This window comes from Siphateles boraxobius, unplaced genomic scaffold (assembly GCF_051911475.1).
Source record: "Siphateles boraxobius isolate OS27281-9 unplaced genomic scaffold, OSU_SipBor_1 19, whole genome shotgun sequence".
In the NCBI taxonomy this organism is placed as follows: domain Eukaryota; kingdom Metazoa; phylum Chordata; class Actinopteri; order Cypriniformes; family Leuciscidae; genus Siphateles; species Siphateles boraxobius.
Genome location: NW_027508799.1, coordinates 29,931,155 through 30,062,745, shown reverse-complemented (window position 1 = coordinate 30,062,745; position 131,591 = coordinate 29,931,155). Strand labels below are relative to the sequence as shown.

At 38.0% G+C, this 131,591-nt stretch overlaps 4 protein-coding genes and 1 long non-coding RNA gene across 9 annotated transcripts; 3 read left to right on the top strand and 2 right to left on the bottom strand.

Annotated features, from left to right (window-relative positions):
* The first annotated feature begins 26,498 nt into the window (after positions 1 to 26,498).
* On the top strand, positions 26,499 to 60,920 carry srgap1b (SLIT-ROBO Rho GTPase activating protein 1b). 2 transcript variants are annotated; one of them, XM_077234929.1, is made up of 22 exons: positions 26,499 to 26,746; positions 38,188 to 38,383; positions 41,002 to 41,164; positions 41,703 to 41,765; positions 44,095 to 44,274; positions 45,926 to 46,054; positions 47,731 to 47,952; positions 48,387 to 48,488; positions 49,884 to 50,081; positions 50,572 to 50,656; positions 51,926 to 51,953; positions 52,117 to 52,147; positions 52,234 to 52,294; positions 52,398 to 52,475; positions 52,556 to 52,690; positions 52,949 to 53,054; positions 54,413 to 54,637; positions 54,725 to 54,795; positions 54,884 to 55,061; positions 55,932 to 56,066; positions 56,158 to 56,518; positions 58,546 to 60,920. In XM_077234929.1, exons 1-22 carry the CDS (start codon positions 26,680 to 26,682, stop codon positions 58,960 to 58,962), a joined length of 3,231 nt encoding a protein of 1,076 aa, XP_077091044.1. In that variant the 5' UTR covers positions 26,499 to 26,679; the 3' UTR covers positions 58,963 to 60,920. The 2 variants fall into 2 exon arrangements, with proteins under 2 accessions (XP_077091044.1, XP_077091043.1); XM_077234928.1 differs by having other exon boundaries at positions 54,725 to 54,804.
* Positions 60,921 to 62,712: 1,792 nt separating this feature from the next.
* On the bottom strand, positions 62,713 to 71,389 carry kics2 (KICSTOR subunit 2). Its single transcript, XM_077234927.1, has 3 exons — positions 70,898 to 71,389; positions 67,409 to 67,700; positions 62,713 to 64,021 (listed from the first exon to the last, which is right to left on the bottom strand). The coding sequence occupies exons 1-3, from the start codon at positions 71,136 to 71,138 to the stop codon at positions 63,202 to 63,204; spliced, it is 1,353 nt and encodes a 450-aa protein (XP_077091042.1). The 5' UTR covers positions 71,139 to 71,389; the 3' UTR covers positions 62,713 to 63,201.
* A 533-nt stretch (positions 71,390 to 71,922) lies between these two features.
* ipo8 (importin 8) lies at positions 71,923 to 89,595 on the top strand. Of its 4 annotated transcripts, none has more exons than XM_077234909.1 (25): positions 71,923 to 72,138; positions 73,868 to 73,949; positions 74,142 to 74,298; positions 74,381 to 74,539; positions 74,968 to 75,124; positions 75,212 to 75,301; positions 75,381 to 75,475; positions 76,114 to 76,198; positions 76,352 to 76,486; positions 76,558 to 76,657; positions 77,420 to 77,496; positions 78,274 to 78,390; positions 78,482 to 78,571; positions 79,069 to 79,234; positions 80,703 to 80,863; positions 80,942 to 81,067; positions 81,893 to 81,959; positions 82,462 to 82,587; positions 82,823 to 82,920; positions 83,023 to 83,118; positions 83,818 to 84,038; positions 84,882 to 85,087; positions 86,770 to 86,991; positions 87,886 to 88,015; positions 89,000 to 89,595. In XM_077234909.1, coding segments are annotated over exons 1-25 (3,048 nt in total). In that variant the 5' UTR covers positions 71,923 to 72,054; the 3' UTR covers positions 89,001 to 89,595. The 4 variants fall into 4 exon arrangements, with proteins under 4 accessions (XP_077091024.1, XP_077091023.1, XP_077091026.1 ...); XM_077234908.1 differs by having other exon boundaries at positions 71,936 to 72,138; positions 81,893 to 81,968; XM_077234911.1 differs by having other exon boundaries at positions 71,950 to 72,138; positions 74,356 to 74,539.
* LOC143742188 (uncharacterized) lies at positions 78,871 to 82,614 on the bottom strand. The gene is made up of 2 exons (XR_013205376.1): positions 82,502 to 82,614; positions 78,871 to 79,158 (listed from the first exon to the last, which is right to left on the bottom strand). It is a non-coding gene; the product is annotated as an uncharacterized LOC143742188 (long non-coding RNA).
* A 1,377-nt stretch (positions 89,596 to 90,972) lies between the features above and the next one.
* On the top strand, positions 90,973 to 131,087 carry tmtc1 (transmembrane O-mannosyltransferase targeting cadherins 1). Its single transcript, XM_077234907.1, has 20 exons — positions 90,973 to 91,479; positions 97,461 to 97,638; positions 102,747 to 102,820; positions 103,648 to 103,824; positions 108,500 to 108,581; positions 109,505 to 109,608; positions 110,138 to 110,216; positions 110,297 to 110,407; positions 115,577 to 115,698; positions 120,036 to 120,203; positions 121,430 to 121,543; positions 123,500 to 123,643; positions 123,749 to 123,857; positions 124,002 to 124,104; positions 124,311 to 124,446; positions 124,693 to 124,837; positions 125,134 to 125,271; positions 127,132 to 127,254; positions 128,996 to 129,073; positions 129,970 to 131,087. Exons 1-20 carry the CDS (start codon positions 91,166 to 91,168, stop codon positions 130,090 to 130,092), a joined length of 2,622 nt encoding a protein of 873 aa, XP_077091022.1. The 5' UTR covers positions 90,973 to 91,165; the 3' UTR covers positions 130,093 to 131,087.
* The last annotated feature ends 504 nt before the right edge of the window (positions 131,088 to 131,591 follow it).

The window sequence follows — 131,591 nt, the reverse complement described above, 5'->3', positions numbered from 1 at the left end:
TATGCTTCTTTTAATTATTTAATGTTCACTGATTTTGTGTAAATTTTCTGCCAGTGTTTTAATATTCTCATATTTTGGTAACGGGGTTGCAAAAATGAAACATAAAAAAAAATGAAGAAACTAAACTGGCTATAATATTTAGTTTGACCTCCTGGTTGACTCCACAAAGCAGCTCTTTGTTCCCTTCTCATGTAAAGTGTCTTTAATAAAGAAGTGGTGCACTTCATCTCATCACAAGTGCACTATATAATAGAGTTCAGCACATGCTGTGTGATCATATTTCATGCACACTTATCTCTGGTAGTTTTCCCAGATGGTGTTTGAGGACAGTTTTTAGGGCTCTGATAAGGATCGAGGTTCTGGGTTTGCACAGTTAATTTCTTTGTGTGTGGAAACTGGAATATAGTAGTTAATAAATGATCTAATGCTTAAAGATCTTCATAATGAACCTGCCGTTTCAAATTCAAATCTTACAATAGCTGTGTCCTCCACAAGCACACTTTTACATCAGGAGTCACTTGGTGGATTATTGATTGGTTCAGTCAATTAGAAAGAACTGAAACTATTCGATCTTAATCTTATTTGTTGGGAAATGGAATATAGGTGCAATAGTTTTACTCACTCACACAGTCAATCTCACCGTATTTTTAAAGGTTTGAAAATGTGTGTTGTGTGTGACATGGTTTTAAATGGACTGTCCTCCTCATTGTGAGTGACTCTTATTAAGAGCATTTTCAGAAACCAAATTACATTGTCCTCAGGGGAGTTAAGCTTGATTTCGATTTTTTTTTTCTCACACACCTTCCAATAGCTGGTCGATGACATAACATTTGCAGAACTGCTTTTTAGACTAAATGAACTAATTTGATAATGAATGATCTTTACAACAAAATTGAATCAACACTGAACTGTCTTCAGCTGAACTGAGCTGGGCTCTGTTCCTCAAAACCCTTGAGCAAAGTTGATCATAGACCATTGGTGGCAATTGTTTTAAGATCTACTTAAGCTTACAATGCTTTTGGGAAACGAGGCCTGGACAATAACATCACTGTTTTCTCCAGAGCAACTACTGTATGAACTAAATTAATAACTTTTTTTACAACAAAAAATAACCATCACTGAACTTACTGGACTGGACGCTGGACTATGACGCTATTTTATTAGATCGGCTGTACAGCAGAAACAAACTTGCATTATTTTCCTGTTATCACTGTAAAGCTGCTTTGAAACAATCTGTATTTTATACAGCGCTATATAAATAAAGGTGACGACTTGACTATACAGATAAATGCAGGAAAGCTATTTTACTATTCTAGAATAAAAAACATAATATAACTAGTCCGTTCAAAAGGCTATACTTTCGCGTTGACCGTTTGCCTGACAAATACATCTTTCCAAAACATTTTCAGTGGACAAAAAACACTGCATGCTTGCTAACACTTGTGTTGTATGTTGCTCTAAATAAGACTGTCTACTAAATCCTCAAATGCTCGGGTGTAAAAAAATTATATGATCAGTAAGTTATGACAACATATGTTTTCACATTGCTTTAACTCATCAAAATAAGTTGCGCTATTTTCAACTTTTTCTAAGTTATACAAGATTCAACTAGTTTTTTAAGTCAGTTTAATGTAATTTAAGTTGAAATTTTTTAAAGTTGATTGTACTTAAAAATCAAAACACATTTTACAGTGTACATTGCTGTATTTTGTAGGACAGGTCCATCTAGATGATCATTTTCTTTCACCACTGAGCTTCAGCTTATTTTGCCTTGAGAATTGTGGTTAAAGATCTACAGAGGAATATTGATTGCATTTGCAGTATTGCAAGTTTGTTTTGCCTCATTTACAATGTCTGTAATTTTAAACATAACATCTTTAAGAGGCTGGTTCTCTCTTTGAGAGGTACTTGATAGACCTCGATCTCTTTTGTGCATTTATATTGCTGTTCAAAGACATGAAATGTATGTTTTGTTCTTTCTCGGGCTAAGCTTTAATGGCTGGTCAACTCACCATAACCCTCTCAATCCAACATGATCTCCATAAGTCGATTGATATAGGCACATGACATTCACATGTCAGAGAAATGTCTTTGCATGTCTGCTAGTTACAAGAACTAACATAGAAAATCAGTATTTCTAGCTTTCAGCATTGACCTGTTTGTTTAAACCCTGTAGATCCCAGTGGAGCTGCTGGTTTGCCCTGCCAAATAAATAATATGGTTTCATGATGAATTTATTCATCCGCTATTGATGCTAATCCAACTGAGTGTTGGATAATGAATGTATTCTATATCTTTGTGTTTGCATAGTGATAAAAATAGGAGGAAAACTTTCCCTGCTTTAAGGCCTTTTCACATCAAGGATGATAACGATACAGATACAGTTATAAAATCGTTCCAAACATAAAAGAATAACAGAGTTCACACCACAACTATAATAATAACGGCACAGAGATACAATATTGTTGCAATCACTTTCAGAGCGATTTTTCCCAGCCGATGAACGATAAAAATATGGTAGGTAAAGAATACTATGGAAGTCAATGGCTACATTCTTTAAAATATCTTCTTTTGTGTTCGACAGAAGAAAGAAACTCATACAGGTTTGGAACAACTTCAGGTTGAGTAAATTATGACAAAATTTTCATTTTTGGGTGAACTATCCCTGTAATAAACAGAAAGATATTGTCCGCTATGGACGCTGTTATCATTCTTGGTGTGAACAGGCCATAATATAGAAGCAGAGATGTTACAATGATCTTTGGCTTGCGCTCCCTATACATTCACAGCCAGTGGTTACTCTAATTAGACACCTGCAGACATCTCACACTCTTGTTGTTGTGTATAAGAGACACCGGACAAAGAAATCTCAAATACTGACCTTTTGAATCCGGTTATTAATATTTAATTGGTTCTCTCTTGTTTTTGCATGTTTTCATTATTTCTTTGTATGACAGCCTGGCCAAAAATGATATTCACACAATTTGGCATGTGTTATTGCGTCACCATAAATAAAACAATTGACTGCAAGCACAACTACACACAATTTGTAACCAGTCTGTAGTAATATTATTTCAATAAAGGGACATCACTTTTGGCCACTACTGTATAATCATGGTGCTTTTTTGTGCATTTTATTGTCCATTTTGCTTCTTGATTGGGTCTGGTTAATGTGAAGTGTCATTTTGTAGGAACAGCTACAAAACACTACAGAACAAAAAGAACAGCATTGGTTTGAAGTGAAATGAGGCTGAGTGAATGATGAGGAAATGAGGACTTTTTTGCTGAATTACTCTTTTAATCAAAGTTCTGGACTCTTGCACCCCGTGGGATGGGCTACGGAAACTCTTAGAAGACTTTCTTTCTCTTAAGATCATATATAAAAAGCAAAGAGCTTGTTACCAACTTTGCTTAACTTCAGATGAGGGTTTTGATGGATTATACAAAAAAATGCACAACTAAACATTCAGGCCCCAAGAAACAGTAATACATAGATTAATTAATTCAGTTTGTTCTCCATAGAGAGAGTTAGTCATCATTTATTCTCCCTGAAGGACTTTTGCTCTTACATGAAAAAACAAAAGATGATGTTCAGTAGATGCTTCTTGACTCTTTGAGTTTTAATGTATGCATGTTTCAGTGAGGCTTCAGATTTGAAATGACTGACTTCTTTAGTGTTTTAGGGCAAAAAAAGGACCTGTTCTTTGAGTTGCAACTTGCAATTTTTGAACTGGAAAATATACTAGAACCGGGTATTTCTTTGAGCTTTTTAGGGGGGAAAGGGTCATGCAAATGTTGAAATGAGTTTAACATGTGCTTCCTCATTACTGTGATCATATTGTGGCAGATCTGCATTCCTCTAAAAGCCTGATAGCCTGGATTATATCTGAGATGCTCAGTCTATCTCTCTCAATGCATCACAACACTGTTGAAAAATTTTCACTTCTTCAAAAGCATCACTTTTTTTTAACAAAATGCCGGATCCAAAGTGTTGATATATTTGATAGTATGGTAGTCACATTTCATTAATGAGCAGTTAACTTGCAGTTACTGCAATTATTATGCTTTTCTCAAATTAGCTTTTTTCAAATAAGCCAATTTCTTTCACTTTTGCTATCGAAAAAGCCCTGATCTAAACTCATGGTTTTTTTTAATGGCCACAGTGATCTATATCTGAATAAGAATGCAAACTACAGAGGTTTTGGGTCGTGCCCCGGATAATGAAGGCTGGAAAACTGGCTTAGTGATTTTTGTTTGTCTTCTAAATTGTGTTCATTCACACCTTTTGTGAATCATTTTGGGTTCCTGAAAAAAAACAAAAACCTTTTGTTCGCAGCCTTTGACTGAGATTAATTACAGTCCATAGGCCATTGATTTAACCTTCCTTTTATAAAAGCTGAAACTCAACACATTTACTGTGTTTTATATGTTTTCTTTCATTCCACTAATTTGCTCTGATACTGGCTTCTGTTCAAAACCGCTTTGTCAATTCTGTTAAAATCCAAAGCCTGAAACATGATAAGAACAACATCAGAAATGACTTTTAACAAAGGAGAATCTGGGCTAAAGCTCTTCAATATGACTCTGAACCGGCAACCTACTATTTTTCGTGGTAAAAATACATATAATTCAGGGTTAGCATGAAAGGTTCAAACAGAGACAAATCAGTGAAGTGATTTGTTTATTTGGACAATCTGGCGATGGTGTTGCCATGGCAACAGCAAAATCTATGTATCGACTTGGGAGAACAGACTGACGCCAAATTCTGATTCTTTTTATTCTTTTTTTTTTCTATTGATCAACCATGACCTTCAGTAATCTTTTAATCAGCATTAATAATGCCTGCCGTGAATGAATCATGTTAAAGCATGTTTCGAATTTCAACCACCTAGCTATGCGTTCGGGTCTGGGATGAGTCATGTGATTAGGGAGTTGGAAGCTCTTTATGTCCTTCCTTTCCTCCATCGCCATGTTTAGCTGTTTATTAATGGCCAGTGAGTCACAAGGTGAGAAGATCACACGCATATACTTTAAATAAAACCCAATCCAACTGTTGCATCTTTGAGACAGCATAACATGCAATCTATCATTCATATAATATTTTCGCCTGAGTGCTTGAGGTTTCTTTACGCAATTATTTTACATATACCAAAGCATTTGTACAGAGAATTTGACATTTGATGTTCATTATTTGGATAAAAACAGCTAAAACATTCTTTCAAATAATTTATTTTGTGTTCCATAGAAGAAAGAAAGTCATAAAGGTTTGAAGGGTAAGTAAATTATATCGAAATTTCATTTGTTTTCTGAATGGTCCCTTTAACATTTAACTTTCACTATCCAGTGAGTTTATAATTTTCAATACATTGGCAGTTTGAGATGACATGAGTTATGGAGAATTCAGAATAATTCAGTCATATGCAAATGTGCAGCTACGTAATTGGTCCAAATCGCTCCATGTAGATGAATAAGAAAAGATGTGTTCTGAGTGGCTGTGATTGTGTTGTCTTGCATTGTTTTTGCTTTCAGTGAAGAAATGACTTCTCATTCTTAGAAGATTGATATTCAAATGCATATCACATCTAAATCAAATTGTAGGCTACTTGAAACCCCCATGCTTCCACTAAAGTGCTGTCTTTTAAATCATAGTCAGACACATTTAATTGTTGTCCAAAGAATCAGCAATGCATCTTAATTCTTAAGTGTTTATCTAACCTTAAGGTTGGGAGTGTATGTATTCGCATCAGTATATTAGGAACTCCCTGTTATTTTTGGCCAGGAAACTCCTGTAAAAGAGATTCTTAATTATTTTGTCCTGGTTAAATAAATAATAAGGATACACAAACAGCTTTATGAAGTTAATGCACCAGACAAGTAGGAAATAATAATTGTAAATAAAAGCAGTCTGCTCTAACATGCCTCAGAGCACAACTGTGTTTACACCAAAACATGGATGCTGTACCCAATTTTTAAAGTCAATTTGAGGGCTTTGATCCTTACCTTTTTCCATTAACAACCCCTAAAATTATAGGGCTAAGAATGTTGATCAAGCCACAACTTGACTGTAAAATCTGATTTGTTAAAGTGCCCCTATTATGCTTTTTCAGATATTACCTTTCATGTAGTGTGTAATATAGCTGTTTGTGAAAGCAAAAGGTCTGCAAAGTTTCAAAGATCAAAGTGCACAATAAATGTTATTGTCTCCTGAAAGAATCGATTCTAAACTGCCTGAGACGAGTTGTCAGTAATTCCAGTCTTAAGCCCAAAGTATACTTTGTTTGTATTCTTTTAAACTAAAGTTGCGGCTATAACTTGCAATTAGTTGGGCCTTACTTGCTGCTCGATCCTACGTAGATTTGCAACAAAATTGCATAATGCCATTGGCTGCCGGCGAACGTCTGCTTTGACCCGCCCTCAAACACTGCAGTTGTAGCTGAGACTGGAAGAGTTTAGTTCTTGTTTTCGACATGTCAAGAAGATGCTGTTTTCTGCTGCGAAAACAAATCTACTATGCTGCACTTCCAAAAGACGAGGACTTGAATTGATACGGTAAAACCGACGCCATCTTTACTGTTCACATCCCTGTTTATCAAGCGCTGAGGAAGCCTGAAATTCAGATATGGTAATGGGAATTTCGTTTTCGACAGACTGGGCCGTCTGACCAATCAGAGCAGAGTAGACCAATCACAACAGACTGGGCCGTCTGACCAATCAGAGCAGAGTAGACCAATCACAACAGACTGGGCCGTCTGACCAATCAGAGCAGGCTCTCGGATAGGAGCGGTTTAGAGAGACCGAATCCTTGATCGAACGGTTTCAGACACTAAGGCAATTGAGGTGATGCTGCCATGTATATTATGAGAAAATTAAAGTGTTTTTTGACCTTTGATGCATTTAAACTTGTGCTGTCAGTTAAACGCGTAATTAACGGGCAAAGCAAACCTATTTTAACGGCGTCAATTTTTTTATTGCAAGATTAACGTTCTTTTTGGCCTAGCAAACTTTGTCGTTTTTTTCACATGCTGTTGCAACAACTAGTAACGTTAGAAAAACTACAACACCACACCGGATCTAGCTAGACCGGAAACAAAACAACAGGCACGCCGCACACACTTGTTTGGGCTTGCGAGCCGGCCAAAGAGTAGTAGGCTAACGTTAGGTTTTGAGTGGATGGCGAACGCGAGAAGCTGAAATGGATGCCAATAAGATTCTGAATGGAATGTTTACTTTAAAAAAGTTGCCAAATGGTTCCATTGACAAGACCAAAGTGATCTGTGTGTTTTGTAGTTGTGAACTGAGCTGATGTGAATTCTCCGCCCCCTCGTCAAAGCCAGGAAACAATGAATGACTTCAGACAGAAGCACATATAAGCTGAGTCCAAGTTTACCTTACATGTGCACTTTGTAATTTTATTTTGTATCGCCATGTTTTGATCCCTTAGAAAGGGCTGTTTGTGTGACAAAGTATTTTTTTCATGTTTTTATTAATGGACAGTGTTACATTGTGTGAGAGATTATTTGCTCCAAGTGTTAATGTTAGTGTGAAATTGAACACTACAGTATATACACTCACCTAAAGGATTATTAGGAACACCATACTAATACTGTGTTTAACCCCCTTTCGCCTTCAGAACTGCCTTAATTCTACGTGGCATTGATTCAACAAGGTGCTGAAAGCATTCTTTAGAAATGTTGGCCCATATTGATTTGATAGCATCTTGCAGTTGATGGAGATTCGTGGGATGCACATCCAGGGCATGAAGCTCCCATTCCACCACATCCCAAAGATGCGCTGGTAATCTGTTGACTGTGGGGGCCATTTTAATACAGTAAACTCATTGTCATGTTCAATTTGAAATGATTCGAGCTTTGTGACATGGTGCATTATCCTGCTGGAAGTAGCCATCAGAGGATGGGTACATGGTGGCCATAAAGGGATGGACATGGTCAGAAACAATGCTCAGGTAGGCCGTGTCATTTAAACGATGCCCAACTGGCACTAAGGGACCTAAAGTGTGCCAAGAAAACATCCCCCACACCATTACACCACTACCACCAGCCTGCAAAAATGGTGGTAACCAGTGGTAACAAGGCATGATGGATCCATGTTCTCATTCTGTTTACGCCAAATTCTGACTCTATCATCTGAATGTCTCAACAGAAATCGAGACTCATCAGACCAGGCAACATTTTTCCAGTCTTCAACTGTCCAATTTTGGTGAGCTCTTGCAAATTGTAGTCTCTTTTTCCTATTTGTAGTGGACATGAGTGGTACCCGGTGGGGTCTTCTGCTGTTGTGGCCCATCCGCCTCAAGGTTGTGCGTGTTGTGGCTTCACAAATGCTTTGCTGCATACCTCGGTTGTAACGAGTGGTTATTTCAGTCAAAGTTGCTCTTCTATCAGCTTGAATCAGTCGGCCCATTCTCCTCTGACCTCTAGCATCAACAAGGCATTTTCGCCCACAGGACTGCCGCATACTGGATGTTTTTCCCTTTTCACACCATTCTTTGTAAACCCTAGAAATGGTTGTGCGTGAAAATCCCAGTAACTGAGCAGATTGTGAAATACTACATTAATGCGATTAATCGCGATTAAATATTTTAATCGTTTGACAGCACTAATTTAAACCTCCGAATCAAAATTAGGAACCTTTAAAATAGCGTAATTGTCCATGGCCATAATATTGTTCTAGGGCTATGTCCAATCACAATCACAGTGAATGCCTGGCCATCAGGGCCAATCCTCATGTGCAAAGATAGGGGTCAGTGATCCTGCTGTACTCTCCCACATTCTGGCATTCCCAGCTCGGGGGTTAATGTATCACCAAGCTGTTGATGTGGGAAACGCTGTGAAGGAAGTTGACGTACAAATGTGGGACAAAAGCAAAAGGAGAGAGATGAAATAAAAACGAGAGATGGACAGATGGGAGAATGAGAAATGTTTCGATGTGTGTATACCATGTGGGTTTGATTTAGGCTTTGAAGAATGAAGAGTCAGATGCCTGGGGAGCGCAATGTCTCACATTCATCATCTACTCAGTAGGGAGTTACAATAGAGGCTTAACGTCCTGATCTCTTTGCTGCTGCTATCAAAGCATGTGGTTGGTGTTCACATTCACAATAGAATAAAATAGCGATGCAAATCAGTATGAAATTTGCAGCTCATACTGTACTTGGCTACAGCTTATCTGTCCATTGATATTTAAGTGCCTCTGAAAGACTCAAAAATCTATGGACCTACGGGTGTTCATAACTGCAAATGAGTGGAACGTGTTGGAATTAGATTTTTGTGTTATGACCGAAATTGAAGGCTTGTTATTCATTATTTGTTGTTTAATTGTGTCAGTCCTGATAAGATCTTTTACATAATTGTTTCTGGAATTGGATGGAGTATATTTTACTGAGAATTCTTTTAATTAAAAAAACTAAAGGAGCGACTTGCACCTATCACTTTTTTGAAACGTGACTCTAATGCAATAAATCAATGAATGCACATGCACATATACCTAAGTGTATGCATGTAAGTTTGTAATTTGAGTAGTGGAATGTGTGTGTGTAGCATATAAAGCAATCATGAAGCGAAAAAGTCAATGAGATTTATGATTGGGAATGATTTCAAGGATGCATGAATTTTTCTCTACTTACTGGGAAGAAAAACCACATGCATGCTTATGAATGTTATAGACGTGGCTTGAATATGGGCTTTATGTCATAATTTGTGATAACACAAGTATAGAGTACTTCAAACAGATTCATACCAAAGCTGCATATACGGACATCCTGCAATACTTAACATGAAAAGGTTTAACCTGGCTTAATATTTGTATGAAAAACAATGACCAAGAATATCCAAATTGCTCTTGAACAGTATTTATACTAATTATACGTCTGGGGTCACTATGATTTAAAAAAAAAAAAAATTAATACTTTTATTCAGCAAGGAAGCATTAAATTGATCAAAAGTTACAGTAAAGACAATCATAATGTTACAAAAAATTTAATTTTCAAATAAATGATGTTCTTTTAAACTCCTCAAAGAATCCTTAAAAAAAAACTAAGGATTAAGGTTTCCATAAAATATGAAACATCACAACTGTTTTCAACATTGATAACAATATTAGAACGATTTCTGAAGGATCATGTGACACGAGTAATGAAGCTGAAAATTCAGGTTTGATCACAGGAATAAATTACATTTTGACATATAGTAATATAGAAAAGTTATTTTAATCTGTGCAATAAAAGCGTGTTAATCCATCTCATTTGTCTCTGTATTCAGTTCATAAACGCATTTGTGTTTTTATCATATTGGGGACTTTTTATACTGAGCTAATGATATTTTCTATCCCCTAAACTATTTTAAATTTTCATTAAGACATTATTTAGTGTGTTTATTCCTCTTGGGAACTGTTCCCTTCTATGTAGGTGATTTCAGATTTGACCAGTGTTGGGGGTAACTTATTACAAGTAACTTGAGTTACGTAATCAGATTACTTTTTCAAGTAACTAGTAAAGTAACGCATTACTTTTTCAATTTACATCAAAATATCTGAGTTACTTTTTCAAATAAGTAACGCTAGTTACTTTTTCACATTTATTGACCTGTCCTTATGTTGAGAGGAATAAAGTGAGGTGTTTGCATTGAACATGCATTTACTCATCTCACTTGCACAAAAACATTCAGTATTCCTCAAAATGAATAAAAACAGTCAAATGCAATCTCAGAATTTTGTGCAAAAGTTTTATAATTAACTATGTTAAATTACACAAATATACTTTATGTATTTAATCTCACTTTATTAACCAATGTCTTTGCTGCTGACCTACAATGATCTAATTCAACTATACTAATAAGCAAAAATGACTTTAGATTAGGTTTAGAAATAAGAGTGTTGAACTTCCTTCTCCTGTATCCTATTGTTATTTAATCAAGAACAGCAGCAGCTGAAAGGTTTGTTTGAGCGGCGCCCTCTACTGTACAGTAGTAAATATGCATTTCCTTCAGCCTTAGGCTTATTCATTTAACTTTTGATGTGAAAGGGCCTTAACAATTGGCAAAAATAGATTGTTTCAGCTGTTATTAAAAAACAAACAAACAAGCCCATGCAGGTGAGAAAAAGTAACGCAAAAGTAATGTACCGCATTACGTTCCATAAAAAGTAACTAAGTAACGTACTTAGTTACTTTTTTGGGGAGTAACGCAATATTGTAATGCATTACTTTTAAAAGTAACTTTCCCCAACACTGGATTTGACTGACATTTGGACTGCAGAATGTATACCTGAGCCAAATACACTCAGATGCTTTTGGACACATGCATGGCACATTTTTTATTTTGATAGTAAGGATAGTAAGTAAGAATGTGTAGTGTAAATAAGCAGTGTGAGAGGTCTTAATTTGAGTCTGGTGTTCCAGTCCATGTGATGACAAGCAGGTCAATCGAATAATGAAACGAACACAGACCTTTTTCCTTTTCCTCCTGAATTTTGATGTTCATGACAACATGAAAGCCCATTTCCACAGCATATAAAATAGGTAATTGTGAGATAAAGTGCAAGATAAGAGCTACATAAAGTATAAAGGACAATAATATCATAGTGTTTTTTCGGCTTCGCCTCCTAAAGTCTTCACAGTGATATTCTCATATGATTTAAATCTTCAATTTCTTATTTAATACATTAATATTTAACATGGTAAATGTTCAGCTTTATTTGAAAAAAGCCATTCATTCTTTAATTGACCCAGCCAGAACTATAGAGCCACCATAATATCATGTCGTTTTCCTGAAATTTAAAGTTCAGAAGTAAATGCATCATTTTACTGTAAAGAGCTTTCCTCTTGCTTTCACACACACACACACACACACACACACACACACACACACACACACACACACACACACACACACACACACACACACACACACACACACACACACACACACACACACACACAGTATATAGAGACCATCGTAGATGGCAATAATTGGTGTTCATTAATCTGTGTATTTCCATGAACAATGAGATTCAACAGCACTGCGAAACAGGTGATATGTTGAAGTTTGTTTATATGCTGCCTCTGGTTTATATGAAAAGAATTGATCCCATGAAACAGTTTAGGATTATTTACATTTACAAAAACTCTCCTCTGGGTCTGTTTGTCAGTTTAAGTTCTGTATAAATCCATGATGCTCTAATGCGTCCAATGAGAATATTGGAGCTAGATATTGTATGGAAGAGTCTATAATATTCTGTTAATGGATGTTTATAAGGATTGTGTTTCGTGTGGCCAGATTTCATCAAAGCTTTACCACTGATTCTGCTCTCTAATCTGATCCCCATTTTATTACACAGGCTTTACGTTCAGAGACCTTCTGATATCAGCTCTTAGCCCGGATTACCACCTTCTTTCTTGTTTTCTCTTTACTGCTTTCTCTCTGAGCCCCTCTACCACCTTGAAATGCATTGTGGGTATGAGTTAGTGATATTGACCTTATTTTTCAAAGCTTGTGACTATTTTTAAGATTATTTTTAAGATTATTTTTAAGATTTAAGATTGAAGATTGGTGACAGGTGACGGCGATCTCTGTAATTGGGAAGTGTATGTATATGTATGTATATATATATATATATATATACACACACCCTCTATATAAATATTATTATTATATATCCCATATTTCTGAGTAAAAAATAAGCCCAAAATCTGTTTAATGCCAATAGTTTACACATAAAAACAACCCCAAACAGAAACAGAAATATTGGGGTCACTTATGTCGGCTTATTGTAGTGGCTGGTTTGTTTTGTTAGACTCGGTTGCTTGTTTTTCTTGTGAGATCTGGCTCTGCTGGTGAAGCTCCCTCAGTGTCCTTTAGCCTGGAGCTGCTCACTCAGTATTGCTTCCTATCTGACACGACAGAAACAGCAGTGCTGTGACCAGACTCTCAAGCACATCTCCACATCACAACATGGAGCTGATCACACATATTGATCTTAGTTCCACAAAACACAACTGTTGAAAAATGTGCTGCAAAAGCTTTTCTGTCATTTGTTTTGTTTTATGTTACGTTATGTTGTGTTAAGCTATGTTATATGTTATGCTATGTTATGCTGTGTTATGTGTTGTGTTGCTGCAAAAAATGCTTTTCTTAGTTATGTTTCCAGTGCAAATATCAAACATTTCTTCAATCAAGATGCATTTACTAAAGTAGTAAAATGACATATAACAATAATATATATTATAGTATAATAATATTAAGATATTGTTAATAGATAGACATAGATAAGTCTTGTTTTCTAGGGAAATTAATCAAAATTAAGTAAGTTTTTGCTTAAAACAAGCCAAATTATCTGCCAATGGGGTAAGAAAATAATCTTGTTTCTGTTTGAATTAAGATTTTTTTTCTACCCCATTGGCAGATAATTTAGCTTTTTTTTAAGCATCAACTCACTTAATTTTGATTAATTCCCCCGGAAAACATTATGTCATTTTACTCATCTAGTAAATGTTTCTTGATTTAAAAATGTTTTGATATTTGGACTGGAAACAAAACAAAAATACTAATCAAGAAAAGCACTTTTTGCAGTGCTGGCTAGGTTATGTTAGGCATGGAGCATTACATTACTATATTGTGCAATTTTGAAGGTATATCGATTAATTAGATGTATTTTCTTTTATTAATAATTCTCCTGTTGCATCAAGGCACAAAGTCTGCTTCTAACTGATCGCAATTTTTAGGAGTGTGGTCCTTGATGTAATCAGATGTTCCTCACCCTACACAGAAACCCTAAAGATAAAGTTGTTTTTCTAGTTTCTGCTTTATGGTATGACTGCAGCTCACGGAAAAGCTCTCAGATCATCACAGGGTGGTCTGTGACTCAAAACAGATCTCACTCACGCCGCCGGTGCCTTTTTAGGAATATGGATGTTGGGAGAAAGATGACAAGCAAGAGATGAGAAGGAAGTTTTATTGTTTTTGCATTCCTAAAATATTATTAGACTACTACCTAGATGGGATGGTTGTTGATTGATGAAGTCTTTATGTCAGGAAGAATCATGTTGTTACTGATGCTGCGTCTCGCCGTAAATGCTATCTCTGTTGTTATCGCAATTAAAGTGACAATGACAGAGGTCCGGGGTCTAGAGTACATCGATCATTATGACAAATGAACCTATGCACTTATAAAATATTTCAGTAGTAGTTAACCAGGATGCTTAACGTTGTTCCTTTGAGAAAACACCCTTTTCTCTTTAATATGAAGGGAAAAAACACTCATCCCGCTGTTTGAAATATGCGTAAAACATTGCTAATAGTGGCCTGCTCCATTATACCTGAATATATACATGTCTGACTCAAAGTGCTTCATGTTAAGAGTTTTATTAAGAACAAATCTGTCAGGTTGGTTTCAGAAGCAGAAATGCTAAACGTGCCAGTAATCATTTCCAGACAGTATATAAATTCTTTTGCAGCCAGTAGTAAATTCCCAGTTTAATCTATTTGAGTCCCTGTGGGCTCATATGTCAATCAATAAGCACATTGTGTTTATTTACATTCCATATTCGTGATAATGAAGAGCACTTGTGAATGTGGGCTGCTGTTTAGGAGCCGTTCAGCAGGGAATGTTTGTAGAACGGCAGAGAGATTTTACATCAATGAGGAAATGTATCTAATGTGTGTGCCATTTAGTTTTATTTTATTTTTTATTCATTTGTATTATTTTTTTATTTTATTCATATGAACTTCTTTTAAATACTTATTTTATATACTTCTTGTCACATCGTTTTCTCATGATTTATTTTTTTTCTTTTGGCTATTTTTTCTCTTCTCTTTCATTATCTTCTCAATTTTTCTCATTTTTTGTCTTATAGTAATTTTTTTTTTCATTTTGTTCAAACAAACTTTTATATACTTTGCTTTCAGTTTCATCGCTTCTTTTCATTATTTATTTTGTATTTCACCTCATCTAATGTATTTTTACTCTCTTCTCTTTGCTTTACATCTCATCTCTTCTCTTCTTGTCATCTCATTTACTCTTTACTTTTATTCTTGCCTTGTCTCATGTATGTTTTTTTGTCTTTTCTCAACTCTCTCTTCTTGACTTTACTTTTTGTCTTTTCATCTCGTCACTTCACTTCACTGCTTCTTATCTCATCTAGCTTTCACCCCTTTACGTTCCCTTCCTGTCTCAACTCATCTTTCCCCTGCACTTTCTGTCGTCCCGATCCTCAGGCATCTCATTTCACAGACAGACAGTTGCTGACAGCACTCTATCTATTCTGTCATGTGGTTTGACATGTGACTGATTCTTTACCTGTGTGTGTGTGATAGAGACTATGTGACTCTTGATTCCTTTTATGCAAACAGCTCCTTATCTCTAACCCTGAAGCCAAGGTCACATATCCACACATGTGTTTTTACCTTTACTGTACGCTAAAGCTTGAATGCAATTTAGTAGTGAACTAGATATAGATTAAGGCAACCAACAAAAGTCTCTGAGTTCTATAATAATATTGACACAAACAGGAAATCGATCAGCCGGATGAACATAAAGCTCTTCATCTTTTAATGAATCTGACATTCCTCACAGATATTCTCCAGGTCTGAAATAGCCTGCTTTCTCGTGTACTTATGTACGTGTTTAAATAGCAAAATCTTTTGATGAAAAATATGTCTATTCTCATGTCCATTCTCAGATAGGTCCAGCACACAGTGTGACGCCCTAAATGAGAGCTTTCAATAGCATCCAAGTAACAGCAGCCCAGAAATTCTTCTGTCAACGTTAAGATGACATGTCATTTGTGCATGTGTGCGAAACAGATAAAAAAGCAGAGAGATACTAATAGCCTACCCGTTGCTTGCTTGACGGCACATAATTAATTTTCTTGAGAATCAAAGCCCATCCACTGTTTTGTTTGTGTGCTGTATAAGTTCATGCACTACCAGAAAGCAAATGATAAAGCAAAGATTTTGTATGCATTTTTAAAACATAGCTTATCACCCTCTCTGAATTAACTACCAAAGACATTTAACGCTTTGTTCCAAACATAGTGACATGCCTCAGTAGGCAGCATGTTAGGCTCATAGGTTTTAGACAAATGTGTCATATCTTTCATATAATTAAATTTGTGTTTCAAATTTGATATTTTGTTGCATAGAAGCAAACGTAAATTTAACTTACACTTGATTTTCAGTTCCATCACATTCAACAATTTCCATCGTTTAAAAAAAAATTATTGTGTTTTTCTTTTGGTCTCCTAGATTTAGAGAGAAAGACTTTTATCTTTAAGTTTGTGATTTACGTTGTGAAGGAATGCTGAGGTGGTGCTAAATATGAATAGTGTTGATCTGAAGGCCCGTAGTTGTTGGTAAGAGTGATAGATTCATCCATTAATATGATGTTGAACAAATGACTCTGTGGTGACTGGGTTCATACACAACCAAGAGGGCCATGACCATGTCAGAAACAGAGGCCAGCATGTGAAGGAACTTTAACCCTTGTGCTTTTTGACCCCAGCAGGTCACAGACAGTCTGAAACACTCCAGACCTTAAAAACACAAATATTGTTCAAGAGAAGACTCTCCAGATGCTGAAATGCAAATGAGTGGACCAAAAAGCTGTCATAAATCAGTGGTGACGAAGGAGACTGGGAGCTGTGCAGAACCAGTGGTGACGAAGGAGACTGGGAGCTGTGCAAAACCAGTGGTGACGAAGGAGACTGGGAGCTGTGCAGAACCAGTGGCGATGAAGGAGACTGGGAGCTGGGCAGAACCAGTGGTGACGAAGGAGACTGGGAGCTGTGCAGAACCAGTGGTGATGAAGGAGACTGGGAGCTGTGCAGAACCAGTGGTGAGGAAGGAGACTGGGAGCTGTGCAGAACCAGTGGTGACGAAGGAGACTGGGAGCTGTGCAGAACCAGTGGCGATGAAGGAGACTGGGAGCTGTGGAGAACCAGTGGTGACGAAGGAGACTGGGAGCTGTGCAGAACCAGTGGGGATGAAGGAGACTGGAAGCTGTGCAGAACCAGTGGCGATGAATGAGACTGGGAGCTGTGGAGAACCAGTGGTGACGAAGGAGACTGGGAGCTGTGCAGAACCAGTGGTGACGAAGGAGACTGGGAGCTGTGCAAAACCAGTGGTGACGAAGGAGACTGGGAGCTGTGCAGAACCAGTGGTGATGAAGGAGACTGGAAGCTGGGCAGAACCAGTGGTGATGAAGGAGACTGGGAGCTGTGCAGAACCAGTGGTGAGGAAGGAGACTGGGAGCTGTGCAGAACCAGTTGTGACGAAGGAGACTGGGAGCTGTGCAGAACCAGTGGCGATGAAGGAGACTGGGAGCTGTGGAGAACCAGTGGTGACGAAGGAGACTGGGAGCTGTGCAGAACCAGTGGTGACGAAGGAGACTGGGAGCTGTGCAGAACCAGTGGGGATGAAGGAGACTGGAAGCTGTTCAGAACCAGTGGCGATGAATGAGACTGGGAGCTGTGGAGAACCAGTGGTGACGAAGGAGACTGGGAGCTGTGCAGAACCAGTGGTGACGAAGGAGACTGGGAGCTGTGCAAAACCAGTGGTGACGAAGGAGACTGGGAGCTGTGCAGAACCAGTGGTGATGAAGGAGACTGGGAGCTGGGCAGAACCAGTGGTGATGAAGGAGACTGGGAGCTGTGCAGAACCAGTGGTGAGGAAGGAGACTGGGAGCTGTGCAGAACCAGTGGTGACGAAGGAGACTGGGAGCTGTGCAGAAGCAGTGGCGATGAAGGAGACTGGGAGCTGTGGAGAACCAGTGGTGACGAAGGAGACTGGGAGCTGTGCAGAACCAGTGGTGACGAAGGAGACTGGGAGCTGTGCAGAACCAGTGGTGACGAAGGAGACTGGGAGCTGTGCAGAACCAGGGGTGACGAAGGAGACTGGGAGCTGTGCAGAACCAGGGGTGACGAAGGAGACTGGGAGCGGTGCAGAACCAGTGGTGACGAAGGAGACTGGGAGCTGTGCAAAACCAGTGGTGACGAAGGAGACTGGGAGCTGTGCAGAACCAGTGGCGATGAAGGAGACTGGGAGCTGGGCAGAACCAGTGGTGACGAAGGAGACTGGGAGCTGTGCAGAACCAGTGGTGATGAAGGAGACTGGGAGCTGTGCAGAACCAGTGGTGAGGAAGGAGACTGGGAGCTGTGCAGAACCAGTGGTGACGAAGGAGACTGGGAGCTGTGCAGAACCAGTGGCGATGAAGGAGACTGGGAGCTGTGGAGAACCAGTGGTGACGAAGGAGACTGGGAGCTGTGCAGAACCAGTGGGGATGAAGGAGACTGGAAGCTGTGCAGAACCAGTGGCGATGAATGAGACTGGGAGCTGTGGAGAACCAGTGGTGACGAAGGAGACTGGGAGCTGTGCAGAACCAGTGGTGACGAAGGAGACTGGGAGCTGTGCAAAACCAGTGGTGACGAAGGAGACTGGGAGCTGTGCAGAACCAGTGGTGATGAAGGAGACTGGAAGCTGGGCAGAACCAGTGGTGATGAAGGAGACTGGGAGCTGTGCAGAACCAGTGGTGAGGAAGGAGACTGGGAGCTGTGCAGAACCAGTTGTGACGAAGGAGACTGGGAGCTGTGCAGAACCAGTGGCGATGAAGGAGACTGGGAGCTGTGGAGAACCAGTGGTGACGAAGGAGACTGGGAGCTGTGCAGAACCAGTGGTGACGAAGGAGACTGGGAGCTGTGCAGAACCAGTGGGGATGAAGGAGACTGGAAGCTGTTCAGAACCAGTGGCGATGAATGAGACTGGGAGCTGTGGAGAACCAGTGGTGACGAAGGAGACTGGGAGCTGTGCAGAACCAGTGGTGACGAAGGAGACTGGGAGCTGTGCAAAACCAGTGGTGACGAAGGAGACTGGGAGCTGTGCAGAACCAGTGGTGATGAAGGAGACTGGGAGCTGGGCAGAACCAGTGGTGATGAAGGAGACTGGGAGCTGTGCAGAACCAGTGGTGAGGAAGGAGACTGGGAGCTGTGCAGAACCAGTGGTGACGAAGGAGACTGGGAGCTGTGCAGAAGCAGTGGCGATGAAGGAGACTGGGAGCTGTGGAGAACCAGTGGTGACGAAGGAGACTGGGAGCTGTGCAGAACCAGTGGTGACGAAGGAGACTGGGAGCTGTGCAGAACCAGTGGTGACGAAGGAGACTGGGAGCTGTGCAGAACCAGGGGTGACGAAGGAGACTGGGAGCTGTGCAGAACCAGGGGTGACGAAGGAGACTGGGAGCGGTGCAGAACCAGCGGTGACAAAAGAGACTGGGAGCTGTGCAGAACCAGCGGTGACAAAAGAGACTGGGAGCTGTGCAGAACCAGTGGTGACGAAGGAGACTGGGAGCTGTGGAGAACCAGTGGTGACGAAGGAGACTGGGAGCTGTGCAGAACCAGTGGTGACGGTGACTTGGGTCTGGGCAGAACCAGTGGTGACGGAGACTTGGGTCTGGGCAGAACAAGTGGTGACGGAGACTTGGGTCTGGGCAGAACCAGTGGTGACTGAGACTTGGGTCTGGGCAGAACCAGTGGTGACGGAGACTTGGGTCTGGGCAGAACCAGTGGTGACGGAGACTTGGGTCTGGGCAGAACCAGTGGTGACGGAGACTTGGGTCTGGGCAGAACCAGTGGTGACGGAGACTTGGGTCTGGGCAGAGCTAGAGGTAACGAAGGAGAATGAATAGGGAGGTAACTGAAATAACATGAATGATATTGTCGTTTGACCAGTTCTATGTAGAATTAAACAGCTTTTTCTGTGCCACTGACATAAGTGATGTTTCAAATGTACTTTTTTATTTCTTTTAATTTGTTCCAGTCAAAAATGTAACTTCAAAAAAGCACTTTTAAAATGAGGCCACATCTCATCACTTATGTAATGTCAAAGTGCACAAATTTTCCGTTGTAAATTGAACTGTCCTGTTGAGGAGAGATTTGAGTCTTTTGTTATTTTAGCACTAGGCTGATCTTAGCCCTGGCCCCCAACTTTATCCCTCTTTTCCTCTTTAATTTCCTACTGAGCTGCTCTTTCAGTGAAAGGTTATGCAAAAATCTTAAATTCAGACGTAATGTTTATTTTCTCACCTTTATAATATTTTCTATAGAATAATCTGAAAGACACAAAACATCATTTTTTCTGGGTGAATGACTTTGTGTGGAGCACTAAAGTGAAAAATGTACATTTACAATCAATATTGATCCTTTTTATGCTATTCTTTATTTCTTTACTCTAGTTGTCTTTTTGTAATAGTAATATTTTATTGCATTGTATCCTTTTTACTTTATCAACAGTTATCATACTTGTGTTGTCAGCAATCAAGCCCTGAGTTGATGCCTTAAATTTCATCTTTATGACGAATAATCACCAGACCCATCTATAGGGGACCTTCATATTTCCACATTCACTTAATGTAACTGTTTAATAGTTTATTTACTTGATTCCGATTCACATGCATGGTGTTTCTTCTTGCTGAAAATGTCCTGGCACCCTCTGCTGGTAAATAAAAAAAAGGCACTTTCAATGAACTGTGAACTTCATTATGTTATCGAGTTTGCGCTTTCTTTTGCATCATGCAACAAGTCTCATGTAATTCATTTGTCACATGACATCAAAATCTGATTTATCCATGCAATCAGTATTTTTTCAATTCATGCCCTCACAATCTTTAATAAAAAATAACTTCCCTTCCCTCTGGCAGAAACATCTCTTCTCTTTTCTGATGACGTGTTTACTGGTGTGAGTGCGGGTCAACTTGTCACTCACATGACATCACAGCAATAGCAAACCACAACCATCCAATCAATTCCCTAATGGACAAACTCAAGTCCCATCCTGTAGTTTTTCTGCTCAAGAAGCTGTTTCACTCAGATATGAGCATCTCCCGCATCACAACAGGGAAGAAAATACTATTGTAACTTCTGTTTCATTCCGACTTCAAGCTGTCTTTAGTGACAGCCGCCAACTTTTGACAACCGCCAATCTCTTAATACAGTGACAAGAACAGCGATAAGAAGTGGCCCTTCCTGCTGAGCTACATGGGATTTCAAGCCCCCATTGTCATGGCAGCTGAAATTGAGGACCACAGGTTTTCTAGTCCCACTAGGAAACGGGATATTGAGGTTACACATCTTGAAATGGTTGTGTGGGTTGTGTGGGTGAAAGAAAGATATGGACGGACTGCCAGTCAGGGCTGATGATATTAATCTGACCTTTATAAAACTGTACCGTGGGGCAGATCAAACAGAATTTATAGAGAAAAGCCAAACACAACTTTCAAGAGTCAAAGAGGTCAAAAGACAACATAGACAGAAGAACGTGAGTGACATCTCAATGCAGGACTTCTGGTTTAGGGCCAGATTTACTAAACAGGGCAAATTAGTGTGAGCCGTGAGAGTACAATTTTAAAAAACACAGATAAGAGTGGAAAGTTCTGCACTACTGACAAAGAGCAAATTAAAGAACACAGACACAGCCGGATCATTTCCATAATGAGCAACGCAATCTACCAGTTAGTGTCTGGTTTAGAGCATGCTTTTTTGGGGGGGGGCGGTAAATAATGGCGCACACACCAGTAAATTGACTAGCGCAAACCTTGGTAAATCACCTTGCATGATTCATTTAATACTCCACCCATAAATTTTGCATCTGAAAGGGAAACTCCTTCAAATGCACATGCAATAAGATCAGCCGCAAAAATAACTGTCCACGCCTTTTCAGCGCTAATTTTTTAGTAATAAAAAAAGTAATTAATTTTTTGTAATTTTTTAGTCTTTAGTAAATCCGAACAGTAGTTTTTTTAATGCCAAAAAAGGGTTTTCGCTGGCACAAGCTGTTAGTAAATCTGGCCCTTAGACTCCTACTGCGGATTTAATAACTACAGGATCAAATACAGAGTTTAATTAACCTGTCTGAGAAGAGGCTACGTCCCTTGTAACTATTGCAGTGTCTGAATTTATGAGTTTAATTCAATATACACTATATAGACAAAATTATTTGAGTGGGACTGTAACGACATCACATTCTAAATACATAGACATTAATATGTTAGTCCACCCTTTGCAGTTATAACAGCTTCCACTCTTATGGGAAGGCTTTCCTCAACATTTTGGAGTGTTTTGTGAGGTCAGGCACTGATGTTGGAAGAAGGCCTGGCTCACAGTCTCGGATTCACATCATCCCAGATGTGTTCGATGGGTTTGAGGTCAGAGCGCTGTGCGGGCCACTCAAGTTCTTCCACATCAATACTTCATTCAGCTGCTCCACCATTGAAACCCATTCCATGAAGCTCCCGCCACACAGTTCTTGTGCCAGTGGAAGTTTGGAACCCTTCAGCTGTGGAATCAGAAAAGTGTATTTTTACGCACCATGCGCCTCAGTACTCGGTGAGTACAGTACCCCGTTCTGTAACTTTATGTGGTCTTCCACTTCGTGGCTGGGTTGCTGCTGCTCCTAAACACTTAATGCATTTAATTGATCCAAAGTGACAGTAAGGACTGTTATATTGTTTGAGAAAACTTCAAATAAATGATTCTTTAATGTCGTTTGGTGTCATTGGCATCAAACCTGGTTTATATAAATAATAACGTAAATTTCATAAGCATATGACTTCAAAAGGCATGGCATAAAGTGCTCATGTTAAATGGACTAAATTTATGGTGTTTGATTGGCCTTTTTTATTTTGATGTCTTTCATTGTATAGAAAAGCAGAATGGATATTCAACAGAATGTCTCCCTTGAAGTTCAGCGGAAGAAAGTTTGTAATGACATGAAGTTGAGTTAATGACAGTGTTTTAAAACGAATCTTTCAAAATGAGGTCAGTTCTTCTAATTTTTTTTTTTTTGTGCAGATTTTGCAGATGCCAGACATTAAACAGCACTCACACAAAGCAGTAATGTATGATTGTCTGGTTTGCCAGTGCGTGGGAGAACCTTGCTTTGGAGACCAAGTAAAAGCGTCAAAAAGAACATCACATAAGCGGCGTCATTCTTTTTAGAGCCCCGGTCTGAGAGGAAGAGAACGTTCAGGAGAGAAAAAAAAGGACAAATTGCGGTAAAGCCAGTAGCCTACTGGAGGAAATGTTTATGCCTGTTTGTTCCCCCACTCCATGTATGAATCTGACTAATGAGAGCAGAGTAATTACTGACTGGATGCTTCAGATGTTTTTCCCATGTCCAAACATAGTTTAAGTTGAGACCAGTTTGCTTTAGCAGGAAACTTCATGATTAACAGATAACTGATCCAATCTGCTCCCTTTGAAGGTCCTCCTACTATACGGACCACAGGTTTGGAGTTTTCTGAAATGGACCTCGAATGGGAACCTCGAGACATACTCAAGCTTCACTTGAAGTGCACAATGAAATCTAAATTCTTAAGAAATATTATAATATAAATGAGTATTGACATCTCTGATGTCGTGTTTACTGGTGTGAGGGCGGGACAACCTGTCACTCACATGACATCACAGCAATAGCAAACTACAACCATGCAATGACTTCCCGGTTTACAAAGTCTCGCCTACAGTTTTTCTTGTTCAAGAAGCTGATTCACTCAGATATAGGGAAGCAAATACTATCTTATGTTTCATGCCGGCTTTAAAATGTACGAATTTAGTTCCATTAGCTCATAAAATATCAAATAAAACTTTCACTTGTGTAGAGTATTTCATCAAATTAATTATTATACACGTGTTCCGCTTTTGACAACGAGAAAATACAGTATTTTGAGGGGGCATTTTTTCATTCTGAACATGTACATCTCCTCAGTCAAGGCAATATGTTCTGTCTTGAGGCTTGTGCTGGACTGAAGGTTCAATAAAAGCAGAAATAAACACACTCACTGATGTCACTTACACTAAACACACCCCAGAACCCCACTAAACATAGACAGAAGCTTTACTAGGCCTTAAATGGAGCTTTACTAGGTGGTATAGACAGCACAATTATTAATTCATCATGGGTTCATAGAGCACCCACAGGACACCTTTTATGTCCTGTTTTTATAGAACCGAGCATTTCATATAAGTTGTTATAAATATGAGTCATCTACGTGATATAAGTCTACAATAAATCATCTAAAACGACCCTCAGAAGTCTAAAAATACATTTAAGTGCCCATAAATGCATCGTTAGAGTGAGGGTGTGCTCAGTGATTGGAACAGATTTCCTGTACTTACAGTACATGTGTGTGTGTGTGTGTGTGTGTGTGTGTGTGTGTGTGTGTGTGTGTGTGTGTGTGTGTGTGTGTGTGCGCGTGCGTGCGTGCGTGCGTGCGTGTGTGTGTGTGTGTGTGTGTCACTGGCCTGTTCCTGACCCTATAGTGATGTCAAATAATTCTCAATAATTCATAATTGAGCAGATATTAATCCTGCTAAGGATGTTAACATTGCATCAGTGTCACATGAGACGCTATATCCTCATTTTCACATACATTACTACACACACACACACACTAAACACTTTATCTTATGCCATGACCTGTTGATATATGTCAAGCGGTAATTAGATTGTTGTTATACAGGAAGGTCTTGTTTTTTTGGGAAAGAGAGCAAGCAAATTATGTTCCCAAGCATTGCAGTAGTTCACTGTAAAAAAAAAAAAGTTGGTTTAACTAGTTCATTGAAATTAATTTTTTTTAGTTAATACAATGAAGGAGGTTGGTTTAATCAACAGAAACTCAAAATATTATGTTATCTAAACCACATCAATTATTTCAGAAAGTTGATTTGACAAAATAAAAGAATGTTGTGATAAATCATTAATTTTTTTATGTGTTTCTAATTCAAATGCTTAAATTTCATTCAATGATTCTACTGAAATTAACACTTTAACATTATTTTGATGAAAAATACTGTAAGCACACTAATACCATACATCAGTATGTTTCAAGTGTAAAATATTTACATCATGGTACTATTTGTGATACTGATTTATGCTGATTGTGTTATTGACAGGATGATTTTTCTGCAGCATTACATGCCATCATGATGATAATAAATTGTGCATTTAAATTAATTCAAATAAATAAAAACTTTATTACTTTATTTATTTTAAAAATGTATGTATTTAACCGGATTGACCAATCAAAGTAGACATGTGAGAAAATAATGATAAAACTATATTTTCTTCAAAATATTCCTAAACACTGTAGCCATTCTCTGTTTGCTCTTTGAACTGACATGAGATCAGTGTCGCAGAATTGGTTCCACCTTCTGGTTTTCTCTTCTCTGTCTCCCCCTGTTGACTCTGCGCAGTGTTGTCGTGTGTGTGTGTGTGTGAAGGTGAATAAGTGACCCACAAAGCGCCTCCTACATCATTCAGCCACTTATGTCTAAGTGAAGAATGGGGGAGTCATTGAGAAGCCTTTTCATTGTGTGAATTATTACTCTGTTTTGTAGTTGCACAGTTGCTCCAGCAGAAGTCAGACTGGTGCTTCCAATCCACCTTAAAGGTTAAATTCAACCTGATGTAAACCTGGCATCATGCATTTGCAGCGCATTATATGTTTGGACAATTACTCGGTGATTTTCAGAGGGGTCGACTGTTTAAAATAATTGCTGTCAGTAAAATAACTGATGTCACTTCGCGAACGTAGGCTACACATTTAGCGCACTCTTCAAATAACCTTTGTCTTTGTCTCTCTATAGGCCTATATATATATATATATATAGAGAGAGAGAGAGAGAGAGAGAGAGAGAGAGAGAGAGAGAGAGAGAGACTTTTTTTTGTTTGTTTTACTTATGCATGCACGTTTCTGAACATTTTACTTGCTTTGGGTGTTCAAGCCTTAATTTGTAGCCTATATTGACGAAACTAGACCAATTGTGTGTGTTTTTTAACAATATAGTTTTATCAGACTTAATTGCTCTACAGAAATTAATTTTTACTGCAATTTCAACAAATGCCATCTATCAACCCTATGGGTAAGTAAATAGTCTCGAAAATCTAGTCCCGTGATTCTCAATCCAGCATTTTGGATTTCTCCGTTATCTGACACACCCAGTTCAGGTCTTGTAGCATCTACTAATAAGCCGATAATACAAATCAGGTGTGTTAAATGAGTGAACCATCCAAAATGTTCAGAACTTGGGCACTCAAGGTCCAGGACTGTAAAAAACTGCATTTGAGGGTTCCTGAAATGTGACTGTTAATTTTATGTGTTGGCAATTGCACGCACGCACACACTCACGCCCCAACCCGCCCACCAATTGACAGTAGCGTGATGAGCGCGCGCATGAGAAACACGCATACCTAACGAATTTTTTGCATACACAATCAGATACTCTCACACCTTAGAGTGAGTTTAGATGAGTTACAGTCCCTGTCACCTCTAGACGCGCGTATCTGTTCTGTTAATCGCGTGCGCACTCAACCTGTGCGTAATATTGATGCGGCCACTTGCATCTCCAATCGTTCTTGCGCGTCTGGATATGCGGCTGTAACGACGCGTCCCCGTGGTTCACGTGCCACTTTTCAGGGGTCTTTTGTCTATGCAGGTCTAATAATCATTGATGTGCATGGTTGAATGTCATCGCTTTGCTTTACGGACTACAGTTTCCTGCTGCCGGATCACGCACTGAACCTGTGGTTAGATATGACGCATCGGGCACAGTAGGGACGCGTCTCGGAGAAGCAGAAAGGTTTCAGACAGAAGGAACCAACGGATCTGGACTACACAGGCGTCATGTCTAACACGATCAAGAGCAAAAAGGAAAAGGAAATCATTACGGAGTATGAGAGCCAAGTGAAAGGTAAGAACACTCGCACCTGATGGGTACCTGGAGACGGTCTTTCATCTGATGCACCTAATACGAACCCTGTGCATGCGTTAACATAATTGCCAAATAAGATTTCATAATGCCTTTCATTTGGATTATGGCTTCCCATTTAATTTTAATTGTTTTTCAAAGCATATTAAACCACTTAATTCTGCTGGAAAATCCATGTTAAGCTGGGGGTTGTGTTTACAAACATGTTAACTGGTTTCTAGCATTATTTTGCTGGTTAGAACTAGTAAACCATCTTTGACCAGCTGGTCATACCTGGTCAAGATGGTGTTGAGAACATACTGGTCAAACAGCTAATGGATAAACCTAACTAGAAACCAGTTGTCCGCTTTTACCAGCTAAAGGGGGTTGATTAGTTTTTGCAACATGGTAACTGATCAACCAAATTATTACCAGCTAGACACCAAAGGTGGTTAAGATGGTTTTTTTGAAACATTGTAGCTGCTGCTTGACCATCTAATAAGAAACCAGCAACCAGCTGTTCATACAAGCTCAATGTGGTCCAGATGTGCTTACTGGTCAACCAGTTAGAAACCATCTCAGGCTGATCAACATGGTTTTTGAACCATGTTAGATGGTTTACTAACTAACTAGCAGCTAAACGCCATCTACCAGCTGGTCATGCCAGCTCAAGATGGTGGTCACTGGTCAACCAGTTAATGACCAGCTTTGATTAGCCAAACTAGAAACGAGTCATCAGCTGCTTTTACCAGCTAAAGGAAGTTGAGTTGGTTGCAGCGTGGTAGGTGGTCAACCAAATTAGACAGTGGTTAAGATTATTTTTGAAACATGGCCAGTTAATAAAAAAAAACAGCAACCAGCTGTTCATACAAGCTTAAGATGGTCCAGATAGTGTATGAAATGTGGTTACTGGTCAACCAGCATTTCAAGGTGATCAACATGGTTTTTGAACCATGTTAGATGGTTGACTACCAGCTGAAAAAACTAGCTACCAGTTGGACATCCCAGCTCTAGGTGGCTATTTCACCAGCTTGGACTATCTAGAAACCAGCAACCATGTTCCAAAACAAGCCTAAGGTAGATTTCCAGCATAAGTGAGGGAGGTACAACATATACAGGCTTCTTTTGATTCAAGAGATGCAAAATCAACATAATGGTATATAAAATGCACCCTGCTTGATTTGTTTTCCTTTACAGCAGGGCAGGCGTTATTGCACGCGCACTCGTTTAACAGTGTGTAATCGATGAGATGGAAGGAAAGAGGGAGAGGGAGAGAGGGGGGGGGGGCTCCATGGCAACCAGTGCTCCCACTGTAGTCAGGTGAAGGTGTATGGCTCGTTTAGATCATAAAATGGGAAAATGTTTTAGAAAAAATCTGGAAAATGAAGCACCATATTTAAATGTAAGGAGCTGAGTTGCTGTTTCAGCTGCTATTGGCCAATGGTGGGGAGAGTGAGGGTGGTCTCTAGGCAAGGCAAGGCATGCTGATAAATTGGTGTAGTATCAGGGCCGCTGCGTTTGTGCTCACTCTCCCAACATATGGACGTCTCCCGGTTGTCAAATGTGTGCTTGGGTACACTCCTTTTTCAACAGGCTCTTGCTGCATTGTACATGTTTCCATGGATACTCAACCACCAGTCTGTGTGTGAATGTCCAATGGGGAAGCGATGGGTATCTGGCTCTGTGTGTGCGTGTGCGTGTGTGTGTCAGGGAGCAAGATCAGGGAATCCTCCTGCCGCAGCAGTGCTGTTTAGTATGGACCGCACGTTCGGCAGTGTGTGTGGCATACAGTAGTGTGACTGAGGATGGATTGAGACAGATGAGTGATTGACGGTCAGAAGGGACCGCTACTATTCTCATACATACAGTAACAGACACACTTATTTGCACACATGCTTAATTTTCTTTTAATGTTTAAAAAGTGTCATGTTTAAATGCTTGAACTCTAAAAAATGTTGGGTTGTTTTATTTGAATACGTGTTTGGGGCAAATATGGACAAACCCAAATTAAAATTTTGAACATATTTGACTAAAACATGGGTTGAAACAACCCAGCATTTGTTTGTGTACTATGTGTAAAAACACTGAAAAAAATGATTTTTGATTATTGGAGTATGTTTTACAAGACTATACTATTTGTCTTTCTACTTCAGATTTTCCATTCTAATTTAATGTTTCTTTGGAATTAATTGTGAAATTGACTAATTAGTAAAATTTGTTTGTATGCCATTTTTGTCAGTGTATGCTTGTTTGAATTTTTATCCCATGAAAAAAAGTCCTTCTAGAGTTTGTCAGCTTCCGCACAGGAAATGGTTTTCTCTGAGGGAGGAAGTTAGAAGGAAAGCGAGGCACATGACCTTGACTATACCTGCACACACACACACACACACACACACACACACGCACACGCGCACGCGCACACACACACACACACACACGCACACGCGCACACACACACACACACACACACACACACACACACACACACACACACACACACACACACACACACACACACTGAACTACACATTTATGTTAATTCAAAGTGAGTGTGTGTGTGTGTGTGTTGTGTGCGTGTGTGCATTACACAAAGTATTTTTGCTTCATCAGCAAGAAACGGCACTCGAGCGAGTGGCTTTTTCTGTCCTGTTGGGAGCTTGTGTTGTACAAAATCTTTACACATGCATGCGACCAGAAACACTACCGTAAACCCCACCCTCATATCATCCACTGATAGCTATAGCATGTGTGTGCATGTGCACAGTGTGTTCTCATTCAAGGGTCAAAGAAAATGCACAAAGATGGAGAAAACAAATTGATGTCTTATAGTGTGACATTGCCATAATAGTACGTTTTAGTCTGTTTTTCTCATGAGATTTGATGTTGGGTTGCACTTCTGGCTTCCGTCCAGTCCAGCCACACACACACACACACACACACACACACACACACAAACACACACACACACACACACACACACACACACACACACACACACACACACACACACACACACACACACACACACACACACCCCTCATCGTCCGAGGCCGCAGACTGACTCGCTGGTGTACTTCCTCTGCCTAGAGAGATTGTATGAATCAGATTTATTGCAGCTCAGGGGATCCAATCCGCTACAAGACATTTCATCTGTTAGTTTAGAGTCCAAACATCTCTTTAATAAATGTTCAGAGGGAATGCAAAGTGACATAAAAAGGGTTGTACAAATGAAAGAAGTATGTTATGTATTATATTTCCGATTTTTCAGAAATTCACTATACATTCACAGAAACAATACCTACTCTTTTTTTTTCCCGCTACGTCACATTTTAAGTTATGAAATTATAATATGAAATCATGGGAAATGTTCTGCTCCTTTAACCCTTGTATTATTTTCGAATTGGGTATGATTTTTATGTTGCTGTGGGTATGATTTTTATGTTGCTGATCCAATCCAGTCCAATACACAGAGATTGCTGGGTCTTTTAATAAAATCTGTTGTATTTAGCCATCTTTGTTGCTACATATGCCAATGGTGTCAGTTCGAAAATGGGAAAATGCACTTCTTGTGTCTTGTGTGGCTCAGAGCAAGTACTGAACGCAATCAAATATTAGTGTCACTGTCCCTTGATGTTGGATCTGGTAAAGAAGCTGTCAGCGATCAAAATAATGATTTTGAAGATGTTGAAACCGATAGTTTTGAGAATATATTTGAGATGGCGAATATGAGCCAGATGCTGAATGTACTGGGAAATGAGCTCTGACGAGGACAGTGATGATGATATGAAACATATTTGTAATTAACATATTAAACATATCTGTATTAACATACAGATATGTTAAATATTAACATATTTAACATATCTGTTATTGTTACTCTAATATCAGGAGAGTTTTATATTATCGCCACAGGTAGAGATCCATCGGTGTTAGATATAGATCCGGGTCACTAAAGACCCAAATATTTAATAATGGTTGGTGAAACATTCATGCGTTTAAGAGTTAATAGGTGTTAACAAAGCCAAAGATGGGTCACTGTGCAAACCCTTTGCAAAAAGTGTTGGCCTAGTTTGCAAAAAGCTGTACATTCCAATTAGTAGCATGTCCAAAACCCCCTCGGACGATATATTGCTTCTGCCAAGACTTTAAAGTGTGCTTTTGATTAAACTTGTTGAGGGATCGTCATATTTGTGAACGTTATAAAATAGCAACAAGACTGTCGTCTACTGTAGGTTACATGACAATTTCAACATGATGTAGTATGTCCTGATTATTTTCGTAGTACACAAAACCAGAACATACATTATTAATGGTCGAGAAGTGCAGTCTTCATCAAATGGAGTTTGCGATTTCAGAGACAGCCTATGAAACGTCCTCATTTAGATAGCGAAATAAATTTGCATGTGGTATTGTAATACAAGTAAGGTGATGGCAAATGCTGAGAGGTGGACAAAGACCAGATGTCCACTACGTGTGTACACGTTTATAGTGAGTTGTGTGTGTAGTATCGTCCCATTCTCATATACCCATCTCAGCCCTTGTCATGTTTAAAAATAATGATTGGAAACCACATATGGCCTCACTTCCTCTGTTTAAGAATAGACAGTGAACAAATAGCTAATTTGGTCAAAACTGAATTCTTTGTATCAGACTCGAGACCAGACAGATTTCCCAGCCACCCACTGCATGTATTTATAATAGGAGCCCTGTAAGTCTCATTAATCAAGTATAGATATCGATCCAGTAATCTATTTAAGACCACGGCGGAGAGGACCACATGTACTGCAGTACTTACACTAAGGATTGTGGGTCTTGAAGCCTGTCTTTGCCTTTACTCTTGGGTTTAAAGCTGAAAGCTTGTTTTACAGATTATCTAGTCTTATTGCCGTTTAAAACAACTGAGATGTGCTAATGGAGCTTAGCCAGGACTCAGGGTAGACATGTTTAAAATCATGCAAAATAAAATATTTAGTTTGAAAGATGTTTTGCTGTTTTGCCTGTCTAGCCCTCATAACCTAATTTTAATTTGTGTTGAATGAAATAATGCGTGACTACGCTCAATTACAGTAAGTCTGGCGTGTAGTTGAGTCATTGTCTGTCTGTTTAGTCCTTACACACACTCTTCAGCTGTTCGTATCTCCTGACCTTGGATCCGTATGTTCTTGATTACATTTGTTGTGTCTTGTGTACTGCATAAAGCCTCACCTAATCTTGACTTCTCCTTGACACTTTTTATGTAAAAACTTTCATTCCATCTGTGTGTAAATATATGTGTACAGGTTTGGCTATAATTGTGAGGGCCAAATGTCCCGACTTATATAGTGAAATATTATGACAACTGAGGACATTTTACTGGTCCACACTAGTAAAAAAGTTTTATAAAATCTAGTTTTTATTTAAAACCAGTGTTTTGCACAAGTTTCTGTGATGGGTAGGTTTGGGTAGGGGTAGGGGTTTGGTTAGGCCACAGAAAATATCAGTAACCTGATATAACATCAATGGAAGTCAAAATATATGTATGTACAGAACTCACACACAGAGAGACAAGCAATATATAAAAATAAATATAATAATATATACATTACACACATATATACATATATATACACAAGCAGTACACAAGCAGGCGATGTCTCAGAAAGTCGATTTGTTGTTTTAACTGCCTTTACATTCCTGCAGATTATGTGTTTTTTTAGACTGAGAGGACAGGGAGCGAAAAGTAAAGGCTAAAGGAAAAAGCTTGAAGTAAATTTGCTTTAGATAAATAGAAGAGAGCGTGATAGAGAGAGGATGAGATGCAGATTAGAAGTCTAAGCAGAAATGGAAAATAATTGGGAAGTGGGAGAATAGCATTTAGCATGGTGACGTATGTGGTTTTTTAGGGAATAAAAATTTGAGTTCCCTTTCTACCTCATAAATAGGGTATTTTTATTTTTGTGGAGGGCATACATGTGTATTTTGGTGCTATTGTGGTTTGAGTTCCCATTTTTATAGATCATATGAATATGTGCAGTGCTGCTGTACAGCATGCCTGCGCACTCCTCACGCTCTCAGGTTGCTGAGCAGAAGCCTTGTTGCCATGGAAACAGTCTGGGTCGGGCACATGCCGCAGGGTATCAGACATTCTCACCGCGGTCACAAGTTCAAAGGTCAAATATGAGATAGACAGCAACTTGTGAAAAAAATTATAAATGGCGATTATTTTTATAGTAGTGAGTGGAACAAAGTTACACTTGTTGGCCAGCAAGTTTGTTATATAGTTTAATTTTTCATCTTGCTAAATGTTCATATCCACATCCCCACAAACACAGCATGATGGGAATTTTATGTTTTTCGGCTCCAACCATATGGACAAACAATGCTTTTATATTGTTTTAATTACCACTGTCTGCCTGTTTTGTGCTTCAAAGGCATGTGGAAATGAGTCACTGTCTATTTATTTGTAGTTTTGATGCCATTTCAATTCACTTCCAGTTCTGCAGTTGTTTCAAGCTGGTTTTTGCTAGTCAGCTGTTGGTAACTGGTTGGAAACCTGCATGGACACTCTGAATGCACATTGTCCAGATGACAGATGAGCATAGCACAACATGAGTGTAGGCAGGGGATGTGAGGATGCGCTCCCTTGCAGACGGATGTTTTCTCCCGTCAGATGTTCTTGAGAACAGCATTGTCGGCAGCAGCTGGACCAGTAAAAGACTGCATGCAATTGTCCATTTGGCCATTTCAAGATTAGGATCTCTGCTCACATGGCAGGTTAATAGGTTATACACACACACACACACACACACACACAAACACACACACACACACACACACACACACACACACACACACACACACACACACACACACACACACACACACACACACACACACACACACACACACACGTGTACATACTACTTGTATACTAGTATGTATATATGTATATTAATGCATATGTATATGTCTGTGTATATATATATATATACTCAAAAAATTAATTTGTTTGCTTTAATTAACTTTTTTATGTCAACCGGTTCCACATAACTGGGTTACGTTAAACAAAAACTTAACTTCAAAATCATGCAATTAAGTCATTTTAAGCGACCCAATTAAAGTAGTCTCAAAGGAATTTTAAAGGTTTCCTGACATGATTCAGGGAATTTTTATATTCATTCATTCATTAATATTTCATTTATTTTAGTGACACATAATTAAATTGATATACTATAGCTAGCTATTTGATTGCAGTAGCACATGTTAGCATCTTAAATGTTAAGATTTACATGCTCCTTCAACAAAAGCAATAGAAAATAACTAAATCAGTCCACAGACAAACAAAATGCTCCACTCTTCTCCACAATGGTAACCCACTGTAATTTAAATGATTCTAATAATACCACTGTAATTGAACATTAAACACAATTACACACTATCAAGTCTTCCCCTTTTCTCATTTTCTCAAAAAAGTATAAAATAACACTTAATTCTAACATTTATTCTCTCTTAATTCAACCATATGAAAAGGCATGCTGGGAACTAACAAGCACCGCCCGGTTTCAGTTAATGCAACACAAATCATTCATGTAATCCAACACAAACGGATTAAGTAAACTTAAATTTTACATATATTTAAGCAGATTGAACACAATCAAATTAAGTTAGGGCAAAATGGCAGTTGGCGCCATTACTGCTACCCTATACTGCCACCCTCTGGATGTAAGAATTTTTTACTTAACATAAATGGTTTGTGTTTAGACAATGCGTTAGGATTTTGTACTGTTAAGTTGAGACATAATTATGTGGACCTTAATAGAAAAAAACATTTCAAGTCAAAAAACACAATTATTATAAGTAAAATAAATATAAATATATTATGTAAAGTGCATAACCTTCCTCGTTCATTTTTTTTGAGTGTACAGTAAATTAGAAGAATATACATTACTGTCAAATCTAAGTTGGCATCTTTTATTTTCAGTCTCTCAAAAAAAGTGTCTTATATAAAACCAATCGGCAGAAACATGAAGTGTACAAACGGTCTCATTGACGCGATCTGACTGGAACTTCGCAAAAAAAATGAAGTTCATCCACGCATTCTTAATGTTAGGATCACAAGAATGGCAGTGTTTTTCCACAACTTGGCAATGCAAAACGTCTTGTAATCCTCAGAGGCATCTCTCTCCTTTGTTTGCGTCTGTACATGACATGCTTGAATCGGTGGGCGGGGCTAAAGAGGCAATGAAGTAGAAGTACGCGTTGATCTTCTTCTGCAGAGGTTTGTCTTTTGTCACACTATGATGTAATGATGTGACAAAATCCGAAACGAGTTGTTTTTTTTGTTTTTTTGCTTGGTTCTAATAAAAGCGTTTTTTGGGCTAACGATGAAGTCTTGAGTTCTGAAACTCACTGTATATTTTTTATAATACATTGACTTCTTAAATGACAAAACATTTGATTTATCAATTCATAACCCTTTAAGGTTCTGTATAGAACCAGTGTAGTTGTCGTTGCATATTAAAGAAGTTTTTAAAAAAACGCACACTTAAGCTTTAGGGAAAATTAAGTACTCATGCATCACTTTCTACCAGGCAGTGGCATTTCATTTACCACATTTATTTTTATAAATCACCTCTGATTCTCTGCTGGATTATAGGCATTTCTTATATTGTATCAAAAGAGTCACCTTGCTCACCATGCCACCATCACTGATGCACACACACACACACACACACACACACACACACACACGTCTCCAATTCTCACAGTCCCTCCCCTCTCCTACACACACACACCCACCCACACAGAGCTCACGCCAAGCCTGCTGTCTCATCTGTTATTTCGAGCTGGAGAGGCAGTGTGACATTAAACAGTTGGTCTGTGGAGAAAGAAAGAGAGGGGGAAAAGTGTGAGGGTGAAGAAAAGGAGGGAGAGAGCGAGCTGGTGAAGGGGAACAAGGGAGTGTTATTTTTAAAAGCAGTAATTAAAGAAATAGTTCATCTGAAAATGAAATTTGTCATTATTTACTCATCCTCATGGTGTTTAAAATCCAGGCAGATTCAATATTGGAGGTATAAAATTTAAGAATAACCATTTAAAAAGCCACGGCGGCCTGAATATTTCGGGAGGATGCCCTAAGGGGATTTTTGCGGTGGTTATGGCCCTGTTTCAAAACCGTATGGCTGTCTTACACTTTCCAAGCAATTACAATTAAAAGGCACTGAATATTTTTAAGCTTCAAAAAGGATGCAAAAACAGTCCAAATGGTGCATATGACCAATGCGCTTATATTACAGGCCATACGATAGCTTTGTCTGAGCAGCATACAGTACACGAATTTAAAGCGTAATTCACTGAAAATCTGTCCTTCTTTTTCTAGTTTTGAATTGCTGGGTGCGTGAGGGAATATACTGATATGTGGACGGGGAGCGGGAGTACGGAGCCCCTGCAGGAAAAAAATATGAGATGGAGGAAAAATTATTTGTCAGTGCATTTACGTTCTCTTGCAAATGTTTTCCATTCCCCAATAAACTATTATGCCCTCGGAAAACTTTTGCGTTCCTCGAGAAACTTTGTGTTCACTCGCAGAGAGCTTAAAAGGTTTTGCGAGCGAACGGGGAATGCAAAACATTTGCGGGAGAATTCAAAAATGACTTATTATTTTTTCTCCCGTCTCATTTTTTTCCCTTTAGAGGCTTCGTACGGGTGAAAGAAATGACTCGTGGGCTCCCGCAAAATATGAAAAAATTCTGTCACTGAAGTGTCGTGTGTAAATTGGAAAAAAAATAGCCAATAAACACTGCTATGAGACAGAATCTAACCGGACCTGGACTGAAAAATCAGCGTAGACCTCAACGGGACAAAACGTGAGTTTCAGGCGGGAGAGGGATAAAATCGAACATATATGTGGCGGAAGCGGACGGGAGTGGTACATAATCTTGCGGGATTGAAAAATCCATCCCATGCCGATGTAAATGGTTTTACTCAACAAGTTTCGAGCGGTATTTGTAGCGGTATTCGAACCGGTGTAGAAGGTGCGCGTGCTGATAAGGACTCTAAAGGCAGCATCTAGTATCAGTCGCTGGTGCGCTTCTTGAGATCAGGGGAGTGCGGTTTACACACACAGCTCTTAGTGAACTACGTCCATTACACTCAACCCCTAAACCTCACTCCCATCCGGGTCATGGCACCAAAGGTAACCGGTCCTACTACCAAATGTAACTGGTCCTACTCTACTCGCTCCGAGCAGCTCTAGCGAGAATGCTAAAGACCGCAGTTGCTAGCGTCAGTCGCTAGAGCCCCTGTCCCAAATGGCACACTTCATATGTACTTTCGGTCTTGTGGACTAACAATGGCTAGCGTATACAGTGCCCGTATACGTTAAGTCCATGAGATCTTGGGTTGTCCCATTTGTCATTTTAGGTTTCAGAAGGGTTCTCGCGAGCCTCTTGAGTTACACAGGCCTATAATGCGAGAAATAGTGATAATCTGAATCGTTCTTATGAGTCTATGGAACTTTTCAATAAATAGATTGATCAGGTACTCAACACAAGAATAATTTTTTCGATCTTAGATTATCAGTAAATAAAGGCTTAGATTTTAGACTATTCCTCACACAAAGCTATCGTATGTCTTCAGAACAGGGTTATCGTCATTAACTAAATTAACTCATTTTTCTAATGAAAATGAGAAATGCTGCCCTGGCAACTGACTGAAATAAGCTTAATATAAAGCACTAAAAGACCTGAAAGAGCCTAAAAGAAACACTAGAAATAAATAAAAACTAAGACTATTTTTTTTTACTAATAAAAATGTCAAAAGCACATAAAATCAAAACCTGAACATAAAATGAAAGCTAATATAAAAATAAGTACTTTAATAGTATGCAAGTAATACAAAAATAACATTGCTTCAGAAGAATTAGAACTTTTATGATACATTTGCTTCTGTTTTGAAATAAGTCAAAGGAAGTCACTATCCACTGCCTTTATATGGAAAAGAGTGTTGGGTTTGGAAGGACATGAGGGCGAGTAAATGAAGCCAGGTTTTTAATTACGAGTGAACTATTCCTTTAAGGAAAAGGAGGAGTTTGAGGAGAAGTGGAGATGAGAACTAGGATGGAGAATACTGAATACCTCCTCCCATTAAACACACACGCTAATCCTCATGGGATACTCCACTCCACTACCTGTTGTCTTGGCAACGGCAGTGAGTGTGATAACCAGTGTGTTGTTAAGGAAGAATCCAGACCGCCTTGTTAGGAGGAAAACCTCTGGTTCAGAGAGCACAACTTCACCCATCAGTGGCCACATTGTGTTCAAGTCGCTCCCGAACGTGTCATGTGATGTCAGTTACACTGCAGCTGTCATTAAGTATGAAACACTGTCATTTTAAAAGGCCGTTGTTAATTAGCTAACATAATTTTGTGTGTGTGTGTGTGTGTGTGTGTGTGTGTGTGTGAGTAGAGATACGGTCTCAGTTAGTGGAGCAGCAGAAATGTCTGGAGCAGCAGACGGACATGCGGGTTCAGCTCCTCCAGGACCTGCAGGATTTCTTCAGGAAAAAAGCAGAGATCGAGAGTGAATATTCACGCAACTTGGAGAAGCTTGCCGAACGCTTCATGGCCAAAACCCGCAGCACCAAGGACCACCAACAATACAAGTGAGTGGAGATTGTATGTGTGTGTGTGTGTGTCTGTGTGTGTGTCTGTGTTTGTGTCTGTGTGTGTCTGTGTGTGTGCCACGATGGGAATGCACATAAATGATTAAAGATTCGTTTTCTTAAGCCGGATCAGTGGCGAATCAGTTTCGTTCACCTTCAAATGATTTCTCTCGCCCCGTTTTGTTTGACTGGCGTTTGTAGTGGATTAGGGTGACGTCTGGAATATTTTACCCATGATGCTCCGCAACTTCATGCTTGAAAAATCAGAGATGGCAGAGGAGAGGCGATTACTGTGTGTGTGTGTGTGTGTGTGTGTGTGTGTGTGTGTGTGTGTGTGTGTGTGTGTGTGTGTGTGTGTGTGTGTGTGTGTGTGTGTGTGTGTGTGTGTGTGTGTGTGCAGGCATCTGTCTATTTGCTGTCTCATTAATGCAGATAACACTCTGCTGGGAAAATAGAGTGATGAGGGATGGGTGAGAAAGAGAAGGAGAGTTTTACAGTTTCTCTTCTGTTGCATTTTCCCCCCTTCATGCTGGGCACTGTTAGTGTTCTGGTCCTCATGGGGCTGTCCCGTCAGATGCCTGCTGAGCTTTGTGATTAGTCACTGGCTGCTGAAGACATTCGCCTCTTTGGTCCAAAATGGCTTCCCATTGTCTTTTCTCTACAGCCATTACCACTATAGAAGATCAAGTGTATGAAACAAAATGGCGTCTTTTACCTCACCTTGGCAGGTGGTTATAAGCCATTCCTCACTCTCCGAAATAAATGAGCAATTTGCAGTCAAAAATGCTATGCGATTTTAAAACGTAGTTATACATGCATATAAAAGTCTACCGTTCAAAAGTTTAGGGTCAGAAAGATTGATTCTATTTAAAGAAATTAACACTTTTATTCAGCAAGGATGCATTAAGTGACAGTCAAGACATGTATAACATGTATAATGTTACAAAATATTTTAAATAAATGCAGTTCTTTTGAACTTTGTTCATCAAAGAGTCCTGAAAAATATATAATGGCTTCCACAAAAATATTAATCGACACAACTGTTTTTAACATTGATAATTGCTAATATTATGAAATGTTTCTTGAGCAGCAAATCAGCTTTACAATGATTTCTGTAGGATCATGTGACACAAGACTGGAGTAATGATGCTGAAAATTCAGCTTTGAATCATAGGAGTAAATTATATTTTAAAATGTATTAGCATTGAAAATAAAACTATCGTAATAAAACTTTCAACGTTACCGTTTTACTGTCTTGATGAGTGTTCTTTCAAACCCTTTTTGGAAACCTAATATATATATATATATATATATATATATATATATATTTTTTTTTTTTTTTTTTTTAAGTGTTTGAAAGTTTGAAGTGTATATTTGTGTTGTCTTGAAAATTATATTTTATTATCTAATGCAAATACATTTAGACATTTTAGTGTGCCTTAAGAGTTTATTATTCAGTTTGTGAACTCATCAAATATATTATGGGCAAATTTGATGATAAAATTTTGACATTGAATGAGATTCAGAGGAATAACTGGTCATCAGTGGCTTGTACAGTATGTTGATATATTCACTTGGTCATTCATAATGAAGATTTTATGATAACTCTATTTGGTGTTCAGCTGCAGCTCATTTATATGGATTTTAAGGGTTGTGGTTCATTTCCTTAACACCCTGATTCCTGGAAAGAATTATCCAGGAATTAAGGGCAAACTATTCAGTCTATTCAGTTAACTGCAGTTGAAATCTTCACCGAAGCCTGAACATTTTGGTGAATAAATTTGGAGAATAAATAAGGAATGGTTCATTAGTGGATTTGGATGACTGCTTGAAAAAAGCCACAGAGCAGCACTCACAAAAACAGCGCATACAGCAAACCTCCGGGCCACCCAGAGAGTCTTACAGCAGAAATGAACATATTCACTTTTAAGATCACCAAGAGCTTGTGTTTTAAGAGCTTGATATAATATTTTAACATGTAGTAGGTCACTTAATATATGAATCTGTTCTATTACTGTATAAAACAAACCAATCGCAAATATTTTTATAAGGTAATACAATCACTCTTTTCAAGCAAAACATTTCAGAAAAGTTTAATTTTAGAAAACTAGAGTCAAAAATCTTAGATGTAACAAATCACGTAAAACATTTTTATTGGAAAATTTGACAAGTTTATGTCGTGGCTTAAATAAATTACATGTAACTCAGAAAATGTTACATTCAGATGCAATGATTCTGATGCAAATACGTTGGCTTTTGAAAATAAAGTTCATTTTTTACCATGAAAGGAGTGGTTTTGATGCACAAAGTTGTTTTTATTGTCTCTTATAACAAAGATCCTTTATTTAAACCCATGAAAATGGTTCTGTTGGAAACAATGGGGAAAAATCACTTTTTAAAACTGTTGTTCCATTATTACCCCTTAGCAGGTTTTGAGAATATATAAATAATTAGATGTATTTCAAATTATTCACTTGAATTACTTGCGGATGACAAACACTTGATAACAGAGATATATATATTTGAGTTTTATTTTCTTGTATTTGTATTTTCATGAGTATTACGTTTGATTATTTTTCCATCGACATCTTAAAAACGCACATTTTCATGGCTTGCAGGAAGGACCAGAACCTCCTTTCCCCCGTGAACTGCTGGTATCTGCTGCTGAACCAGGTGAGGAGAGAGAGTAAGGACCACGCCACACTCAGCGACCTTTACCTCAACAACGTCATCACACGCTTCACGCATGTCAGCGAGGACAACATGCGTCTGCTCAAGAAGGTGAGGTCCCTGTCAGTACTATAATGTGATGGGGTGCACGTATAATTACATCAAAATGAAAGGTGGAAAAAATATGCATTCATTGAAAGTACTCATGGGAGATGAAAATCTCTTGATAATTAAAGTACATTTGTCATTTGGATAAAAAAATATGAACTTCCTCTTTAGTAATTCGGACAGCTGTGTGCATGAGTATAATTGTGATTTTATTTTATGTGGATTGGATTCACCATTCATTATTCAGTCTTTGTCTCTGTAGAATCCAACACAGTTGTGTTTTATTTATAGGAACTGAATTTCTTTCTCTGCACAACAACAATTTAGTAGACCGGCACTAATGTAGATTAGAAAAGGGCTACGTTCACACTGTCCATTAAGTGGACATTTGAGTTGTTTTGATCTATTGTGTTAGTTCAGAATTGACAAAGCAAGCAATTTCTTGGCTGTATATCTGACTTTGACCCAGCTCGGCCCTTCTTCTCTGTCCATTATAACCCACCTTGTGTTTTTTCTTTTTCTTTTCTTTTTTTGCCCACAGAGCAAAGAGATCATTTTCCAGCTGCAAGAAGACCTGATGAAGATTCTTAACGAACTCTACACGGTGAGCTTGTCTCATTCGCTCTCATCATCCGCTCAATCTCTTTTTGGATTACTTTTTCATCCCCTCACTTTGCTGGTGCTTTTCTCTCTCACATTTTATCATTCCATCAATATATAATTCGCCTCTTCTATCACTGACACTCTCTGTCTCTCACCCGCCTTCTTCCGGAACTCGACCGCATCGGTTTCATCTATCTTACATGTACTAAATCTAGCATTTCTGCATTACTCTTCGCCTTGTGACGGCAATTTTCCTTTTGTCTGCAACTTCTGCTGTTGTTTAGTTTTACCCGATTCTGTAGTTGTTGGAAAGACCAGCATGAAATTGACTTATATGGGATATTTTACCCAACTGATTTTAAGTGATGGTATCACAGGAACGGATATCAGTAGCTACTATCTTGAGCTGTGATGTAATTTTCGTGCATCTCCAGAGTGATCAGTCGCATGACATTTACCTGCACAGCTCAGCTGATTGGCTCAAAAAAGAAAGCAAAGAATGATTTAATACTTGAATGTTCAAAAAACATTTAGTTTAGTCTGTTTAGTTCCTGTCTTTATAAAGCCACTCCTTTCAAAAAGCAATGTCCTCTGATTGGTTGGCTGGACCAGTGTGTTGTGATTGGTCAACCACTTAGAGTGTGTTTGGGAAATGTCACTCCCCTTACCATAACCGGAAGTTTCAACACACTACTAACTAACTCAACCAGGCCCCGCCCCTTTTTTCTGTATTCCTTGGGCGGCAATTATTTAAATGTATAATATTGTGACGTGTTTATTCCTGGAAGAAAACTCAAGACTACAATGGAGGCGTTTCAGGGAGTTCAGAAACGGTGTGCTCTGATATAGAGAATAACTTCCTTTAGAGTGACTGTAACTTTGCAGACCTTTTTCATGCTCAAACAGCAACATTACACACTAAAAAAATGCTTTGATTAATAATTCACGATAAGATTAATAAGGATGCAATTAGAAAATATGGTATGGAAAAATATTGAAAATTGATGGGCACTCTCCATGTTAACCAGCACCTAAAATAGAAATTTTACTTCTCTGTAATTGTTTTTATGTGCAGTTGTGAATATTTGACCTGAATATAAGCTTGTCTGACAGGCCTGAAGTCTTAAAAGCCAGAAGCTCTTGCATAAATAACCTTGATAAAACAAAAACAAGCAGCAAACGTTAGGTCTGTCAGCTGAGCTTACCACTAACATAAGGAACGCACACTAAAAATGAGATGAATTCTCTAAACCAAAGTACTCAGAGTTCAGGAAGTTTCCACCTCACTGCAACTCTCATGTAAGCAGTTTTGCGTCCTTGTTGAGATGGATTTACATCAGAGTACGAGAGTGGAGCGGGGAGCATGTTGCATGATTTAGCATGTAGCAAGCAGTGGTTTTTTTTAGTCTTGGCATTTTCTGCAAAAATCATTTTGATCCACCACTGCCCAAAATACAATTGCATGTCTGCATGAATTCCCCAAATGTTAACACAGTCAGAATAAAAGAAAGATGCAATTTGTGAAATATTACTGGAAAGACAACAAACATAAATACAAAATCCTGTCAGATTGCAGTCCCTCCATTACGAACATGCATGACATGTATGAAGATTAGCTCAATAGAGTGCAACACTGTGTTGGTTCCGGGAGTATTTTTTCCCTTCATTTCGCCCATAGGGATTTTAAAAGTCTTTGTTAAAGTGTTATAATCCATGAACCAAATCAACCAGCTACGAGGTGAATCATAATAACATCACAAACTTTGATTTCGAAGCAAAAAAGTATTTGAAAATTGGACAAGACTGTGTACTTAACGGCTTTAGTGAGGGAAAGAACTACAATCCCATGAAGCATTGCAAACTACATATTCTAATTAAAAATGATGGAGAAATATAAAACTACTCATTTAAAAATATTGATTATATATTAACAATACATTTTAAGTTAGTTGCAAAATATGCATACAAATATTTAAGTATTTTAGTTGGTTTTATGGGAGTGGGTGGAGCTAAATAGCTCTTGGTGCATTTTGCTTGTCATGACTGATTGATGAAATTTTCTGTACAGCATCATGGGTAATGTAGTTTTTCACCATGGTTTCAGCTGTTGAAATAAGTTGAAATAATGTGGGCTAACTGGCCTTAACAGAAGCAAATGCCATCAAAAACCAAGTCTGTCTTTAAAGGTTTATAAGTTAAAAATCAGTTTCCCTATGGAGAAACTGAATGTTTTTACTGCCGGAATCTGACTGTGGCATTCTATAGGAAGGGTTGCATTCTTCTGAGGGATTGTGGGTAATGTAGTTCCCTGGCTGCTCTGCCCCCTGCAGGTGATGAAGACGTACCACATGTATCACACTGAGACTCTAAGTGCAGAGAATAAGCTGAAGGAGGCCGAGAGGCAGGGCGAACGACAAGGCCGAGGCGGAGAGGCCGTCTTCAGTCTGCGCACCGAAGATCGACACCAACGGCGCAACGCTGCTCGCAAGATTCAGAAGATGAAAGAGAAGGTGTGTTCCAAGTCTTTGGCTTTTTGCATTTTTCTGTTGTTGTTAAAGGGGTCTTTATTTGTTATACCTTGTATGAGATTTGGGTAACACTTTATTTTGTTCGTCCTTTTTGATCTTTCTGTTGACTATAAGTAACTTAACTAGAAGTGAACTAACTCTCATTAGAGTATTAGTAGACTGTCTGCTTAATATCTGCTAACTCTTTATTGTGAAGGTCCTCCAACAGACATTTTACTGACTAAGTAACTAATAATAACTAATGTCAACTTATTCTAACCCTAACCCTACCAGTATACTAATACTCTACTAACACTCTAGAGAGTTAGTACACATGTAAGTGCAATGCTACTTATAGTCAACAGAATGTGTTTGGGACCATCAAAATAAATTGAAAACGAGTTTTGTTGTTTGCAATCTAAGAGCGTATTATCCACTATGCAAATAAGATTCCTTGAATTTTAATGTGCCAGATGTGTTTCCAGAAATAGAGAGCAAAGTTCATTTGTCTTGATGAAATACTGTGAACTGAGTTCTGGAGTAATTTGGGGGACATTATGAGGGAATAATTTCTGATTTATGGACAACCAACCGAAAAACGAGCCTATTTTGTTGGTCTTATTGGTTTAGGTGAATTGATGCTTCATTATAATGTTGCTTCTGACGATTTACTGAGGATTGCTTGGTTTATTTAATTTTTTCTTTTTTTTAATGTGGTTGAGCTGAAATACATTTTAATGCCAATGCTTTAATCTATAATTTTGAAATCAAACCAGCTACAGCATGTGCAAGCGGAACATATTTATAGAAATGTTCACTAGGGAGAGAAAAAATAGCAAAGGAGAGCGGCCATTTTGCACACCATTCTGTATTTGAAAACCATGGTTAGGACACAAAATGGTTATTTCACAGTTTCCACATCAGTATACAGTAAACTAACCCAGGTGACTATAATGTCAGATTGTGTAAATAGAGCAGGAGTCTCTCTTCAGAGCATTCATTCAGCACATGCTCCCCATGGCACACTGTATGTTCACTACAGTTTCATACTGCATTCATTTTCCTCTTATTTCACAAGGGGGGAAGAGAGGTTAGAATGAGCAATGGTTACAGGATTGGACAGAATAGGCGGACAGGATATCCCGATGGACAGAGTCAACAGTGTACAGCAAGCATATTTCCGAGGCATTGCAGCAGCATAAAACCGTTTGGTTTATATATATCATTAATGTATATGTTTAAACACTGTGGTTAAACATTTTGGGGGCCGGAAACGCACCCCAAATTCAAATTGAATGCAAATTTAAAATAATACTTTAAACTGCTACTATATTGATATTATAGCTCTGTACTGTTGATAAAGGACTTGAATGTTCAGGATCCTTGCTTGAATGAATGATAATGTTGCTTTAAAAGATCTGTGGGTTTTACCAACAGTCAGGGACTTTAATTAAAGGAGCAATTACATTCACAGAGAAGCAGACGTAAGCCAAGCCTCACTGCGAACATACTGGCACTAGAAACAAGTTAGTCGATAGTCCCTCCGTCAATAAAAACATTTTATCTTCTTGACTTGATGGAGATATAGCACTTACTCAACATTTTTTCCTTCTCTCTCCTTAACCTCTCTGTCTTTCTCTTTTTTTCCCCCCAGCGCCAAGCCAAGTATTCAGAGAACAAACTGAAGGTTATGAAAGCTCGGAACGAGTATCTCCTGACTCTGGAGGCCACGAACGCTTCTCTGTTTAAATATTACATCCACGACCTGTCGCATTTGATCGACGTGAGTATCTGATTATGTGTCGCCGCTTGCGCAGACTGTGAATCCACGGCAGGAAATTGCCACTGCATGAAGGGCATAGTGTTATGCTTGCGTTTATTTGCTTTTTCATCAAGCACAGTAATGAATTATAGTCCTGATTAATAATCACTAATTAAGGCAGCCTCCACTGCCTTTAATTAGAGACAAACGCACCCCGTAACAGGCAGGATGGGATGGAGATTAAGCCTTTAATTACAAGCACACATTAGCACATTCTGTAACAGGCCATGTTTGGAAGGGAATACTAGCATGCTAGTTACTGCTTACTGCACAGTATAAGGACAATTCACACTGTACTGACATACGCAGACCAACGCCACAGTCACCTGATTACAGCACGTCACTTCTCAGATATTCAGATCCAGCATGTTCAGTCTGTCGGCGAAACAAGCTCCGACAGGGGTAACACACTGATCCGACAAAACCTGACGAAGTGTCTGTTGCCGTCTGTCGGTGCGGTGTGAATTGGCCTATATACTGTCCTGAAATTATTTTAAAGATAGTATGCAGTGATAAACATTCTACATTGTCACATGACCTTAGTACATCAACATAATGTATATCACACTGTATATATACACATAGTATGCACCATATATACAGCACACTATTTATACACATAGTTTATGCCATATTATACTGTATACCACTTTGTTAATCCATTCAACTGTCATTCTATCTATCGTTTTGTCATTCTATCAATCTATCTCTCGTTCTATCTGTATATTGTTCTATGAATTCATCCATCATTTGATCTATCCATCATTTGTTTTATAGAACACACACAGAGTATATTTTTATTAGACTCCAACATATGCCATACTGTATATACCAACTGTATATATATTAAATACTGTATACCGCACTATATACAGTATACTGTATATATGAATATGCCATATTATATACTACATATGCACACACAGTATATTCTGCAGTATACATTGAGATATACACTAAATTGCAGGTGATTTTTCGATTAATTCATCACTCTGAAAATGGAAGGTCAATTTGTGTGCATTGCATTGTGGGATAGAGTGTCCCATTTTGTGTGCTTTAGTTGTAGGCTACACTGATTATTTCCGCAACTGTTGCAGTTCATCAGAAAATCTGCAAACTATACATCTAATGCATACTAATCTATTGGATACTATTGAGTATCTTGCACACTCAATCTAGTGCACCGTGAGGCCAGGAGATTCCTCAATGGTTCAGAGAGGGCCGTCCCTGCTCCTCGGTTTGCTGTGTGTGTTGTTTTGCTCATTAGAGTTTGCAGCAGGCTGATCGTGGTCAGCAGTATCTGGCCGATCGGAGCGCTGCGTCTCACTGACCTTCACAGAGGTCAAACCTGCACACACTGAGATAAAAGACAGCGGGAGAATCTGTGTCCGTGGGTGGCTAAAAGAGAGAGAGATTGTGTGGGGTTGGTAGGCGAAATACGGTAAAAGCCTGTAGGAAAACCCTTCAAATTAACCCCGAGAACAGAAGCCGTGGAGGATAATTTCTAGATAAGCTTTTTAAGGTAATGTTTTATCCATCATAATCGGTTTTGAGTGACAGCTCTACACAAATCCACACTATTCATGTTCTTTTCTCTATGAAAATCGGTTGCATTGCATGTATCTGTGTTTTAACAGTGTTGTGACCTCGGCTATCATGCGGGCCTGAGCCGGGCGTTGCGGACCTACTTGTCGGCAGAATATAGCATGGAAACCTCTCGGCACGAGGGCCTGGATATTTTGGAGGGGGCTGTGGAGGGGCTGGACCCCGGTAGTGACCGGCAACGCTTTATGGAGACTCACCCCACAGCGTTCACCCCTCCTGCACGCTTCAACTTTCAGCCACACATGGGAGACCAGGTCACACGCCACCTAGTGTCCACTGCATATTTGCATTCACACACAAAATCATTAGGCTATACTCTTCTGTGTAGGAAAGGAATGAAGGGTTGCTATTGCAGTGACTCTTACTGTCCTTTTATATCTTCATAATTTGGCTGAACAAAAAAAAAAAAAAGATTTTATCTACAAACATAAAAGTGTTTATTCTAATTGATTTTGACTGTCCTGTGATTGATTGGATCATAAACTGCGGATTTATCTAAATGTGAAGAGAGAAAAAAAATATACATTAAATTATAATTACATAATATATTATATTATACTTTCTTTACCATCCATGTCCTTGAAAATTTCCAAAAGGCCAAAATAATATTTATAAAAAGATCAAATGACTTGTTTGTTCTACCGAGTGGTTTCTGTAATGTGTGTATTTATGCATGTTGATATTTCAGGTGAGTCAAATCACAGCACTGCCGCAGGTGCAAGCCGAACTCCTTCTCCGGTTCCAGCAGCTGCAGTCGCGCCTCTCTACACTGAAGATCGAAAACGAGGAGGTGAGACACACACACACACACACACACACACACACACACACACACGCAGCTGCGGTTCCCCCACTGAGGATAAAGAATGAGATGACAGGCGTACACACCTCCTCCATTTCTCCTTTCCCCTCTCTCGTTCCTTCTCTCTTTGTCATCAGGCACTATATATGCATACCAGCACACTTCTTCACAACTACAGGCACATTCATACATATTGTTTCCATCTACTCCGTCTCTGTTGGAGTGCGTGTTGTTTATCGCTGGTTGTTGGCAGGCCAGCTGTTTCCTGCAGTTCTCAGCATGTGAAGGACAGAGCAGAAGTGCTGATGAACGCTGTATTACTGCAGTGAGTTTCGACTGTAGAGGTGTGTGTGTGTGTGTGTGTGTGTGTGTGTGTGTGTGTGTGTGTGTGTGTGTGTGTGTGTGTGTGTGTGTGTGTGTGTGTGTGTGTGTGTGTGTGTGTGTGTGTGTGTGTGTGTGAGAGATATTCCTCTATCCCTGCTTCTCTAGATGGCTATGGACCAATTACTGATTACAGTGTGTGATTGTCACAAAACAACAAGCACAACTAATGTACTATTAGCTTGGTTGGTTTAACTTGATAATACTAATATATTTGATCAAACATAACAGTAATTATTACAATCTTAGATTGTATGTGCTGGGCTATATGTAAAGCACTTTGGCCAACGTGTGTTGTTTTTAAACGTGCTATATAAATAAATGTGATTTGATTTGATTTATGATGATTTGCTGTTCAAGAAACATTTATTATTATTATCAATGCTGAAAACAGTTGTGTGGCTTCATATGTTTGTGGAACCATGATACTTTTTCTCAGGATTCTTTGATGAATAAAAAAAGTTCAAAAGAACAGCAGTTCTTTGAAATAAAAATCTTTTGTTACATTTGATTAATTTAATGCAGCCTTGTCGAATAAAAAGCATTAATTTATTTCAAAAAAGAAAAAAAAATACTGACACCAATCTTTTAAAGAGTAGAATGTCACTGTGTGGGGAAAACATTATTGCTAAATAGATTTACAAATTTGAATCTCACTGCAAATTATTTTAGATATCCTCTGAAAAAAGCAATCCTAAATTTGGTATCATCTAAATTAACTCTTAACATTATTTAACAACACTAAGTCAACATACTGTGAATAGAATACATTAGCTTACATAAATGTAAGGGTTTGATCAGGCAGGAAAATGCTCCTTATAGAGTATGTAAAATGTTTTGGACCCCATTTACACCTGTATTTTGACAACTTGTGAAATATGAAAAGAAGGTGTGAACCTAAAAATAAGGTGTTGGATTAAAATGAATAAAATGTGCTAATCATTCAATACAATAGTATGTATGGCGCCACCGCTTCTACAACTCTCTATGTTCCCTCTGAAGGTGAAAAAGACGTCGGAGGCCACTCTCAGCACTATCCAGGACATGGTGAATATGGAGGACTACGACGTGTCCGAGAGCTTCCAGCACAGTCGCTCCACTGAGTCGGTCAAATCCAGTGTATCAGACACTTACCTCAGCAAACCCAGCCTGGCCAAGAGACGCGCCAACCAGCAGGAAACAGAGCTCTTCTATTTCACAGTAAAGGCTGGCTCACACACAATCCTTCAGACAGAGCCTGTTTTGGAAATATCCCTGTCTGGTTTCGATTAATTAGGGCATTTAAGTAGCTTTTACAAACATGTCTTAGAAAAAACATATTACTGTTGTGCTTCTGCCGGTGCAAGTTACGTCCAGTTAAAACAGCTCAAACATGCATTTTAGTCTAGGACTAGACTTAAAACTTGTCTGTGAAACCGGGGATAGTGTTTAATAAGATATGTACTCATATCAGACACAGAGCCCAGACACAGTATTTATCCTCCTTGCTTCACACTTTACAGTCGTTGATCTGTTCACTCTAGTTTTGTAGCATTGTTACCCCCGGATCAATGGACTTGTTTTAGCCTAAAGCAACGCCAGTATCTTTAAATTTATTTTATGGCTACTGAAGGATGACCAGGACTAATTAGATCATTAATTTCCAGTGTAACTGGATTATTATTGACTGTGTGAATGTGTTTGGCTGCAGAAACTGAAGGAGTATCTGGAAGGCAGTAATCTTATCGCTAAACTGCAAGCCAAACACGACATGCTGAAGAGAAGCATAGCTGAAGGTGAGCACTTTTCTCAATGTATTATAATACAATTGTATTTATTATTGTATACTATTACTACTACTACTAATAATAATAGTAATAATAATTACAAAAAAAAATTGTTCATCTTAAGCCAAGGATTCCAATGATATAAGACACTTGAGTCTACGACAAACGGTACATGATTGATTTTGCGTTTTTGATCGCTGTAGCGCCCCTTATTGACCGATTTGTCCGAGCAAGACTATTACCATCTGACCAAGATTCAAGTATCTATTCCTTATGGTATGGTCTGCCTGATCAGTTTTATTGCAGAATAATTATAATAAAAATCGTAACATAAACAATAGGGTTTCAGTTCAATTCAGTGATTCCCAAATTTCTTTAGAGTGGCGTATCACCTGAGGCATTTATCATAATTCTGCATCTCTTTCAATTAGACTGCACTCACACAGTTCATTCATTCATTCATTCATTCATTCATTCATTCATTTACAAAGTAAGTGGCTGTATTCATTAATGTGTCATTGAATCATTGACTCTTCCGATTCGTTCAAAGTCGGAGATTCGTTCACTTAGTTCTTCTGTGGCTTTTTATTATTTTGTTGCAAATTAGAGCAAACAATACCGACAATATAATAACCTATCATATGCACGCTGCTTGTGTGGATGCAGTCAGTTCAGACCTCAAAAGATGAGGTAAATTGAATGGATGTCATGTATTTGACTTTTTGCGGCACTACCATTTTCCTGTTTTTATATTTTGCATTTTATTTCAAGGCACGGTGGAATGAAATGAACCCAAATCTCAGAATTATGTTTGCGTACCCCTTCTGTCACCTCACGTACCCCAGTTTGGGAACCACTGCCCTAATTAAGTCCACAGTCCGATTACATTTCCTTAAATGTATAATGTAATGGATTATGTTGCTAACTACAATTTTTGACATGTAATTTGGAATCAGTAACTGACTACAAATTGTAAATAATCTACCCAGCACTGAATATGTATTTAAAGAGTACAGTATATGCAGTTTTACATGTCAAAATAGCAAGTCATAGAAATAAATTGTATCGATTTAACATTTGCCATAAAATGTGTATTGTTTTACCATTCACACTAGTCGGATTTATATAAAAAGGATCCATCTGAATAAAACCATAAATAAATAATCTGTTCACCATTTTAAATAACATCATGAAGAGAAAGTGCCATTATTTGAGATTTTAAAGGTGTTCAGTTTGTGATAAGTGAAATGTCGTCTAATATAATATCTATGTCCGCAGGATACAGATCAGACATCATGACAACCAGGTATATATCTCATCATCTATGTGTCTGACCTTCTTTTTCATGCCCTTTTTACATCTACTGCTCTGAATCACAAGGTCCTCGTGATATTTGTAAAGGTTCTCGTGACCTTTTTGAATGCTAAAACTGGTTTCAGTTGTCTCTCACTCTTTTTTTTTCCACTCAGCCGCCGTCGAAACTCCCACAGTAGGCACCAGGTAACAGCCTTTTACCAGCACGCAGGTTTCACATTAACTTCCGTGGGCTTCTTTGTGATTTTTGGGATGTTTTTATCTGCACACAGGACACTGGGAAGGCCATCCCTCTGATTGTAGAAAGCTGCATTCGCTTTATTAATCTATATGGTGAGGAATGTGTATAATCTGATGAATAATGCAAAAATTGAATCCATCAAACACACATATACTGTATGCATCCATGTTGTGATTATTATTAAATTTTTTTCAGGGCTGCAACACCAGGGTATTTTCAGGGTTTCAGGGTCACAGGTGGAAGTCAATGACATCAAGAACTCTTTCGAACGAGGTTTGTGAACACAGTCATCAGATCATCTCCACATAATACACATCTATGGATACACTCTCACCTTTATGACTGTTTCCCAGGCAACGACCCCTTGACTGACGAAGAGAATAACCATGACATTAACTCAGTAGCGGGCGTGTTGAAAATGTACTTCCGCAACCTGGACAACCCGCTTTTCCCTAAGGAGAAGTTCAACGATCTCATCGCCTGCGTCCGTGAGTGCACGTTTTCCCCTGCGTTCATATTTGTGCATGTATGTGAATGAAGCAGGATAGAGGAAGGAAAGGTGTGTGTGAGAAATGGTGGCACAAGCATTCGGGAAATGACAGGGTGCTAAGTACTCGGGCTTCCTGGGGAGTTTGGACAGCTGGTGTCTTTTCAGGCATCTATAAAAGAGTCCCTGCCTGTTTTGAGCACATGGGACGTCTGATTTTCCTTGTTTATGATCTTGCGTGTTAATGTGCCTTCAACAGGAACTGAGAGTTTGTACGAGCGTGCCCTCTCCATCCGTAAGATCTTGACCATAACACCGCGGCCAACACTGGTGGTCATGAGATACCTGTTTGCATTCCTAAACCAGTAAGTATTCCTGCACATATTTATGTAGCCATCCAATTGAGGACATGCTCTTATGGAAGTTTGTTTCCGTCATGGAATAAAAAATAAAAAAGGTAATTTTGTATTGTGTAATTCAGAGTTTATAACTCACACCTCTGAACATTCTGAGGAAAAAGAATTAATTTAGAGATATAAAACGCAATTCTGAGAAGAAAAAAAACGTAGAATTAATTATGAAATATAAACTCGCAATTGTCTGGAAAAATGTCAGAATTATGAGGTTGCAATTACCTTTTTTATTTTGTGGTGGAAACAATCCTCCATATAGACATCTGTATAAATACTAAATATTATAATTTAGTATAAATCAGTTTTATTTTGGCATTATTGATATGCAGTTATGTTTTTATTAACATTTTAGGTTTTCATTTTAAGTTTACTTAAGGTTTAACCTTTTTTTAAATTTGTATATTTTTTATTTTGTTTTTTATTTCAGTTTTATTTTAGTAATTCAACTTAAACTTAACAAATAAGAAATGTTGCCTTGACATCTAGCCGACAAATAACTTTTAAGGTTTTATTTAATTTTATTTGCATTAACGCTTATTTTATTCCATTTATATTGTTTTTTATGATTTGGGGTTTTTATGATTTTCTATGGTTTTAGAGCATTACAATTAAGTGGGAATTAGTCACCACTGTTAAAAAATAAAATAAAATAATTAAACAGAAGAATAATTAATTTATATATTATAAATTAAACACTAATGCTAAAAGAAAATAGGGAGAGCAAAATAAAAATTTTGTTTTTACATTTTTTAGGGATTACGGTCATCAAACATTTGATAGGTCAGATATCATTTAAATTTAATACAAAAACACATATGCAACTTTTGAATGTGTAAAAAATGTGATTTCATTTGCCAGTGAAAATAATACCAAAAAAATGTTGGATGTCTTCAGATGTCCTCAAAGGAATGTTTTGCCAGATTTAGACTTGTGCTTACAGTTTTGTCCCTGAAGTGAGGCTAAGTAAACCCACATGCACACTTTTCCATCTATATACTTAGTATGAAATATTAATCAGTATTTGTACTCGCGCACGAACACAACTCACTCAGCTGCAAAGCTCAAGTGTCTCGCTGAATAGGAGAAATGCAGCTAAACTAAGCATCCATTTTCACACCGGAAATTAAAAGCTCTCCCACACCTCCATGCCGTGAGAGACAGACAGAGGGAGGGTGGGAGCGTGTTGTGTAAAGGTGCAAAGACAAAAGGTGCGATGTGGAATTTATGGCTCAATCTGATTTAGAACGCTTAATTATAGCAATGCACTCAAGAGACAACACGATGCAGCTTGGGTTTATTTCCCATCACAGCTTGTCCCAGTACAGTGACGAGAACATGATGGACCCTGGAAACCTGGCCATTTGCTTCGGCCCGACTTTGATGCCGACCCCGGACCTCCTGGACCAGGTTTCATGTCAGGCGCATGTCAACGAGATCATCAAGACCATCATCATTCACAATGAAACCATCTTCCCCGACACCAAGGAGCTGGAGGGACCCGTTTATGAGAAATGCATGAGCAATACTGAGTACTGGTGAGTGCTTAACTGATTACCAATATTAGTATTGACATATTGACATTAAAGTGTATTCCAGCATGTTGATAATCTTTTTCCTCAAAGTGAAAGTCCGTACAGTGAACCTGGAGCGTTTGAGGAAGGGGAGCAGGATGGAGGGACGGAAACACAGACGAGTGAGGAGGGTAATTAAAATGCTTATCATAGCTTATTTTTTCTTATTCTCAAAAATGCAATTTTTTTTTTCAAATGTCTGCCTTTCAGAGGGTGAGCCTGTGGAGGCAATAGCCAAGTTTGACTATGTGGGACGCTCTGGACGGGAACTCACCTTTAAAAAAGGCGCCACTCTGCTGCTGTTCCAGAGAGCGTCTGAGGACTGGTGGGAGGGACGTCACAACGGCACTGACGGACTCATCCCACACCAATACGTCACGCTGCAGGAGTGAGTTCATACTGTACACTTCATCTACAAAGTGATGGCAAAAAAATAGATGGAAAATCATTTTTTTATATTTGCATAAAACATGCCTTACAAAAAAAATACAATAGCAACCAAAGATTGTTGTTACAGTTAATTCAATTAATACGGGAGCTCCGTTATACAAATTGAGAAGTCAACGATTTAATTATTTTGTTTTATTTTATTTTTTTAACAGTGGTGACTAATTCCCACTTAATTGTAACGCTCTAAAACCATAGAAAATTAACACGATGACTTCTCTACACAATGTGAGAAGTTTATTTATTTTCATGTTTTTACTTTTATATTATATTATTTTACTTTACTTTTAATTACACTTTTACTACTTTTACTTTACTTTTGTTTCAATTTTAATTAATTTTATTTTACCTTACCTTAATTTTTTATTTTATTTTTACTTTATTTTTTTTATGTTACTTGATTTTACATTTTACTTTATTTATTTTACGTTTACTTTTATTTTATTTTACTTTACTTTACTTTACTTTATTTTAAATACATTTTTATTCACCTTACTTTTCCTTGCCTTACTTTATATATATTTTACTTTATTTAAAATTGTATTTTATTTTATTGTATTTACAGTATTGACTAATTATTTCTTCCTGTTACTGCTGCATGGTGACTACAGTTAATATTTACCACATTTTTATTGTAGTGACAATAACTGTAATTGTATTTTTAGCATGGTAATTTTTTTAAATGAATTTTTTTCTGTTTATAACAAAAATGGCTTGAATTTCCTAATTGAAGTAAAATAAATTTTGAACAAACGATCAAGCTTGATCTTAAGATGGATGGATGGATAAACTTGTGAATGCCATATTTCAGGGATGAGGCCATGTCAGACACTCTGAGCCAGAAAGCAGACAGTGAGCTCAGCACCACCCCTTCAGATGAAGTGAGCTCCAGGCGATCACTGACGTCCCCTACTGAACCAAGAATCCCTGAGACCTTCATCAGCCGGTGAACACACACACACACACACTGGGCCTCTGTCTCCCAGTCACTTTTCTCCTTGTATTTCACTTTATTACTTCCTCTTTCCTCTCTTCAGACACCGGAAGCGGACGGAAGCCCTCCTGCGCCGAGTCCCTGGTCGCCTAAGCGACGGTCACTGCCACGGCAATGGGCTGGAACGCAGCTCGCCCCCTGTAACGGTGACCGTAACGGGGCATTTCAGCCCACGGGAGCTGTTACGCGGGAACAGCTGCGCTCTGGACAGTCCTGAGCACCACAGACGCACAGGACACAACACCAACTCCAACGGCAACGTCACTGCCAGCATCAGCAGACACGAGTCTCTGCGCAGGGAGAGAGAACGAGAGAGTCCTCCAATCCGCCAGTCACCCTCCGCGCTGCATTGTGGGATACCTATTCAGCGCTCCCAGACGCTGAACCCGCACACGATGGCACAGGTTTGTTTAAGAAAAGTCATCAAAATGGGTGAATCTCACAAAAACATGCCATTATCAAAATTAAAAGGGAAAAAAAGATGCTATTTTGCATGTTAAAATTGATACCTCTTTGTAGATTTTTTTAATAAATTAAGATTTATTGCATTGACATTATTTTGTACAATTTCCACTTAAATTCTTAAAATTGTATTATTTAATCTTATTTGAATTTCTAAATTCATTTTGGAAAAAGATTAGATTTTTAAATATTTGATTAATAAAATGAATTATCAGTGACAATAATAAAATATAATAAATGATATTAGATATATATTAGATATAAAATATAAATACTATATATAGATATTATAATATAAATTTTATATATATAATTTGTTAAAATTTGATTAATACAATTAAACAGCAAATTAATTTTGATACATTATATTATAATATCTACACTCACCTAAAGGATTATTAGGAACACCATACTAGTACTGTGTTTGACCCCCTTTCGCCTTCAGAACTGCCTTAATTCTACGTGGCATTGATTCAACAAGGTGCTGAAAGCATTCTTTAGAAATGTTGGCCCATATTGATTGGATAGCATCTTGCATTTGATGGAGATTGTGGGATGCACATCCAGGGCATGAAGCTTCCGTTCCACCACATCCCAAAGATGCTGAATTGGGTTGAGATCTGGTGACTGTGGGGGCCATTTTAGTACAGTGAACTCATTGTCATGTTCAAGAAACCAATTTGAAATGATTCGAGCTTTGTGACATGGTGCAGTATCCTGCTGGAAGTAGCCATCAGAGGATGGGTACATGGTGGCCATAAAGGGATGGACATGGTCAGAAACAATGCTCAGGTAGGCCGTGGCATTTAAACGATGCCCAATTGGCACTAAGGGGCCTAAAGTGTGCCAAGAAAACATCCCCCACACAATTACACCACCACCACCAGCCTGCACAGTGGTAACAAGGCATGATGGATCCATGTTCTCATTCTGTTTACGCCAAATTCTGACTCTACCATGTGAATTTCTCAACAGAAATCGAGACTCATCAGACCAGGCAACATTTTTCCAGTCTTCAACTGTCCAATTTTGGTGAGCTCTTGCAAATTGTAGCCTCTTTTTCCTATTTGTAGTGGAGATGAGTGATACCCGGTGGGGTCTTCTGCTGTTGTGGCCCATCCGCCTCAAGGTTGTGCGTGTTGTGGCTTCACAAATGCTTTGCTGCATACCTCGGTTGTAACGAGTGGTTATTTCAGTCAAAGTTCATCTTCTATCAGCTTGAATCAGTCGGCCCATTCTCCTCTGACCTCTAGCATCAACAAGGCATTTTCGCCCACAGGACTGCCGCATACTGGATGTTTTTCCCTTTTCACACCATTCTTTGTAAACCCTAGAAATGGTTGTACGTGAAAATCCCAGTAACTGAGCAGATTGTGAAATACTCAGACCGGCTCGTCTGGCACCAACAACCATGCCACGCTCAAAATTGCTTAAATCACCTTTCTTTCCCATTCTGACATTCAGTTTGGAGTTCAGGAGATTGTCTTGTCCAGGACAACACCCCTAAATGGTGTGGTCCATGGTGTGGAAGCAACTGCCATGTGATTGGTTGATTAGATAACTGCATTAATGAGAAATTAAACAGGTCTTCCTAATAATCCTTTAGGTGAGTGTATATATAAATTGTTTACATTTCATTATTTGCATATCAAATGTATAACCAGTTTATAAAATTACTAATCAGTGAAGTGACAATATAATAATGTTAAAAATATTTGTATATATTACAATATATTTATATATTAGATATTCATTTCTATAGTATTTATTGGGGGGAAAAAGAGTGATTGTAAAAAAATGGGATTTATTTAAATCTATTTCTTACTTGTTTCCCTTGGATTTAAATTATGACCCGGATATGTCCATTACACGTTTCATGAGATTCACCCAAATCCACTCTCATGCACGCTCAATTGACCCAATTAGTCGTTATAGTAATACCCGTACAGTTAACGCTCTCTCTCTCTAGGATATAGAGGAAACTATGAGTCTGGCCTTGAACGAGCTGCGTGAGCTGGAAAGGCAGAACGGGAAAACCGCGGCTCCTGACCTGGTGCTGGACACCCTGGAGCAGGTGAAGAGCAGCCCGTCCTGCCCGTCCGGCTCCACCCCCTCCAGCTTATCCAGCCCGTCAGATTCCCCGAGCCCACTCAGCCCTATCAGCCCCCTTCCACCTCTCCCTCCACTGCCCGGCCCTTCGTCCCGCCGCTCCAACGACCCCGTGGCCTCCTTCAAGCCCATCGCCTCGCCCCGCATGGGAGTGACACTGCGCCCACCCGCCCTACGCCCCAAACCGCCCATTCTCCCCAAAGCCAACCCTCCACCTTCCCAGCAGCCCCAGAATGCGCCTCCGAGCCTCGGCAGCGACAAATCCGGAACTATGTGAGTCAATGGGTCCAACCGAAGGAAACAGGGTTTAAGACTTGACGATTGCTTGAAGAATGTAAACAGGGTTAATCTCTTAATAATGACATGATTGTACGGCCGATAGCTAGTTTACATGCAGAACGGTCTGATAGCGTTAGTCTATGATATTATATCCATAAATGTGTTGTCGGGGTGGTGTGTGTGTGTGTGTGTATTCTCAAAGTGAATAGGACTTTATCGTGTCTATGTGTAGATACATTTATGAGGAACCCATTCAGAGACAGCGGAGAGAGACTGGCTGTACAGGAAGTACCGTTGTTGTTTTTATGGGAAATGTCGTTCCATTGAGTTGGTGCAATGCATTTTGAGTGCTTTGATTTGTTTGGCCTTATGTACTGTCACTAGAGGGATGTGCTCCGTCGAGAACGCCATTTTTATAAGTTGCTGCTGCTTCCTTTGATGCTTCGATTCGAGTTACAGGACTACCGGTGCCTCTTGGGAAAATGGTTATTTCCCTTGTTGGAAGTTGATGGGGAATGTAATTTAGGTTTTTTGTTCTGTTTTTCGAGCCACGCACCTAGCCTTTCCCGCAAGGAACGAGGCGACTGAAGAACACAGAATGTATTCCATGAATGTTCCACTTTTGTTTCTTTTTTCACTCGAAAAATACCACACTAAGCCTTGATCACCAGATAAACCTCCCCCTTTACCGTGGAAACCAAACCCTGAACCCTGATTGGACGACGTGGGAGGGACGGAACTGGTAACATTCCGAGGGCAAACATGAACTAAGCTTTAATGAAATATCCTGCTGAACATGCAAAAGAGATTTGATTGTATCCGTGGAGGATTGCGGCGACTTCTTTCGCCAGGTCTTGCCCTCCCTCAGTTCGTCCGAGTACAATTTCCACTGCTGCTCCTCTGACGGACCATAATGGTGTTCGATCCTCGATTTTCAATGTCCCCTGTGCTTCCAGTGTACGTGTGTTTGTACGACATCAACGGCAGACTCTTTGGAGCACACTAACCATACATGGCTCTCCTGTGTGTGTGTATGTGGGGGGTTTGCATGATGAATCGCGGTTAGAGTAGTGCAGTACTAGATGATGGATAATTATTGCTTGTACATGGCAACTTAAGTGTGTGTGTGTGTGTGTGTGTGTGTGTGTGTGTGTGTGTGTGTGTGTGTGTGTGTGTGTGTGTGTGTGTGTGTGTGTGTGTGTGTGTGTGTGTGTGTGTGTGTGTGTGTGTGTGTGTGTGTGAGTGAAAGAGTTAGAAAGAGTGCACTGCACTTGTAGACAAGATATGTGTGTGTGTGTGTGGGCGTGAGTGTGTGTGAACGAGGGTGTTTAGTCTGGTGTGTAAATATGCATGAAGGTGAGGTGAGTTGTTTTACGAAATGAATGGCCTTGGTTCACTTTTTATACACTAACAATGATTGTTTTTCCACTTTTTTTGACTGCTGCTCTTACGTTTTTCTACCTGTTCTAATTTTTTACCTACGAGGATTTATTTCTTACTGGTGCTCTTTCATACGACCACGTCCACTTGTCGCCGTATCCAACGCCCACCTTTAATCCTTTTACAAGCGATGTGCATATCTGAGGCCATCGCCCCACCCTCCCACACACACACACACACAAGCGCACACACACACACACACACTGTGTTCACATGAAAGTGCCTTTCAGGATGCATGTTGAATGCAGGAGCCTGGTCTGCCAAGGGTGTGTGCTCCCGTCGCTCTCTGAAGAGTCGTTCCCCAAGTTAAATAATAACAATAATAACGCTAGAGCTCTTTCCAGATATTTAATAACCTAAATGAATAATAAATATGTACATTTAATCCATTGTGATGTCGCACTTTCATGTATAGGACTGTATTGGCATGTAGCATTAAATCATGTTCCAGTGCATTTTAAAATGTGTCAAAACTGAATGTCTTTGAAATAAAGGAAAGTTGATATGTCACAAAAATGGCCCTGTACTTTTTTTTTTTTTATATAATTCCGTTTGCAGTGCTGGAATAAAATGTAATGGTGAGTAAAGCACTGTGCATGTGATGGTTTACAATATTTAAAGGGATAGTGCGCACAAAAATATCATTCTTATACCAAATGAATTGTGAATTTTGGTTAAACTTTATTTTGAGAATATCTGAGTTACCTTTTCAAAAAGGTAATGCAAGTTACCTTGTTTTCCCATTCATTGACGGACAGCTCTCCTGTCCCCATGTTGAGAGAAATCAGGAGTAAGTGCAGAAGCGTTGTGTGTAGTTCTAGACTAAATATAAATATGCATTTACTCATCTCACTTGCACAAAAACAGATTCAGTATTTCTCTAAATGAATAAAAACAGTGAAAAGCAAATACAGGTCATTTTCATTTTTGGTGTGAAAGGGCCTTTACATGTGCCAAAAAAATAATTTTTGCTGTTGTTGTTATTAAAAAAACAAATAAGCAAGGCCAGTGCAGACAACGCAAAAGTAACGCAATGCATTACTTTCCATAAAAAGTAAAAAGTAACTTAAGTATCACAATTAGTTACTTTTGGGGGGAGTAATGCATTATTGTAATGGATTACTTTAAAAAGTAACTTTCCCCAACACTGCCTGTAAACAGTAAAATGCCTTTTGGAGAGCATCAAAATAAGTGTTAGTAGATATTAAGCATACAGTCTACTACTCTAATCAATGATTGGTTGACATGTAGTTGCAAAGTTACTTCTAGTTACTAGAACATCTAAAGTGGAATTTTGAAATGTAACCCTTCTTTTTTTATATATAAAAGATTTTTGAGTTTAATATACTTTTAATGTCTCTCAATTTTCCTTGGATTCTTGCAGATGGATTCTAACATTCCATGTCCTTTACACATGTGCACTAATAATAACCTATGCTTTTATTTCAGCCTTGCTGTTAAAAATGTAGGAAGATTCAAGGATCCTTTATGGCTCACGCAGAAGTGCACAAGTGGTGGACACGGTCTCTGCCTTTTAGCAAGGAATCATTTCCCATCATGCACCTTAACTTGGCTGATGCTGAAGTGGAGGTAAAATGATAATATAATGGGATCCTAAAGTCTGAGATCACTAGTGGAAATGTTTTGTTTTACATTATTATGATTTAACACTACTACTATTTAATGTGAATATCATTATGTTTAAGTATTTGGTTTATCTCTCTTTTGCTTTAGCTGCATGAACCTCAATTTTTAACAATTTTGTGTAAAATCTGATTATCGTGTTCTCAAACATGATTTAAGATGATCCGAGCATCTTGAGCATCAGTGGAACAATCTGTCTATACAGTCACATGATTAAGGTCACAAATGTACTTATTTAAATGAATAAGAAAAATATTTCAGCAACAATACACTAATCAAATAACAACATTTCTTTGTTAATTTTAAATTTGATTTTGAGTCCAGATTTTCTGGTCCAGTCTCAGACTTTTGAACACCACTATGGTTTCCGATTTGTAGATGGAGCCTGTTTTCTCTGTCTTATGTTATGGGTATATGGCTATCAATCTTTAATGTTTTGATTTATATTAATCTTCCTTTTTCAAATGGAAGGTGGTACATCCTTTCTGCTGTCCTTGAGCAGACATCAACTCTCATAATATGTATAGCTGTGACCTGTGTGTTTCATTGGGTTTGCAGTGAACCATAACAGGAAAATAATGAATTTTCCAGCAGGAAAATGACCTTAAATACATTAAAAAGCAAACAGGAATGGTAAAAAAAAAAAAAAAGTCAAAAGTGTCGGTGAAGATTCACAACTAATTTTATTCCTGAGAGGAAGAAGTCAGTACAGTTAGTATGATACACAATTCTAAGCTTTATTAGAGAAGTGAAAATGTACACAATAGGAGGAGGAAACAGTCAAAACATTAAAACCAAAGGTTTAGCTATTAAAATGTGTTACACATAGCAAATTAACATTAAAAGGGAAATCAAAATTCTTTGCAATAGGTCCCTTTCATATTCAGTAAAGCAAGTCCAATTGCTAAGCCGGAACACTCCTTTGCGAGCACATTAAAAAAAAAAGACAAATGTTCACAGTTGTGATGTTCGTCTTTGGTCTGAAAGTTTTTGAGTCATGAAGCGTTTGGACCTCTTTAATAATTGTTCAAAGGGAAACGGATAAAATGGTTTCAGCAGCACAGTGAATAAAAGAGCATCAGCAAATGATATTGACCTGAAACATCCTTTTAAAATAAACTATATTTGGGTTGAAAATAGTACATGATGAAGTTCAGCCCTTGGAGCCAGGTTTGAGTGTAGTGAAGGGTTTGGAGTTCCTCAGCGATCCCGTCAGCTCCTGCAGGAATGCCACGATGTGCGAGTCCCTCTCTGACTTCCTCCCGTCGAAGATCACCACCACGGTGAAGTGCGGCTCAGGTCGCGTGAGGAAGTAAGTGCTCTGGACTTTATCGTCGTAAAAGTGGACCACCTTATCCAGAGCGTTGAGCTCCGTTGCGCGGTCGCTCATGATCATGATGACGTTGGGCCAGTGCGTGACCGGCCTTTCTCCGCCGGGAAGCGACACAACGGCCGGAAACTGGTCCACACCTTTGGGGGCTTCACGGTACGAGTGCGGATGGTGGTATCCGTGTCCCTGGAAGCTCTCGGAGCCACGGTTGTCGAAGACCAAGGAGACGTTTGAAGCGTCGTGCTTGCGAATAAAGCCAGAGATCTTTCCGAAGTAATCCAGGGAAGTGCGAGCCGTCAGGGTTTTCATTTCGGACTGTGACGTCTGCCGGCTAAGAGCCTCATGGAAGTAGAAACTAAACTTGGCTAGGAGTGTAGCTTGAAGGCGCTGCAGCCACAGGTAGAGGTGCGGCGGCTGCACGGCCTTCTGGGATTGGCCTCCGAAGAGGTGTTTCCTGGTCTCTCGTTGGCGTTCGAGCACCTGCCCCCATGCCTGCAGTTTGGAATGGGCGCCGTGCAGGTTCAGCAGAGACGGAAGGAAATGCCACTCAGAGATCTGTGCCTGGCATCGCAGGAGCTGAGTCAACACGTCCACCTCCACCTGGAAGCTGTTCTCCAGACGGCTCAGGATTGGATGGTGGAATCTGAAAGAAATTAAATGGCCATCAGAGATTACAGATATAACCTCCCGTGAATTATAAGGCTGTGCAATATATTTTGAAATACAATCAATACCACTGGTAATATGTTGGTAACAACTCAGTTGACGGCACCCATTGACTTGATCAATGGCTAACGTCAACAGGTTGCCAACATTCTTTAAAATATCTTGTGTTCAACAGAAGAAAGAAACTCATACAGGTTTGAAACAACTTGAGGGTAAGTATTGACAACATTTTCATTTTTGGGTGAACAATCACCTTTAAGGCGATTTGGAAATTGCAAAGGCTAACTATTTCGTTGCCAGTTTCAGAGAGAAGCGTGGCACAGTGATCATTTATACACCGTAAAATACAAGTTTTACAAGAACAAACTGGGTTCCATGTCATGTCGTAATAACCATAATTACGAGATGACAACCCATGACATTCTACCCTTGCTTGAGCTGTTCACATCCTCAGACATGGAATTTTGCGTTTCTATAGGCCTTATGTAGCCCCGCCCCTTTTCAGCGCTGCGCTCATGCCGGTTTGTATTTCCACAGTATGAAGGTAAGATCTAACGGATTTATGAATGAACAACAACTCCGGTCTACTGACGTTTAATATTACATCCGCTTCAAACATTACAATGCACATGATAACTTTCCTTGACTCTATAAGTAAATCCACTTCACCAGCTAATTACTCTTCAACAGTGATGCCATAGAAATATACAGATCTACTGCAAAAATAGAAATTCAAACACAAAGTTCTAAAGATGGCTGTTTGCTTGTTTCTCTGGCACATTAGGTCTATATAGCAATGGTCATGTGCAAGTTATAATTATGAGTTCTACAAGTCAGAACGCACCTTATTTCAGTCTTTGTACTTAAAAATGTTGTGTTTAATTCAATGTTACTTTGTGAAAATCGTTTCAAAGTAAACTCCACCAATTTTTCTTCAGCACATGAAAACTGTGAATGTGGATTATGAAAACATGTGGAAATTATTTTTCAAGTATTTGCCAAAATGTTCAACCATAAAAGGATGGTTTGCACTCAAAAAACAGGGTCTTCAGCAGAGTAAAATGTTGTTTTTTAGATTTTTACAATAATTCTAAATTCAAATGCAATTCAAGAACGATTATTTCAAAAATAGCTAATTAAGTCATCTTGAAAATTCTGTATTTTTTCATACGGCAAAATATATCAGAAAAACACTAAATATTGCATCGTCAGATTTCCCAATATTGTACAGCTCTATGTGTAATGGAACTCAATGAAATAAATATGAGATGTAAGATGGTGGACGATTGTCAACATCTCTGGAATCCTGCAATCTGTGTGTCCTGTTTGTGTTTGAGCTGTCGACGCTGTGCCAGCTTGTTCTCTTTGCTCATTAGCTCTGGAGAAAGTCATGAATACTGTAGGGTGGCATAGAGCTCATTACATCTCCTGCATTCAGCAGCAGCGTGAAAATTCTTCACCCCTGACTGATCATTAATTACATGTCTTAGCAGGCAGCCAGAAAGAGAGAGCATGAGGAAATGACGGAGGGAGAGAAAGAACATTTTAAAAAAAGCTCACAGAAGAATACTTTCTATTTCAGTTTAATCCAGAGACGAACCATTTGTAAACCCTGTGTGTGTGTGTGAATAAATCCTGACCAGCCCAACATGACAACCAATGGAGTGAGTTTGGGGCGGGTCTATCGGTTTGGGCATTCAATGAAAGATCGGGAGTGTTTGAGGAAACCTGTTTGAAAATGATCACTTTTGCAAGCATGAATTCACATATAATGCTTTTTCTTTGTAGGCCAGCAGTTTTGTCAAGGTCAGCCTCGACGACCCTCTTAAGGGTCACGCTGCAGGGAAGAGCTAAATCTCTGCAGAGCCGTCGGCTGATTAATTGATCAGATAACATTTGGGAGATCTTGTCTCTTCTACTCCAGCGGTGACTCAACATTTGGCATCCTTCTTTCCGTGAAGTGCAGAGTTCACCTTGAGCAGTCAGTGGGAGCGCGCTCAGCTTCAGATGTCATTAACCAGGTGCTGGGCTCACGTACTGCTTTATCAAACATCATTTCTGATAGAACAATATGGGTATTTAAAGGTGCATTTAAGTAGTTTTTCCACTTTAAAAGAAATCTTGGGTGGAAAAATGATATATATAGAGATTACACACACGTACGTATATGTGGTTTACGCGGACTCTCCATAGACATAATGTTTTTTTATTCATTACAAACTTTACTATCCCTTAATACTAAACCTAACCATTACAGAAAATTTTCTGCATTTTTGAAAAAAAACAAAAAAAAAAACATTTAGTATGTTTTGGGTTTACAAGGACACAGGAACATAAACCATATATATATATATATACATAAACCATACAAGAACACACAAACGCACACATGTGTCTGTGTGTTTGTGTGTGTTCTTGCATATATGGTTTATGAGGACACACATATATTTCGTTGGATGTCATCATAGTCCAAGACAATTATATATTAATTCTGAATAATTTTTTTCATTTATTTGCCAGATGCTTTTATCAAAAAATATTTTAAATGCACCATTACATCTAGCACATTTTCGGCATTGTTTTAATTATTTCATCAGTTTTCTTTGAAAGTTTATTTTAAATTACCTTTTTTTTACCATTTTACCATTTACCATTACCATTTATTTTACTCTGAGGTGGAAATGGGCTTTCACAGTTTTTCTATTACACATGTATAGACCTTATCCGCCAGAGAAACAAGCGCACAGCCATCTTTAGAATATTGTGTCTTCTGTTTTTGTGGTATCTTCTGTTTTTGTGGTAGATCTGTATATTTCTATGGCATCGCTGTCGAAGAGTAATTAGCTGATGAAGTGGATTTATTTGTTAACAAAAGTTATCATGAGCATTGTAATGTTTGAAACGGTTGTCAAATCAAACATCAGTAGACTGGACAGGGAAGAGTTTAAAACAGGCATTTTATTCATAAATCCGTAAGATCTTACCTTCATGCTCAAATACGAACAGGAAGACAGAATGACAATGAGTGCAGAACTGAAAAGGGGCGGGGCTACATAAGATCTATGTAGTGTAAAACCATTTTGTTTTGCTAATAAATAAAAGGTGAATGTGAGCAAGGCAAGACTCCCCCTGGGGGTATAGATAAAACACTACAACACAGAGTCCAATGTGCACGCGCACACACACACACCTACACACACACCTACACACACACAATCCTCAATCTAAAAGAAAATGTTTCTCAAATCATTTCAGTAATACATGAAATAAACAACGGTTTAATAATGGTTTCTCCGAATAATGAAACTAAAACAAAGTCATAACGATGAATCTACAACACAATACACTACTCTCCGTTTCTCACCTGGAACTGTACTTCTGCAAAATGGTCTCCAGCGTGCTCACGAGCTCCTCAGAGTTCACAGTCTTCTGGCTACCCAGAGAGTGCATCTTCTCGTAGAAGTCTGCGATCTCCATCCTGGCCTGCGTGAAGTGACACAGCTGCTCGGACAGATGAGACAGGAGGTCCTCCAGGTTGGGAGAAGAGCCTCCGGATGATGTGTGGCGGCCCATGGAGACCACCTTCTTCAGTTCGTTTTGCAGAGACGTATAGATGGTTCTGATAGAATCCTTACGGCTGAAGAATGACTGACCACCTGCATGACACACATATGTTGGCATTAAAACAACACAATGCTGGAGTGTTTCAGCTTGAATATGAAGCCAATAACAGACCAAACAGATGATGTATTATGTATGGCCACATGGCGCCATCTGCTGTATTTAAAAAATACTGCTCTCTCATAGAGAGAGGGTTACCTTTTGTTTTATGACATGTCCAAAAAAATATTGGATTAGCCTCATACATCCACATTCCAGTGTTTAAAAAAAAAAAAAAAAAAACATGTACCAGGGTAATACCACATGTTTGGCATATTCAAAACCATACCATGGCCGATATTCACATTTTATGACTCGATCGGTACTCACTAAACTTGGCCGATCTCACAAACCGATCACAATTTGATCACGTCAAAACGTGAGAAGGTGCATGATGCGTGGGGACTTAAATGATTTGGCAGTCAGGTCATCGGCGGTGTGGAATTACTATGATGTGTCGAGAAACAGTGAAAAAAATGAGCTTTTTGCCATGTATCTTTCAAAGGAATCTCACGTGGAGCAGCATTGTCCTCCAGAGAGATCGCCTTTCTGAAGAGGCGCTTCGCTCGCTCTGTCCACACAGCGCCGCTCACTCAGAACGCACGCTGGTTAGGAAATATGTGAAATAAATTGGGCTGCCTGTGCACGACTAAAGTTTTTTACTAGTTGACTAGTAGTAGTTCATTTAAGCCATTAGTCTAATTGCATGTTTATATAAATTTAATTACTTAAATATATATGGGAGAAAATACTAAACCATAATGAGCGTTATCGTAATTTTGCATATTCCGCATATCGAGCGCATGCATAAAGCTTGCCACAGAAAACCGGCAAAAGTAATGTTTAAGCAGCATGGTACATTTGAATTGTTTATTAATAAACTAGTGATTTCTGGCTGCAAAGATACAGTAGGCCATGTTGACGCCATCTTCGCAGTAGTGAACGTGCCTATAGAGAGAAATGCACACTTCATACGGATTAGCCTACAAGCAGATAGTAGCCCATTTCTTATCGATTTGAATTTTTTTTTAAAGCATTTCAAGCTTTCAATATGTTTCCAGGTCTGTGAGGAAAGTCATTTATACGCTGATTTGATCGGTTCATTTATGAGATGCGCTCCAGTTCACGCGCGGGCGCCTCCGTATCCTATATTCTCTGCTATATTTCGCTTCTTATTTATTAAATCCAGCCAATTGGTTGATGAAACATGGATTGAAATTAAGATACAATTTTTACAAAATGAAATTCACTTTAAAGAATGGCTTTCTACAAAACAAAACTTAATTAAGTGGTCAAAATCATGTCTGACCCACTCCAAATGTCTCCTGATATATTGGGCATCTTATGATCCTATTATACCCATCTCATGCGGTTCATTTTTCATATAATCAACATAGATGAAATTAAAAAAAGAACACTATATTATATAAAACAAATATGAAATATTTACGTTTTTTAAGTTATATTTAAACGTCAGATCACTCCGCTTTTCTCGTGTGTGGCCTATATATGCATGTGTGCGTGCATAACGGGGAGGGGTGCGATTTTCGAATAATACCCAGCCATCTTTGAATATTATTTTTGCTTGAAATGCCAATCCCTTCTAATGAGTAGCATCAAACTACTCCAATTTGTTCTTTTAGGAGTTTAAATTATTTATTTAATTAATTTTTGTCCTGCTCAGACTTGTATTGGACAAGGTTTAAGTTACATCAGACTTCTCTATTTTAGGTGATTACATGTTTATGTTGTCCTCCAAAGTTTACTATTGGACAATGTTTAATTTAACCTGGTGGGCTGCATCAGACTGCTCCATTTTGTTTGTATTTATCTTTGTCTTATATTAAGTATATTAAGCATCGGGATCGGGATCGGCCGATCACCATGACAAGAAATCGGCTATCGGTATCGGCTGCAAAAATCCTGATCGGAGCATCCCTAATTACCATGGTTACAAGTACTAGGATGATACTATGTCTAAAAAAACATAACTGTGGCATGTCGAAGACAAACAGCATGGTGTTATCCTGGAACAGGTCCAAAAACATGACATTACTATGATGTTACTGAATGATTGGCATAATTTAAGTGTGTAGTGTTAAAATCTGATACATGTGGAAGCAGATTTCCGCCACATAAAAATGATTTGGTAAATCAAAATTATGACATAAAAAGTCATTTCAAAATGATGAGGTATAATCTCATTATAATGGGATATTAAGTCATTATTATGAGACAAAAACCCATAGTTGACAAATCCTGGTACAATTTTACACATTTTTTGCCTCAATTATACATTTTTGTTAAAATAACTGTCATAATTTTGACTGTCAATTTTGACGACATTTTTACTTCTGTCATAACGGACATTTTATCTCAATTTAGACTTGTTTTAATTTAAATTATTTCATAGACTTTTTATAATAATAATGAAGTAATTAAGACTCATAAATTAGATTTTTCAATTTCATCTCGTATCTAAACGGTTTAAATGTCAATTTCGATTTTATCTAAATTATGACTTCTCATAATTTAATTTGTCATAATGTTACTTTTTATCTCATAATTATTTATTCTAATAATTCTGACTTTTTATTATAACTTCTGTCTCATCATTTAAGACTTTTTATAATAATAATTAGGTAACTTGGACTTTTCAATCTCAATTTTGATTTTTAATGTCAAAGTTTCAAATTAATCTCATAATTATGACTTGGCATCTTGTCATTTCAACTTTTTAATGTCAATTTCGATTTATCTAAATTATTATTTTTTATTTCATTTGTCATAATGTCACTTTTTATCTGATTTTTTTTTACCATAACTGTAACATATTTTAGACCTTTTATAATAATAATAATAATAATAATAATAATAATAATAATAATAATACTAAGGTAATTAGGACTTTCTAATCTCATATTATGTATTTTAATGTCAATTTTGATCATCTAAATTATTGCTTTTTTATCTCATAATTTCCTTTGTCATTATGTCACTTTATCTCATAATTTTGACCTTTTTATCAATCATTTTGTCATGATTAAAATACCAAAGCTTTGTTTTGTTCAAGTTTTGTTTTTTCTTCTTATGTGGCGGAAATGGGCTTCCAGCCCCCCGGTAAAACAGAGATTGTATGTTTTTTGTGATGAATAAGAATACATTTACAGTATGAGTAGTGCTTCTCTCTTACCTAGCTTCTGGCCGAGGAAGGTCATGTTGTGGTAGGCTTTCTCTGCGGCTGCCAGGTGGGCGAGAGCGGCCAGCAGAGACCCCCAGATGGCTCCTGCACTCTTACTGGCGTCCTTCTCCTTCTCCACATAATCCTTAGCCCTGTCAAACCAGAACATCCCGAGCTGTGTGAAGAAGCTCTCGAGCACGGCTCTCTCTTTAGGAACCGGCCGTAGTTCCTCATCGCGCTGCGTGTCACACATAATGACAGGGACAAATCGGCGCACTTGCGCTCGCAGCTGCTGCACATTCACGCGACAGCGTTATTTAATGAGCACTAAAACTGTTCGACGTGCGCGTTATGTTGTCTCCGACAGTCGCGGTCGCTAGAAAAGACCATAACAAACCACACCAACGAGTTGGAATGATTCAGATCGATGTCTGCAGGTAAAATGTACATTCTTAGTGCTACATGCCACCATGACACTTTTCAATGACAACACTACGGCAAGCCAAATGAGACAAATACGTCTGTATATGAAACGCGAATCCTATAAAAGCAATGCGCAGATATATCAGCTATTTAAAATTGCATTTTATTTAAATATAATCTTTTTGAACATATTTTATATCTCTATATCCGTCCATTAAACCTTATTATATTGCAAAGACTATTCAGACGACTCAGAGTATTTAAACGTATAGTTATAAACGTGTACGTATGAATGTGTGTGTGTGTGTGTATATATATATATATATATATATATATATATATATATATATATATATATATATATATATATATATATATATATATGAATATAAAAAATATACGTCAAATGAACATTTATTATATATATATATATATATATATATATATATATATATATATATATATATATATAATAAATGTTCATTTGACGTATATTTTTTATATTCATATATTTCACAGTCATGATTTAGGTATGAGTGAGGTTCCTTTCATTTTTCGTGTGATCAGCGGTTGTCATGCCAGCCTCTGTCGTAAACGCTTTGCTTCGGCTTTGTTCTTTGCGACGATGACAGTCGCTTGACGGCAGACTGGGGCAGGGCTGCCTGTAAGATCCGAGACGTCTGATCGTCCGCGCATCTGTCCGATAGTTCAAAGTTTATTCAAATTAATCAATCGAATCGGGCCTAATGGATCCCAATCGAATCATACAGGCTCTGAAGGGCACCATAGACCCGAATCTCAGGCTAGCGGCTGAGAATGAACTCAACCAGGTCAGTGAACCATCTGGAGAAGTTTCTTTGGGAAGCAGAAGCACCAAAAGACCAGAGATGCCTTTAGTGAATATGCGGTTGTAGGGCCTGATTTTAATGCATACGACAGGATAATGCTTAATCTGTCTGATTGAGTCACTATTTATTCTTTGCTGACGATTTAGATGATTGATTTTGTATGTATTGGGTTGCAAACTACTTGCAATGCATCGATGGCATCAGTGTGCAACGATAGAGATGCGGTCCTCTTCTGACAACCAGTCCTTATGGACTAAATTATAGTGATATTTGTGCCCTGTGCTTTTTTTTTTAAAGATCTGATTTGTTTTTGTGCAAAAGAGTAGTAGTCCCATAATACCCCTGTGAAGGATGTGGAATGTGCACTACAGAATTTATAGGTCTGATGTTGTAATGCGATATTTTTTATTGTGTCCTAATTCTGCTGCATGTAAATCACCATTGCTTCAGACCACTGACGCAATTCTGTGCAATTCACACTCTGAAAGTGTTCTATATAAAGTCAGTTCTCTTACAGATTAACTTGTATGTGTGTTTGAGAGAGCTGATTTAAAAAAAAAAAGATTCAGTCCAAATAGTTATATTCATTTAATCACATTTGAAACCCTAATGGTTCTTCATTATATTTGTTATAGAGAGTATATAGCCTTTTTAAACTCACCATGGAATCAAAATGAACAATTCTTAATTTGATAAGTTTCTTAAAGTTAAATAATTTAACCGTGCAGATCATTTTTAAATTCATGTGTACTCGTAATCTGTAAACAAAAAAAACCTTTCCTTACCTCTTGCAACCATATCTCTTATCTTCTCTGATGACGTGTTTACTGCCGTGAAGACGGGACAACTTGTCACTCAAATAAGATCGACCAATAGCAAACCACAACCATCCAAACAACAGCATTGGCCCAAGAATAGAGCCTTGAGGTCCTCGACAAGAAAGGGATGCAAACACAAAGTCTCCAAGGCGGACAGAAAACTTTCTGTCAGATAGATAGGACCTAAAGCCTTCCAGAGCAATACCTTTGATGCCAACACAGAGGTCCAACAGAGAGATCAGGATATTGTGATCAGTGGTGTCAAATGCAGCTCTGAGGTCTAAAAGCATAAGAATGGTAGTATCTCCTCTGTGGCTGTGACTAATAAAAGAGCATTAAAGACGTGTGCAAAAAAAAGTGCTGTTTCTGTACAATAAAGGGCTTTAAAACCAGACTGAAATACCTCTAAAGCTCCATATGTGATTGCAACAGACGGCATTCCACACACACTGGTGTCAGCTTGCTCAATTTAAAAAATGTATATATTTTGTATAAAATAAAATAAAATGTTTAGTTCAGTACATTTGCTTTACAGTAAACATAAACTTCTATGTCTTTTTCACACTTATTTTTAGTTGCTTTCACTTCAATTATCTGCTAAGTAGCTTCTTCAAAAAGAGACCATCTTTATTCCAAAGAATGAATTAACTCTGTGAGCTATTTCAGTGGTTCTGACTTGAATTATTAGATACTGGTAGCATGAAACCATCAATTTTGCATGATAATTTGATGTTAAATTGGGTCGTGACTTGCTGTTTTCAGTTGAGAACCATTGGGAATACCAACACACGAATAAAGATAATTCAGTCAGGATTGCGGATTGATTTTGTTTACAAAAATCAAACTCGTCAACCTCATGATTTTATATATATAATATATTGGTTTGTTTTTAGTCCTACAAGATCATCAACTTCGCCCCAACTCTGCTGCAGATCATTGTGTCGGACCAGGTGGAGTTTCCTGTTCGACAGGCAGGTAAGAGCTTCTCTTTTCCCATAGTGTTGTGATGCCTTTCGAACCAGAAGAAAATACTGATCAATCAAGCTGAGTAAGTCTAATTCACCCAGATCGTACCCAACTGGATGAGTCTGGGATGAGATTTTGCACTTTAGATTTTGTCCATTCTGATTGGTTGAAATAGCCAGTGACATCATATTCTTCCTCTAGCTGCCATCTACCTGAAGAACATGGTGAGCCAGTACTGGCAGGACCGAGAGCCCACGCTGGGGGAAGTGGTGTTTCCCTTCAACATCCATGAAAACGACCGTGGACAGATCCGGGAAAACATGGTGGAGGCCATCATTCGCTGTCCAGAGTCCATAAGGTGAGTCCATTGGTCAACTAAGACATTAAGAATTACAGGTGTTATAACTTGAAACAGATTTTTTGTTGTTGTTGGTTGACAGGGCTCAGCTGACAGTATGTTTGCGTGCCATAATAAAACATGATTTTCCTGGACGGTGGACGGGCGTAGTGGACAAGATTAACCTGTACCTGCAGTCCCAGAACAGCGGGAGCTGGTACGGGAGTTTGCTCGCTCTTTACCAACTCGTCAAAAACTATGAGTGAGTGAACCATACATTTTCTGTGACATGAAACAGAATTTGTGATAGTCTTCCCTATTGTGATGTACATACGAGTGAAATGACAACAAGGAATAATGTAGGGCGCGAGTTGATTGGATGTTTGGATGGTTGTGAAGTTAATTTGATTAAAGATTAGGAGGGAATGTTCATTTATTATTTTAATTTGCACAGATAAATCATTTATAATAAATGCTGCAATATTTCATAACAAAAAAATAATTGTCAATTTGGATTTCATGGTGAATTTAACGTTGCTTACCTGGGATAGTCCATTTTCTCATCTCATAATTGTCACCATCCAGTCAGATAGATTCCGGTTAAATCATAGGTTTATGAAAGATTGAATGAAATATGTTTGAAAGCTGATCATTATGGTGGTGAATCTGAATCAAATCTGTGGTGTGCAGGTTTAAGAAGGCCGAGGAACGGGACCCCCTGTTGGCTGCGATGCAGATCTTTCTGCCGCGGATCCAGCAGCTCATCACTCAGCTTCTGTCTGACGCCACCTTCATCTCAGTTCTCATCCAGAAGCAAATCCTAAAGATTTTCCATGCACTCGTACAGGTGTGTGTGTGTGGACATTTGTTTAATTTGCTTACCTGATTAGTCCTAATGTGTCATTGCTGAGCGTGTGTGTGTGTGTGTCTGCAGTATTCCCTCCCTCTTCAGCTGATCAATAACACAGTCATCACCCACTGGATGGAGATCCTGCGGACAGTTGTGAATCGGGACGTCCCAGCAGTACGTTTGTGAAACAGTTATGAGTTTATGTTATAATGGGTAGATATAATATTACAACTCTCTGCTGAATGATTCTCAGGAAACTCTGGAAGCTGATGAGGACGATCGACCCGAACTGATCTGGTGGAAATGCAAGAAATGGGCTCTGCACATCATCACGAGGATGTTTGAGAGGTGATTAAACAAGCCAGACCACAATGTGGTCATTTGTAATAGAAAGAACTATGTCGATCCTCTAATAGGAAATTCACTCTCACAAAGGCAGAGTAAAAACAGAGCAGCACCAAATGATTTTTTTTCTTAATAACTTGGGATATTATATTGTATTATTTTATATTTTTTGTATATTAATTGTATATATTTTTGTATAATTACATTTATTTAATTATTTATCAAAATATCTTGGAATGTTATAGTATACTATATTATATTTTGTTACATTGTTTTTGTATAATTAATTGCATACATTTTTTATCAAAATAATTTGGAATATTATTGTATATTATTTAATGTAAATAAAGTATGTATTTTGTATGATTTAATCAGTTAATTCGTTTTTTATCACAATAATTTGGAATATTATTTTATGTATTTTTGTATATTAGTTGTTATCTTGTATAATTACATAATTTTTTTATCACAATAACTTGGAATTATGTAAATAAATGATGCATTTTATATGATTAATTACATACATTTCTATCACAATAACTTGAATTATATTATATTATATTATATTATATTATATTATATTATATTATATTATATTATATTATGAGTTGATTCATACAGATTTTTATATCTTTTTCCAGATATGGGAGTCCAGGAAATGTCACAAAGGAATATGTTGAGTTCGCTGACTTTTTCTTGAAGACTTACGCTTTGGGGATCCAGCAGGTATGGACAGCTTTTGTAGTGCTGACATTGACACCTTGCACAATTAAGAACATATTGCTGTGGTACCATGGTAAAGTGATGGTATTTTCATGGTGCTTAAAATATCATTTCCAAACAACATGACGAAACCATAACGTTTGTTTGTACATGCAGGTCATGTTAAAGGTGATGGACCAGCACAGACAGAGGCTGTACGTGAGTCCTCGTGTCCTCCAGCAGGCGCTGAGCTACATGACTCAGGGCGTCTTACACTCTCTCACGTGGAGACAGATGAAACCACACATGCAGGTGGGGAAAGGGAACAGCATTACAAGACTGATGATAACATTCATAATATCTTAATATCTGTGTCTCTGCAGACTATAACTCAGGAGGTGGTGTTTCCTCTGATGTGCTATAAAGATGAAGACGAAAGACTATGGCAGGAAGATCCATATGAGTACATCCGCATGAAATTCAGTCAGTTTGCTTAGTTATACATTTTTTTTCTTTTTGGCACTTTGTAAAGCTTGCTTAATGTGCTTTTTTTGGCCATTAAGTTTCCTAAAGATTGCATTATATACTGACTATTGTATATATAAAAATTTATTTTGTTAGTTTTTTTACTTTTTAACCGCATCTAACGTAAAGGTTGTAAATAATATATGTGTGTATAATATAATAGTATAATATATATATATATATATATATATATATATATATATATACATACACACACACACACATATATTCTGTTTATATACAAACTTTTATGTCAGATGCGATTAATCAATTTGACAACACTAATAAAAAAGTAAAGTTTACTTTATTAAATGTATTTAGTTACCATGTTTAATCTAATTGACAACAATTACTGTTTGGTTGATTATGGTTCTTCTGATATGTCTTTCTTGAGCCAAAAGGCTGAAAAATATTGGAGATATACAGTATATTGTTAGCTTTATCCCCAGGCCTACTTGGCAACAGAGACTAATTTCCTCTGTCAGTGAATTTAGGAAAGGATCCTGTTGCTTTTTTCTTTGTGTTATGATATTATTGAATGATGTGTGTGTGTGTGTGTGTGTGTGTGTGTGTGTGTGTGTGTGTGTGTGTGTGTGTGTGTGTGTGTGTGTGTGTGTGTGTGTGTGTGTGTGTGTGTGTGTGTGTGTGTGTGTGTGTGTGTGTGTGTGTGTGTGTGTGTGTGTGTGTGTGTGTGTGTGTGTGTGTGTGTGTGTGCTGCAGATGTGTATGACGATCATCTGTCCCCTGCCACGGCTGCTCAGACTCTATTGTGTACAGCAGCCAGGAAGAGGAAGGAGGTGAGTCCACCCTCAGAGCGCTTTTTAACTCCAGAGCTGGTGTTTACATTCACATTCCAAAGAAACACTCCAAACTTCCAAGAAACGTATTTAGATTTAATCTAAATTACTTGCTAGAGGTAGAAGGAGTTTTATTTACAGCAAGGGAAGGAGTGAAATAACCTCAAATGTTTTCTGCTGAGATCACAGATTCGCATGTGATTTTGGAAGTTAACTCCACATTGTTATGGGGTCTGAGATTAAAAAATGGTGCTAAAAATGGTGCCCCCTAAATAGGTTCAATCAATGCCTGTGGATTTGTACTCTTAACTCTTAAGGCCCTGATATACTCATGGCAAAGTTATTTTTTGTTCATCGCTTGGGTGAAAAAAAAATATGCGAGCAGCGGCTGCGGCACACTGTTAGCGAACATACTGATGCCACCCACACTGCTGAAAGTGAAGTTTAGATTAATATATAATTATGTTATGTGCACATCACGTTTATTTAAATCACTTTATACAGTATACTTGAAATCAATACTTGAAATCAAGCAGCTTTACAGTACTAAACCTGAAAAAAACAATGTCAGTGTCTCTTTCAAACAGAATTACAACTTACATTTTTACTATAAAGCAGCTCTCAAGTGTGTTCATTGCTGCGTCACATACTATCTGTCCTAAATAGCATTTGAAATTATAATTAGTGTGTCCCAAATCATAGGATGTTGAAATGAGTTCGTTCTTAAATTCCACTTGAAGTATATCGGCGTCTTTAGCCTACCAATGTCCTTCTCAGGTCTTGCCCCAAATGATGGAGTTTTGCCATCACATCCTCATGAATCCCAACGCTGACCCCCGCAAGAAGGATGGGGCGCTGCATGTGATCGGCACTTTGGCTCAACCCTTGCTAAAGGTTAGATTTAATGAGCAAGAACTGCTGTGTGATCCCAGTTTCATTACAAGCTTTCTACATTTGTTTCTCACGTGTCCTTCTCTTTCTTCAGAAGCGGGTGTACAGGGACCAGATGGAGCTCATGTTACAAAACTATGTGTTTCCTCTGCTCAACTCTAATCTAGGCTACTTGAGGGCCCGGGTGAGTGAGTGTTCACTGTCAGCTTTTTAACTGAAACATTTTTCTTTAAATTTAATGTCTTTTTAATTAAAATTTAGAGATGCAAGTCATGGCATTATTCTAACAAACTTAGACTAACCATCAGCACGGTAAAACCATCTCAGTCTCTAAATTCATCCTTTTTAAGTGCCGCTGCTACAGCCATCAAAGCGGCGCTCCTTAACGATAAATTGCAAGACAATTACTGTCAAACTATAAATCGCCTCCTGTCAGAATTTTCCTGTTATTATGCGTAAATGGTACTGCAAGTCTCTTTTAGGTTTTATTAGGACTTTAATGGTTTTGTTTAATTGCTTTTATTTGTCTGTGCTCATAGTCTATACAAACCATCTGAGTGGTTTCTGGTGGACATGACCAACTAGTCCCTCAAACAACCCATGACTAATTTAATTTGAAAGTACATTTTTGCTCATTTCCACGGAGATGTAATTGTGGTGTGTGTGGCGGTCTCTGTGCAGTCGTGCTGGGTGCTGCACACGTTCAGTCCTCTGAAGTTCCACAACGAGCTGGTCCTGAGGAACGCTGTGGAGCTGGTCAAACAGAACCTGCTGGAGGACAAGGAGATGCCTGTCAAAGTGGAGGCAGCCATTGCACTGCAGACACTGGTCAGGAACCAGGAACAAGGTTTGATCTCACACACACACACACACACACACACACACAGTCAAGTCACCTTCATTTTTATAGCGCTTTTAACAATATGAACTTTTTCAAAGCAGCTTTACAGTGATAATAGGAAATTAAAGTAACAGATTGTTTTGGCTTTACTGCAGCTCTAGAATAAAGTTATTGTCTAGCTAAAGATAGTTTTGATTGATTCACTTCTGTCGCAACGATCATTAGTTATTAACTTAGGGGCCGCTAACACGACACCGTTCTAACAGAAAATCCTTAATGCGGTCCGGCCGCTCATTTGCACAAAACAGTCCCTGGTGGCTCGAGAGCGCAAACCATGAAACAGCATCCAAGGTACAAGCCTTGAAATATTTATAAAACAGAATTTATTATTGCTTCCACGTAGCCACTTGAAGCGGAATTATCCCGACAACGTTTTATCTGTACAGAGGTAAAGGGAAGGGAAGGAGGCCTTCACAGTGGAGAGACTAGTTGACACTTCAGGACTGCGTTGTCGTCGTGTCCAGACGCAGGTCCTTCATCAGATCTGGATCCGGCCTGGATCCGGCGGACTGTGTTAAATCTCAGGATAAACAGAGAGACTAATTTTAGCGTAGACGCCATCCTTATTATGATGTAACTACTACATCAGGATTTATGGGAAGTGTTCCTGCTTCCGGCTGACCTAATCTATGCAGCCTAACATTGAATTAGAGAAGTCTTTAATGTGTTATGTGTATGCTAGGTCAAAGAGATGTGTTTTTAGTCTAGCACACACACACACACATGTACGCACGCACGCACGCACACACACACACACACACACTCTCTCACTCAATCACACACACACACACACTCAACCACACACACACACACACACACACACACACACACACACACACACTCAATCACACACACACACACACACACACACACACACACACACACACACACACACACACACACACACACACACTCTCACTCAATCACAAACTCACACACACACACACACACACACACACACACACACACACACACACACACACACACACACTCTCACTCAATCACACACACACACACACACACACACACACACATACACACACACACACACACTCACAAGCACACATGTTACACATTCTCACACACACACTAACACATTCTCACACTTATGCACACACACTCACACATACACACACACAAACACACACACACACTTACAGTGAGACGGAATATAAAAGTTCTGCAAGACAAACTTTAAATGTGTTTGACAAGGGCCTTGATTGGAAGTTTAAGTTTGTATCAAAATGCAGAGCACTTAAGCACTTAATATGCATCAAATTAATTTAGCTAAATTGAATTGGTTTACTCTCTGTAATTGGTTTAAGAGAGAAGTGGAATAAACTAATTCAATGAAAGGCTGCTCTGCACCTCCAGTACTTAAAAAACTCTTCCTTCTTTCTGCCTGTATTTGCAGCTAAGGTTTACATCCGGCCCTTCATCAGGCCTGTGATGCAGGAGCTGCTGCACATCATCAAAGAAACCGAGAACGACGACCTCACCGGTGTCATTCAGAAAATGATCTGTGAATACAGTGAGGAAGTGGCCGTCATCGCTGTGGATATGACACAGAACCTGGTACTGCACTCATCTTTTTCTGTCTTTGTCGTTGATTAAAACATACAGCTTCATCCTAAAATAGGTTGTTGTGCACAGGCTGAGATCTTCAGCAGGATTCTGCAGAGTGAAGAATACGAGGAAAGTGAAGATAAGACTGTGATGGCCCTCGGTATCCTCAGCACCATAGACACCATCCTCACAGTCATGGGTGACCGAAAAGAGGTTTGGACACATGCTTGAGACTAGAGTTGCACGATTCAGGATACATTGAGAATCACAATGTAAACAGAGATCATGATTCTCCTACAATTCTGAACAGACAATTAAACAAAATATCATGTAATTTACTAGAGGTTCTGACAAAATGTTAATTGCTGCAGTCTATTTAAAATGTTTAATTGATCTGAATGAATTATAAAAAAAAAGACGAATTGAACGAACGATTCAATGACTCATAAATACTTGTTTCATTACTGGATGATCAGCGTTTTTGAACTAACCTCTTGAGTGAATGATTCAATGACAAATTTAGGAATGAGATCACGTGGGTGTTTGAATTGCGATCGCAATCTTTCAACGATTAATCGTGCAGCTTTTTTTGAGTTTCATTATGTTTTTAAAAATACTTTTATTCAGTAATGATGCATTACATTTATCAAAAGTGACAGTAAAGACTTATGTTACAAAATATTTCTATTTCAATTAAATGCTGTTGATTTGTACTTTGTTCTTCAAACAATCCTGAAAAAAAGTATTGCGGTTTCCCCAAAATATTAATTAGCACAAATGTTTTTAACATTGATAATAATGACAAGTGTTTCTTAAGCAGCAAATCAGCATATTAGAGTGATTTCTGAAAAATCATGTGACACTGAAGAATGGAGTAATGATGATTTGTTTGCAAATTTGCCTGATCAGAATGGGAGATCATGTTTGGGTGAACTGTCTCTTTAAATTTGCTTAAAAATTTGAACAAGTTGAACAGGTTAATATATTTCCTCTTTCTCTCTCTTTCTATTTTTCTTTATCTCTCTCTTTCTGTCTTAGATAAGTCAACAGCTGGAGGGAATATGCCTGAAGGTGATTGGTCTCGTCCTCCAGAAACCCATCATAGGTATGGCAGGTGTGTGTGTGACACTATTTTCTAGTTCAAAATAATTTTTCATACATTTGAAAAAGAGCCAAAGCACAACCAAAACAATGTTCTTCCTCAAAATGCATGCAGTTTTATTTTTTTACCGCTAGAGGGACAAAAATTACATACTGTACCTTTAAGGTGTTCACTTCACACTGACAGTGAATTGCAGTGACAAAGCAACCCAAAGTTGATAGTTGGTGAAAATTTTAACTTTGCGCAAATTGAACTTCATGCGAATATAATAGTGATGAGGAAACAGTTTGTGGGGATACAGTTAGATGCATGTCAAACTCCCGCTATTTGATCGCTGTCAGTGTGAACGCACCTTACAAAAACATATTACATTATTTGACCACATGATGGAGTTCTGATTTTTAATGATGTTATATATACTCTTTTTTTATTTTATTTAACCATCCTCAAAACTTCCTGTTTCTGTTTCAGGAGCAATCAGTCACATTCCCTCTGTCTTTTTCAGAGTTTTATGAGGAGATCTTGTCGCTGGCGTTTGGACTCACCTGTTATTCCATCTCCCCTCAGATGTGGCAGCTGTTGGGGGTCCTGTACGACGTCTTCCAGCACGACTGCTTTGACTACTTCACAGGTCTCAGACACACATGTAGCTCAAATCCCACACCTAGCACATAAAACGCAGCCAAAAACCAAGCCCAGACTTGATCTCTCCGCTCCACCTTAAACTATAACTCATGTCATGATTGAACTAGGTTGAAAGAGTCATTAAGTTGATTGATGTGCATATTTACTTGAGTCATTTGAAAATGATTGTGGTGATATTGAGTGCTCGCTTAATGATGTGATATATTACCCTGTTGATGCAGATATGATGCCCCTCTTGCACAATTATGTTACCGTGGACACAAATACGCTGCTGTCAGACCCCAAGTACCTGGAGGTCATTTACACCATGTGCAAAAAGGTCTTAACATGCATTTCCTCTATTTAATTCTTCCATTTGAAGTTTATTTAATTCTTCCATATGCATTTAAAAATTTGACCTTTTGACCCATCATCCCCTCAGGTCCTAACTAGTGATTCTGGAGAGGACCCAGAATGCCATGCTGCCAAACTTCTTGAGGTCATTATATTACAGTGCCGTGGACGTGGCATTGACCAGGTCAGTCATGTTTGTGGGTTGACAAGCATTCATTTTGTGTGTGTTTTTTTGCCATATTATTTTAGTTCAGTGTGTCAGAACCAGTGTTATTTTAATATTATTTATATACCAATATATGTGCTTGGTATGTTTTACATCTTCAAACCAAACTTGGGTCTCCAGTCAACAATGTTTAAATCCCGTCTGGCTTGTGTTCTTCCCGTAATGTTTACGCATTAGTTCAGTAGGCGAAGACGCTCTGTTGCGGCTGTTTGAACACATTCGACCACACGAGCTTTTACACTACGAAAGCAATTCAGTCGAATGCGTTTTCAACAACCTCTGGAAGTGGTCGAAAGTGGACAAGCTCAAAATGTTTTAGACCCCGTTTACACCTGTATTAATCTTTGTCCACTTTGATCCGATCGACCAAAATGCATCTTAATACCAGGTGTGAACAATGCCAGAATAACTTACGCTCACTTTTGCATCAACATCTTTTCTCTGATGACATTTACTCACATGACATTATAGCAAAAGCAAACCACAACCATCTAATCAATGACAAATGGACATAAGCAAGTATCAGCCCTAATTTTTCGTTCAAGAAGCTGTTTCACTCGGATATGTCACAATAGGTAATAAAAGACTATCGCAGCTTCTGTTTCATGCCGACCATAATGTGTTGTCATATTTTGTGCCTGTGTGTGTGTATTTTAGTGTATCCCTCTGTTCGTGGAGGCCGTGTTGGAACGGTTAACGCGTGGTGTGAAGTCCAGCGAGCTGCGCACCATGTGTCTACAGGTGGTAATTGGAGCTCTGTACTACAACCCCACCCTGCTGATCCACACACTAGAGAACATCCGCTTCCCACACAGCCCGGAGCCAATCACAGCACAGTTCATCAACCAATGGATGAATGACACAGAGTTCTTCGTAGGGTGAGGCTGTTTGCCTTTCGTTTAGTTCAGAAGGTCACATGCACTTTATTAACAGAGATTGATTTAGATAAAATACCTTTTTCTGTATTTGTGCTGATGTGGCGGCTGTTCCTACTGATTTTTGTAATTCCTGTTAAATTCTGGAATTTGAATTGAGTTAGTGAACTGAATTTGAATTTTTAAGCTCATATACATTTATGTAACAGCTTAAAATCTAGCTTTAAATAATATCTGCTGTCGTTTTTCAGTATAAATTACTCATTAACATGTTATCATGCATTCATTATATGGACTATGGAGTATTTCCAGAAACGTTCAAATTCAGTTCTAATTCACAGATCTTGAGATTTTTGAATTTCCCAGTTCTGGTTTATGAGTATCATTATCATCTTTTTAGTTCTCTTACAAATCTTCAATCATCAACCCTTAAAGGGATAGTTCACCCAAAAAGGAAAATTCTGTCCTTATTTACTCACCCTCAAGTTGTTCCAAACCTGTATGAGTTTTCTTCTTCTATTTAATACAAAAGAAGATATTTTGAAGAATGTGGGTAACCAAACAATTTCTGATCCCCTTTGACTTCCATAGCATTTATTTTTTTTCCTTCCTGGTATGGAAGTCAACCATGCCCATCAACCTACATTCTTCAAATTATCTTATTTTGTGTTCAACAGAATAAAGAGATTCATAAGGGTTTGGAATAACTTGAGGGTGAGTAAATGATGACACAATTTTCATTTTCGGGTTAACTATCCCTTTAAAATGTAATTGAATTACATTTATCTTATTTGATTAAATGATGTTTATAAATATATGATTGCTTGTTGTTGTTGTCATCCACAGACTACATGACCGTAAGATGTGCATCATCGGTCTTAGTGTTCTGATGGAGCTGCCCAGCCGCCCTGCGGTCCTGGAGGAAGTAGCGGGTCAGATCGTCCCCTCCGTCCTCCTCCTCTTCCTGGGTTTAAAGCACATTTACTCCTTACGAGTGCTCAACAAACCAGAGCAGCTCGCCCGAGCTCAAGGCTCAGTGGAGGATGAGAGTGGTGAGACTGTGTGTGACATGTTATGGGAGAGACATTCTTAAAGGGATAGTTCGCCCAAAAATACAAATTCTGTCATTAGTAACTCACCCTTATGTAGTTCCAAACCCGTAAGACTTTCATTCATCTTCGGAACACAAAAGATCTTTTTAATGAAATCAATACAAAATATGAATCTTATTATATCGTAAACAAACTCCACTGGAGAGTCACATGGATAACTTTAAAGATGTCTTTTCTACCTTTCTGGGGCTTGAAAGTGGTAGTTGCTTAGGCAGCGGAAGGACAGAAATCTCTCATATTTCATTAAAACGATCTTCATTTTGTGTTCCGAAGATGAACGAAAGGCGTATGGGTTTGGAACGACATCAGAATGAGTAATTAATGAATTTTTGGGTGAACTAATCCTTTAAGCATTTCGCTTTCAAATGTTTTAGCATCTGTATCTTTGAGACTTCTAAATGCAAATTACCTAATTTACATATAGAACCCTTAAAGGTACCATAGCAATTACTTTAATTCTAAGGGTCACGTGAGAGAGTGGAAATTTGTCTTTTGAAAAGCTTGACTGGTGCAATAAATGACTTAAAACAAAGTGTATAAATTGGCCACTTTAACAGAAGATCACAGCAAATCGAAAGTAATTAAGACCTGTCAAGTCCAATGTTCTGTTTGTTGTTGCTTTTGGTGGTCTGTATGGTTCTATTAATCTCACAGCTTCATCAAGTCCAATCTCACTTCACCTCAGGTAAACTTAATCCCTACGCAGGAAGTACTATTTCTGGCATATATAGCTTCAGGTTGGTCTTTAGTCATCAGGCTTTACAGACGACTGAGAACTGATTGCATCTCTCTAACAGGGCCCCGGAGACATGGGAAATGGAGGAACGACTGTGTGTTAGTTTAACATGATTCTGAACCTTTGGGCATCAAGCACTTGACTCAAATGAATTAAATTGATCTTCACGACACTACACCCCTGACCTGAATTCTAACAGCATCATACTGCTAGAGTTATGGGTTTATTGATACTATGATTCTGGTTCCTGTGAGACAGACATCAGCTTCATGCCAGTTTGCATACTTCTATGCTTTATGTTTGCATGAACATAAACTTTTGCATAAACTACTTTTGCATAAACTACTTCTATAGTTTGTGTTGGAGAGACCAATGAACTATGCTATACAGTATTATATTTAAGCATAAATCTAGCCAAATTTAGTGAGAAGCTTGTTTAAATCGGGAAAAATGTACTTAATTCAAGAGATATTCCCTGAAAACAGGCCTTAATAATTTGTGGTTTTGCTTAATATATATACAATATGATTATATTTTTATTGGAAAACATGGGAAAAATACTGATCAACACCATTTTTTTTTTTTACAGTTTTCACTTTGATTTGTGACACGCTAATAATCTTTATTTTGCATAATGTATACTTCGGATAATATGCAAATTTGCATGCAGCTATTGTTCAATTGTAAGCTATGCAAATCTCTTAGATCATGTACAATGAGCTTTTTTTGGCTTCATACTTGTGGGACCGATAGATTCATACTCTGGAAATCTCTATATTTAGAAGTGACCTTTACTTCAACAAGATCCAGACTTCATCACCAAACCCCTCCTGTTTGCTGCACTGGAATCTGGTTTTGGAAATTCGTCATAATTTCTGTTTTCCAGAGGAGATTCCTAGCGATGAGGATGAGGTCGGAGAGAAAGGGGTGGCCCTGCAGTCGTCCGGCGCTCCCACTGGGAATGACAATGAAGATGAAGATGATGAGGACGATGATGAATACTGGGATGATGATGCTCTTGAGGGGACCCCATTAGAGGAGTACAGTACACCACTGGACTACGACAACGGAGAGGACGAATATCAGTTCTTCACCGCCTCCCTGCTCCGTATGCACATTTTTCTATTCCATAATATACCACACACATGTACATTTACATAATACATTTATAATATATAAGATATGTCACACTACGCCATATTTGCATAGGGCAGCTACACCCAGTGAAATCTCATTTGTCCAAAATCCTACTCAATATTGATGAATATTAAATAAATGGATAGTTGAATTCATTTTTAATTATTTATTTTTTTGCTTCCACTAATTTATTCGAAATAGTTTTTAAAAATTCAGTTGCTTTACTATTAAATAAATTATTAAGTAATAATTAAAGATTTGGTATAACGTCAACTCCCCAATATGATTTTTTTTCTCCCTTTGCTCAATATTTAATATTGATTTGAAACACTCTCTCTCTCTCTCTCTCTCTCTCTCTCTCTCTCTCTCTCTCTCTCTCTCTCTATATATATATATATATATATATATATATAATTTTTTTTAAGACTCTTTATTTTGATGTTCTCATAAAAAAACATTTTCTGGTCATCTTTTATATCATTTTGCTTACTACACTGGTACATTTGAAATGCTCCTGTGGTGTGGCAAAAAATTTTTTTTCTTTAATTAATCATATTCCATATATTTGCTTAAATAAGTCCATTAATCAAATCATTAAAATTGTATGTATAATAATTTAAAAATAATTTATTTATAATTGATTCATTATTTAATTAATTATTTAAAGTCAGTATATAGCATGATGCAAAGAACCTTGCTGTTATTTTTTTTCTTTCTTGTTTTTTCTTTGCAAAATATTTCTTTTTTTTTTATTATGTTGGATTTATTTAATTATTTATTTATTAATATTTTTATATCAAAAATAAATTCTGGAACTATTGTCCACAAGTGTAACCCCAATCATTGGAAATATTTCCTGTTGCAGGTGTTCAGAGTTCAGATGCAGGCTGGTATCAGTCCCTCACGACTCCACTGAGCGAAGACCAGAGGAAGCAACTGCAGGAGATCTACAGCCTAGCCCAACAGAGAAGGAGCGCAGGAGTCAAAGGACTGTGGTAAGTGTGTTTGTCTGTGACCTTTTCAAAGACATGGATCAGCGGTGACTGCTCTGAGACTCCACAGGAAGCACGGCTTCTCTTGAAATAACCTCAACAACGTGGCATTGGCATATTTATTACGTTCACACAGCAACTTACAGTATAGCATCTTAAACACTGCTGTATGAACGTGCATCGGGAGTCAAGCTTGTGTTCTCTTATTAGTGACCAAAGTAATATCATAGATGGCAACGTCCATAAATCTAAAAAAAGTCTCATCACTTTCGACACGACCAGAGTCCATTCGAGCCACGAGTACATCCGATAAATCGTCTATACCTGACAGCAGCTTTTATATCTGGGTGGAGAGCGGCGCATTTGAGGTGTGTATAGAACAAAAAAATGATGACAGCAGCTCAGGTAGAGAACAGTGTTGGGATCTAAAACCTTCAGATGACACACAGCTCATATCTCGGCCACTGTAACCGAAACCACACATGAAAACACAGGGTAGACACACGTGACGTTTGTGCAGCACAGAGCGACTCTCTCACTGCATGAGTAACAGACTACTAGTTGTCCAGTCCGGTTCTGTTCACACAGCAAGAGGTTTTCGAGAATGCGTTTGCGAGTCCTGAAAACGTACATGTATGAGTTTAGTTATAGAATGCATTTGTCACTACTGTAAATAACTGAACTGTGTGTCAATGTAAGAATATTAAGAACTCAAATACTGGACTGAGAACCGTATTCTGTTGCTTAGTGAACGTGGCCATAAACTGTACAAAATACCGTTCAAAATTTTAGGGTTGATACTTTTTTTTTTTTTATAAAAGTCTTTTATCCTCACCAATGCTGTATATATAAGAGAGTGCTTGGAGACATCGATGAAGTATTAAAAAACAAAATTCGTTAGCACATTTACATTACATTATTTATCCGTCTGAAGACTGCTGTTTTTAGAATAAACTCTTGAAATAATTAATATTTCTCTCCCCATAGAGATGTTCCAGTTGTTCCGAGGCAATTCAGAGAGACCTGACACTTTGGATTGGAATCTGTAAAGCATTTGGAAAATGAAACCTGAACTTTGGATACTAGAGACATCTCCGTCAGGATGGGTGGGATTATTAACCCAGGACCCAAAGCAAGCTCTTTAGATCCAAGACTCATAACAGGAACACTTGGACTGATCTTTAAAACTGGTCAGAGAGGCCTCAATGAGGCTGAAGAGGTTACTCTGGGTCAGCCTTTCCCTGAAGCCGTGTGCGTGTTTGTGTGTGTGTGTGTGTGTGTGTGGGTAAGTGAATGTTATATTTTCTGTTTCTCTCAGTCTCTCCTCCATTTGCAACAAGTCAATAAGAAACTTGACCAAGACAGTGAGGTGAGACATGTCAATACAAGCCAGAGTTGCCGTGTTGGTCAGTGCCTTCAGAGATGCATAGGCATATTTCTGCCCAAACAGATGAAATGTGCACTGGCTAGATGTCCGAAGGGTGATGTTTATAGTTGTCATATGTTTGTATGTTTCAGAGTTTGTTTTTGTAACAGTCCGATTTCAGATTTAACTTAAATCATAAAAGTTAATATAACACTAATCATTTGCAGGTTTTTTTTTGTGCATAATTTTGGTATTACTAGGAAGACGTGATAATCTGATCTATTTGTGTATATTTTTTTGAGCCAGATCATGTTTCACCCCGAAATCAAATTTAAATGTATATATTTTTTACATTTTATTTTTAAGAAAATTTAGCTCATTTCAGTTTCCTTTTAGGTTTTTTGGAATTTTCCTAATGTAACATGTTAGGACATGCTTATTTATAAAATAAAAACGATATATATGTATATATATATATATATATAACCATGAATATTATGCCCTTTACAACAAGTAATATGACAGTTGGTGGAGAGGATTAAAATGTGCTCAACTGTCATGAAAATAATTCCACAATGCAAAACAGCACGGTCAGCAGTCTTGCTGTTTAATCTGGTTGCAAGAGTGATTTGACTGTAGGGAGCCACCAGATATATTTAAACAGCCCACCATGATAGGTAATTGTAACATTTCTTGCATAAAGTCATGTTTAGCCAGATGTTCACCCGTCAGTGAATCTTCAAAAGTGCATTTATCATCATGATTCATTATCCGTCTTCCTGTTCCATTAGCAAGTCCAAACCCAGAGCAATTTGCTTATGGCTGCTTCTGCATGGAAGCACAGGTCACGGACTCACGGTCAAGGCAGTGCAATCATTGTGTGAAATATCCCACAGCTCTTTATTGATTTCCTGCCTGCGCTCTCTCTCTCATTCGCTGCATAATTTGCATTTATCTCTCTCACATTCTCATTTTCTCCTCCAAAATTTCACATTGGTGGCCATCGTTTCTGTCAATATGTACTATTATAAGCCATAACAAATTATGAAGTCTTGTATAAACAAAGTAAGACGCTTTCAGCTACCATTGCCCAATTTGTTTAATCTCATTTTAATTACCAAAATTCATACAAATTAAAATTGTAATCAGTAGCATAAGATTATTACCTAACTCAATTTAACTAGTGTCATACAAGAATAATTGTGTACTATTTTGTCTACTAATTACTAATTATTCTTCAAATTACATCATTAATATCAACACAAATAGCTGTAGATTGTTTTTCATTGCATGAAACTCCAATCATTGAACATTAAGTACCAATAATATAATAAACAATAGTAAATAAGATAGCTATAATACATTGTTTGCAGACGATGTTAGACCTATAGCTATTCTCAGAAAAAATAAGTATAAAATAATGCGGTAAAATGTGAGGTAAATGAAAATGTTGAATAAATGGGAACGTAAAAAATTTAACTAATATATTAAAATAGATTTTTTTTCTGTATCTCTCCATTATATTTCCATTTATCTCTTGTTCCATCTGTTTCTCTCTCTCATTTACATCAGTCTCTGTGTCTCATTCTCTCTCTCTCTCTTCTGCGCATGCGCTGGTAGGCGGGTTACATGGATTTCAACACCTTATACACATTCACACACACTCGATAATATTACGCATTCAGAGCTGATACGCTGCCCGGGCTTCAGTGCAGTACACGGGCTATGGAACGGGACGCGTCTCCTCTCTTTCACTTCCACGAGCAGCATGCGAGACGGGGACCAACATGACAGCGAACAGCCGAGGGACCAAAGCCGCTCCTCCCCGTGTGCAGCGCTGGCTGTCCGTGCCGAGGCCGGGAGCGGGTGCTGGAGTCCGGCTGCTCCGGTACGCCGCGCTGGTGGTGGTGTGCGCGCTCTGCTACAGTAACTCTCTCTGGGGGGAGTTTGTTCATGATGATATATGGGCCATCTCCAACAATCCAGATGTCAGACCGGGCTCCAGTCTCCGGAGCATCTTCACCAATGACTTTTGGGGCAAACGGATGGCTGATAACACTAGCCACAAATCCTACCGTCCGCTCTGCATCCTCACTTTCAAGTAAGTCCATCATCTGGTGCAATGATGAGACCTGGAGCCAGTTGCATAAACATAGCCATTATGTTAAGACTGTGTCTTAGGAATTGGTATGACCAACTAAGTTAGTTAGGGGTAATCAGTCTCAATTTTGTGCATCAAATTAGACCAATCTATGTTTTTATGTAACTGACTTTAAAAAAAAGTTTTGAAAAGTCTTAATTTGTAAGACTGGTCTTAGCAGTTTATGCAACTTTCCACAGAAGTTGCTTTTCATCGCATGACGAGCAGGTTTGAGTGACCAACATTTACTTGAGTTTGAAGAGTCTAAAAAGAGATTTTGATGTCTAATGCAAACTTTCATGAGAATACTTTTACACTTTTGGCTGGAGTCACATGACAAGAGCTGTTTAATTCCTTTTAGAGTCTCTTAAAGATTATACGTCATGTCATAAAACATATCGCAATGCATATACCATATTTCCTATGAGCCTCATTTTACACAAGTAACTGACTAATGATTACATGATTAAGTAGCCTAGATTTCAAAGCGTTTGATTGAATGAAAGTAAAAGTAAAAAGGACTATATCATTCCTTTCCCCAGTGTTAGTAAATAAAATTTTCTCACTTAAAATATACTATTTTAAACTTAAAGAAAATGCATAAAAATAAATGGAGGCTATGTAACTGGGTTATTGTTTATTATTTAACAATAACTTTTAACTCATGTAATTGATTTAGCGTACTTAAGGCGTTATAAGTGCTTTGTTATTTTTATTTTTTTTTAATTACAAAAGGGACGCGTTATTGCTTTCAATAAAAAAGGGGGGTTGGGCGACGCAGACGGAACGCAACAACATGTTGTGCGTGAACGCGCATTTAAAGATGTGAAAATACAAGTTCACGATCACGTTCAGTCTTTGACATTACGCAGTTGTTTACACACAATGCCAGTCAGCACTTGTTGCGCAGTTTATATAGAGCGCTGTTTAAAGTTACTTTTTTTATCTCAAAGTGCACCAAGCACAACAGTCATTACAAAAAAATGTGCTCGCAAATCGTGAAATTAAACAGACTAGTACGAGTGTATATGAGTTGCCGACGGTCCGAGATAAGTTTGTGTGTTTTTTACTCCAGATTCAGAACGAGGGGCGTTTCTTTCTCTTGGATGACGTCATGGTCCATATGGCGCGCGCCTCTGACAGCTCTGCAACATCGTGAGCGATCCACATTCACACCAGTGTTAACATAAAGAGAACGGAGGAGGACTTTGTTCATTTATAGTCGGAAAATGAGTCGTTGTGTATTTATAGCAGGGCAATTAACAGCCTACTCTGCGCCTCATATTTTATCTCCTTTATTTTTGGAGCAGCCAGACACTTCCTGCTCTCCTTTGCCCAGGATAGAGATCTGTCTTTCTGTTAATGTAGGCAGTAATTCTAGCTCGGTCTTGTTTCAGCATCAAAAGATCTTTTGAATATTCATAATTCATGAATTATATGTAATTGGAAAGACTAGATCTTCAGTTTTTCTGAAAAAAAAAAGTGACTGGTGCCAAACATAAATGGTTTCCAGGGTGTTGCTATGCAGTTAGTAAGGTGTTCGGGGATAATAGTAGATTGCTGCTAGGTGGTTACTTACTGGCCCAACCTTATATGACAAAAGAATATGGTCTTTTTTTAGAGTGATAAATGTATTGCATTCAGAGACAAAGTTTAATACTTAGTCTTTTAGAAAGTTTTGAGAAAGGTAATCCTTGTATTTTGGCAGCCATCAGTCTACAAACGTTGTTAGTTAGTTGTGCCGTGTATCACATCATGAGAGAGCGAATGGGTGCTGCTCTTTCCCCACTGTGTGTAAATGAGTGAAAAATAGATAAAAAGAATACCCTTGAGCTTAGAGACGTATATTTGTGAGAGCAAGAGAGAGCTGTGAGCTTGCAGGCTGCTCTTGTATCTCAGCATGATCCTTGTGTCTTTTATCTGCTCTTTGATGCCGTCTTGACAGGCTCTTGAAAAACTTCAGCTGTCTTTCCCAGACGTGCACAGATAGTTGGAGCTTAGAGCAGAGCCTTTTACACAACGCGAGCAGATAGCTAGAGCCTCCTCCAAATTTGGAGGATTAGTTACACACAAAATGAAATTTCCGCCACTATTTAATCACTCGTATGCTGTTTTCTTCCCTGAAGTACAAAAGTAGATGATTCTGAATAATTGATACGCAGCTCTTGGTAGGCTATATGACATGAGATCATAGTTACCATGGCTGCTAAATTTTAAAGCTGCAGTTAGCAATTTCTGAGAAACGCTGTTGATATTTGAAATCCCCAAAATAAACACACCCCTACCCAAAAGGATCACACCCCATCTTGATAGCCCCACATAAATTCACAAACGCTATGCAGCACAGGCCCCTCCCCCTTCATGGGTGGACACGCCCCTTACTGCTGATTGGCTATAAATGGGTTTTGGTGCTCGGCCCTATCCACTTTCAACAGCATTTATCAGAAATCACTCACTACACATTTAGGGGTCATGACAGGGACCAATTTTATTATTTTAATATGTCCCTTGAGGTTCACCTATAATCTTAAAGGGATAGTTCACCCAAAAAGGAAAATTCTGTCAGTATTTTCTCACCCTCATGTTGTTCCAACCCCGTAAGACCTTCGTTCATCTTCGGAACACAAATTAAGATATTTTTGATGAAATCTGAGAGCTGGATCACTCCTCCATAGGCTTCTAAGGGATTGAAACTTGCCAGCCCCGAAAAGTTATTAAATACATCGTTAAAATAGTCCAAGTGACTACAGTGGCTCAATCTTAAGTTTATCAAACGAATACTTTTTGTGCGCAAAAACAAACAAACATAATGACTTTATTTCAACTATTCATTTCCTTCTCTTTGGGCCTCGAGTCAGTTAACGTAGTGTGATTGCATAGAGCTACGTTGGTCGACGCTGGTCATGTGTGTGATGTGTGTGACGTACAACAACAGAAGCTTACGCTGTTACACTAGTGAACTGACTAGAGGCCCACAGAGAAGGAAATGAATAGTTGAAATAAAGTCGTTATTTTTGTTTTTTTTTGCGCACAAAAAGTATTCTCGTCATTTGATAAACTTAGGATTGAGCCACTGTAGTCACTTGAACTATTTTAACGATATCTTTAATAACTTTTCGAAGAAGAAGTGTCAATCCTTTAAGAAGCCTATGGAGGAGTGATCCAGCTCTCAGATTTCATCAAAAATATCATAATTCGTGTTCTGAAGATGAACGAAGGTCTTACGGGGTTGGAACAACATGAGGGTGAGTAAATACTGACAGAATTTTCATTTTTGGTTGAACTATCCCTTTAATAAAGTTTTTTGCACTAAAACAAATATATATGTATATGGGCTATATATGGAAAAAGTGTTATTTTCAACCTTCATTCTGACCCTCTGTCTGAAACTATTCTTTGTGATTAAGGTAATTAAAGGTAAAACTTAAAATTTAAAAATTGAATATAATATATAATATTTTAAAATTTCAGTTTAATAAATTTAAATATTGTTTCTAGCAAATATAAAAATACATTGCTAAAAATAAATGGCATTCTTTTGTGGTGGGGCTAGTGAAACTGTGGGCAGGGCTAGTATTTACTGGAAAAATTAATTAAATTTAAAATATTTAATAGAATTTAAAAAGAAAATCAACTAAATAATTATTTCTATGAAATATAAATACATTGCTAATGCTAATATAAAAACAAATAAAAAAATATAATTAAAAAAAACGGAAATTATATAACAATTTATTGTTCTTCTGTGGAGGAGCAAGGGTAAAAATTGGAAGTACTTGATTGGTCGAGCAGAAAAGCCCTGCTGTCATGATACATTTATGGTGCTTTTTGGAGGATGTTGGAGCTTCACAGCCCCTATTCTTTCTACTTTTGTTTTCCATGTTGTGAATGTCAGTAATTCAACTATTCCTCCTTTCACATATTTTCCTCAAATCAATTGGACTAGCTGCCCTGCTCTCTGAGACAATTGCAATTAGCTGATGTTAGCTGTGACCAAGAGTTTTCCATGGCTCTGTGATTGTTCGAGGGAAACTAAAGACTGCACACTCAGTATGGATGGCTAGATTTTTATCTTCATCTCTGATGAGGCTTGAAGACATTTTCATGTTCTCCTGTAGAGACTGTATTGCACACACTCACGCCTCGATGTCACATTAATCAGCGGTGGTTAAACAAACACAGGCTTATTATTGCCTGCAGATGTACAAACTGTTTCAGTCATTATCGTTTTCCTTCCATCATTTCATTAACTGTCACCCTTTTGCTCTCATTCAATTTCCTCTTGTTCTCTACCCTGGCCACTGAACGTCATGCTCGGAGATAAATATTAAGTGACTTGTGTAGAACTTTTTAGGCTTGCATAACAAAGTATGCCGTCCAAGTATAGGTCTCCAAATACTGTGATCTGGAATTTATCCTGACAAGTCTTAGAACTTGTTCGTTTTAGAGTCCAAATGGGGTAGTACTCAAAAGTCCCTCTAAAATCATCTCTAATTTGAGTAAAGCAAATATTTTCTTGTGAGTAAAGAATGTTTTGATTTTGATTGTTAATTTGATTTTAGTTACTGGCATCACTGTTAATGGTGTTCATAGGTTTAGAGGAATGAACAAATTGTTAATAACAAATATAACAGCGAAAGGGTTTGTTGTGAAATGACAAAGAATACATGAGAGGATTTTCATTTCATACATTTTCAGAATATAATATATTTTTATGTGAAGAACAAAACAAATTAACCATCTGATGCATGGTGACCACTACATATGTGTAACTCTCTCAGAATGAATCATTTAGAAATATTAATTCCATATTATTAGATCTTGGAATCATTATGTTCTTGTTTTGAAGTTTAAAAACCCCAAACAGTAAGATCACAGTTGTTATTGTTAACTAAAAAAACTATTCGAAATAGTTGTTGTTAATTAAAATAAAATATAAATATTAGCAGAGAAACATAAACAAAAATGAGAAATGTTGAAATAGAGTTTACTTACTAAAGTAAAATTACTAAATCTAAATTGAAATGAATAAATTAAAGTTAAATAGAAATATTAAAAAAACTAATAAAAATGACAAAATAGCTAAATTACTAAAACTTAAACTAAAATTAAAATGAAAACAGAAAACAGAAAATATAAAAGTACTATAATAGTATAAATAATATTAAAATAACACTGGTGAAAACTTCATCTGGTGAAACAGAAATGTACATCGCAGAAAAACTAAATATCACAATATCAGTTTTTTTTCCAATATAGTGCAGCCCTAATGTCGTGCAGCCCAAATATCGTGCAGCCCATTCCTCAACCATTTAAAAAAACTGATAATTTTATATCAGATTGAGGTGATTTTATATTTTTTTAAGTGTATTGTGAAACGAGTTTGTTCATCTTGCTCCATGCCGTGTTCTGCCTCTGGTGCTCTTGCTAAATTGTAATGCAATCCCTCCTGCAAGTCAAGGTGACCATGGAATCTTATTAATGTTGCATTGCTTTAGGCTAATTGTTCCCTTCTCTCATCTCGCTCGGCACCTTGCTCTCTTTTACTTTAAGGGCTTCCTGTGCTATCATATCGCAAGCTCAAGCAAATGTATTTACTGAACATCAGAGGTTTTTCCACGGCCATGTCCTTTTGTTTTGTCATGCTGAGACAGACTTTGAAGTCAACTTTCTGGTGTGATACTGCAACCCTCACCAAAGTAATTGGTCTCTGCATAGTAAAATAAAGAACATTCAGTCACATCTGATTCGGACTATACAGATATCCAGCAAACGCAGCAAAAGTAGAAGCCAACAAAATTGTCCTGTTGCTTGTTTCAGGTCACGGCTGGTTAGGACAAAAGCTAAGATTTCCTTGGAATAGGTTTTATCTCTTGTCACTGCATGGTATTCCTCATGTCTTGTTAACGACACTATTTCTCTCTTTTTCACTCTCGCTGCAGGTTGAACATTTTGTTGGGCGGCATGACTCCATTCTACTTCCACCTGGTGAACGTGTTTCTGCACTGCACGGTGACGACGCTGCTCATGCACACCTGTGAACAGTGTGTGTTTGAAGACAGCAACTTCTCTTTCCTCACCGCTCTGCTTTTCTCTGTCCACCCCATTCACACCGAAGCTGTGAGTCTACATGCATCACATGTTGCTTTTCTAATCATTCCCATTGTCAGTGAGTCTGTAGATGTTTTTATATGGAAAGAGCTGTGTAATGCTAATAACAAAATCTATCTATCCATCCATCCATCCATCTATCTATCTATCTATCTATCTATCTATCTATCCATCTATCCATCTATCCATCTATCCATCTATCTATCTATCCATCCATCCATCCATCCATCCATCCATCCATCCATCCATCCATCCATCCATCCATCCATCCATCCATCCATCCATCTATCCATCTATCTATCTATCTATCTATCTATCTATCTATCTATCTATCTATCTATCTATCTATCTATCTATCTATCTATCTATCTATCTATCTATCTATCTATCTATCTATCTATCCATCCATCCATCCATCCATCCATCCATCCATCCATCCATCCATCCATCCATCCATCCATCCATCCATCCATCCATCCATCCATCCATCCATCCATCCATCCATCCATCCATCCATCCATCCATCCATCCATCCATCCATCCATCCATCCATCCATCCATCCATCCATCCATCCATCCATCCATCCATCCATCCATCCATCCATCCATCCATCCATCCATCCATCCATCCATCCATCCATCCATCCATCCGTCCGTCGTTCTATCTGTCAATATATTTTAATAATATATTCAGGATGTCTATGTTTAATGTTTTGTGAAATCTGAAGGTTTTTCTTTAGTTTTTTTTGGAATGTGGACTGTGTATTGAAGGTTTACCTCTGAGTTTTACAGTAGAGCGTTTGCTGGTTCGTTTGGAGTGAGTCCATGCCACCGATCATCAGCTATGTGTAAACACCATACATCAACAGCTGCACTGCATCCCACCAGCATTAATGAGACACACACACAAACACACACACACAGCACGGGAGGTGTTGTCCTTCGAGTTGTGACTGATCAAGCAGAAATATAATTAGTCTCTGGATAAATATGAGAAAGACATAGAAGAGGATCTGTACCCAACTCTCTGTGTGTGTGTGTGTGTGTGTGTGTGTGTGTGTGTGTGTGTGTGTGTGTGTGTGTGTGTGTGTGTGTGTGTGTGTGTGTGTGTGTGTGTGTGTGTGTGTGTGTGTGTGTGTGTGTGTGTGTGTGTGTGTGTGTGTGTGTGTGTGTGTGTGTGTGCAATTATCATAGTATCCTTTTATTTATTGCCACTTTCATAAGGTCAGGCAAGGTATGTACATGTGTATATATGTCGTTTCAGAAAAAAACCTATTTTCACTAAACATTTTTATTTAGATTATTATACATTATAACATTTTTAATCTGATTCAAATAATCAACTTAAAAAAATTGTATTTACTCAATTTTAGACAAACTAATATAATTTCAATATTTAAATTATTTATATTAGTGTTTCTCAGCCGGTGGGTTGACAAACCGTGGCAACAGTGTAGTGCTGTGCGATGATTAATCGCGAATAGTCACATCCAAATAAAAGTTGTGTTTACATAATAAATGTGTGTGTACTGTGTATAATTATTTTGTATAAATATAAATACACACACATGTAAATAATACAGTAATATTGTTAAATTGAATTAAACACTGAAGACTGCCGTAATGGCTGGTGAAAATTCAGCTGTACCATCACAGGAATACACTACATTCAAATAAATGCAGTCTTGCTGAGATTTCTTTCAAAAACATTATTCCAAACTTTAATAATTTTTTGGTAGTCCGCCGGAGTGGCAGTAGTTTAATCATATACTGTGATGCTCGTGCCAGTGAAGCTGGGTTGAGTCGAGTCAATATCATAGTAAACGATATACAGTGTCAGGTTACATCAGATCTTGTCTTCGGCTCATTCTAGAGATGTGTGTCACCCAGCTTGCAACCGCAGGTTTGTCCTCACAGTGACAGCAGGGAGTCCGGGACTGCCGGCAGGCCAATGGCTAGTTGTTAGTCGAGAGGAGCATCCCTTGACAGGCATCAGCAGGCTCCCGATGGAGGATGAAAGGCCTCCGTTCACTGGCATTCTGTCTCTCCCTGGAGACTGTACCGAATCCTGCTGACCATCTGTCAGACCTAGTCCTTCACTAACGTCCACCAGCACCTTGCGCTGGACACTCACCATGGTGTCTTGTAATTGAAAAATACATTTTGTCCTTGCATTAATTACACGTTCTCTCTTATTACATTCTTCTATCCATACAGTTTGGAAGTTTGACTCATATTTTCCTGATCTTAACTTTTCTAGCGCACTCGTGCACTGTATTCTGTTTGTTAAAAATCGGCTTTTTGCTGTGCATGTGCGATAAAGGGTATTTGTGTAAGTTTCTCCACACTATCTGTCCCTTATAAGGGGTTTTAAAAGGTGTGTGAGTGGAAAAACTGTTGATAGATTTGGTTTTCGCAGCAGTGGGAAAGCATTTGGTGCGTGTTCTGCGGACCCTCTCCGTTGGCAGGGCAGGGCCCGGCTGCAGCTGTTTCTGAGGAATTCCTGTCGAATTAGGTAATTGGTTGAAATGAGGTATAGCTGTGGGTCTTTCTGAGAAGTGCAGCGTTTCAGATCTCTAGCTTGATTTACAATTACCCTACAGATGTGTGCGTGTGTGCATTTAAACGCCAATCTTAGAAGTCATAATTGAGTCCACTCCCTTGGAAGGGGTCCTAGATATTCATGGATCTACTTTCAGGACCAAATGTCTTAAAACACAATAGATCAGGAATGCAGTCCTTTACGATTAGATTAGATTGGATTTGAGTTATTCGTCATTCCAGCAGTATATACAGTCGAACTTATTGTTTAACTAGGTTTGCAGTGCATTTGGCAAAAATTACAGTAACATTATAAGGACACACGGTGAGTAATACAATTACTTCACTGTAAACAATACACTGTTCTTCATATGCAGTATTTAAGTGTCATTTTCCATTTGCGGAGTCATGATTACATTTTGTTGGTGATGGTAATTGCCTGTTGAAACAAATGTGTAGGAGGACAGATAACAAATAATATAAAAGTTTAATGGAGTGATGGATAGTTATAGGGTCATTCAAACTTTTTTGCGCAAACTGTTTGGACAATAGCTTTATGCGTGGTCAGGTGATTTTTATTTTTCTTCTGTGTTTGTTAACTCTAGGCAAGTCCATCTAGGAAGTTCCTAGTTTAGAATCACATACATTGGTAATTACGTGATGTGATGTGCATCGATTTATTTCGATAGTCAAAAATGCTCAATTTGCGATTGTGGTGAATTAGAGAATTTGCCGTGAAATAAATGTGCTTCCACTATTATTCTCTCATTATATACTGTATATATATAATTGTATTTTATTTTAAGATCATGTTAGTGGTGCAGAATTTTCATGTTTATCTTTTTGATGTTTTAATAATGGATAATACAAGCAATACTCTAAATGAAAAACGTATGATAACGGCAGCATTCCCTCGTTGCTGCATCCATTACAACATTAGGGTGGCGTTCATGTGTGGTTGTGTGCTTATCTCATAAATACTATTATTTCAATATGACCTAGAGGCAGCATTTATTCATGCTTTTAATGGATGGCTGCAATATTACAGCAACTGTGAAAGTCTGGCGCTAGATTTAGTGATAGGTCCACTAGCCAGACATTTACATCTACATTCAGCCCATAAACACAGCAGCCGGACCGTAATACCACACAGACGCTGAGTTGCAGTAAGGGCCAGTGGGCTTTTTATATGTTTACATTGAAGATGTCTCGGAGCAGTGCAAAAACACACACACACTCCCTGTCCCTAACCAGTGGTGCATGTATGGTCTGTTGCTCCGGGGTGTGTCTTCTGGAAGTGTGTGTATAATTCCATGGAATTCTGCCTCTGGGGGGGATGGGCTTCAGAAACCCTCCAGATGTGAAGTGTGGGATCATTTTAACGTTTGTGCCTCTGGCAAAAACAAGGAGGAAAAAAGTGCATGCAAACAGATTGGAGAGGATAGGCGGATGTTAAGGATGGTGTGCGTATTTAGGGGGATGGGACGATAAAAGGACGGAGCAGACCGCGCCAGGGAAATAAATCTCTCTTCCTCTTGCCCTCGCGTTTCCGTTTTCTTCTTCCCCCTCATTTGAGTTTTGTGAGACCATTTGTCCTATAAAGATGTGATCATTAAATGTCTCTGCCTCATTGCAAACAAACACACACATAGATTTATCCACCCTTTCCTCATACAATTCACACTTTTTACATCACCCTCAATGGCAAAGCTGCCACAATGGAAGAGATTTTAATGAGAATGTAGGATAGCTTCACTTCAGTAATGGGCATCACTACTCAAACCGTTTTGGAAGAGAGGCTCAATGACATTGACATTGAAAGCAATGCTTTATTACACCAACTGTGAAAATCTGGCACTAGGTTTGCTGAGGTCCATTTTCGAGGTGTGTGTGTGTGTGTGTGTGTGTGTGGTATTACAGTCTGCCTGCTGCATTTATGGGCTGAATATAGATGTAGATATAGGGTACATTTACACAACAATGATTTACTAAAACCTAAAAAGTTTTTCCTTTGCGTTTTTCACGTACAGACGATAACATTGTTAAAACGATCCCTGTTCACACGGATCCGCAAAAAAAAAAAAAAAATGACTAAAAACGCTGTATTCTGCTGTCAGGCAAGATGTCGATGTCACTTTAGAAAGAAACACTTACGCGCTTAAAGACTGAACACGTAATACGCATTCGCATGACATCACTGGTTTCACAAATTCGTGTTTTTGTAGTTTACATGAAGAGATAACGGTATAATTTTAAAAAAAACCAAAAAAAACGTGCACTTTGAAAACCGTTTTCATAACTTTGCGTTTTTCAGGCCCCCAAAATGCCATTTTTTTTCTGTTGAAATTAATGGCTAAAACGCATAAAAGTTTTCTGTTTTAGTTGAAAACGGTGTCATGTATATGGCGCCATAAATATCTATGGGGCTAGTGGACCTGGACTGAATCTGCAAAACCTAGTGCCAGACAGTTGCTGTAATAAAGATAACATTTGAAAGTCTCTGTTGATTTGATAATCTGATGGTTTTGTTACATTAGCATGATGGATTATAAATGTGTCATGCTTGTGTGTTACAGGTGTCTGGGATCGTTGGGAGAGCAGATGTGTTAGCCAGCATGTTGTTCCTCCTGGCCTTTCTCTCCTATATTAGGTAACAGCTGAGTATTTTCCATTAGGGTGTAAAATACAGGTCTGTATTGAACATGCAATGCATCGATTACTTAATTGATTAATAATAAATAAAAATAATTATTATCGGTTAATTTGTATCCAAAGTACAATTTGTTTAATCTTATCAAACCGAACCTTGACGAAATTTTAGACTTCATGATATGTTCGATTGCAATTGTTTACCAAATTGTTAGTATTGAAAATGATTATAAATCAGATCAAAATGATCGAATTTATTTATTTTGATTATTATGTATTGTGTGACATTGTCAGACTACGCGAACCAAGTTTTTTTTCTGCCATAACATCTTTTTAAATTGTTTGTCGCTCTTTGAGGAAACATATTTACTAACTGTAAGAGTACAGTAACGTTTCCTCTGATGCTCACCAAAGCTCCATTTACTTGATGAAAATAAGTTAAACAGTATTATTTAGAAATATCATTACAATTTAAAATAATTGTTCTCTATTTTAATATATTTTTTTAAAATGTCATTATTTCTATTTTGCAAAGCTGAATTTTTAGCATCATTACTCCAGAAATTATTCAGATATGATTATTTGGTGCTCAAGAAACAGTTCATATTATTAGTAACAAAAATATTTTTATGGAAACACTGATAATTTGTTTTCAGGATTCTTTGATGAATTGAAAGCTCAAAAGAACAACATTGATTTGAAATATAAATATTTTGTAACATTATAAATGTCTTTACTGCTACATCCATGCTGAATAAAAGTATTAATTTCTTTAAAAACAAACTGACCTTGAATTGTAGCGTAATATGACTTCTTTTTTTCTTTCAGGAGTGTGTCAGCGAGCAGAATGGCGGATGAGTTTCCCACTACAGTGTCAGCCTTGTCCCTGGCTCTCAGTCTGTTGTTGGGCACCTGTGCCATGCTGGTGAAAGAGACGGGCATTACGGTGTTTGGTGTGTGCGTCCTCTATGATTTCCTGGTGCTCTGCCGCAAGCCGCTAATCTTGTAAGTGTTTGTATGCTCACTATACTAGATTATTTGCAGATGTTAATTATTGTTGGCTGGCATTGCTTCAGGGGGCACTGGGTATTATTGTGTTGATATTTTTACATTCAACAAGCATGACAGCATGACGTTATTTATATCAAATTGTATCACTTTTAGGCGTATTTTCTCAAATCTTAATTCTCTTTGATTTGTCGATCGAGTTTCAAGGTCATCTTTTTCATTTAGATCTGAAATGGCAATCATTTCTATCATATCTGTTGTGCTGTGTATAGAAGTGGCATGTAAAGAGCTCGGAAAAGGCCGTCTGTGTCTGTCTATAACGGAATCTTCCATGGAATGTTATGGAGAATTCCATTGTGGCCAGGGCATCGGAGCAGCCATGTGCTTTCAATCTTCAACCCAAGGCTGAGACAGTGCCATAAGTGACCAATACACATTCGCCACATGCAGTCGGATCACATAGCACAGACACTCATTAAATTCATTAGGAGGCGGTTAACGATCGACGGTCCCTAGACAGACATTGACGGGTTGCATGTACTATCTGAGAATTAGCGTAGCTCATCAAAACATGTAAATGCACGCCGAAGCACAGTCTGACCTTGGGTCTTGTCCTTTTAAGAAACTGCTAGCGAATATTCCCAATGTATTGACAAGGATTTCGTTGCCTGTATTAAAAATGTTCACTTCATGAATATTGCAATGATTTAATACATTTTCTTTTTAGCCATTTCTAAATGCCATTATGCCATTGGGTTACTTTCACATTCAAAAACGCTGTGGTAGGTTCAGTTCATTTCTATGAATCAGTGCAAAATATCAGTTTTAATAAATTCACTTATAACTTGTATCATTTGCATCTCTAGCATTGTAGCATGCCGCATTTTTCATATATTTAATGTATATATACAGTATATATATATTCATTTATTAAAATTAGTTTTGTCAAATTGATTAATCACGATTAATCGCATCTAACATAAAAATTTGTAAATATACTTTGTGTATATATATATATATATATATATATATATAAAAAAGGTTAAAAAATAAATTAGTAATATAATATAGCTAAATCATCTGCCTTATTTGCAAAATTTGCATCACGTGTGTCTATTTATCGCCTACTCTTTTTTTAATCAGCTAATTCGTTTTTTGCTTCTTTAATAATTTAAAGGACGACTTCTTGTTTAACTGGTACCAAACAAATTGTACAAGCAGACAATCTAGCCAAAGATCAGCACAGATCTGCGATGGATAATACACAAAGCAATCTTCCAATTACAGCTCGGCTCTTTCCTTCAGCTGTGGCGGTAATTGGCATTCAAAGAGAGTCAATCAGGCGAGACAAACAGCAATCGCACTCTCAGACTCAACCCAAACTCTCTCATTCTCTCTGTCTCATAGTGTGAACCTCATTTGCTTCAATTACAGTCTCAGCTACTTAAAATGTGCTCTGTGTCCAGTGGGTCTGCACTCTCCGAGAATGTGAAAAGCTGAACAAAGGGGCTCATCAGTGTGTGGGAATCAGGGAGGGACCCCTTGACTGGCCCTTAGGTTCTCATTACTGAAGGAGACACACGACTGAGATGCCAGACTGATCCTTGAGTGCTGTGTGCAAACGTTACACCCCTCTACACACATTCCCACACAATCCCATGCTCATTCCTCTCCCCCAGGCTAAGTTGCTGGACCATCTTTGCAGTTTTGATAGTGTAATGACACCCCTATTTCATCCATTAGGGCTTACAGAGAAACTTATGGGTATTTAGAAGAGGATGAAATGTATTGTCTAACTAATACGCGTGGTTATTAATTATGACATTAACAGTCCTAACAGCATTTGAAGCACTTCTAATGCCCTAGAAACCACTTAGAACACATTTGCAAATAATAGGGAAAGTTGTGTGGCCAACTGCAACATCTGTGATACATCTTGCATCCCTGTATTTATCACTTTACAGTAATGCATGATGTTGTCTAACACATATTGCTACAGCACCAATCGGTTAAATTATGTTCAGTGCCAGCTATGTTTGTGCAATTAAGTCTCTCAACTCTCCCTTGTGTTCTGCAGAAAAACACAAGACATGTATCTATTCCTCCACATTAGTCACAGAGCACATAACCTCAGAGATAAGCATTACATCAAACATCCAGTAGCAAAAGCACTTTTAATACATTATTAAGGCATCTAGTATTGATGATAGGATGTTTGTAGTGTTTATTTGTGGTTATGTTTGAGCATGTGCCATATTCCACAAATCTGGGATACTTTTATCTATTTCTTTTAAAGCAATAGACTCTGTTGTAAAAGCTGTTGGATATGTTATATAATTTTTTATCTAAAATAATATTAACCGGCATGTAAAGTGGGTTTAAAAGAGTCATATGACTTTATCCCCCTTACATGTTTTTTAAGACATCTCAAAGGGTTTTAGGTTCTCGATTATAATCCTACATGCAATTAATAATTTTGTAGTTAATACTAATATGTAATATTTAGCTTTAACAAATTATTTAGTGTTCAATATTTAACCCTATTTAAGCCACTGCATTATTGTCCCTTAAAAATTTATTTTTATCTACTTTGTAAAAAAATATAAATAAATAAATGATAATGTAGTATTTTAAAAATGTCCTTTATTCAATGAAAATGACAACATAACAAATCATGTATTTCATTTAAACATGTCCCAAATTTTAGTAACAGTGTTGCAAAACTTACCAGCGTATGTGAGTTGTTTTAATTTTTTTAAATTTCTTTTAAGTTTGACCTCCTTGGGTTGATGAGCTACATTTTTCCAGTGATTGAGCAGCTTATTTCACTAACCATTTGTTGAAAAACTTGACATTTTACTATACCCTTTTCAGTGAGCACGCCATGTATATTTATAAGGTAGATTATTAGATTTAAGGAATATTTATGAGCTGATTCGGAAGTCAACAGACAACGGCTTCAGTGACGGCAGAAAAGAACATCTGTGTCATTTCTACAATCAGAATGACGTGGGCTGTGGGTCGCTGGCGGGCATGATAACTCGTCTCAGCCTTGAAGAACAGCGAAGGAAAGGTTGCTCTCTCCGCCTGCGTCTCCCTCTGGGGAATGAAGGCTCTGTAGCTTTATTTGATTTTCAAAAGTGCCCATAAACCTTTGCTGCTACCCGTGACCCTGGGGAGGACACGAGACACAAACCCTCTTACACACACACACACACACATACACACACACAGAGTGTGGAGTGTGTGATTGTGACTGATAGTCATCATAATGCCTGCAGACACGCTGTCTCTCAGTTTTGGTGAGTGTGTGTTTGCAGTGAGGGGGTGGAGTGTCTCCTGTGGGCTTTGTTATTATTAAATGCATAAGCTGACACTTGTTTTCTCTTCTGTAACTCTACACCAGTGCAATAAGAGTATCAGTTACTAACTCCTCACAAACGGATGGCATTAAGTAAATGATCCCAATTCCATTAAAAGGAATGTTTATCTGGATTTTTGCATTTATCTGCATTTGCAACCCGTTTTACTTCCCTAAAGTGATATATTTCCAAGTAAAGGTAGATATTTAATGAGGGAAAAAATAATAATTAAATTAGCGTGTCAGTTTGCATTTTGTGTAGGACTCCTCCCCTTCTGAAGCACGACCAGCCCCCATTGGCTGAAACTTGGTGGCCTGGGAGATGTCATTTGAAAAGAAAGTTGTTTCAGAGGCAGAGAAAGTGTTTAAAATGTAAACATTTAATAATTAAATTTCTTCGGAATAACATGCACAAATGAATCGTTCGTAATAAGACTGGGAAGTTCTCCATTGGTTGAAACTTGGTGGCATCATTTGTCATCAGAAAAGGAAAGTTGGTTCAGAGGCTGAGATTTGGATGAAAAATTATGAAGACTATTTGTATTTCTTTTGAATAACATGCACTGAGGAATTGATCACAGTAAGAACAAGAATGCAAATTAATAAAGTAAATAGAATCAACATTTTTTAAACATTCTTTGTTCAGTGTAAAACCTTTTAACGAAAAAAAACTGCAGAAAAATGGAAGTAGCGACAAAGGGCAAGGATAGAGACGGGAAGCTTGCATTTTCTTTAAATTCTGTGCTGTCTTTGAGCACGGTTACGATCCCTGGAGTACAATACACTCTGAAAAGCACTGATGCGCACACACACGCATTCACGCACATAGTCATTAAGCTGAGCTCTCTCCAACTCTTTACTGAATCAATCAGCAGAAGTGCGATGTACTGCCTGAGCTCCATTCCTCCCCCACCTCCTTCTCTCGCCTCTTCTTTTCTTTCATTCATCTCACCCCACATTTCCAGTCACAGCTGTCATGGTGTCATGTCACGCTGAATTAAAATTCACTGTACATCCTGGCACTCTCAAAGAAGGATGATGGCGTTCCAGTTTAGAGCGGCATTTTAAAGTCTTATAAAGACGGCTGTGAGAGTGTTTGTCTGCATGTGTGATTTCACTCGATTTCTTGCAGCTCTGTTTTTTAAGATGTAGAGGTAATTAATTGAGAGCAATGGTAAACAGATTAATATACCCCTAAAGTAATTCACTGATGGTTTGATTAAGTCGGTAATGAATGAAAATGAGTTCATCAGCTGATTGAGTTATGGAGTCTGTAAACGACTGTCACATCTGCTTATGCTTTCGTTCCAGGCATCTGTCGAGCTCCAGGTTGAAGGAGCTTGTCAGAATTTCCTGCCCGTTTGTCAAACGTGCTTGCGTCATCTCGTTGCATGTAAGTAGCTAAATTTTCACTGCCAAATATTGCAATGCTTTTTGGGTGGGATCAGAGAAATTTTATTTTATTCAACATTAATGATTTTTGTTGTTCAATGAAAGAAACGAATGAATAAATCAGTCAAAAATTTCATTTTTTAAAATTTGCTTTAGTTTGCATGCATGTCTTCTAATGACCAAACAAAATGTTTATATTTATGTTTATGATACCAAATTTTCAGGAAATTCCCTTTAATTCCCATAATTCACGTTATGTTTCCAACTTGAAATATTTCCAAAAATCCCCAGCTTAAGTTCCCATGGAAAGTTTCCGGAAATTTACCAGAAATGTTCTGCCCCTTTGCAACCCTAGTGGTTAAAGATCTGTGCTGGATTATACTCCGATTTTTAACCCCATGAAATCATAATCAATGTTTTGTGGCTATTAGTTCATGTCTGTGAGCTTTGATCTTTGAGCATCTATATGATAGCAACCTACCAAAAGCTGGGAAAATAGACTCTTAGTGGATCAGGGGTCTTTCTTCTTCAGGAATATTGATGAATCTTGTTTTCAGGGGCGTATCCACATTTGTCCCTCCCCCTAATAATTTTACCAACCCAGTTACATAAAAAGTTTTTTTTTTCATGTGAACCTCTGATATTTAAATAAATGGTAACCTTTTATAATATCGTCAATTTTACAAGCACCTATTTAATGTTTGAATTTATTCATTTAAAAAAATATATTTTTATAAAAAATAAATTATTATATTTTTTATTATTTTATTTAACTTCTTTTTATTTTATTATTGATTTATTATAATAATTGATTTATAGAATTCTCATTTCATTTAAATTAGCATTGAGATTTGTGTCATTTTTGTTGAACCTCATGTGCTCATTTGTAACTATTTCACAAGTTTTTACTGTGTTTTTCTGCAGGTTACAGTCATCATGTCTTTCCGCTTATGGTTGATGGGTGGATCCATGCCACTGTTCTCAGAGCAAGACAATCCAGCATCCTTCTCCCCATATCTGCTCACCAGGTCGGTCTGTCTGTCATCACTCTGTAACGGTTATGTTCTTTATAGTTCTGTTTGATTGGCTGCGTCCAGAATCACATACTCGTACTCCATTTGCTTATTAGTTTCCATGGTTTCAAATTAATCACGCACCTGTTTCTGCTCAGTTCATTAGCTCTTCCTTGAACTTAAGACTTAAGTTTCCTCAGTTGATTGCTCCATGTTATATGTGGCTTGTTGTTCTCATCCGCTGAAGAATATATGGATCATAACAGCATTCTAATTCAGCGAGATGTGGTTTGGAACGTACACGAAAGCAGGAAAACATTGACATTTCCTCCCATCCATAAATAACCGGATGAAGAATTGTTGTTTTGTTGCATGATTTTATCTAATATAATTATCTTATGTAAAAAGAACCATTAATATTTTCTGTGAATGCATAAAAAATCTTAAAATATCCATGTAATGACAGAAAACGTGAAAATCGTTTTTTTACGACTTTTTTTAATTTTACATGTATTAATTTAGCAAATCTTCACTGTCTTTTTAGGTTTCTTTCATACTGCTATCTGCTCGCCTTCAATGCCTGGCTCTTACTGGCTCCCATAGTGCTTTGCTACGATTGGCAGGTAAATGGCATCAACAGAAACGCACTGCAGAAACTACATTCTAGTAAATGTTTGATGATTGCATGAGTTGTAATTGACAGGTGGGAAGCATTCCTTTGGTGGAGTCTCTGTGGGACGGACGGAATATTGCTTCCCTGTCTTTGGCTCTCGTCATGCTGGCACTGAGCCTGAACTGTGTTACACGCCTACAGGTGAGCACACACACACATTTTCTCATGTCAAGACAACCGCTGAGACTGCGTCTCCACAGACTCGTTCTGTCATAATTTAGGAAAAACACACTTGGAAACGTACCTCTCCTGTTTCGATCATATGAAAGCCTTCACTCATGCTGTCTCACATCCCACTGTTCTGTCGTTCCTCCCATGCGCGCCCAGCGCAATTCTCCACGACTCATCGCCATAGCAACCCGTGAAAAATAGCAGAGACTGTGTAAATGAGTGCAAACACTCACATCACGTGAAGCAGATGTTTGCCCGTGAGCTAATGCACACGTTCCTCACGCAGGCTGCGCATCAAGTGAGATGTTTATTTATCAGGTTATTCAGTTCTCCAGGCGATTATTTCTGCTCATCTCAATCTTGCTAATTTTGTGAGGCACATATGCTGACGGTGAAATTCATATATCATTTGCATATGCCATATAAATGTATTTTTAGCATCACAGACAGTACATCAAAACCGCTTGCAAATCATTTTTAGGCATCTTCAGGCATTTATTATAATAATAAACTTTATTTTCTACAGCACCTTTAAAAGTTAAATCTCAAAGCGCTTCACAAAAATAAGAAATAATAAAAGAGAAATAGAACAATATAAAAGCATTCATAAAAGAGAAGTACATTCAAAATATACATTACAAGTATAAAATATTATCAAAAGAGTTTCAAGTAAATGGTAGAGAAAAAAAAGTTAAAACAATCAAATGAATCAAATAAAAGCTACCGTAAAAAAGTACGTTTTGAGGGAAGCTTTAAAAACACTCAGAGATTCCCCTTGCCTAATCTCAGAGGACAGAGAGTTCCATAGTTTTGGAGCAAACGAAGAGAAAGCCCTGTCACCCATCGATCGTAAACGAGTTGACGGGACAGTTTAAAGACCAGCTTCAGAGGAGCTGAGATCACGCATTGGGATTTACGGGATTAAAATTTCTGACAAATATTGAGGAGCCAGACCATGCAAAGCCTTATACGTAAGCATGAGAATTTTAAAATCAACACCATACATTTGCTGTTGCAGTCAAAGACCTTTGTTTCATCTTTTTAACTTTTTAAAATGCCTGAATAACCAAAATGTCATGATTCCTGTTCACACCAAGGACAATAACTATAACTTTATAGTTCTCGTTCTTGGTGTGAACGGGCCTTTATGCACCAGCTTGCTGTACAAGGGATGTTTGTTTGTTTGTTAGCATCAAAGACACCAATATTTTTTGTTGGTTATGCATGGAAAAAGTTAACATAGTGGGTAGTGTGCTTATGATATATGCAGGTTCAAATCTATTTTTCTGTTTTTCTATAGATTCCAGTGCACTGAACGAGCTCAAAAAAGCCTATGAATTAGAATAAAACCGATAACAGCAAAACATTCAAGGTTTTATGAAAGCTTGAGAGCTCCAGCCACCAATTAAAACATTTACAGGTCCATTTTCTAAAAACATTTTCTGAAACGGTGAGAGGATGTCAGTCAGGTCGATCCCCAGAACAGTTTATTAGTTGTTTGCCGCTGTGTTGGCGGTGTCCTTGGGGGAGCTTTTAGAAATGTCCACATTTCTCTACACGGGTCCTTGAGTTTGAGGAAAGAAATTGGCAGTGCGTTTTCTCGTTTTTTGAATGGCTGATCCGACTCCACATAATGAGACTTGGAGAATAGGAAAATGAAAGAGAGAGAGAATATTCCAGTCCCTGTTCAGCAGATCTCATATCTACTGACTGAATAATTCATAGTGTGTGTCTGAGACAAGCTGACAGACCAATGTCAGTAAACTGCCTGCTCATTTTACCGATCGAGTTGAGGTGTGTGGATGTGTGCAAATGCTTAAGAGTGAAAAAATCTGGTTTTCTCATTCCGTTTATAGAGACAACAATCTCAGATTTCATATTCTATAAATGTTTCACAAGTGGACTGGAGGATCAGTTCAAACTTTCATGTACCTTTCAAAGTCTGAGGCCCCGTTGAAAATCTGGGATTTCAAATTTAATTTCATCCTGGCAATTTTAGGATTTAGAACATTTTAACACAAAGAAACATTATGACCAGAGTGTGCACTACTTGTATGTGAGTAGCAGTGTTGTTATTGTAAACTATTTAAAACTAATATGAAAACAAAAGCTAGTTCAAAATATTTATAAATACTACAACACTGCTCATTAATCAAAGTGATCAAGCAAACTTTGTACAGACTCCTCTGTACCGATTATCATTGTTCTTGCTTATATTGAAGCCCTTTGAATCATTCTCAAATCATCCTAGACACATGATACAACATTTCATTCAAATTGTAATGCTATTATCACACAACTATCCTTCTTGCCTCAGGAAGGGGAAAGATGATAGAAAGCAACTGAAGAACTGAAAAAAGTAGGTGAAAGAGAATAAAGGAAGAGCTGAGGGAAGTGCTTAATTTGAGCCGGATCCTTTTCCGGAAAATGTCAGATTTTGGATTTCTTTTCAGCATTTGTTTTTTAGCCATCCAGAGACAGAGCGAATAAGGGTTAATGTATATGTATTTGAAGGTTATGTTTTTCCATTCGCCCTTAGCATATATATTTTTGATCAGCTTTCTTAAGTTCAAAATCACTCTCATTGGTTGGTGCTTACTGCTGATTGTTTTGTACCCAGTAAAGGCTAAAGTATGGAGAGTAGCATAAAGTTTGGATAAAGTGTATATACCTAATAAATTATTCACCAATGTCAGCAAAATGTCAAAAACACAGTCAAGCATGTTTTCATTTTCCATATCGACGAGTAAAGCTGAGGGTGTTTCTGATCAGACACGAGCACGGGAGTTAGATCAGTCAGAATCAGAAAGCGATGTAATGGAAAAGACAACGACGTCGTCAGTGAGAGAATATCACTGATCTACTGAATCATTTTTGGTCTCAACATACTGTACGTGACAGAATAACACACAGTTAGGGCTGTGCAGAAACTTGTGAATGATGCCCTTACAGTTATGCCTTCACTGTTTAGTGACATCATTGTATGTCCCGGGAAAACTTAAGTTGCATAGTCAGTATCGGTCACAGCGACTTTTAATTTTGATCCGGAAATTATTCATTTACAAATGAAGCGCTGGCTGAGGGGAAGAACCAGCGGGAAAGAGCAGAGCTGAGAGAGAGGTGTTAGTCTATTGAAGATCACTGAATGGATTTTGGGACAGACTGCGGATGACCTCTGTTTGTGCTGCCATGACAACAGATGGCAACTGGCGAAAAGGATAATGCCAAAGCTATCATCATGACCCAGCTTTAGCCCTCTAATATTTCCCAGAAAAACACAATCTTGTAGGCTCTGTTTTTATGAGTGTTGTCTTGGTTTAGTTTGCGATGCTTTCGATTCTTGTTTGTATTGAACTGTTTGTGATGGATTTTGATATGGATTTTTTTGCTTTTTTATCCACAGTTATATATAAGTGGTAACGTTAACCAAATATTTTTCCGCTATTAAATTAATTTTTTTAGCAGTGATGGGAAAAATCTGAACGCTGTTGGTCATTTTGACTGATTACACTGAGGGTTATCTATTGAAACATGTAACTGTATTTCCCACCCCTGTCCAGTTGGTGGCAAGTGCGAATATTAATTAGCTATTAAAGTAAATAAAGTCCTCAGAGATTGTTTATAATTTATTGTTTACAACAAATCTGCACATACCGAATACAACAGTTATGACATCACAATCATGAACACATTAGCATATGGCCATATCATTTACATATCAGCACCTATTTAGGCTTATGACCTATGAGGCATATGAGCTATGCTGCCATGCGAAGATCAGCCAATCGAAAGTCATTATTAGCAGTGTTATTGTTAACAAAAAATTATTAAAAAACTTAAATGAAATGTTGCATTGGCAAGTAAAATAAAATAAGTTCTAATACTAAAATTACTAAAACAAAACCTGAAATAAAAACAAATTAAAGCTAAATAGAAATAAAAAAATTATTATTATTATAAAATATAAAACTTACTAATAAAAATGACAAAACAAATTCAAATGAAAATGGAAAGTATAAAAATAAAAGCTAATTCAGTATATTAATAAATACTATAATACACTACAAATAATACTAAAATAAAACAAGTGGACTTTAGATGGGAAAAAAGTTAACAAAGTGTAGAATATGACCTATGCAATATCAGAAAAATGTATATCATGATTTGAGCTATGCAGCTCGTTTGACTTGAACTTAAAATGCATAGCTTCCACTTTCACTGAAATAAACCCATTGTCACATGACCATCCTTGGCCACGCCTCTTTCATGCACGTCCTCCGATCAGCCGTGCCAACGATTCCCCCTAATGACTTTACAATCTGTCTCTGCAGGAATGTTTACTAGGCTAATTGTCTCATGCAAAACACAGACACACACGCAGGCCCGAGAGTGGGTCGATTTTACTGATTTGTGACTGTGAATGAGTGTCATCACCACATTTTGTATATTTCTTGGTATAGTTGTTGCATGTCAGAATGTCTGCATATTTGTTGCTGAACCTGAAGTTAATTAATGTTTTTGATGGACTGAAAGGGATAAAACAATATTAAAACATTCATATATTGTCTGTGGAAATGAGAATGAGACTCCAGACAATAACTATGGTAATATTGTTTATTTTTTATCAGCGTATCGGCCTATGTAAAGTAAACCGAGCGTGATACGGTTATGATTTCAACCCACACCACATCCTCTCTCGCTCTAGCTTAGATTTCATATCCAATTCATATCTCTGTATTGACCCATCAATCCTCAACTGTCATATTTAATGAACTTGTACATCGATAAAAACAACGCTAGCTCATATTTCAAATATACTCACTCAAATAACACTAATAAAGATATGGAAGCTCTGTAGTGGAGCATAAAGGCCATTTTTTTCCTATGTGTTTCCTATGCTTATAACTTCCTATTTTGATTTTCACTTGTATGAAAAAACATTTACTCAAAACATACTCAGAATACCAGATTACCATTTTACTGCAAGTTTTGCATGGGCAAGCGCCACTGGCATTTTCTGAAGGAAATGTAGAAAATGTTTTGATTTGTTTCGTTCTTGTTTCTCTAATTGCAAAAAACTCTGGTTTCTCTCTCCTCTCTGGTTTCTCACTTTTTCTCTGTTTCTCTTTCTGTGTGTAGAGGATGAAAGGGAAGGAGGTGTTGGTGGGCGTGCTGTTCCTGGTCTTTCCCTTCATCCCAGCAAGTAATCTGTTCTTCCGCGTGGGATTTGTGGTGGCGGAAAGAGTTCTCTACATGCCCAGGTTTGTGTGTGCGCTTGCAAGAATATATTGCGACAGCCGGATAAAATGTCCTTTAAAAACATTCCTTGCTCTGCAAAATACTTTTTTTTTTTTTTTAGAGCTTTACAAATTCAACCCTCATTTTTCTCTCCCTCGTTCTCCTTCATCTCGCAGTGGGAATCACACACCAATGATAACAGTACATAATCTGTCTTTAGCCCTGCTTCCCATGATGCAGCACTGATCTTGTGTGTGTGTGTGTGTGTGTGTGTGTGTGTGTGTGTGTGTGTGTGTGTGTGTGTGTGTGTGTGTGTGTGTGTGTGTGTGTGTGTGTGTGTGTGTGTGTGTGTGTGTGTGTGTGTGTGTGTGTGTGTGTGTGTGTGTGTGTGTGTGTGTGTGTCTGTGTGTCTGTGTGTGTCTGTGTGTGTGTGAACTGTAGAGATTAACAGACAATGAGGCGAGGTATTTAATAGAGGATGTTAAAAAATTATCTTATTAGCTCGGAGTGTAGCGGTGACCCGAGAAACGCCCACATGCACACATAAATACACATACACACAGCATTACATCCTTGAGTACACTTAGTTATGAGTAATGAGCCGTTTCTGCTCAATGAATTTAATGGCCTGTGTTAGGATCAGATGGGCACTTATCTTGGCATTTAGGCAGTCATTCTCTATGCATGCTGGGTAAATACTAGTAGCACTGTCTTTTTTACCGCCAAAAGCAATAGTGATCAGACACGTGAGGGCGGCTCGGAGGCCAACCATTTTCACTCACAGTCTCAGATACACACACACACACATCAGCACACAGCTATGAGAGGAATGTGAGGAACTCTCTGGCTCTGATTCACTTGTCTATGGAGATTTTAAAGAGTATATACTTTTGAAAATCCAGCGTTTAGTTGATCCTGATGAGCGCTCATTGTCACAGTTGTAAAACACGACGGCTTTCTTCTTCCATGAGGGGGTTTGGCTTCACGGCATCTTTATTTCCAGGCGGTGGCCCATTAAAGAACTCGACACACTTGTCTCCCACACATCCTGTAAAATTCAACCAATCAGATGACAACTTCGAAAATCCTGAAGTGTTTAGGCTGAGATTAGTGGCTGTTTACTAAGCTTTAAAGACAGACAGACAGTCATAATGAAGGTTGAAAATATTCATTTTTCCACATGTTTTTTTTAATGCAAAAAACGTAATTAAAATTATATGTGAACCTCAAGGGACAAATTAAAACAATAGAAAAAAAAAAAAAAAGACAAAAAAGAAAAACGTAGGGCAGAGACTTTGTTCTGTGCGTCGGTTGTTGATTAGATTTAGGCAGATCTGAATACGACAGTTGACTGTAAGAAAGCGACGAAATCTGTCGTTTCACCAGATGATCAAGTTAAGAAGCTTTGATTAAGAATAATAAAGTCATAAATAGGTGTTGGAATTACATGGTACCTCACAATACAATACAAGATACAGGGCTCACGAGACCTGTAATAGTTTTGTTCTGTGATAGTCAATTGCTAGTCAATCCTATAATAATACATCACGAGGTCTGTCTAACTATGAAAACAAAATGCCTGTGAAAATGTTAAGTGCAGGTTTTCCAGACTTTGGACTTAAATGTGGCTGGGGCATCTATTATTTTACACACACGGCAGTCCACCATCCCGTTAAAAACCTCTTTTTCCTTGGCTAGTTAACTTATGTTCACATTCGTGTGTTGAGCACCTCCTCGAGGAGCCATGAAGTAGCGACGCTGGGAGCAGGGAAATCTATTTCGAGCGCCTTATTTTAATTAAAATATCAATGCTTGGCGCCAGCATATCGATTCTCGTATCCACAACGATATATTGCCCTATCGATATTTTGTCCCACCCCTAGTCATAAAAAAATAAAGCATACACATGAATCTTTCACAGGATCAGTAACATGCATTTAGAAAGTGGATTCGGTGAATTTTTCCCTATTCATGGTAAAATATGCAAAAACAATCCTATAGACTTATATAGGATTTAGGATAAGGACCTAAACCATATCTGGAGACCAAAATATCATAGCACTCATATCTTCTTCAGTAAGAATCTAGTGCAATTGGTGTATCTTCAAAACAGAATTACAAAACAAATTAATTTGAACTGTGAATGTACCACATGTTTCAGAAGTGTGTGTGTGTGTGTGTGCATGCATGTGTGGGAAGCAGTGAAAGTGTGTGTGAGGCCGCAGGAGTCCTCATATGTTCTGATTGTGAGTAGTGGGTGTTGACGGGGAAAGGGAGGTGTCTCCTTCCAAATATATATTTCCTGTGCAGCAAAGCAGAGAGACAAAGAAAGAAAATGAACCTGGAAGGATATTGGGTCACACTTTCGATTAGGGTCCAGTTCTCACTATGAACTAATTATTAACTATGACTTTTGCCTAATTACTGTTTCTTAATAGTTAGTAAGGTAGCTGTTAAGTTTAGGTACTAGGTAGGATTACGGGCTTTATAAGTACTAATAAACAGACAATATCCTAGTTAGGGCTGCAACTAACGATTATTTTAATAATCGATTAATCTGTCGATTTTTTTCCGATTAATCGATGAATCAGATAAAAAAATAAAAAGCATTAATTTTCAACCCTTTATTCAAAAACAGTACTGACAGTGCAAATTCACAGTGCAAAAAATCTTCAGAAAGTACACAAACAGGTTGCTCCTTGAACATCCCTGAGCTGTTAAAGTAATAATAAAAAAACGGACTAACAAAAAAAATATACACATGTATCCTTTACATCTGCCAAATATATAGGCTTTTTAAAAATAAAGTGCACAAAAAGATGTATATTTTTGTTTAAAGGGACCTGAGCTGTCAGAACAATAATCATTTATAAAAAATAAAGAAAAATACAAATCAGAAAACTTAACAGGATTTGTTTAAACGTCAGAACTTGTTCTCTACACTACACTCGCACACACTCACAAACTCTCACACTCGCAGATGCACACACTCACAAACTTGTGTTTTGTTTTGTTTTTTGTCAAACATGTTATAATCTTTAACAAAATAGTAATATGCATGGTAATAAGCAAAGTTAATAGTGAGAAATGGACCCTAAACTAAAGTGTTACTGGATACTGAGTCCAAATTCAGCCCTAAAAATCCACCAGCTTTGAATAAGTAACAACAAAGAAAAATGAACCAGACATTCCCATTTTTAACTTGCTCTTTGCATCGACACTGTGAGAGATTGATGTAATTGTGTTTGACTTGAGCCGTTTTTGACCGTGTCCACAGTGACACCAGCGTCTGAGGATAAACATTGTGAGATGCGAAATCGGATCAGCCCCTTTCCTGTGGCTGAAGAAATGAGGGTTTTGTCTTTCTAATGATTTCCTTTAAATATGCACAGTCACTGATGTGCTGGAGAGACTTTGAATGTGCTTTTGTGTTTGCATCTTGATAGATGGTGAATATTACCAGGGTCTTACACAATAATTAGCAATATTCACTGTTTGATAATAATACTGCAAAAAAATTACATAAAATTTTCATAAAATGACATGAAAAATTAATTCAGTAATTATATAATTTATACATTAATAATTTAATATTTATACAATTTTTTTATGCTGTTTTATATATATACAATTTATATTTGATAAAATTATAATATTTTCAATATTTACTATCTTTGTGTCTAAAAGTATGAATATTTTAGGAATATTTTAAATGATTATTTATATATTATACAATTTTGTTATACATTTATTGTAAATTATTGTATTAAATATCTTTAATATGCAGAATAATCCATGCAAAATAGTATTTTGCTTAATTTTCTATTAATATTTTCATTAATTCATGGGAATTTATGTCATTTGAATCGTTTATTCCCTGTGATTTTGTTGTGAAAAATTGCTCCTGCACTTTTAAATATCAGTGCGTATTTTGTCATTCAGCATTGGTGTCAATGATGCTACATATAGGTTCAAAGATACTTTCAAGAATATGATTTTCAGTCTTATTTTAACCATTCCCTTGCGCACACATAACATTTTAAGGGTATCATATTACCATTCGTTATGAGAGTTTCACTGTCTGTCCCTAAGAAATAGTTCATAACTGCATGTGAAGTCTAAAGATTTTCCAGTTGGTTATCACCATCTTTATGTATTTGAATTAGTTCTTTAGTTGTCTGAAAAAAAAGAAATGCATTAGCACCCATATGGCATTAAAATATGACATTCCCCCCCCACCCACAATACTCTCTACACTGCATCAGCTATTATACACAAAGGCCTGTTTAATATCTATGCAGTGTTTCTCACATTACAAAGCTTTTTCTGTAAATAACGCTCTGTGTGTGTGTGTGTCCAGTATGGGTTACTGTGTTCTGGTGGTGCATGGGCTGAACAGACTGTATTCAGTGGTCAGTCGGTGGGGAGCGGCCGCTTTAACTGTGTCCATGCTGGTTGTCCTCCTCCTCTTCTCCTGGAAGACCGTCCAACAGAATGAGATCTGGCTGTCCAGAGAAGCCCTGTTCAGGTGTGTTCATATTCAGACCCACAATAAACCAGTTCAAGGTGATAGCTGGGTTTTGCAACACAATTACTGGTTTCTAGCTGGTTAATGCTGGTTTTATTACCCGAAGAGGACCTGATTGAGCTTTTAAGGCCCCGATATGCCCAAGGACAAGTTCCTTTCATTCTTTGCTTTGGGGTAAAAAGAAGTTTGAACAGCGGTACACTGTTAGCGAACATCCCGACACCGCCCACGCTGCTGAGAGAGACGGTTAGGGAAATATGTAAATATGTGCTACGTGCTTTCCTCTCAATAACAAGATAAACACAACAAAAGTGAGAAAACGGCAGTTAAGAAAGCATCTAATCAAAGCAACGTGGATATGTTTGCACAAGCTCTGCAATTTATCACTCCAGTCAAGTCACGTCATGTTTAATTATATACCACTTTATACAATAGATTGCTTTAAAGCAGCAGCTTTACAGTAATAAACATGAAAAACAGTGGAGACACTGAGCCCACCTACCTATTAAGTTATCGCCACAGACCAGTGGTAGTTTGAAGGTGTTTACCAGCTGGAGCAAAATTTTCTGGAAAGTTCGCAAGCTGTTTCAAACTCCCAAAACGAACACCAGACGAACTTCGCTATGGCTTGATTTTGTTCGAAATGTCGTCACACCAGTTTGTTCTTCGATCTCGCTTGAAGTATATTGTTGACCATCTTGATCTAGCTTGTAGTGTGCCTGGGCAGCCATCTAAACCAGCATAGATATTCGTAAAGTGGCGTAATCTAATACAAAATTCGTAATCTAATACAGGGGTGGGCGATTGTTGCCCTCGATATCCATTTTCCTGTAGAATTTAGCTCTACCTCCAAACCTAAATAAACACACCTGATCAAGCTAATCAAGGTTTTCAGGATTACTAGAGGGCAGATGAGTTCGATCAAGGATGATTCGTCAGGAAACTGGATCTCGAAGGCCACAGTTGCCCTGCCCTGATCTAACAGGTTCCTTTTAAGCTGGTTCAATTGGATTTTTCAGTATTCTTGGCCAAAATGTTCTTTTTTTATCACATTTTATGGTCCATTACGTGTGTATTTGCCTGTCATTATTTAAGTTTTTAATGCAATTAGCATGAAATGGATTGAGTTTTGCATTCTTTGGATTTTCCTCCTAAATAGTGAATGCAAAATGTTTTCTTTCTCTATGCCTTCTGGGTCCTGAACTATTTTCTTCCACCTCTGTCAGGTCTGGCATTCAGACTTTACCTCACAATGCTAAAGTTCATTACAACTATGCCAACTTCCTGAAGGACAGAGGGCGAAATCAAGAAGCCATTTACCACTATAAAACAGCCCTCAGGTACTGTGTGTGTGTGTGTGTGTGCGCGTGTAGGCATGAGAACATACAATAATAATTATGGTAACATTTCAGTTTAGGGTCCAATTCTCAAAATTAAAGGACAATTCTGCACCAAAATGAACTTAGGAGTTTCGACCAGTCGAACCACGAACGCAGTGCTTAGTCGATAGTCACAGTTCAGCTCACGTAGCACGGCGTTCGTGGTTCGACTGGTCGAGACTGTTTTCCAAAGATGGCTCCAGCCTATATACGCGCAGTGTACTGTCTTTATAAAGTATCTCCTTATTAAACTGTCTGTACACTCACAAAGTTCTCAATGCTTCGGTTTGCAGGTAGAGACCCTCATTATGCTACCATGTTAGTGTGGGGTTATTTTGTGCCTTGTTAGTGGTATTAACTGGCGATTTTTATTTTTACTTATTCTATGCCCAATATACTAGCGTTATAAGCTAATCTGTGGTAAAACTAAAACTAAAGATAAAACTGGGTACATTCGATTATCATGAAAACGCATCCCAGAGAACGGTCGACTCGGTACCCATGTGTTATTTACCCAAGGTTAATTTTTGGCCGGATGTGTCCTTTAACAAGTTGCTTATTAGCATGCATATTACTAGGATTTTGGCTGTTTATTAGTACTTATAAAGCACATATTAATGCCTTATTCTGCATGATCATTTTCTTGTAAGGGGTATACAGTCAAAGACCCAGAACCAGATATGAAGAATGAAGACCCGAGTCAGAATTATAATAATTAAAGAAAAGATTTACTGAAGGTAGTTTGCGGTTTCATCAGCAGAAGTCAGCTTCAAGACTCACAAGATTCAAGTTCGTAGGCCGCCTCGCTTACCGTTACAAAGATCACGGCAGTTATACCATTCCCAAGGTCTAAGCTACGTCATTGCTTACAGGATGAATGATTCTCATTGGCTAAGAAATAGATAAACACAGTAATTTTCCACACATAGTCAGATAGACTGAAGCATATCTCCATCGATTATGCAGCTGAAGTTAGGCACGTCATGACCTTCCAGGTCTCAGATTTGGGTTGCTGGGCACGAGCATCCCCAGAACAACAACTCAGTCAATCTCCATTAATGCCTTTGGTTCCTTAACCTGTAATCAAGAAGACTAACACACACACCGACACACAGCTTTTCCAAGGTTGGATTTGGCCAGGCTCTAACTATAAACAGGAGAGTCCTCTCAAAACATCAAGATAGTGCGTTCTTTCTCTCAAGGATAGCTAAACTTTAGTCTAAATGGAAAGTAAGGCTTTAACAAAGAAATGGTCCCTTAAACTATTGGCTTCAATGACCCCTATATGTTTTAACACGTTGAAGACCTTTCTCAAACACAAAACAAGTTCATAATTCATTTCTGGAAGCTTGGCTAAATGAGCAAGCACTGTTACTGCATTCGGATATCAAATACATGAAAAGAACATTTCAGAAATCCCACTGGTAACTTCTATAACAAAGTAAAATCTCCATAGAAGTCATTCAACTCATTTGATATTTGGAAGGAAAAATATTGATTAATACCTTGATTATAATCACTCATTACATATATATTGAAGCAGCGGTGGATTCCAATCCACCCCCTTCATTCTACATCCCTTATTCCTACACCATACCTTAACTTAACAACTACTTTACTAACTAATAATTAGCAGTAATTTGTAGTTTATTGAGGCAAAAGTTGTGGTTAATAGTTGCGAATTGGACCCTAATCTAAAGTGTGAACATAATTATTTATATATTTATTCATATAATTTATTATTATTATATTATAATTTATAATATTAATTTAATAAGATTTTTATTTTTATTAATACGATTTTTTTCAGTTTTGTCAAATTTGTTTTAAATGTTTAATTTTTATTGAATATCTAATACTGTATTAGCGCTTTGATTGGTAATGTAAATCCTAATAAGGTCCTCTGTCTTTGTGTAGACTGTACCCTCGACATGCCAGCGCTCTGAATAATCTGGGCACCCTGACTCATCAGGCTGTGGAGGCTGAAGTTTATTACAGGAGAGCACTGGACATTAACCCTCAGCACAACAGAGCTCTCTTCAACCTGGGCAATCTTCTGAAGTAAACACATATTGCATATTACTTGTGTCCGCTGCCTTTGGTTTCAGACACAGTCTCTGTGTCTCCGTGTATAAGAGGAAGGATGATGGTGATATTGTTTTCCAGGTCTCAGGGGAAGGAGGAAGAGGCGGAGAGGATGTTGAAGGAATCGATTCGGTTCGGTCCCCATTTCGCTGATGCGTACTCCAGCCTCGCCTCTCTATATGCTGACCAGGTCTTGCTCTCTCGATTCAGTTAATGATACATACAAAGTGGTCTTTTCAGTTCTTGCTAGACATTTTTTGCAATTCCTTAAAAAGGATTTGTTTTTTTTGTTTTTTGTGTGTGTGTGTGTGTGTGTGTGTGCTTGTGTGTGTAGAGACATTCAAAAGAAGCTAATGAAATTTACACCAAGGGTATTGAGAACTGTCCCGACAGTTCTGACCTCCATAACAACTACGGTGTGTTCCTGGTGGACACGGGTAAGAAACTTTTTTTCACTTTAAATGATTGAAACCAGTGTCTTTAAATGGTTGCATTGCTAGATGATTGTTACTTGAGGGCGTTAGTGCCCCAAATCTCTTGTGATTCATAAATATATTTCACATAAACACGTGTTATGTTTCACGTTTCACGCTTCATATCAACCACATTTTATACACCTACATATTGTCTCTGTCCCTTTTAGGTCATGGGGATCGTGCAGCCTTTCATTACCAGGAAGCGGTGCGTCTCAAGCCAGCTCACTATGTTGCCATGGTGAACCTGGGCCGTCTTCTTCGCTCGTCCAATGAAAATAAAGAGGCGGAGCTATGGTACAAAAGGTAAGATGAGATCAAATGAAACTGTATAGACTAAACAGTGTATCCAGCTTACATAACTGTAAACTAAATCACAGGCGGTGTGTGTGTGTGTGTGTGTGTGTGTGTGTGTGTGTGTGTGTGTGTGTGTGTGTGTGTGTGTGTGTGTGTGTGTGTGTGTGTGTGTGTGTGTGTGTGTGTGTGTGTGTGTGTGTGTGTGTGTGTGTGTGTGTGTGTGTGTGTGTGTGTGTGTGTGCGCGTCTCACACAGGGCCCTGCAAGTGGTTCGTAAAGTGGATATCCTGACCCCTCTTGGGGCTTTATACTACAACACGGGTAGATACGAGGAGGCACTGAAGGTTTACAGAGAGGCAGCCACACTGCAGCCCGACAGCACTGATATCTGGCTCGCCCTGGTGAGATGACAGTGACTTTTTAGCCCAAAAAAAGTCCATTGCTTTTTTTTCCAATCCGACCAGTTAGGTTTGATGTTGTTATAACTGTCAGCGTCCTTGAAAATAGGTTGCTTGAAGAGTTTTAGAGTGTATAACGTCAGCTTAATTAAGCCTCCACAGAACCATCACTGAAATTCACATCACCGCCTAGAGAAACAAAGGCCGCAACCTCTCGGGTTCCTTTCTGGCCGCTCTTTCATTCCCTCTTTCCTTTTTTTCACTTTGTTTTGTCTGTTCCCATCTCGTTGTCTCCACAGGCGCAGGTTTTAGCCATGGCAGGTCGTTCTACAGAGGCAGAGAAAATGACCCTTGGCATAATTACAAAGACCAGCAACTGCATTGAATGTTTCCGCTTGTTGTCTGCCATCTACAGCAAACAAGGCAACCACACTGAGGTGTGTGTATGTGTCTGTGTGTGTGCTCCCCTTTATTGCCTGTACTTGAGCTGCATGGTTAATCATTAAAAGATCGCAATCGCGATTCAAACACAGACGCGACCTTATTCCTGAATGACAACGATTCACCTGTGTCTATTTAAACCTTCGACTAAATCACACCAAAGCATTCAAATCTGCATCTATGCTGCCGCTGACCCAGAGAGAGACGTTCTCATGTTTAGGTATCAAACAGCTTTTTTAACCACACAGTATCATTATTTCTGTTACAAATATTCAGATTATCTCAGAAGTACTGTGATAAAAGTGTATAGTTCTGATATAAACACTGATGTCAGTGGTAGCGATAAAAGTAGAGCAAATTCTTTTTGAATGTAATTTGGCGCTTCAAATAACGATTGTATTGATTACATCGTTAAGCCACTAGGTGGCGACAAGTGACCGTTCAAAATGTATGTGTCATTGAATCATTCATTCAAGAGATTCGTTCAAAAACGCTAATTCATCCAGTAATGAAATAGGGCTGCGTTTAACTCCACTTTTAGACATACACTGGCAAACTTCCCTAAGCACTTCCTCTTGGGGAATCCCTGCCGCCATTTTGAAATGCGTTTGTCAAGTAAACGAGGGAAGTTTATTTGGACAGACCCTCGACCCCTCAATTCTGACTGAGGGACCGGGTCTACTCAACATGTACACTTCAGGCAGATCCATAGACCACAATGCACCATGATTGTGACGTCACAGCAGATCACGCTTAATTCACCCCATACAACTAGTTATTTTGACATTTAACAGCATTTAATACTTTTAGCTACCTACACCTACCTAATATTTGTTGTTACAACAGTAAGCTGACTGTTTTTGAAAACAGTTATAGTTTATTGTATTATCATTTTTGTTTGTATGTGTTTTAATATATTTAATATAAATATATGAATATATTCATAATTAATATTTGCATATATTTAAATTTTTAACAGCCCAAGCATACATACAGGCCCATAGAATGGTGTGTATAATGAATAAGAAAAAAACCTGTAAATAATAAATCAGTTCTATTGCAGATTCTAAGTGATCAAGGGCTTAGGGCGTTCAATTTAAACACATTGCAAGGGTTCCGCCAGTAGTGCCGTCGTGCACTGTAGGCAATAACGCACATTCAAGTGAACGAGACGGAGGGAAGTTAACGAGGAAATGGCATCAAAAATTTGACTTCAACGCAGCCCAAGTGAAATCTTTATGAGTGAGTCATTGAATCATTTATTCAAGAGATTCATTCAAAAGTACTGATTGAAAATGAAATGAAATGAAGTGAACCAATAATTTTTTTAAATATTCATTCTAATGAATTAAACATCTTTAAATAGACTGCAGCAAATAATATTTTGTTAGAACCTCTAATAATTTGCCTGTTACTTTATTTAGTTGTCTGTTCAGAATCCTGGGAGAATCGTGATCTCTATTTGAAAAAAATCGTGATTTTCATTTTATCCAGGATCGTGGAGTTCTTCCTTGTACGGAGACAGAAAACACACAAACACAAGATTTTTTCGCCTTAATTTGGTGCTCTGTGAATCAGTTCATGCAGGAGCTTAATTTTGCCTTCGGTCTAATTTCGTCGCTGAGGTCGGCAATTCAAAAGAACATTTTATTGAATCTCAGTGAGGCGTCTGAGACTAGAAAATGTTTTGTGTAATTTCTTTTCATTATACATGCCTTTACTCATTACTTTATTACTTGAGTTTAGCAATTCTGCGCCTCAAAGAGAAATCTCAGCGCTCCTGAGAGCGCTCTTGCAGATGAAGAAGTTCATCACTAGTATTGAGCTGAATGAGCTTGTGTGTGTGTGTGTTTCAGGCGTTGGATGCGTTAAAGACCGCACTGCAGCAGGAGCCGGCAGACTCTGTGGTGAAGGCAGAGCTGCACTTCTCCATGGGTAACCAGCTCCGAGAGATGAACGAGCTTGATCGAGCCTTCCAGGTAACTTCACCTGCAGCTGTCAGACTGAGGGAACAGCTCTTCAAATATTCCCTATTCATATTCTAATATACCCAAATGGAAAACTCTAATTTGACTGGCTGATTTTATACAAAATCCAAGTCAAGATTGACAGGGTTTTATCAGTCCTCTGAGAAGCATGAAACGTGAAACTTTTTTGTCTTTGAAATGTGCAATTCATATTGAAAATAACTACAAACACATCTTGTAAGATAATATAATATTTTTCATCAAGGAAGAAATAATTTGCATAAAGAAACAAAGCCTTTTAGGATCATAAATAATTTTCATGACAATATGTTCTCCATAGCTTGTTAAGAAAAGCAATTCTGATTACTGTATTGTGAAAGAAAAAATAATGAAGCATTATTTATTATTATTAAAATAAAATGTAAAATGAAAAAATTGAAAATGATGTCATATTTAATATGAAATATTTAAACTGGATACATTTACTTATGTTAGATTAAATGCTAATTTTGGACACAATTTTCATCACTGCATTAAAACATAAATATACATAAATATACATAAATGCAATTCATATAGACAGTCACTTGAATACCTCATCTTCTGTGATGAGCGAGCTTTCCATTTATGAATTAAGATTCATTTCGATATTTTTCATTGACCGATTTACAAGCACTTCTGAGGAAGAAATAAATGCTAGATTTGCCAACATGTACATGTTCATGGCATCAATTTAAAAAAAAAAAATACATTTAAGAGTAATACTAATTCAGTGATATATTAAATATTACCAATAATAATTGTAGGTGATATAAAATTCAGCAATGAACATTGCTGTCATGATGAATATAGTCATGGATATTGCAGTGATTCAATTATTATTATTTATTGTTTTTACCATTTGGCCATCATATTGTTTTTTTGAGACTTCAGATTATGAGAGTGTTAAAACAGATAATTTAATAGTGTATTATTTAAATGGCAATTACAGTCAACATGAAAGACCATAATTGGCTGTTTGACATGTCAATCAGGACACTTCCTGTTCAAGCAATGGTCATAATAAGCTGCAGTATGAAACCAACTAAAGTCTGGCTACATGAGACTAAATGTGGAGTAACTGTGTTCTCTTCTGCTTGCTGCTTCTCTCACCTTCACGCTGTTTCTTGCCGGTGCCCTGATACTGTGACAGGAACATCAGCCGCATCCTTTCATCTCCAAATATAAACAGTCCAGACTTTGTCTCGTGGAAGGTTTCTCCTTAACCTAGGTTTTTCTCTGCCTTAAAAGGACTCAAATGAAGTTTCTTTGGCAGAATGTCTGGTTAACACAAGAACTGTTATGGTTTTATTCTTTGTTCCTGGAGTCATTCCAGGTCTCCCGCTAATATTTGGCCTGTAGTTCTACTTTTATTATGACCACAAAGGGACAGATGAGAACAGGCTGGTCTCAGGTTCACATAATGCTGCTATCCAGTTCAAAGCTCAATTGTAAAGGCTTAAACAAAAAGGCCTTTTGTGGTATTTCAACACCACATCTGCGGCAGAGCCAGACTGTTAAATTCACCTCCAGTGTTTTTCTTCTTTTCTTTTCTTATATGGATCATGTTTGCATGTTTCATTTACACAGACCAAATCTGTTATAAAAGGTTGAATCTCGCCGGTGGTTTAATGCTGTTGAATTCATTCATCATTGGCTACATATCATGTTTATACCATATATAATATGTCATGTGTTGATCGAATGTTTCCAGAGCTACAAGCTTGCTGTCGAGCTCAAACCTGACCAATCACAGGCCTGGATGAATATGGGCGGCATTCAGCATATCAAGGTATGTTGGCTGATGAAAACCGACAAGAAATTTCACCACAAAAACCAAAAGGAAAAATATATTTTGCATAAACAAAGAATTTGTTTGTATTAAGAAAATTAGGCCTTTGGTTAGGACCATAAATAATTCTGACATTATTTTTATGATAATTTATTCTCAGTAACTTATTAGAAAATTTGTATTACTGTAATGTAAAGAATCAATAATGATATATTATTTAAATATATAAATATGAATAAAAACTATATTTAATAGAATAGATATATTCTATTATAGTTAATAATACAAATATGTGTGTGTGTGTGTGTGTGTGTGTGTGTGTGTGTGTGTGTGTGTGTGTGTGTGTGTGTGTGTGTGTGTGTGTGTGTGTGTGTGTGTGTGTGTGTGTGTGTGTGTGTGTGTGTGTGTGTGTGTGTGTGAACTGTTGAGATTAATAGACAATGAGGCGAGGAATTTAATAGAGGATGTAAAAAAAATATCTTATTAGGTCGGAATGTAGCGGTTTTAAAAAAAAATTTTTACATTAAACATTTCTAAATAGATTTGCTTAATACAAAACTGCATAAAATAATTAACCTTCTTTTCAGTTAATTATAACTTTTTTTTTTTTTTTTTTCAAGCTTAAAAATAATAATAATATTATAACTTAGTCACATTGCATTAACCATAAAAAACAATAAAAATATATTATTTTTATGACTGCATTACAATGATAATGAGATTTTTTTTTTAAGTAATCATTTTGAGGGAAATATGCTTAATTAAGAAAAGGCACAAAATCAGAATGCTCCCTAATTTTTAAAAATATATAGTTTTTTTTATCCTTTTGATTAGGTGAATATGTCCTGGATATTTCCTCATGAGTCTGATCCAAGCACTCTTGTGTGTGTTTTTAGGGAGACTATGCAGCAGCACGAATGTACTACCAAAGAGCTCTTCTCCTCTCACCCAGCTCCAAACTGCTGAAGGAAAATCTGGCCAAGCTGGACAGACTGGAGAAAAAACTACAAGGGGCCTAGAGGAACAGCGAGACCTGAACCATCGGCCAAATAACCGAGGATGAGTAACCAAGAGACAGAAGGGTGAAGAGAGGGAGCGGACGAAGACATGCAAACCACAGTTTGGACTCGGGAGATGATTCATGACTGCTTCCTTCCCCTCCACAGTTTACAGACGATTGAAATAATCCAGAATACTGACATTCAGAGCTGGAGCACACAGATACCATTGAGCTCAGCAACAATACATTTCTTTTACAAAAAAGTTTTCATCATTGCTCCGGTCTCTAAAACCACTCAACGACTACTTTAAAGTGTTCGGAGCGTGTGTTCATGTTTTATTCCTCGCCATCAGACATGGAAGCAGAGGTGCCATCTCTGAGACTGAGAGGGATTTTTATGGGATATGAAGCCGTTCCACTCGACCGCAGCGGCTCCGTTCTGCTTCGGTGATTGCTAAGCCTCGGAACTAGCGTTTCAGACGAATGCTGCAAGTTTTCAAATATGAAACGTAAAAATGGCATCTACTGTGTTCCATGAACACCGCAGATCTGATTTAGTGATTTAGTGATTTAAATGAAGGACAAAAAATGACAGGGTCGTTCATCATGTGCTTTAATTTGATCTTTTATCTTGTACATGCATCAATATTGTGGAATGTATCTTTGACTAAAGGCGTCTTGACCTGTGTGCAGTGAGTTACATATCATATTTTTTTCCTCATAAGCTATAATACTGAAGTCTCTTTGAATTGGAATTCCCAGTATGATACATAACGACGTATCCTTGAACCGGGTCACCGTGACAGTAAATGGATTGGAGTCATATTTTCGCTGGCCAGAGTTTGTCATGCAGGACTCTTGATTACACCGTAATCTTTGCACTTACGTTTCGTTGCCATAGGAACTGTTATCAAGAACATTTCTTGAATTGAGCAGCAGCCGTGCTAAACATGTCATAGCAGAAACCAATGTGAAGTAATGTATGATTATTTAATAAATATTATCCAATACTTATGAATGTGCTCTTGTGTTGACATTGCTCTGGATGGGCAATTATGTGTGCAATCACTTTTTATCAAAATGTGTTAAATTACCCAAATCAACCATTGCATTTAATTATTTAATTGTGTTTACATCCCACTGTTTTAACATTACCATTGAAATGCACACAAAGCTGACAGGTCAGATATAGAACCGATTCAGCAACACTTTCTCCTTCTACGGAATTTGCAATATGATTCAAGATTCTTATTTGATTTCATCTTACCTAACAATATTTTTAATCACAGACGTTGGTACATGAATGAATGCTGCATTATCTTGAACAAGACAAAGTGCATTTTCATATTTTAACCCTTTGTTACAAATCTAAATCTTTTATCAGCATTCCTAAACCATTTTGTTAACATTTGAGAATGTACAAAAAAATGAAATGATATGGTATATATATATATGTATATATAAATCATATTTATATATTATTTATATTATACAATATATATAAAACCATAAGGGATA

Bases quoted from the DNA above. Each gene is read 5' to 3' on its own strand.
- srgap1b (XM_077234928.1), top strand. From the start codon at position 26,680: ATGTCTAACACGATCAAGAGCAAAAAGGAAAAGGAAATCATTACGGAG. The intron at 48,489-49,883 runs GTGAGACACACA...TTCCCTCTGAAG, and splicing joins TGAAGATCGAAAACGAGGAG to GTGAAAAAGACGTCGGAGGC. The intron at 50,657-51,925 runs GTGAGCACTTTT...CTATGTCCGCAG, and splicing joins GAAGAGAAGCATAGCTGAAG to GATACAGATCAGACATCATG.
- kics2 (XM_077234927.1), bottom strand. From the start codon at position 71,138: ATGTGTGACACGCAGCGCGATGAGGAACTACGGCCGGTTCCTAAAGAG. The intron at 67,701-70,897 runs GTAAGAGAGAAG...TGTGTCATGCAG, and splicing joins CTTCCTCGGCCAGAAGCTAG to GTGGTCAGTCATTCTTCAGC. The intron at 64,022-67,408 runs GTGAGAAACGGA...AATTTCTTTCAG, and splicing joins TTGCAGAAGTACAGTTCCAG to ATTCCACCATCCAATCCTGA.
- ipo8 (XM_077234908.1), top strand. From the start codon at position 72,055: ATGGATCCCAATCGAATCATACAGGCTCTGAAGGGCACCATAGACCCG. The intron at 81,068-81,892 runs GTTTGGACACAT...TTTCTGTCTTAG, and splicing joins TCATGGGTGACCGAAAAGAG to ATAAGTCAACAGCTGGAGGG. The intron at 86,992-87,885 runs GTATGCACATTT...TTCCTGTTGCAG, and splicing joins CTTCACCGCCTCCCTGCTCC to GTGTTCAGAGTTCAGATGCA.
- tmtc1 (XM_077234907.1), top strand. From the start codon at position 91,166: ATGACAGCGAACAGCCGAGGGACCAAAGCCGCTCCTCCCCGTGTGCAG. The intron at 97,639-102,746 runs GTGAGTCTACAT...TGTGTGTTACAG, and splicing joins ACCCCATTCACACCGAAGCT to GTGTCTGGGATCGTTGGGAG. The intron at 120,204-121,429 runs GTGTGTTCATAT...CACCTCTGTCAG, and splicing joins TCCAGAGAAGCCCTGTTCAG to GTCTGGCATTCAGACTTTAC.